General features: G+C 47.8%; 1 protein-coding gene across 1 annotated transcript; it reads left to right on the top strand.

Annotated features, from left to right (window-relative positions):
• The first annotated feature begins 55,707 nt into the window (after positions 1 to 55,707).
• Positions 55,708 to 121,431, top strand: Pgbd5 (piggyBac transposable element derived 5). The gene is made up of 7 exons (XM_036188529.1): positions 55,708 to 56,428; positions 103,441 to 103,868; positions 108,802 to 108,936; positions 114,063 to 114,243; positions 115,962 to 116,159; positions 117,674 to 117,779; positions 119,509 to 121,431. The coding sequence occupies exons 1-7, from the start codon at positions 56,101 to 56,103 to the stop codon at positions 119,702 to 119,704; spliced, it is 1,572 nt and encodes a 523-aa protein (XP_036044422.1). The 5' UTR covers positions 55,708 to 56,100; the 3' UTR covers positions 119,705 to 121,431.
• The last annotated feature ends 465 nt before the right edge of the window (positions 121,432 to 121,896 follow it).

Below are 121,896 nucleotides of genomic sequence, written 5' to 3' on the forward strand. Positions count from 1 at the left end.
TGCTCCAGATATGTCATCCTCCCCGCCATGCAGTTGCTGCAGAACGAGGCTGCTCTCTCCCTGTCCTGTGCTGTCCTCTCCTTTCCCAGTAGTCCCCACTGTCATCAAACAATGCTTATTCTAGCAACATCTAGGGTTTCTTGATTAGCTTATGGGCCTCAGAGTTTTATCAAATTGCTTCTCTGTACAGCTTCCTCAAGACACTCAGGCAGGGGGCTGGAAAAGGATTCAGTGCTGTCCTAGAGTTTCTATTATTGTGAAGAGACACCATGTTATGGCAATTCTTATAAAAGAAAACATTTAATTGGGGGTGGTTTACAGTTTCAGAGGTTTAGCCCAACATGGCAGGACATGGTAGTGTGCAGGCCGACATGGTGCTGGAGAAGAGGCTTAGAGTCCTATATCTTGATCCACAGATAGCAAGAGTCTGTCTCACTAGGCTTCAACATATATCAGACCTTAAAGCCTGCTTCCACAGTGACACACTTCCTCCAATAAGGCCACATCCCTATGGCCATGCATTCAAACACCTCAGTCCACAAGGGTTACATTTAAACCACCACAGTGGCTAATACTGTGTACTGATCTGGCAAAGAACCTGAGTTTGGTTACTAGATTCCAATAACTGGGAGATTCAACATCTTTAGTGTTTTCTGGCCCAAGCACTCATGTGCACAGGCACACACACACACACACACACACACACACACACACACACACACACACTTGAGAACAAAATAAATCTTAAAAGAAAAAAGAAAAGAGAACCTAGCAAAGAGGCTGAGTACTTTCCTGTGAATGTTTTAAATACATTTGAACAAAACAAATGGTTGTCTGTCTGTCTGTTTGCTTGTTTGCTTTGAGACAGGGTCTCAAGTAACTCAGCTGGCCTTGAACTGTAGCAGCCACTGGAGCTTGCTCTCTCTGGGGTTCTTAGGGCACCCCAGGTAAAGCCCTACACTCTGCTGACTTTGAGTCTAACACAGAATGACTCAGAGAACGACTCGAACTCATTATGTTGCCAAGGATGACCTTGATTCCTGATCCTCCTGCCTCCACTTTCCAAGTGCTGGGACCACAGGCACATGCCATCACACCCAACTTCAATTAATCACGTCAGACAGAATCAAAAGCAATTTCCACCAGTTCCCACAGTAACGAACTGTCCAACCATGCCTTTCCTATCGTAGGACTCCACTTTGGGATGAGATCATCTTCAGTCACCTCCAACATTCCCATGGCTGCCATTCATTGCATCTCCTTTTCGGGGAGGTGGAGTATGGGTTCTGAGAACAGTTTCAGGTGGCAGTGTCTTTTGGCAAGGGCCTTTTAGTCTCTAACAGATCACTTCTCCTTTACAGCCTTCAACAAAGCCGCAGTGTCCTATGCTCATGTTTCAGCACTCACATTGGTGCAGTGAACTATTTAACACCTTTTGGGTACTTCCTATGCTGACTTATCACTAGGAGCTTTGAAAGTCACACAGAGTTCCCAGTAATGAGAGCTTTCTTGGGAGGCCCTCAGTCATTCTGTGCTCAGTGGACTGATGCTAGATTCCAGACTCACAGCCAGTAGAGTAGAGGGCTTTAACTGGGGTGCCCTCAGCCTCCCAGAGAGAGCCAGACTTGATGGTTCCTGCAGTGTTCCTCATTCCTGGCAGTCAACTCCACAACAGAATCTTGCTTTGAGCCTGAGTTTACTGCACATGAAGATAGGGAACCCTGGATTTCAGCAGGGTTCTCAGGCAGATTGCATTGTGCACTGTTTGCCAAGCTTGTCAGTCTCTTCTAAGACTTCTCACTGAGGTTTTACACTTGGAAAGACAAGAGTCAGAGGGACCTGTACATGTGAGAAGGCAATGGCTCCATGGCAGCCTTCCAACTCACACTGTACAGCATGGAGCACAGGGCATAGGCGAGCCACACCCAAGCCTCTTGGATGTGATGGATCAACAGACCTCTTGAGGCAGGCTTTCCAGAACCTTGAAAAGCCAACACATCTTGTGAATGTGCCAGAGAACAACAGTATGCAGAAAATATAGTTGGCCTGAAAATATAGTCTCTGTGTGGTATGTGATGTATATGTGTATATGTGGTATGGTATATGGTGTTTGTGTATGTATGAGATATGTGTATGTAGTATTGTGTGGTATATAATATATGTGAGTGGTGTTGTGAATGTCTTTCTGCATTCTGTGAATATGTGTTGCTCTGATTGGCTGATAAATAAAACACTGATTGGCCAGTAGCCAAGCAGAAGTATAGGTGGGGCAAGCAGAGAGGAGAATTCTGGGAGGAGGAAGGCTGAGCCAGGGGGCGCCAGCCTGCCATCCAGGGAGCAGCATGTAATGGCACACAGGTAAAGCAACACGTGGTGACATATAGATTAATAGAAATGGGCTGAGTTTAAGTGTAAGAGCTAGTCAGTAGTAAGCCTGAGCTAATGGCCAAGCAGTTTTAAAGATTTTATTTATTTATTTATTCATTCGTGTATTTTATGTATATGAGTGCTCTGTCTTCATGTACACCAGAAGGAATCTGATCCCATTACAGATGGTTGTGAGCCACCATGTGGTTGCTGGGAATTGAACTCAGGACCTCTGGAAGAGCAGTCAAGCACTCCTAACCGCCGAGCCATCTCTCCAGCCCCATAATTTTTTTTTTCTGAGACAAGATTTCTCTGTGTAGCCCTGGCTGTCCTGGAACTCTCTGTAGACCACGCTTGGCCTTGAACTCACAGAGATCCACCTGTCTCTGCTTCCAAGTGCTGGGATTAAAGGCGTGCACCACCACAGTCTAGCAGCAGTTTTAATTAATATAAGCCTCTGTGTGTTTACTTGGGTCTGAGCAGCTGCCGACCAGGTGGGACACAGGAAAACTTCCTACTACAGTGCTGTAGGAAGATGTGGTGGTAGTGTGTATTTGTATATGTAGTGTGGTGTGTGTGTGTGTGTGTGTGTGTGTGTGTGTGTGTGTGTGTGTGTGGAGAGAGAGAGAGAGAGAGAGAGAGAGAGAGAGAGAGAGAGACCCAGTTCTTGGTCCTGACCTTCTTTGTCATTATTAATACATGAGTTATGCCATAAAGTCTACAACTAACTTCATCCTTGGTGTGACCTATCTTAAAAAGAGATCAAGACTTGGAAATGTCTGTTGCTAGAGAAGCCATCCTGCTTTATTTCCTATCTAAGACCTCTGTGTGCGGTTGGTTGTCATCACAGACTAGTCTGTTCTCAGTTTCACACAAGAGACTCATCCCCCCGAGATGGTGGCTCTGGCTTCCACTGTTAACAAGCTCTGAGCATCATCCATGTTACAGGAGAGAGTAATCTTGAAACAATCTCTTGATCCCTCCTCATTATAGCCTCAACAGCAGGAACAAGGGCCTGGGGAGATATCAGTGAGTAAAGTGCTCGCTGTATAGGCCTAAGGACCTAAGTTCAGTCCTCAGCACACATATTAAAAAGCTAGGTATGGCTGTATGCTCCTGTAACTGGGGTGGGGCAGTGACAGGCAGATAGGGGCATGCATCCCTGAGACTCACTGGCCTTGCAGCCTAACTGAAAAATGGTGAGCTCTGGGTTAGTGAGAGACTTTATCTCAGGGAAATAAGGTGGAGAGTGGTAGGGAAAAACACCTTACATCCTTGGGCCCCTGCAAGAGCCCCCCACCCAAGTGCACACTGCACACACACACACCCTCTCACACACAAATGCACACTGCACATGCACACACTCACACATACAAATGCACACTGTACATGCACACACAAATGCACACTGCATATGCACACCCACCCACCCACACACTCACACAAAGAGCAGGAAAGATAAAACACTAGGTGCAGTTCTGTGAACATGTTCCCTGCTCAGATGTAACTTTTGGGATCCCATTTGTCCATAAACAGTCTTCATGCTTTGAAGAGCTCGACTCTGAAACAGATGAGTTTAGTATAACCTCATCAACTTTGAAGCAAAAGTGGAGCCTTTTCTTCACAAATGTTTTAACACTTTTATTAAGTGTTTATTTTGGCATATTCTTCATTGGGAAGTCACTGTACCTTTGAAGTCTTTGGGATATCTTTACAAATCTTGGAAAGTACACAGTCCTTATTCCTTCTGCTGTGCTGGAGATGAAATATGTGAAAGGTAGAGAGGCAAGTTCAAGGCTACTCACCGTCTCTTGAACACAAATGCTCAGCAGGCATTGATTAGCAGCTGCTCAGTGGCTACTTCATCGATTCTAGTGACTGAGGCAGAAAGAACAGTGTGTGGTGGCTGGTCTCCATGGACTCAGAAGCAAATGCAGTTAGCTATCATTTAATGGTGAAGATACACTCTGAGGAATGTGTCCTTAGGCTGTTTTTTATGATGTATTAATGCAGCACACTTACCCAAACCTAGGTGGTGCAGTCTGCTGTAGCCTTTTGGCTCCAGCCTCAGCCCCATGGTACAGCCAGGAGTTCCTTGGCTACAACCCTGAACAGCCTATTGCTGTGTAGAATTCTGCCACAGCTCTACTACAGTGGTATTTGCATATCTAAGCAAACAAAAGACAGAACAAAAATTTAGATCATAGGAATTTTTCAGCTCCATCATTGTTAACAGAAACATCACTGTGTGGCACCTGGAGGGAGTTCATACTGCCACCCTGTCCAGTGCTGTGACTCACTCTAAGCTGCTTACAGGTGGCCCTGACTTCAAGCATTGCCATGGTCTGTGTTCCTGGTCTCCAACAAGATCTGGGACAGTAGGGTCTGAGATGGGACTACAAAGAAGCTGGTAGCCACCCTGTGTTTGCCAGCAGGATCCCAAATGCCTGCTTTATTCAAAGAAGGCATTCTGCCAATATTTGCTGAATTAATGAGTGATGGAGGAAGCAGCAGAATCCTGAGGCTACTAGATCAGAGAGTAGAGACTTAGACAGGATCTGTGACTAGCCCCTTGTCCTCCTCTTCTGTATCCTTCCTCTCTCCCCTCCTCTTCTTTCACATATCCTCTCCCCCCCCTTTCCCCCCCCTGTGGTGCTAGAAATGAAATCCAAGACATCCTTCAAGCAGGCAAGCTCTCTATCCCTGGGCATTACCACAGCCCACCCTCCCTGCTTTTTAATTTGTGACATGGAGAGGACCATGTTCCCCAGCAGAAGAGATAAGATTGAGCCTGTATCCTTGGTGAGACTCCGCCCAACACTGGTACTTACTAGGTGCTCAGGAGTAGACGTCAGAATGGGAAGAAGAGAATCCTATGTTCATCCTGTCTTCTGACAAAGTAGTCCCTGTGGGGGCCTGGCTCTAAGATTCCTCATGATGCCAAACCTACAGGTGCTGTGCCACTCAGTGTTCTAGTGCTATGAAGAGACACCATAACCACAGCAACCCTTACAAAAGAAAGCATTAAGTGGGGCTGGCTTACAGCTTCAGAGATCTACTCCAACAATGTCATGGCAGGATGCATGGCAGCACGCAGGCAGGCATGGTGCTGGAATAGTAGCTGAGAGTTCTTCATCTGGATCCACGGGCAGTGGGAAGAGAGACACACTGGTAACTGGCTTGGGCTTTTGAACCCTCAAAGTCCACCCCCAATGACACACTCCCTCCAAAAAAGGCCACACATCCTAATCCTTTCAAATAGTGTCACTCCTTGTTGACTGAGCATTCAAACATTCGAACCTAGAGGGCCATTCTTACTGAAGCTGCCACAGGTACTGAAGCCCCTTCAGTAAAGTGAGCGCATGAACCTCTCCCACCCCACCCCACCCCTGCTCCTCTGCAAGCATGAACAATACTGTAGTGAGTGTATAACTAGAGCCCAGGACAAATCCCAGACCCTCCACTGAGGACCAAGGGACGTGCTGAATCAGGCCTGTGAAAATGCCCAATCCAGGGCGGGTTCTGGGCCCATGACCATACCGGCCCCCAGCTCTAACTTGGTGTGTCTCTCCAGGTCCTCCCTTAAACAGACTCTGTTTCCTGGGGCAGGGAAGCCAGTGGAGTCCCTGAGCCTTGGATTCCAGCAGAGCCCTCTCTCCCATGTCCCTTAGCTTTGAGAAGCTGGGCCCGAGGCCCTCTTTCCCCCATACTGTCTGCCACCAGCCAAGTGGAGGCCTCGGCGGTTTTGTTCAGCTATTGTCAGCCCTGCGGGCATTCGGGCCTGGGCCTTTGCTGCCCTTGTTCTGCTGCATTCAGAGTTCCGTCTTGCTTGGGCTGTTCATAGTCACTCTGAAAGGCCGCCACCACTCTATTCCCTGGGAAAGTGGAACACAGAAACATTAAAGAACATTTTCAAAGAAGAAGGTCTGCGCACAGGATCATGAGGTCAATTCCTTTCCATGGGTCAGCCAAAAATAAGCTTCCTACCTCCTCCAAGAAGCCCATTCTGCCTCTGCCTATCTGCCACCTGCCAGGCTGAAGAGAGAGAGAGCCACATACCACTTTGTCAGGGACACAGCAAGGTCAGGCCTGATTCTCTGATCCATGAAAATCCCAACATTGTCCACTGGAAAATGTGCTTCTGATTGAAGCAGAGCCGAGGGGGGCAGCTAGATGAAAAACAACCAGTCCCCCTTCTAGCACTTGAAGTTAGTGGCCCTGGATACTCTGGGCAGCCAAAGAGCTTGTTTTACATCCCCCTCTTTAACCAGACAGGAATTTGACAGAAATCTCTAGCAGAACACTGTGAGTGTCCTGGGCAGTGGGGCCAGAGAGTGCAGTGGGTACACGCAGACTTTGGGGTACAGTGTGCCGGACTTTGGAGAGAGTAACTGAGACTCTTCTCCTCTAGGGGTCTGCAATGCAAGCTCACTTCCTTCTCCAGTTATGGCTCCTGACTGTTCATTTACCAGCAACAGTGGGGGCCGAAAAGCACCAAGGGGTGGCTTAGTAGCCCACAGATGCTGATTGGGCCCAAGTCTGCTCTCTCCCACCTCTCCTTCCCCTCTTCCTGAGGACTAGGCTCTAGGGTCCCCATTGGGGCCGCCAGTCTCTTCTCTACCCACTGTACTGGTCCTACACTTTGTCATGATCAGGAAACAGCTGAACCATTTGTGTAGTTCTCTACAAAGTTGGGGTTTGTGTAGCTCTTGGTTCTGAGGTTTTAAAGGCATGACATGATGTAGCAAGGCTCCGGTAAGGATCCTTTGGCAGATAGTGGCACAAGGTGGAAGTACAGAAAGACGAGATCACATCTGGAAACAGGAAGCTAGAGAGAGACTCAAGGGTCCGTCTCACTCTGGCCAGAGCTCAGGAGTCTCAGCTTCCTTAATCTCTTATAAGGACATGCCCCAGTGATCTAAAGACCTTCTGCCAGGCTCTACCTCTTAACGTTCTGCCACCTCTAGCTTCACCTAAACCCATGGGACAAGCTACATCCAACTGGAGTAGCCATAGAGCCTGAAGCACTGGAGACAAGAATCCCAGGCTTGCAGAGTAAACCATAGATGTCCCGGTAGCTGGGTCATACCCATTCAGCTGCTGGACACAACTCCATAGAGTTGATGTAGGCAGCACAGGCTTCCTGGGGGAAAGGTGGCTACCCGTGTTCTGGGATTATTCAAAGGAACAATGGTCAGAGCACTGCCCAGTAGTGCCTCTAACGTCAGTTTTTGTTTGTTTGTTTTGGTTTTGGTTTTTGGTTTTTCGAGACAGGGTTTCTCTGTGTAGCTTTGTGCCTTTCCTGGAACTCACTTGGTAGCCCAGGCTGGCCTTGAACTCACAGCGATCTGCCTGCCTCTGCCTCCTGAGTGCTGGGATTAAAGGCGTGCGCCACCACCGCCCAGCCAGTCAGTTTCTTTGAGAAACTGGTTCCTGCCTCTCATATCTGCTACCTGTCAGGCAAAAGTGAGAAACTACATGCCATTTTGTCATACTGACCTAAAAAGGTCAGTTCTGATACTCCAAACCCAGAAATCCCCAATATTGTTCAGTAGAAAATGTCCTGACTGAAGCAGACAGAGCTGAGGGAAATGTCTAAATGACAAGCCATAGCCTCTTCTAGTGCCCACAGCCACAGGACCTGTGGATGTCCTGTGACTATAGATAGCATTTAACTAAGTTATTCTTTTATCAATAAAAACCCAGAGTCAGATATTGGAGTAGAAACCTCATAGATCCACAGAGCAATGGAGAAATGATCAGCCGACCCTGCCTCTCCACCTTTCCTGATTGAATCTTTCTAAGACCCTCCTTATTCCTTCCTGTGTCTCTCTATCCTAATCTGAGTCCACCAAAACCTCTATAGTTAATTCTGGCCAGCTGAACGTGGACTCCACCCTCTGATTCAAGGTTTAACTTTATTGGCAGTCTCAGAGGAACAGTGTGAACAAATCTCCTGCAACAACAGTCACATGTCCTTTCCTATCCAGTGGTTCCCTTGGAGTCCTAGTTAGCAGTAATTGTCAGCTTGACACAACTTAGAACCCAGAGTCATCCGAGAAGAAAGCCCTTACTGAGGAATTACCTAGGTCAGATTGGTCTGGAAGCATGCTGTGATTGTTAACCCACTGTGGGAGGAAACATTCCCTAGGCAGGTGGTCCTGGGCTGTATGAGAAAGCTAGCTGAGCCAGGTAGGGTGGTGCTCATCTTTAATCTCAGCACTGGGGAGGGAGAGGCAGGTGGATCTCTGAGTTTGAGGTCAGCCTGGTCTACATAGTGAGTCCCAGGATAGTCAGGGCTACACAGAAAAACCATGTATAAAGAAAAAAGAAAGAAAAGAAAGAAAGGTAGCTGAGTATAAGCCAGGCTCTGAGCAACTTAGCAAGCAGCATCCTCCATAGTTCCTGCTGCATTTCCTTGGTTGTGAGTGAATGCCTGGTTGGAGGTAATGCTTTGTGGAACAGGACACAAGCCTGCCTTCAGGTTCCTGCCCCCAACTTCACTGGATGTGCCTGTGACCTGAAAGTGCTACATAAACCACTTTCTGCCTTAAATTGCTTTTGGTCACAGTATTTTATCACAGGAACAGAAAGAAACTAGAACACTTGGCTGGAAACAATGTCGAATGAACCTATTGCAGATGGATGAATTGAGTAGTGTGTGAGTTCTCAGGTGATGGCTGAAGTCCTGTGGGCAGGAGAGAGTATCCCCTTAGTCAAGCTTTTTGGATGGAGTGGCACATTGACCCCTCGTGATGGGGCTGAAGGAACAGGGTGAGCCTCGGCTGCTGACAGGCACGGCTCCTTCCATCAGGACTCAGGGTGACTCCACCTGCCAAGCTCCAGTGTTCCACTGAAAGGACTCTGAAGATTTCCACTTGCAAGGATCATTTCTGGTTCCAAGAACAGGACCTAGATTGACTTCTCTGGAAGAAGACTTAGTGGCAGCTCAATGTTAGATAGAGCACTTGACTAGCGTGTACAAGGCCCTGGGTTCCATCCCCTGAATGGACAAAAGAAAAAGTATCTCCAAGGGTGGGGAGGTAGCTCAGTGGTAGAGCACGCTCTTGGGTTAAAACCTCCGTGCATGGTCACACATGCTCACAGGTCAGTCTGATGGAGGCAATTCTTCAGCTGAGGTTCCTTCAAGTTTGTCAAATTGACAGCCATGATTAGCCATCACAGATCCTGTCTCAAAAAAGCAAAAAACAAAACAGAAAAGATGATGATGGTAGAAGCCCCCAAGTCTTTCCTTCCCATGCTCACACTGCTCCTAGAGTCAAGAGGAGAGTCTGACTGTTCTTGAACGTTGGTATGACCAATAGAATACAGTTGTTCTGGAACGTTCTGAGGTCACATTATACCACAATGTATGAGGGAGCCCAGACTAGCCATGGGGCATAGATGTGCTTTGGAGGGACAGCACTGGCCAGCTTCTGCCTGCTGGGGTCCCCTCTACTATGCAAGGGGGACCTTGCCTCCTTTCCCTGCATATGACTTTCCTGTGGGGCTTCTTCACCCAGCATCCTGTTCTTGAGAGATAGTGTATGTGGACACAGCTCTTTTCCTCATGCATGTGAGAGCCCACTGTGGAATCACTCATCTGTCCATCAGCTCTCCTAGCCCCACTGACATCTAACTGTGACCTGATGAGGGAGAGCCCCTAAGAGAGAGCCACTCAGGTGAGTCCAGCTGACTATGGAATTTTGAGGTGCCGTGGAATGGTGGCTCTGAGCCTCTGCGCCTGGGGCAGCTCACTGCAGAACGATACATGAGCAGAGTGGTGGTGGAGTTTCCCTATAGGCTGTTTGCCTTCTCCATGACATGTGGGGATAATGTACATTTTTAATTACCGACAGCTTACATTTGAGGAAATCCCATTATAGCTTGTCTTATTTCACAGGGCTGCTATGAGAATTAAATCTCTGCACTAATATAACCGTTCCCTACTCTCAGGGTCTGTGAGTGCCGGCAAGTGGCGCCGCAGTAGAAGACTGTGGCTTTGTTCTCCTCCTCTCCCGCTTCCAGAGCCTCTCTGCCTGTTTTCCCCTCCTGATGCTGAGGTTCCCAGCCTTCCCTCCTCCTGATATTAAATTTTCTTCCCCTTGTCTGCTTTTCTCAGTAAAAAAGGGAGGATGTCAGAGGCGGTAGTGTGGGGCTTCCTAATAAAATCACATTTCCTTCAAACACCTAAATTTGGTTAGCACAAGCCTTCTTTCTTTATGTGGAAACAGCCACCTGCTCCAGATCCCAGGTGCTTCTGTGTGGTTTGTTCAGTTGGAGCAAATCCTGTGTTCTTCCTCTGTGACCTTCCAGTACAGAAACCTGTAGCTCTGCTCCATAGTCCTCTGGCAGACAGCACAGCCAAGTGAGGCTGCATCTCCAGACTCTGGGGGCTTCAGGGCTCTGTGTGACACTGCCTGTCTCCCCAAGAGACTGCCACTCATCACCACAAAGAGGACTTGAGAAAGTGCGGCAGGCTCTGTGTAACCAAGCATAGTGGATCTGGAGGGATAAGCACCCACAAGGACAAGTCTACTATGCCTCAGCGGAATTTATCCATTGATAAATACGGCCAAATGGCTTTCTTATTGATTTTTGTTGAAGATTTAAAAAAATTTATGTGAGCACTTGGGAGGCAGAGGCAGATGGATCACTAAGAGTTCAAGGCCAACCTTGTCTACATAGCAAGTTTCAGTCCAGCCAGGACTACATAATGAGTCCCTGTTTCAAAAAAGAAAAGCGTATGTATGTGTGTGTGTGTGTGTGTGTGTGTGTGTGTGTGTGTGTGTGTAGATTTGTGCATGTAAGTGCAGTCACTTATGCAGCCACAAGAGGGCACCAGATTTCCCTGGCGCTAGAGTTAAGGGGGTTGTGAGTGGCCCAACATAGGTCCTGGGCACTAAATCAGGTTCTTTGCAAGAGCTGTTTGTGTTCTTAATTGCCAAGCCATCTCTCCAACCCCTTTCTTAGTTTTTAAACCATATCTTTTAAAAGACTTTTTTTCACTGAGGTCTGGGAATGGAGCTCAGTTTTTAGAATGTTTGCTTAGCATGCAGGAAGCCCTGGATATAATCCCGGCACTACACAAACTAGACACTAGATCTGAAACCCTAGTATTCAGGAGGTAGAGGCAGGAGTATCAGAAATTTAAAGTCATCTTCAGTATGTTGCAAGTTTGAAGCCAGCATAGGCTACATGAGACCCTCTCTCAAAAATATTTCTTGAATTATAATGCGTTTATCCTGATGAACACATAGTATTGTACACAGTTTGACAAGTCCTATGGGCAAGTCCATTGGGTTAAACAGTACCCATGTCAACAGCCAGATGCCAGCTGGCCTAGACTTGTCATTGGCCAGAAAGTACGGCCTCTGTGTGCCTGCTTCTCACACACAGGAGCTCACCTCTTTCCTTTCTTCACACAACCCTGTGTTCAGCTTTTCACTCCCCATCATGTTGTGAGATTACCCATGTGGTGTGTGACAAAGCCTGTTCATCATACTCTGTGTGTCCCACTGTGAGACCCATGCTGATGTCATCTAAGTGGTTTCCAGGTCTGGAGCCTGGTGGACACATTGCTCTGAGCTCTCACACACACCTTTGTGTACTTGATTTGCATTTCTGCTGATCCCCCACCTGTAAATGCAAGTTCAACCCCAGTAAACATTGCCAGTGTTCCGACATGACCATGCCAGTGGACATCATCCAACTTTGGGGGAGCACTCCTAACCCCACCCTCACCAGAGGGCCTCCTGTTTTCCACCTGTCTTCAGTTAGCCAAGTGCAGCCTCTTGCACTGATCACTGACTCCAAGTCAGAGACTCCACTCGGTGTCCCGTGCGTCATTACATTAAGTCTCCTAGGAAGCCATCCTCCTTTTCACTAAGGTAGAAGTAAGTCTTCACCCAGCCTGAACTGTGTGGCCAGCAGTTGATGCCTCCCTGGTGCTGTGGATATCGCTCTGTGTAAATAAAGTTTTCTGATTGGCCAGTAGCCAGGCAGGAAGTATAGGCGGGACAAGAGAGAAGAGAATTCTGGGAAGTAGAAGGCTGGGAGAGACACTGCCAGCTGCCGCCATGAAAAGCAACATGTAAAGACACTGGTAAGCCACAAGCCATGTGGCAAAGTATAGATAAGCAGAAATGGGTTAATTTAAGAGAGAAGAAGTAGATAACAAGAAGCCTGCCACGGCCATACAGTTTTTAAACAACGTAAGTTTTTGTATGTTTTCTTGGTTGGGTCTGAGCGACTGTGGGACTGGCGGGTAAGAGAGATTTGTCCTGATTGGGCCAGGCAGGAAAACTCTAACTACACCCTTGCATGTGACTAGATGGTCAAAGCATCACTGCTCTAGGACAAAGCTATGACTCTTAAGTACAGCTCTTGGTGTATCTGCTGGTTAGGCTAGTCAATTAAGTATTGACTCTGAGGAGGTCCCAGGAGCTAGTGATCAGGGAAAGGCAGAGTCCAAGACTGTGTCTGAAGTAGGAACAGTCTTACAGAGGATGGGACCTTTAAGGACCCATCTGATACGAAGGTCAGAGTTTAGAGTAACCCACACTTGGCTTTCTTTATCACTGAGTCAGTGGACACCACTGGATAGCATGCTGAGGCTATGGGAATCAATGATATAGTCAGCACTCCTCCCCAAGGGTCGTAGGAAGTGGGAGTCCAGACACCCGCAGTGCTCTCTGGGAAGGAAAGTCACTGTTTCTGAGTTTGACAGGAAGTGACCAGCCAGAAGATGGACTATATGTGGCTATATGTGGGCAGGGGTCACTTCCAGGAGTCTGGTAGCCTCTTCTCTCTCAGAGCTCCTTCCCTTGGGTTTTGGACAGGTGTCCTCTTGTGGTTTATTTTAGTGCTCTGGGGTAGAGCAGGTGGGGAGGAGGTCCTCAGGATGGCTGTTTGTGCTATCACCCTTTGTCCCATGGTCACACAGCAAACTGGTGCTCCCAGAGCCTGAGCCCCAGGCTAGAAAGGAGGGTAAGAATGAGTGGGAGTGTCAGATGCCCATGGGGGAAAGGGGTTTATAACTGGTGTGTGTGTGTGTGTGTGTGTGTGTGTGTGTGTGTGTGTGTGTGTGCACACCAGAGGACAATCTCCAATGTCATCCTCAAGAACACTACCCACCTCTTTTGATACACCTCTCATTGGCCTGGAGCTCACCAAGCAGGCTAGAATGGCTGGTCAGTGGGCCCCAGAGATCTTTCTCCCTCCACTTTTCTAGTGCTGGGATTATTGCCTGGATCTTCACATGGGTTCTAGGGGTTGATCTCAGGTCCTCATGCTTGTAAGACAAGCACCTCACTAAGGGAGCCCTCTCCCAGGCCTGAGTTACTGCATCACACATAAAGAGGTCATGGGGAAGTGATGAGGAGGAGACACAGCAGCTAGGGTTGTGTGAAGACGGCCCCACCCCCAGCTCAGGAAGAGCAGCTGAGCACCCTAAATAGAGATAGAATTTCACACCTATGTGCTACAGATTTTCAGAAGTTCTAGAAAGGACTTGTCACAGCAAATAGTCTTCCTGGAATTATTTTTCAAAGGCTGTTGGATTGAATCCTGAGGCCTCTGACTTCTCAGCAGTTGAGTTCCCCCTAGAGTCTCCAGAGACTCATAAGCCCCTGGATAGGAAGGCTGTGGGTCACTAAAGGCTGGGGCTCCTCAGAACTCCATTGATTAATTTTAAAACTCTAAACTTTTAAGTCTTAATATATAACAATATCATAGAAAAGGAAAGAGGTCTGAAATGTTTTCCATTTTTATTCACCTTAAGTCACTTTCTTATACCTCTACAAATTGCATTTACACACCTTAAAACACCTTCTTAGACCCTAAAACATTTTCTTAGATCCTCAAAATTCAAGCTTCCTATCCTCAGACCTTCCATAAACTTTACACATTTTCTAATTCAGTCATTCACTGTAAGACACAGGTGGTTATTGTAAAGTCAGGAAATAAAGGAATAGCAAAAAGTTACATTGAAAGCTGTTTTGCGAGTTCATCTCTTTTTAGAGTCTGGTAGTAGGTAGACTGTGTAGACTGTAGTAGCTCTAGGAAAGTGAGGCCTGACTTATATATAAAGAGAACTGAGATGGTAGTTGAAGCCTTGGTTACTGCTGTTAAACTGGCAAAGCTATCACTAGCCTCGTCGTCAACACCACCAGAGAGCTGAGTAGATTAAATTTCACTGGAGTAAGCAGGAAGTGCAAATCAAGCAGCTCCAGAATCTATTAAAAATGACAGACTTACCAGCTACCTGGACAATCACCCTAGGTTCCTCTGTGGTAATTGGGGGAGAGGTCCTAGGACAGTGCCAGTCTCTGGCCACCAGGCACAGACTTTCCTGTGGAAGAGGAATTTGGGGGGACTGGCCTATCTTGTCTAGGCAAAAGGGGGCAATCAACTCAGTTTGGACAGGGCCCTGGCAGTGGGTATGGTAGCGGGCAGTTTTTCACCCAGTGGCTGGCTTTATCACATTTAAAGTTCTTCTGTGCCCCCATCCTTTTGGAGGAGATCACAGCAGATAGTACCAAAAGTCTCTCTATGATGAAAAGCTTTTGTTGTTGTTATTTTTAAACATTTTAAATGCTGATCTCTGAGGAGTTTGAGGACCATTATCTATTAAGTATATCTAAACTAAACTTTGCTCGTTTCTTGTTTTTATGTTTTTGTTTTTGTCTTAATTTTGAAAATATATACCGGAGGCTAAATAAAGCATATCCCTGCAATTAGTTACATTAGTCTGAACACATTAAAGAATTTGATCATTTATAAGGTGACTTGGTTTTTTTTGTTTGTTTTTTTGAGACAGGTTTCTCTGTGTAGCTTTTGAGCCTGTCCTGGAACTCTTTCTGTAGACTGGGTACCTCGAACTCACACAGATCTGCCTGCCTCTGCTTCCTGAGTGCTGGGATTAAAGGCATGAACCACTACCACCTGGCAAAATAAAACTTTTATTATTAGATACACTCCATAGGGAGACTGGCAACTTTATTGATCCTTTTATAGTATACCATTATAGAACATTCAAGTTTTTGTATGGCTTAGTTTACCCATATAACTAAAGCTTAAAGTGAGAAAATACAAAGAAGCTAGACAAATGTAACTTTGAATTTTTAAGTAGACCTTAAAAATTTATAAATTTTAATTATCAAAGATATCTTATTTATCAAACATATGTTTTTACTTATCTAAGTTTTCTAGCAGGCTGGTGAGGAATAATTAGCAAAGACTTAGTAGTAACCTGAGTAGACTTTTATAATCTTAAAATTTTATCTCCATTTAGAATATATTCTAAACCAGAGTTGAATCACATATATAGTATGTTGTAGCAAATATAACCTTAATTTTTTATCATCATACAAAAGTATATACCAATCCAAAGTATTTGAGACTTGTTGCTTCCTTAGTCTAAAAAGGAGATACAATGATAAATAGATTTCATTATGACTAAGAAGTTTTATAATTGTTGCTTTATACCCTCTTAAGATTGTGAAGTCACATGGCATATACTCTTTGAACTTAGTAGAGATGGCTGCCAGTCATGTGGCTGCTTACATCCTGATGAGGTATCAGCCAAGATGGAGGAGAGCTACATGGTTGCTATTTAAAAACATCTGTTTTCCTAGTAGAACTATTTTTTTTTAAATAAGAGCTGAATCCAAGTTATATATACACATACACATAGAGTTGAATCCAAGTTACATACACACACATAGAGTTGAATCCTGGTTACACACACACACACACACACACACACATAGAGTTGAATTCTAGTTACACACACACACACACACACACACACACACACACAAATCCTAAAAAACAGTTAAATTACACACACACACACACACACACATATCCATGTGTAGATTTTTTATTATAAGCCTTTTGTTATAAGTTTAAAGCTAAATTTTGTTACAGATTCTATAGGGTTTTTTTTTTAAACCATACCTAATGAGCAACTTACAAATTCTGAGGTAAGAGTTTACAGCATAATCTTAAGAGATTTTTTTTTTTAGAGCAGAGCACAGAGAAATCATACAGACAAAAGATTTTTAAGAGTGGAAAGTAGAGAAAGTGTAGAGTGGAGTAAATTTAGACATGAAATATTTGGAGATTGTTTGTGCTGTAGTAGTCATTTCCATTTGTGAGAATTTGGAAGTCAAACTTGCCAATTTTGGGCCATTGATCTGCCCTGAGGCCGGGCTGTTGTAATAAAATCTGAGGCCGTGGAGGAAGAGAGAGAGGGTTACAAAACGGAACATCATGCAGATGTGTTCCTGTAAGCTCTGAGAGGGAGAGCTGAAGCTTCAGGACTGCAGGCTGGAGCCAGACACAGCCAGGAGAGTGCAGGGCAAAGGGGAGCCAGTAAGGGTCTTCAGTAGAGAGACCAGAGGGTGTAGAAGGCCAGAACTGAGAGTGAACATTGCCCATGTGGTGGGAGCCCTAATGGTATAGAAGCTGAATCCAGGAGCCAGAGAGACACTTACGCATAGGACAAGCAGAGGAGAAAATGGATCTGAGAAGCAGGGTCAACAGCTCCTAAGGGGAGTAGAGGGAATTAGCAAAGTCTAGGCCGGGAAGACACAAAGAGGATAGAGCAGGGGAAGGAAGCAAGGAAAAGTAGAGTCCCAGGCTGCCCAAGGCAGGACTGAAGCTCTGGGGAGATGGGGAAGAGAGAGAGAGAGAGAGAGAGAGAGAGAGAGAGAGAGAGAGAGAGAGAGAGAGAGAGAGAGAGAGAAGGAGAAGGAGAAGGAGAAGGAGAAGGAGAAGGAGAAGGAGAAGGAGAAGGAGAAGGAGAAGGAGAAGGAGAAGGAGAAGGAGAAGGAGAAGGAGAAGGAGAAGGAGAAGGAGAAAGAGAAGAGAAGAGAAGAGAAGAGAAGAGAAGAGGAGTGAAGAGAAGGGAGATATCCATGAGGGTGCAACAGGCTAGAGGTGCAGCAGGCTGCAGGAGCCAGAGAAGCACATAGGTTCCCACATGGAGGGCAGAGCAGGCCAGAGGGAAGCAGAATCGGACTCTAGAATTTGGAATCAAATTAATAAATAAATGATCTGCACATACCTTAGGAGACTTGGTTCAGAGGGGACACTGCAGGGGAGAAGTGACCTTCAGTTCACAGTTGGCAGAGTCTGCTCAGAACACCAGCTCTTACACCACCCACTTTGCCCTCTCTGGTCCTTGCTCAGCCTGAGTGTGTAGCTAGGGTGTAGAGCGCTGACCTTAGCATGTGGGTTCCATCTCCAGCTCCATGTGAAAAAAGGTGGGGGGAGAGAACAAATGAGAGACAGAAAAGAGAGCCTGGGATGTGATCCCATCTGTGCAAAACATCCAAAGTAGACAAATATACAGCCAGAAATAGATGAGCACTGCTGGGGTGGGGTGGGGTGGAAGGGACCACACTGAGAAGGTGTAGGGCATTGCTAGAAGGTGAGGATTTCTCTGGGGATGACAAAAACATTTTCGGACTGGTTTGGCTGACAGTTCCTCAACTCTGTAAACAAACGAAAAGCCATTGAATTATAGACTTCCTCAAAAGCTTTCCAGGAGCCTCCATTTCATGTCAAGCTCCCCACCTCCTGCCCGGAAGTCTCCTAGGGGCTGGTGCAAAGCTAGTCACCATGAATGGCATGTGTCAGCCCTGCAGTTCTGTTCCTTCCTCTCCTGGTGGCCCCTTCTGGTGACAAGTGTCAGGTGCCACACCCAGAAGAAAAGGGAGGCAGTCAGGGTGCATGTTAAAACAACCCAGGGAAAATTGGTTTCTTCCTGGCTGCTGGTGAGATAGAACACATAAACTCACAGCCTGTCTCGTGGTTGACAGACCATCAAACACAAGGTTTGGAATTCAATCTGGCAAGTTTGTTCTGAGAACGGTTCCTCACTGAAGCGGCCCTGCCACATGTCACAGGCATCACACACGTGACCTGCAGGTAAGCAGCAGACAATGCTCTTTTCTTTCTCTCAGCATCCCCTACTCCCCCCCCTCCCTCAGCATCTTGTTCATGGAGGGATAGGCAGATATGGGTGGAGTGATTCTGTGTCATCCCCTCCTGCTGGGACCAGAGTCCTGGTCACTCCTCACTGCTTCTCCTCCCCCTCCTTCTGTTCTAACTAGCCCCGCTTGACCCTGTTCTCCTGGATCTGGAGACTCAAGCACTCATTTAAAGTCCTAACCCTGACCTGCTACTCAGTGGGAGGATCCGGGTCACTCACCTGCCATCCTGTGGTGTCCCTCGCTGCTGTCCTAAGGCCCCATGCTTTTGGCTACCGCTGTTTGTCAAGATAACACAGACAAACCTCTTTGGGGCAGGAGTTCCACCCAGTCACATAAGTCCTTCATCACCCAGAATTTTGAGTAAATGTATTCTTCTAGGATAAAAGTGTTACTAATATCCTGGGTTGTAGCCCATCCTGCTTTGATAACTACCTGACTTATCATTTCATTCGGTCTATCCCCCTACTGAACGTACGAGGCTTATGAGGCTCCTCTTCGCTCACATCCAGACCAAATGCAATGAAGAACTTGGAGGTCGCTGAGTCTACAGGTATCTCCAATTCATTTTTTCCAGCTCTTGCTCCTCACCACAGGCAAAGGCAACCTAGAAAGAAGAGGAAATCAAAGCAAAACACAGGGAGCACAGACTTGCACCCCAAACACCTTTTGAGGGTCACTATTCTAAACCCACAAAGTCAAGTTTACCTGGCTCTGTGCTGGGAGCTTGGCTACCAGCAGGTGGGTGGGTTCCTCATAACAAGCCTGTCAGGAGAGATGGGGAGAGTGACATGGTGAGGGTGAGGGTGATGGTGAGGGAGTCATGATGGTGATGATCAAAATGGAGATGTAGATGGTGGGGGATGAGGATGGTGGTAGTGGTGATGGAGGTGGGAGTGATAACGTGGTAGTGACAGTGGTGGTGGTGATGATGGTGATGCTATTGCTGCTGATGGTGGTGATGGTGGAGATGGTGATGGAGGCAGTGTTGATGGTGGCAGTGAGGATAATGAGGGTCATACACCTGTCCTATTTAGATTGAAGAAATTGTCCTTCCAAATTCGGTGTGCCCAGAGTGCCATGTCTTTTTCCCTGGCCCTGGATGTGTGGTCAACTTGAACGTCTTCAAATAACATCCCTATATTGGTAGAGAAGTCACCATGAAGTTGCCCCTTTTAGTCCCTAGAGCAGTGACCCATTTAGGGGCAGTAGGAGGACAGTGATGTTTCCGTTAAATGTAAAGCTCTTCCTCTCCCTCACTCTTAGAACATTCTGCCCTCCTTCCCTACAGAACATCTACCACTCATCCAATCTCCTTAGGAAATAGCTGCTGTTGACTTCTGCTCAGGGGCAGCCATGAGACAGGTGGAAGTGTAGAGGTTTTGTGCTGATGGGCCTTGGCTCTAACCTTCTCTCTGGTGCTTGCTAAGACCTGGAAGCATGAATGGGGAATGGACGTCTGTTTGCCTACTGGATACTAAAAGCCTCCCACTCAGAAGATATGGAGGAGCAGGAAGATGGAGACATCCCTCTCCTGCATGTCACTGTCCCACAGGCATTGTCGAAGTCCACCTCCATGCCTTTCAGCATGTGAAAGGTGGTTTCCTGAAAGCTGAGGCCATAGAGGTAAACCAAGGGTTTCAAAGGGCCACAGGGACTATAGGTGCCCGGAGATCTAGGGACAGAAAGGGGGACTATAAGTGCCAGGAGATCTAGGGACAGAACGGGGGACTACTGGGCCAGGGGATCTAGGGACAGAACGGGGGACTACAGGGCCAGGGGATCTAGGGACAGAACGGGGGACTACAGGGCCAGGGGATCTCAGGATCTGGGAGCATTTTGGTCACCCATGAAGTCTGGAGAGTGTTCAGTGTGGTAAAGGAGTCTGAGCTAACACAGCAGGGTCAACTGTGTTCAAGCCAAGTCAGGGAAACAGAACCAGGCAGGGCAGGACATGAGGCTTTGCACCTCTGAGGTGTCTGTCTGCTTATCTGAGGACAGCATCTACCACACCACACTGAGGTACCTGCCTGAGGACAGCATCTTCCACACCACACTGAGGTACCTGCCTGAGGACAGCATCTTCCACACCACACTGAGGTACCCGCCTGAGGACAGCATCTTCCACACCACACTGAGGTACCCGCCTGAGGACAGCATCTTCCACACCACACTGAGGTACCTGCCTGAGGACAGCATCTTCCTCTCCTTGGCTGTATCATCATCGTTACAGTATACCCAAGTTCCGTCAAATGTGTGGACTTTGTCCCCTGTTTGTGATGGGATACCAAAGAAATGGGAGGTTCACAGTTCTGAACAATTGCTAGAGGCTCCACTGACCTGCACTGGGGAAGACTCCAGCTAGCCTTGGCCTCTTTGTCTTGCAGTGGGAAAGGTTAGGCTAGCCTTGGCCTACCTCTGCTCTACCCTGGGGGAGGTTAGACTAGCTTTGGCCCTGAGACATACACAGCAGTCAGTAGGGAATTGGAGCTGCTCTTGGCCCTTCTGTCTTATAGTAGGAGATACTTGGGCTAGCTTTGGGATGTGATAAGAGAATGTTGTATATTTGCCCAGCATTCCCACTTACTCAGCCAAGTATAAGGCAGAAGCAAAGGGAGGCCTCATCTTTCCTACACCCATTACTCCTCGAAAACACTGCTAAGCAGCCCAAAGTGGCTTTCTGGTCATTAGGTGGCATCCTGAGTTTGGAGTTGAAATAGGTCAGGAATGCAGAGGTACATCCCTGCCCTGTCCTGGAAACTGAACGTGAAGCTGTGTTTATCAGTATTTGACATCACATTTAGGTCAAGGCCACTGAATAGAGAAGGTGCTGATGGAGGTCAGGGGAACCTCAGCCCCAGCTACATCTCAGCTTGCTGGCTGTACCCAGGCCTGTGTCCAAAGCTGAGGGCAATTTGGGACTCTTTCCTTAGTGGCCAAGGGAAGAAACACATGGAGCCACCTCAGCTCCAGGACACAGGGACTTGCCGGACCTTGATGCAGACTTTGATGTACTTTGGGAAACCAGGGTCCTAGGTCTGTCCACACCACCCCCTGGGCCCTGGCACTTCCATTGGCTCCAGGGTGTCCCACCTATTTCAATGCCCTCCTGCAGTCCCATCTGCTAAGGCAGCAGGATCTTCCACCTACTAGCCAGCATCCCCCAGGGCACTGCAAAGGCACTGTGTGTGTCCAGAGAGAAAAATGACCACATGTCCTCAGGTGGATAGTCCAAGCACACAAGCCAGGTTGGCTTGTAAAGTCTCCTGGTTTCTCTCAAGACTTTCAAAGGTAGCAGCCAATCTGAACCACTCAGAACACAATTTCCCTGACAACTGGAGCAAAGCTCTTCCCTCCTGTCCTGTGGGGATGTTAAAAATAACACACACTCAGGCCTCGGTTCCTCACATCTCCAATTACCTGCTGTATTGCCCCCCTGGCTGCAGCAGATGCCCGGCTCCCTTGCATCTCATACATCACCAAGGCAGCCTTGTCAGGATGTGGGGGTAACTCGCCTGCATACCCTTGCTTATACCTCCTCCCTGCCTGCAGGAAAAAAAGCTGGAGTTTGGTCATTAGCACAGGGGCTGGCGTGTGTGTGTGTGTGTGTGTGTGTGTGTGTGTGTGTGTGTGTGTGTGCTTCTTGAGTTCATACATCATCTCTGGGTTCAAATCCAGTGTGTAGGACTCTTCCTTGTTTTTCCCCCATTTCGTATTAGAACCTCCCTTCCACAGTTAAAATCTCAGTTTCCTGGTTTATTGGATCACACATACGCAAACTGGAGATGGAACCCCGGGCCCCTCACATGCAAAGTGTGGGTACTGTCAGCTATACTCAGCCCCCTCTCTCCCCTTCCCTGTAATGATGTTCTAGTCACTAGCAACCTTAAGAATTCTGATGAGACTGCCCTCTTCTTCCTCCCCCATCCCTCCCTCTGTCCTGTCCCATCCTCCATTCTTTCTTCTAATACGATTAACACAAACCCCAAAAGATTTGTAACAGTTAGCTCAGTGAGCTTTGACACCTGTATAAGCAGGGCAGAATATAGAACATGCCCAATTCTCTCTAGAATGTTCCCTCATGTATTATTCACCTTCCATGGAAGAACATGAGGTCGATCCATTCAACATGGTGTCCTCAAATGAGAAGAGAAAGCTCAAATTTCTTGTGGAAGAAATCAAGAGGTGAAAAGTGAGAGACAGGGTAGTGGTACATGTCTATAATTTCAGAGTCTATGAAGCAGAGGCAGAAGATGGGGATTTCCTGACCTGCTTGGGTATAGTGTTAGACCTGTCTCAAAAGTAACAAGCAACAACAACAATAAAGACGTTTATGGAAAGAGAGGGATGGCTCAGTACTTGTTGATGGGTAAGAGCACTTGTTGCTCTTGTAGAGGGCCTGGGTTCAATTCTCAGCACCCACATGGTGGCTCACAACCGTCTGTTACCCCAGTTTCTGGGGATCTGATGCTCTCTTCTGACCTCTCTGGGCACCAGGAACACATTGGTGCATAGACATACTGGCAGGCAAAACACTCATACACATAAAATAAAATAAATCTTTTTAAAGACCTTCATAAATAAGCTCTATTTTCAGTTACTATAAACTACTTATTAAGTATATTATCCTCTATTTTAATATTGTTAAAGACTGAATTCCTAAATGGTAACATTACAGCTCTTATACTAATAAAAAAAAAACCCACATACCAAAGGGTTTATTTTGTGTACCCGTTAATCTGAAAAACAGTAACAGGTTACAACTAATTAAAAGGAAAACTCCCAAGAGTGAACACATACAGAGGCAACCAGCAATGTCAGCATGAATTGCTTAATAAATGAAAAACTGGTTCCTTTTGTGGTGGCAAAAGAGTCAATTATGCTTCCCCTGGGGAAAAGTTTATTGTCATCGTTAAACCTGTGTGTTTCAGATGTGATGAAGAAGGAGAAGCTTGGCTCACACCTGTGACCCCAGCACTGGGAAGACCAAGGCAGGAAGATTCCCCTGAGTTCTAGATCAGCCCGGGGATACAGTGTGAGACCTTGCTCCCTAGAAAATGAAAGTAAGTTAGATCTAGCAGTAATAAACCAGGAATCTTGAGGAGGCCTGTGTAGACTTTTCTGGCTCTGTGTATTTGTTCAGATGAAGGTTGTCCCTCTCTGGGGTACAGTAAAGGTAGCTCTTTAGGGGGAGTCTCAGAGAACCTCACTTTATTATTCAGGGTTCTCTGGAAGTACAGAAGTGGGAGGATGAACCCATATTACAAGAGGGATTCATTAGATTGGGTTACACGGTATGAGTTGGGTAGTCCAACAATGGTTGGCTGCATGCTGGAGGCTGAGAAATTGTTTGCTGCTCAGTCCACAGTGCTGGATGCTTCAGCAGTTCCAGGCTTTCTGAGGAGGTCTGCAGTCCACGTTGGAGGGCCAAGGAAGCTGTGTCCTGATGTCAGGAGAAGAATGCAGCAGCAGTGGCCATCAACACGGTGATGGACTCATAAGAAGAAGGGAAGGCAGGCAGGCTTCTTCCTAGGACTGGAAGGTGCTGCTCATTCTGGGGGAGGAGCTCCCCCTCTCATTTTCTCCTGTCTGGAAATCCCCCCACAGGCATACCCAGAAGCAGCTCTCTTGGTTTCTTCCAGATCCAATCGGCCTGACAAGGGAGATTAACCACCATGCCCTTCAAGGTCTTGGCGCTCTGGTTAGGGGGAGGAAGGCAGGAAAGAGGCCATGACTTTCCTGCTTCTGCTGTCTTCTCAGAAGCTACAGTGCCATGTTTGGGGGTAATGTGTCTTAAAACACACTACTTTGTTGCTAATTTATTAAATTAGTACAGGAATTTGCTATAATGGATCAACCGATACCAATATATTATTATGGGCAAAATCTATAATTTACCCTGATTTCCTCAATTTCTCCCTAAGGTCCTTTATATGTCTTGGGACATGTTCCCCGCTCCCCCAACGGCCTACTGCTGTCATGCCGTTGATGTTCACTTATTTCTACTGTAATGCAGATTCCTTTGTATCATGGTTGGTTTCATTTTGATATATACTTATTTTATTTTATGCAAATGGGTATTTTGTCTACATGTACATGCCTGGTGCCCATGGAGGCCAGAAGAAGGCATCAGATCCCCTGGAGCTGGGATTACAGATCCTTGTGAGCCACTCATGGGTGCTGGGAATCGAACCCAGGTTCCCTAGAAGAACAGTCAGTACTCTCAACTGCTGAGGCATCTCTCCAGCACTTGTGATTATTTTTAATGTTAACTTGTCACAAGTTAGAATCTCCTGACTATGGAGCATTACCTGAACAAGTGTCCTGATTGCCTTGATTGAGTGGGAATACCCACCCTGAACATGGGCGGTACCTTCTGGTAGCAGTCCTGATGAAAAGGGTGTGGCGAGGAAGATCATCTACCTGGCTTTTGCTCCTTGGCCGTCCCTTTGTCAAAGAGTTAATTTGCCCTGTTGCTCCTGCTGATTCCTTTGCTGACATGGCAGCAAGTGTTCCCAAGATTTCTCGGCAGACTAGGGACCAGCAGCTCCAGGAACCTTATGAGCTTCCAACACAAGATCGGCACTGGTGAAGCACCCAGCCTCAAAGATCACATAATAATGAGGCATCCAGATTTTTTTCAGCTGTGCTGAGGGTCAGCACGCAGATGTCAAGATCAAGTGTGTATTGTCAATGTCAAAAATCATTGTGCACAATGATCTCTGTTAGTAGGAGTGTTTACCACTATTGTATCCACCGCTGGGGATGGAATCCAGGGCCTCACACAATCTGACTGAGCACCTCTGAGCTGCATTCCCAGCCCCACCCACAATTTCTAACACAAGAAAGCTTTGTAGTTCTCATTCTTTTCTACACAATCTTGTGCCTTTCCAGCTTGAAACTCCAGGCAAATCTTCCTGAAGATGTCAAGTTCAGTATCTTCCCATATTCATGAGTCAAAATAATTCATATACTAATATCACATATCCTTCATATTCAAACTTTCAATCTTTCACATTAACAAAGCAACTGGAAAAACTGGATTGCTGGGGGCATAGTGTGGACAAGGGCACACAGTGAGGTGGAATAAGAAATGAGCCAAAAGCAGAACTGTTCTCTCTAAAAGGAATAATTCTATCTAAACCAACGATGGAATGGAAGTTGTGTGACACTCAAGGCTGATATATGCTCCATATCTGAAATGGCCTCCATAACCCACAGGCATTACATGCTGCTTTCTCACTCTGCCATGGATGAGCATGGATATAATTCACAGGAGCTTCCCAGTAGGATAAAGAGTGAAAGTGGGAGAGGGAGAGGAGGAGGGAGGGGAGGAGGGAGGGGAGGAGGGAGAGGAGGAGGGAGGGGAGGAGGGAGGGGAGGAGGGAGGGGAGGAGGGAGAGGAGGAGGGAGAGGAGGAGGAAGAGGAGGAGGGAGAGGAGGAGGGAGAGGAGAAGGAAGAGGAGGAGGGAGAGGAGAAGGAAGAGGAGGAGGGAGAGGAGAAGGAAGAGGAGGAGGGAGGGAGGAGGGAGAGGAGGAGGGAGGGGAGGAGGGAGAGGAGGAGGGAGAGGAGGGAGGGGGAGGAGGAGAGGGGAGGAGGGAGAGGAGGAGGGAGGGGAGGAGGGAGGGGAGGAGAGAGGAGGAGGAGGGAGAGGAGGAGGGAGAGGAGGAGAAAGAGGAGGAGGGAGAGGAGGGAGGGGAAAGAGATGATCCATCGGGTCTGTATGTTCCAGGTGTGGGATTTCTATAATCCTACTTTCCACTTATAAAATTCACTTAGTCATGATAGATGGCTGATGGGCAGATGGAAGGAGAGATAGGATCTACAATGATAGATATGATACATAGATAATAGATTGATAGATATAGACAGATTATTGATTATATAGATAGATGATAAATGTAGGGAGATGATAGAATATATACAGATGACAGATATATAGAGATATTTTATGTAGAGAATAGATAAATTGATAGATATAGACAGGTGATTGGCTATAGAAATAAGTGATAGATGATAGATAAATATAGACAATAGCTGATAGATAAATGACAGCTATGTAGACACATAACAGCTATAGATAAATAACAGATGGATGATAGACATGGACAGGTAATACATAGATGGAGGATAGAAGGCTGATGGAGCGTTATGTCTCCTGATCTAACAGCATTCTTCCAGGACCATTTTCACGTGCGTGTGCTATTACAGAATGAGTCAACTGACAAGGAGAGAAACAAGTGACTCCCCAAATTTAAACCTGACAGTTTGGACCGAGCCTCTCTATTGTGCTGTAAGAGGTCAAGGGCAATGGGCTCTCGTGTCCTCTTTCCACATTGTCAATCTCTGTAAGACAAATGACCTCAGAGAAGTGTGCAGTATGGCTGACAGTGTGTGTTTGGATGAATGACGGGGTGAGATGTTGCCTCGTCACATCCTGGGTACCCCCATTTCAATAGATTTTATTTTCCAGCCAGGAGATGTGACCGTGCCACTGGGTAAATGCCTTATCATTGAACAAAGCTGCTTGCATGCCCTTCAGAAATATTCAGCAGCCTCCTTTAGTCTTTTGAAGGAGATACTCTCTCCAAATGGTTTTCATCTCCTGTCACCGACTCCACCTGCAGGAGTGATGGATAGACCTTAACATGTCTCAAAGAGGAGACAGCAAATGTGATGTCAGGCAAGTTTCCCAGGGTGTCTCTGTCTGTCTGTCTGTCTGTCAGATGTGTGGGTGTCAAAACTTACCTCAGCCCAAGACTGTGATATTTCACTGCTACTGTGGCCCAAGTATTTCTGAGCTGCTTTTGATGCTGGGGCCTTGTGGCCTGATTCACATGCATGGCAAATGTGACTTGATGCATCACATGCACTTCCCCTGAGCTCAGCCTGAGTGTCCTCAGTCTAAAGTGTGCTCTGTGAGGCACGAATTGCTGCCACCATGGAGCCCCAGGAGGCGGGATGATGTTACCTTCAGATGCCTGGAGCTATTCTTGGCAGTCTCTGTGTGGCTGAGGGCTCATTATATCCCTGGATGCTGTTCTCTCTGGGACATTTTTAAAATGGCCCTGCAAAGCTCCTCTGGCAGCCGGAGGAGTTTCATCCAGCTCCCTTACCTCCACACTAGAGCCATCCAATCTGACCTTAAGAGAGTCACTTAGAAAAATTCCTCCTCTGGGATGCCTGGGGCTCCCTGGTCAGCCAGTTTAGCCTAATGGGCAAGCTCCAGATTCCAGACCCTGTCTCAAAAAGTAAGACAGAGAATTGATTGAGGAATACACTTGACATCAATATTGATCTCTGGCTTACACACACACACACACACACACACACACACACACACACACACACACACACACACACCACAATATTGGCAACTTAAAAAAAATTTCCCTCTCTGCCTGTGTCAGGTACCATTTCAGAAATGCCACCACCTATATATAATTCAGGACAACTGGCCAGCTTGCTGGTTTGGTTTAATCTAATAAGCCTGTCACAGAGGAAAGTCCTGGTATGCAGAGCTTCTGTGGCTGCTGTGGGGCTGAGTCTTACCACTGAATCCCCAAAACCCTTCTGTCAAAATCAGTACTGAATTCTTGTTGAGACAATGTTCCCTGTGCAGACCCAGGAACTCACAGTCGTCTGGTTGCAGCCTTCCCAGGGCTGGGAGGGCAGGCGTGCGCCACCACGAACGCCAAGCTACTCTCGTTTCTTTCTGTCTGTTAGGAAGTCGAAGCACCCTGAACAACCAGAGTAATGGAAAAAAACCACACGGCTGACGAAATGCGCCCTTTTCACTCAGAGAGAATAGAACCAAAGCTGAGTCAGGGACGGTCACGGTGTAGACATGGAATTGCTCCCACAGTTCTGCGTTTTGGCACTTAGTCACCAGATGTTTGGGGGTGGTTGTGTGGCCTGGCGAGCTGGGATAGGTCACTGAGGGTAGGCCTTTTGGGGCTACAGCCCAATCTCTCTGCTTCCTGCTCTGACTTCCTTGTGAGAGGCATCGGCTGTAAGCACCTGCTTTCATCCCCGCCATGACAGGAATGACAGGGTGATAAAGAAAGTCAAAATTCTGCCTCCCCCCCCCACACACACTTAAGTTGCTTCTGCCAGGCATTCTGTCATTGTCACGAGAAAAGTAATGAATAGAGAGCATGAGAGATAGGAAGTGAGGCTAGGTCTCACCTAAGTGTCGTCATCATCGTCTTGCTGAGTACGGGGTGTGGGAGTCTGCACTGGACTCCAGTTGCTCCAGGGAGGCAGAAACACCTGCACAAGGAAAGACACCAAAGGACCGCTTCGCGGTCACAGTGAAATGAGCCTTGTCGTGCAGATGAGTCAAGCATGCTCCCTTGTCTAGATTTTGTGTTAGAGAAAAGAAAACCTCCCCCTGGGAATACATGACTATAATAACCACATGATACAAGTTTTTGGTCCAAATTCACAGAACCTTTCTCCAGCCACCAAATATCACAGGGTGATGTTTTATGCAAAATGGTCCCAGGTTGGTGGCACCTTCAGGAAACTGAAAAACAAATCTCTATCAGCTGGACCACAGGACTTTTTCTTAGACAATGGCCCAAGGGTATAAGCTAGTTGTGGTACCGGTCACAAAATCTGAAAAGAAAAGGATTCTGCATGTGAGAATCAGATTCAACAGCTGTCAGGGCAGATCACAGGGGACAGGATGGATCTGAGGACAGCCTGACCATGAAGATATCTAAAAAACAAATGAGGGACTGGAGAGGTAGCTCAGCAGTTAAGAGCACTTGCTGCTCTTGCAGAAGACCTGAGTTCAGTTCCCAGGGCCCATACAGCAGCTTTCAACAGCCTCTAACTTGAGTTCCAGAGGATCTGATGCCCTCTTCTGGCCTCCGAGGGCATTAGGTGTATATCTGGTACACATACATAACACCGAGGTGAACACTCATACACATTTGAAAAATATATAAGCAAACAATAACCAAGTGGGATTGACTAACAAACAACACAAAATAAAGGAGATGAAATAAATGGATGGATTAAACAATAGATTAGATACAGCCAAAGAGATACTTAGTAAAATTAAAGGTAGTTCAAGAATATGTTTTCAGTGAGACATGGTGCATACCCACAGTTCTCAGGAGACTAAGGCAGAGGATCAGGAGTTCAAGGCCAGTTTGGACTACAGAGTGACATTCTATTAGAAAAAGTTAAGAGAAAGTCAGGAGGGGGAAAATGGAAATGGAAGGGAGGGAGGGAGGGAGGGAGAGAGGGAGGGAGGGAGGGAGGGAGGGAGGGAGGGAGAGACTAACAGAGACTGAAATGACTGTGTTAGTCTTTATCTAAAGTGTAAGCTAGAGTAGGCCATGTCTAAAACATAAGAGGAGCTGAGGATGTAGCTCACTTGATAGAGTGCTTACCTAGCATGCATAAGGTCCTAAGTTCAATTCTGTATCACTGCACAAACTGGGTATGGTGGTGCACATCTGAAATCCCAGTTCTCAGGGGCTGGAGGCAAGAGAATCAGGGTTCAAGGTCAACCTCTGCTATACAGTGTTGCACGCCAGCCTGGTTAATGTGAGACCCATTCTCCAAAAACTGAAAACCTAGGGGGAAAATGTTTCATAAAATTGTGAAGGACACCAAATTTAGATCCAAAGAACCCAGTGAATTCCATAGTGATAAGGAGGTGGAAGGCCCGTTATGAAATAAAGAGGACAGCATAGTTTCTAGAGGTCTTAGTGCTGTGCAGGACACTGTCTAGCTTCTGTCTCCATAGGTTCAGTGTGTGTCCTGGAAGAGCTAAGATGAGTCATGAGCCTGAAAAAACCCTAATGGGACCAAAACAGCAAAAGCCTTTTTACCACAAGAGTGTATATATCAGCAAATGTTGAAAACAAGTCTTGTGTTCATCAGGAGGCAGGAAGCTGTCCAAATAAACCAAGCATCCACACAATGGAGGTCTTTAAAAAGAATGGACATGTGATTTCCCAACAGAGAAGAGAGAAAAACTGAACGATAGAGGCTTGGGATTTAATCAGTCCAAAGGAAGGCCAAAAAAAAAAAAAAAAAAAAAAAAAAGCAAGGAGTGTAGGCTGATTTTTTTTTTCTTTGCTGTCCTGCCACCCAACCTCCAAATAAATACATGGAGACTTATTCTTACTTATGAATGCCCAGCCTTCACTTGGCTTATTTCTAGCAAGTTTTTCTTAACTTAAATTAACCCCTCTACCCTTTGCCTCTGGGCTCTTACCTTTCTCTACACCTTTCTTTCCTTCTTAATCTGGGGCTGGCTGTGTGCCTGGCCCCTGGCGTCCTCCTCTCCTCCTTTTCTCAAACCTCCTTCTCTCTCTAGCCTAGATTGTTCCTCCTATTCATTCTCTCGGCCTGGAAGCCCCGCCTAAAAATGGGTTGATGAGACGGCTCATGGGTAAAGGCTCTTGTTGCCAACAGATGACCTGAGTTCCATCTCCTGGGCCATGTGGAAGAGAGAAAGAGCCAATTTTTTATTTAACTTTTTATTTTGTGTGCATTGGCATGAAAATGTCAGATCCCAGGGAACTAGAATTACAGACAGTTATAAGCTGCCATGTGGGTGCTGGGAATTGAACCTGGGTCTTCTGGAAGAGCCAGTGCTCTTAGCCTCTGAGCCATCTCTCCTGCCCCAAAAACCAATTTTTGCAAGTTGTCCCATATCATTGCCAACCCCCTTACAAATAAATAAATAAATAAATGTGGTAATAGGAAAAGGTTTTCAAATTGACTTATTCTCAAAAAGATTTTTTTATTTTGACAAGTAAGAACTATGAATGGTCATGGCATGCAGAATATGTTTTTTATTAGCTCTTTGAGTATTTGATGCAATGAAATACTCCCTCCCCCAACTCTTCCCAGATCTAAGCCCCTCCATTTCTACCCAAATCTGTGTCCTCCTTTGGCCCCACATCAAACTCAATTTGTGATGCCCATATACTCTTTTTAAATCTGTTTGTTTTGTTTTTCTTTTTTGAGACAGGGTCTCACTATGTAACCGGGGCTGGCCTCCTACTCCTAGAAATTCACCTGCCTCTGCCTCCCTGCCCACATACTCTTGGATGTGTGCCCTTTCACTGGAGCATCGCTGACTTATTATAGTTTGTGTTCTTAGAGAAATCTGGCCCTTCTTCTCCCAGCAGCTAACAATTGCCAATAGTTCCTCAGCTAGGGCTGGGAGTTGGTGTCGAAGCCCCCGCTCTCCATGCTGAGATCCGGTGTGGCTGGGCTTGTGCATGCTGTCACAGTCTCTGCAAGTTCATGTGTGCGGCCACTCTGCTGGGTCCAGAAGACACTGTTCCCCTGCAGTCATTCACTGCATCTGGCTCTCACCCTCCTTCCGCCCCCTCTTCAGCAATGATCCTTATGTCTTTGGAGGCAGGGTGCAGCATGATGTTTGGTTATAAAAAAAATAAACTTTTAAGCTACTTATTGTTCCATTACAAAATGACAGTGGGAATGGGAAAATATTTGGACATACAAAAATGATTAAAAATAATATACACAGGACTTGTGGGAGAATCAAAGCAGATATCGATGAACTTAAGTCTGACCATTATAAAAAGAATGCCTCTAAAGAGATGAGCGAAGCATCCACATTAGCTTGATTAATAATGTCTTTTGCAACAGGGCAGGGTGGTACATGCCTTTAATCCCAGCACTAGGGAGTGCAGGGGCTGTGGGATAGGGGTAAGCAGAGGGCAGGTGGATCTCTGTGGGTTCAAAGCCAACCTGGTCTACATACTGAATTTCAGGACAGCCAGGGCTATGTAGAGAGACCTTGGCTCAAACACAATGAAATGTCTTTTGCAGAACAAAAGTTTTTCTTACTTTTTTGAGGTAGGTGTCACAAATAGCCCAGATGATATGGGAAAGATGGGGTGTCTTTGAGTTTTATGGAAACCACTGTGGTGGTTTGAATAAAAATGGCCCCCATAGGCTCACTTTAGGAGGCGTGGCCTTGTTGGAGTAGGTGTGGCTTTGTTACAAGTGTGTCACTAGGAGCAGGCTTTGAGGTCTCAGATGCTCAAGCCAGGACTAGTGTGGCAGTCTCTTCCTGCTACCTGCTGATCTGGATGTAGAACTCTCAGCCTCTTCTCCAGCACCATGTCTGCCTACACACCACCATGCTTCCTGCCATGGTCCTAACCTCTGAACTGTAAGCCAGCCCCAATTAAATAGAGTTGCCTTAGTCGTGGTGTCTCTTCACAGGAATAGAAACCCTAACATAGACAGCCTCTGATAGGCTTTAACTCAGGAGTTAGGATGCCAAATCCTCATAAAACTTCACTGAGCCAGTGACCTTGGAGTTCATCTTGTAAATTCAAAGAATAAAGTCCATGGACCACAGAGGATGAGTGTTAGGGAGTTTAGTATAAATTCACAGGTGGGAGTGAGGCAGGGTGGAGGGGCAGAGCTACTGGATAACAGGGAAGATCCTTTGGGAAGAGGATACCACTGAGCTGGTAGGCTAAGGCTTTTTACACAGATTATAGCAGAAACTGGGGTGAGGAATGGGGAGGGGCATAGTAGCAGGCTTTCTTTTGGGCCACCAACCAGCTCCCAAATCATGACAGAGACTTCTTATTACTTATGAATGCTCGGCCTTAGCTTATGCTTGTCCCACTAGCTCTTATAACTTAAATGAACCTGTTTCTCTTTGTCTATGTTTTGCTTGGGAATTTTAATTTTTCTTTCCTTCTGTCTGTCCTACAGAATGTCTGGTTGACGGGAGGCTGCCTTGCTGGCTGGCCCTGGGCATCTCCCTCTCTTTATCCCTTGTTTGTTCTCTCTTCTCTCTCTCTCCATCCAGCCTAGATCCCTCCTCCTACTTATTCTCTCTGCCCACCAGCCCCGCCTATCCCTCTACTGCCTAGCTATTGGCCATTCAGCTTTTTATTAAACCAATCAGGTGCCTTAGGCAGGCAAGGCGATACAGAAACACATCTTTACATGATTAAACAAATGCAGCATAATCAAATGTAACACACCTTTACATAGTTAAAGTAATAATCCACAACAAGGAATGAGCTAGTCAGCCCATTTGGACCAACCACTGGGTGTCCAGGTGCTTCTCCCCTCAGTTTTGGTCCCCTCCTCATGTGTAGCTTCCAGGCAAGGAAGAGACAAGGAACCAGCAACTAGAACTCTCTTCTGGCATTCCTGGCCTCCAGGAAGGACCTTGTCAGAACCATTGCTTTGGGGGTCCCTGCCCTATCTGACCAGTTACTATCTCTTGTTTTTATCACAGGCTCCCCTTTAGCCTAGCATGACCTTGAAATTCTGATCCCTGCTGTACCCCCTCTGATGAGTTTGGGGGACTTGGGAGATCTGTGTTGACATGTGTGGATTTACCTATGGATGTTCAGTTGTTACAGGACCTGTCACTGAAAACACTCCTCCCTGAAGTTTACTGCTTTTGATCTTTTGCCAAAGATGAGTTGACCATATCAGAGTGGGTCTGTTTCTGGGCCCTCTGTTCTGTTCACTGAAACTGTGTTCCCTTCATCTGATTATCTGTTCTCTTGCTAATTCCAAACAGTCTCTTGGTTACTGAAGCTTTATGGTGAGTCTGGAGTTGGGGAGTGTCAGTTCTCTGAGTTTCTTCTCCTTCAGTGTTGCATGGGCTGTCCTGTGTCTTTTGCCTTTCCAAATGAACATTAGGATCAGTTTGTCATTCCACAATCATTTGATGGAGACTCCACCAAAGCTACAGCTCAGTGGGCAGCTCTCCCCATCCATGAACATGGGATGTCTGTCATTTATTTAGTTCTTTGTTTTTGCTCCTCAGATCTTTGTAGTTTTCCAACATAGGTCTTTGAAGTAGTAACTTTCCTTGTTGCTGTAACTAAACACCTACAAAAGCAACTTAATGGACAAAGCATATCCTTGGGCATGCAGTTTGAGGGTGCAACCTATCAAGGTAAGGAAGGCACAACATCGGGAAAGTGAGGTGGCTGGCCACATTGCATCCACAGCTGTGTTCAGCCCCACTCTCTCTGTTTTATTCATTCTGAGACCATAACCCATAGGATGGTGCCGCCTGCATTTTAGGGTGGGTCTTCCCACCTCAATTAAGATATTCCCTCACAAACTTACTCAGAGGTTTGTCCCCTAGGCAATTCTAGATCCTGTCAAGTTGACAGTCAACATTAGCCATCACAGTCTTGTACATACTGTTAGATTTCTACCCAAGGTGTTTTTTAAAAAAATCTTTTCCATTTTCTTTCTTTTTGTGTGCTAAAGGAATTTTTAGAAGAAAATGAAATTAGAAAGCTTAGCAATTACAAAGAAGTAAAGTAAAAGGGGGAACATTAAGCTGCATAATTGGAGGCATAATTCCAAAGGCATAATAGCACAAGAACAGAATGTAGTTTGTTAAGAAGGCATAAAGACAGCTCAGAGGCTTCTTTAGTGGAGCAAATGTGGGAACCATCTGAGCCTCACAAGAAGAGCCTGTGAGCCTCAGAGGCAGAGCTGATTGTCTGCAGAGCTGACTTTACCAGGCTGCCCCAGCCGGGTGGGGGGGGGGGGGGAGGAGGGGCAGGAAACAAGAAGAGGAGACAGGCAAAGCAGAGCTCAGATATTCCATGTCTCCTCTGTTGGTCCCAAAGCCACCATACGGAGCTGAGACGCCACCTGTTCTGAGAAGGCCCAGACTGTCAGACAGACCCAGGGGAGGTACCAAACAAAGAACTCCTCGGCTTGGCTGAGGAGCTGTTTATTGGTCAAGGTTGAACTCTGAGAGCAAGGGTTTCAGAAACTGAAATCAGAGGGTGTTAAACTGCAGTTTGGTAAAAAGAAGAGAAATCCCAGGTGGTGAGTGCGGAGAACTGTGGTGATACTATATTTGTAAAATGTGATTTTATTTGTATATTAATAAAGTTGCCTTGGGGTCAGAGCAAGCCATAGAACAAGCTGGGCTGTGGTGGTGGTGGTGTAAGCCTTTAATCCCAGCACTTGGGAGGCAGAGGTAGGCAGATCTCTGTGAGTTCAAGGATACAGCCAGCATGGCGACACAGGCCTTTAATCTCAATACCAACCATTAAAGACCTGGAGGTCTGTACAGACAGTGATGAGGAGGTCATGTGGCTGGGTTTACAACCAATGAGAAAGCAGAACAGAAAGTCTATATAAAAGATAGGACACACAGAAGTAGGTCTCTTTCGGAGAGGAAGGACAGCAACAGCAGTGAAGGGTAAGGTTTTCAGCTTTCAGCTATTGGTCTGACCTCTTGGCTATAAACTCTGTATTTGGCTCTGTGTTTCTTATTTAACAAGTCGGTTACATCTACAGAGAACGATGAGATGGAAGCCCAGAGAAAGGTTGTCAGTGTGGTTTGGTTCAGGTGGAGCAGACTTTAGCATTGGTAGCCCATGCTGTGGTGTTGAGGGCAGGTACAAGGGCCATGGAGCTGTCTTACTCAAGCTGTATCCTCACCTCTCCCTTAACTCATGAGAAATCAAAATTTGGGGTGGAAATCAAGGGAGGGGGGCTGAATTCCATACCAATGCCAGCCCCTCCCCCCAAAAGAGGAAGGAGTCACAGGAAAGACAAGAGTGACCTCATCAGAAGTGATGACTCAAACAGGCCTAACCAGGGGGTTACAAGTCCTGGGAACATACAGACTCTGTGCACCAACTGGCCAGCTGTGAGGATCAAGTACTCAAAGGATCACCTAAGAAACAAACCCAAGCCGGGCAGTGGTGGGGCATGCTTTGAATCCTAGCACTCAGGACACAGAGGCAGGAGAATCTCTGAGTTTGAGGCTATCCTGGTCTACATAGTGAGTTCCAGGATGGCCAGGGCTACAGAGAGAAACCGTTTCAAACAACCAAAAAGAAAAAAAGCCAACTCTCTCTCTCTGTCTCTTTCTGTCTCTGTCTCTCTGTGTCTGTCTGTCTCTCTCTCTCTGTCTGTCTCTGTCTCTGTCTCTCTCTCTCTCTCTCTCTGGTTTTTAGAGATAGGTTTCTTTGTGTAGCCTTGACTGTCCTGGATCATCTCACTCTGTAGACCAGGCTGGCCTTAAACTCACAGAGATCCACCTGCCTCCCAAGTGCTGGGATTAAAGGCGTGCACCACCAACACCAGGCCCCAAGTCCCTTTTTTGTCACTTGTGTGTGTGTGTGTGTGTGTGTGTGTGTGTGTGTGTGTGTGTGTGTGTGTGTTTGCCTGTGCATATTTGCATGTATGCAGGAACATACGTGTTGGAGGCTCAGAGTTTACATAGGAATCTTCTTTGGTCACTCTCATATTATTCATTGAGATAGGATTTCTCAGTAGAACCCAGAGCTCACCAGTTGGGGAGTGTTGCTAGCTAGGTGACTCTGCCTTCCAAACGCTGTAATTATAGGTGGGCCACCATACCACCTGCCTCTGTAGACACCACACTCCTCTGGCATTTGGGTGAGTTCTGGGAAGCTGAACTCCGGCCTTCATGTTTGGGGGCACGTATTTTAACCACTGAGTCAATTCCCCAGCCCAAGTCTCTTTAAAAAAAAATCGACAAGAGCAATTTACAAGCATATTCTCCTTTGACCTTACAACACCATGAAGTCAGGACTGTGTACTGGTGTGTGCATTCATGTAAGTGTGTATGTGTGTGCAGGTGGATATGCACATGGAGGTCAGAGGTTACCAGCTGTCATTCATCAGATGTTGTTCACCTCCGTTCATGAGACAAGGTCTTTCATTGGCCTGAGACTCACCAACAAGGATGGCCAGCCAGCAAGACCTAGGCATCCTCTGTTTCCACATCCCCAGTGCTGGGAGTACAAGCTTGCTTCACTGGGACTAGCGGTGTAAGTAGGCACTAGGGTCACACTTAGGTCCTCCAGCTTATGTGACAACCCCTTTACTGACTGGATGAACATCCCTCCAGTGCAAGGGCAGGACTCTCACCTCCATTTTTTCTCAAAATAGGAAAATTGGAACTTAGAGCAAGTAACAACTTGCCAAGGGCTCAGGGGTATGTGGTGACAACAGGATATGGCACAAACTACCAGAGGGGAGAACCCACAGAAGCCTGTGCTAGCCCACAGCCCCTTTGTGTGCCTGTAGGAGTGGCTCACAGCCAGCTAGTAGGTCTCTTGTCAAGACCGCCATTTCCTCACCATGAAATCTAGTGAGCTAACTTCTGAGTATGCAGCAGTAGAGCCCCAGCCCTTTTGAGGAAAGGATAACAGTGGGACACTAACAGTACGCCCCACCTTGGAGCCTTGCTTTTCTGTAACTCCAATTGCTAAAGGTCATATTAATAAAAACCTGAAGCCTGATATTGGGATGAAAGCTGAAAGATCAAAGAAGCAGAGCAAGCCACAACTACCACCTCTCACCTCACCAACTCCTCAGCCTGAAAGAGCTCCAGCTGAAAGAGCTTCTAGCTGAAAGGGAGGCTTCTGCCGAAAAGCCTTCAGTTCCTGTCTCCTCACGCCTCGTATACCTTTCTCCACTCAGCCATCACTTCCTGGGATTAAAGGTGTGTGCCACCACTGCCTGGCTTTGTTTCTGTCCTAGACTGAGTCAATTTCATGTAGTCCAGGGTGGCCCTGAACTCACAGAGATCCAGATGGATCTCTACCTCCCAAGTGCTAGGATTAAAGGTGTGTGCCACCACTGCCTGACCTCTATGTTTAACCTAGTGGCTTGTTCTGTCATCTGATCTTCAGGTAAATGTTATTAGGGTACACAATATATCACCACACTGTTCTCTGCCGCACTTACCACATTTCACATTCTGGATTTAGGCAATTAGTCCATCTATGGTGTCTTCCCCAACAGCAGAGATTTTACTTTCTTTCTGAAAAGCTTCTTGATACGTATTTGTCAGATGAGCTTCAGTATTTAACCTAAAAGGCACAGTACCTTGGAGATTTACTTGGTAGTTCCTTTAAAAGCTAAGTATCAGGCTTAGGAGAGGCAATAGCTCACCTGGTAAAGGGAACCTATGTTTGCTCTCCAATACCTATACATAACTAGATAAATCCAGGCTTTGTGGTAGGTGCTTGTAATCCCAGCACTGAGGAGATGGAGATAAGCAGATCCTGGGGCTCATTGGCCAGCTTGTCTTTCCTGATTGGTGAGCTCCAGGCTAGTGAGAGAATTTGTCTCAAAAAAAAGAGAATGTGGAGCTGGGGAGATGGCTCAGTGGTTAACAGCACTTGGTGCTCTTTGGAGGACTGGAGTTGGGTCCTAGCACCCACATCAGATGGTTCACAATCACCTGAAACCACAACTCCAGGGGATCTGACACCCTTTCTGGCCTCTGTGGGCACTGGTGTGGACACACACACACACACACAGACACACACACAGACACAGACACACACACACACACACACACATGCACGCACAAGCACAGGCACACATGCACACAAATAAATAATAAAATAAATATTTTTTAAGATGAGGAATAATACCTGAAGTTGTGGTCTGGCCTCCATATGCATGTACACACACACACACACACACACACACACACACACACACACACACACAGAGAGAGAGAGAGAGAGAGAGAGAGAGAGAGAGAGAGAGAGTTAAATAAGCATCTACCTATGACCCACCTTCTATGCCGATGTTTGTGTCTGAAAGAAAGGAAAATAGACACCAGAGAAAGCCCTGCTTGCAGGTGATAACTGCATCTTGTTCCTGATAATTCAAATGCCTATCTATAGAAAAATGGATCAACAAGCAGCCCCTTAAATAGAAATGAAACACAACAATGAAAAAGAACAAACAACTGTCTGAAAATCAGTATGTGTGGATCTCGAAAACTCACGTTCTGTGAAAGAAGCTGGACATAGAAACTCTATTTCAGATAAGTTCACAGAATCAGAGAGCTGACGCAGAGTGACAGAACAGAAAGGCCATCCTGGTCAGGTCTTACCACGGGCTGTGGGGGTTCTTGATATGAAAGTTCTTTATCTAGCTTTGGATTTGGGCCTAGAAACATAACTAATGTTTAAACTTACCAAATGGGTCATTCAAGACATGGGCATCTTATTGCACAGAGATGATAACTCAATGGAAAAAAAACCTTTTAAAATGTTAACCAAGGGCTAGTGAAATGGCTCAGTGGTTAATAGCACTTACTGCTCTTCCAGAGGACCTAGGGTTGGTTGCCAGCACCCACATTGGCTGCTCACAAAGTGCCTGTGACTCTAGTCCCAGAGGATCCAATGCCCTGTTCTGGAATCTGTGGGCATTGACTTCACATTTTCATATACATAGAGACATACATGCATATACACATAATTTAAAATAAAAATAGTTATCTTTGAAAAGCAAAATCTTGGCTAACATGAGTCAGAGAATTCTTTTCTCTTGGAAAGCTGTGCTATCTAGCCAAATGGATCCATTTTTCCAGTTGGGAGATCTTGAGTCTTCCATTTCCTTGTGTGTAATCTGAGAAATAGAATGTGTCCCTGATGGAATTTTTGTCAGGATGAAGTTAGGGAAGATAGAAAATACAGTTAGCCTCCTATTATCTAGCACAAAACAAGTCTTCCCCCAGGTTGCTGTCATGTCTTGCAATTAAAAAGACAGTTCTCCATTGGGCTCTCTTGGCTCCTGCTCAGGTTGAGTCTCTCTGAACACGCCTCTGATCTATGGATGCAGCGAATGTCGCTCCATGAGACCACGAATGCTTCTGACCTTGAAGCAAAGCAAAACTGGGTCAAACTGAATCAATTTTGATAATGGCAAAGTTAACCGTCAGTTCTGAAGCCTGTTCCCTGAACCTCAGATCTGTCTTTTCTTTTACATGGGAACTTACGGGAACCATCCATTGACAAAGCCCTTTACAGCCGTCGTTTCGATTCTCAAAGTAAATGTCTGGTAAAGGTTGTGGATATGGTTGGTGCTGTCATTTTATTATCTCAGAAAATGAAAGTCATTACTTCTTGATTTTGCATTATTGACCTGGATAATGATTTCTGTCACTCTAGACAGCTGGGCTTGCTCGGGGGAGCCTGTTATTGCTGGCTCCATGCTGTGTCTCTCTTCATTCATTCCCCCCGGGACACTGTGACACAGAGAGGTTAGGATGTCAGAGCTGGCTCAGGCTGTGAGAACAAGCAGCTATCTCCTATGGAGTCACATCAGCTGAGGCAGAGCTCTGGGACCTTCTGGCCAGTAGCCCAATCTCAGAGTTATAAACCCATATCTGAGAACCCAAGACATAGGGGTGAGGTAAGAGGAACTAGGATAAGTCAGAACAGTCCCTGGCTGCCCTACTGTGTCCTGAGTCCTGGCTGTGGAGGTCAAGTGGTAAAAGAGACAGACATAGCTCCACCCCTAAACTCTGAGCCTGCCTACTGTTCTGCTCAGGAGGTCCCCTATGGTGGCACCAGCTCAGGGTTTCTAGCCAAAGACTCCTTGGAGGATGACTGTTCTTGTGAGTTACAGCAGTACACTCATGACCACTTCTCAGTCAATGATGAACAGCATGCACAAAGTTGTCCTGTATGATTATAATAAAGCTGAAAAGTACAAATGACTAGCAATACTGTAGCCAGGGCAACATTACAGATGGTGTCTTGTCTCCCTGGTGTCAGCAAACTTACGATGCTCCTCCATCTAGTCCATAAAGGATAAGGCATAGCTACTATAGTTTGTATGTAAAATGTCCCCAAAGGCTTATGTATCTATATGCTTTGTTCCCAGCTGGTGGCCTGTTTGGGGAGGCTGAGAAACCTTTAAAAGGTGGCATCTCACTGGAGGAAGTGGGTCACTGTGGGTGGAACTTGAGGTTTGTTCACTAGATACCACTTCCTGCTTGATTTCTGTTCCTCTACTGTGGATGCAATGTGATCAGCTGACCTCATGCTCCTGGCACTATGATGGAACATATCTCCTGAAATGTGAGCCAAAATAAACCTGTCTTCCTTTACGTTGCATCCTGTCAGGTATGTGGCCACAGCAACAGAAAAGTGATTAATGTAGCAGCTTCCATTATGGTTCTGTGTTTTCTTGCCATCATTATTTTAGTGCATGCTCCTACTTATAAAATGAAAGTTCACTGTAAAGCAATATGCTGCATCTCAAGAGCAGCTGTGCATGTTTATTTTTATTGCTGGGACCGAGATACCTAACCAGAGACAGGGTTATTTTGCTAACCCAGATACCTAACCAGAACAGAATTAAGAGCAGGGTTATTTTGCTCACTATTTCGATGGTTTTAGTCCACAGTGGTGGGAGAGTATGGTGGGACAGAGTAGCTCAGATTTGTGTGAACAGGAAGGCAAGTGGGGTTAGGACAAGACATAGGCCTCAAAGCCACCCCCTCAGTGACCTCCTTCTTCCAGCCAGGCCTTGATTTCCACAGTCCCACCACCTCCCAACCGTCTCTTCTAGATTCAAACCTGTCAGTGGATTAATCTATTTGTGAAGGCAGAGCCCCCATGATATAATCATTTCCTAAGCCTAGGAGCTAGTGACCAAGCCTGAAGGGACATCCCAGATGCAGTCTATAACAAGCAGCCTTGGCACACAGCATCTCAAAGTCACTTGACCTCCTGGTCCTTCTGCCTCTGTCCTCTGAATGCTGGGATTGCAAGTGTGTGCTATCATCTCTGATTTATATGGTGATGGAGATGGAACCCAGGGCTCTGAACATGTAAGCCAAGCACCCCACCCACTGAGCCACACCCTAGTCAGCGTTGTCTCTTGATCATATGCTTTTTTCTTGTGTGTGATTTAATCTCACACTGTTTCATTCAGGTAGGTTTAGGAGTTATTCATTGGCTGTATCATAGATACACTGTGTGGCTAGGTGTGCAGTTGATTATAACTTCTAGGCTTATGGATCATACAATAAAATGAAATTGTCTCATGATGCACTTCTTAGAATGATTCCTGTGTATCCCATTATTAAATGATACATGACTACTCTTGCTGACTACAGACATGTCTTCTGGCACTGTTCCTGTGTGCCAAGGAGGCAATAGGAAAAACACTGGCACCACTACCCATGGTTAAGTAAGAAATTTCCAGGCTGAGGAAATGAGGAGAACCAGCCACCTCACCTGTGATGGCAAAAAAGGATGTCCTGACCCAAAGGCAGGGCTAAAGCTGTGGGTGTCCCTCTCTCCTGGGAAAGCCCTGGCCAGAGTGGACAGGAGGTACATGGGACACAGGCTCATCTGAGTTCCTGTGACTAGACATGAGTCATAAGACTGCTTCTCATACAGCACTAGACAACTAGATTACTGTTCCTCAGTAATAGTAGTGACCATAGCCAAGTCAATCTGTAGCATTTGAAGATGAAGTCACTAAACAAAGTTACAGAAAGTCTTCATTTTAACCATAGTAATTACAAACACAATATCCAGTCACTTGAGGTCACCAGACTGCAGAGGAATTACACAGGTCACTTTTCTGCAACATTGACATGATGGTTCCATCATTTACTGCTCCAGTTGCATTGTGGGCCTCAAGCTTTTAATATGCACTTTAACTCTGAGAAACTACATTGGCAAGGTTAAATACATCCTGATAGCTCCAGAAGTAGACAAATGGCTTCTGAAAAACCATTACCATAGGTATACTGAGATGCACTTGCAAACCCATCCATGTCATTGAGGCTCCACATCCAGCCTAAATGTTTTGTAAATCTATGTGCTTAGTAATCCTCAAACTCACAGCATTTGGATCATTGCTGGCAGGCCAGGCTGCTCAGTGTCAGAAGCCTGTCTTTGAAAGACCATACCTCTGTAACAAAGAAAAGTAAATTTATTTTCAAGTTTTGGATTTGGTAATGGTGACTCAGGCCTATAATTCCAATACATGATGAGACAGAGGCAAGAGGTCTCCACAAGTTTGAGGTCAGCCTGGACTACATGCAGAAACCTGTGTCTTGGTTACTTTTCTGGTTACTATGATCAATTACTTGACAAACAGTAACTTAAGGAGGGGAGAATTTATTTTGGCTCATGGTTTGAAGGGCTACAGTCCACTGTGGGGTTGGCCGGGGGGGTGGGGGGAAGGGAGGGGGGAAGGCATGGCAGCTGGTCACACTGTAACCACATCAGGAAGCAGAGAGGGAAGAAAGCTGGTGCTCAGCTTGCTTTCTCCCTGCTGATGCAATGATGCTGCCTACATTCACGGTGGGTTTGCCCGTCTCAGGCAAACCTCTCTGAAAACACACACTCTCAGACACATGCAGAGGTGTGTTTCCATGGTGATTCTAAATCTATTCATGTTAACATAAAGATTAACCATCACGTCCTGCTCCCCCCAAGTAAACAACAACAAATTCCTTTTGGATCGCAGTTGGCTTCGCTGAGTTTTCATGACCTTTTTTAGTTTGTTTTTGGTAGTGAAAACCATCATGACCAAAAGCAACTTGGAGATGAATGGGTTTATTTCTTCTTACAGGTTATAGTCTGTTGTCCAGGGAAGCCAAGGCAGGAAGGAGCTGGAGGTAGAACTGAAGCAGAGACCATGGAGAAATGCCCCTTCATGGCTCCCATTCAGCTACTTTTCTTACACAGTCCACATGCCTAAGGATGGTGCCATGGGCTGAGTCCTCCTGCATCAATTAACAATCAAGAAAAAGACAACAGACATGACCACAAACCATCTGGTCAAAGCAATTCCTCAGCTGAAGTTCCCCTTTCTAGGTGACACCAGGTTATGTCATATGTCAGGTTGGCAAAACCTGACCAGCTTGCCTCTTTTCTTGTATTTCCCACTTTGAGAATTTGGCACCAGTGTACAGACTGATATTGCCTCTTCATCTTTCTTCCCATTTCTGAATTCCCTACTGTTTTCAAGAACGTTATGGATATTCAATGTCATGGTTGCTGTCAAGCTTTCCTACTGATATTAATTTTATTTAACACATCAAACAAATGAGAGATGAACAACTAAAACTGAAAAGTGGATTCTTAAAAAAAGTATATCTTTGGTGGAACTCTAGAATCTTAAACAAACAAAGTCAGGGCTGGGGTTGAAGAGATGATCAACAGTTAAGAGTGTGTATTACTCTTGCAGAAGACCCAAGTTTGGTTATCTGGCCCCACATAGAGTAGCCCACAACTGTAATTTCAGCTCCAGGAAATCCAGCACCTTTTTCTGGTTGCCACAAGCACCTGCACTCACATATGTGCACGTGTGCATACTAACACACATACACACACTTAGAGTGTGGCAGCATACATCTTTAATCTCAGAACTCAGTAGGCAGAGGCAGGTGGATCTCTGTGAGTTTGAGGTCAGCTTTTTCTACACAGTAAGTTCTGGGCTAGCTAGGGTTACATAGTGAGACCCTGTCTCGAAGAAGAAGAAGACGGAAGATGGAAGAGGAGGAGGAGGAGAAGGAGATAGAGGAGGAGGAGGAGGAGGAGGAGGAGGAGGAGGAGGAGGAGGAGGAGGAGGAGGAGAAAAACACACACACACAAAAACAGGGAGTGGTGGCTTAAACCATAATCCCAGCCAGCACTCAGAAGGCTAAGGCAAGAGGCCAGCTTAGACAGCACAGTCAATTCCAGACTAGCCAGGACTTGTAAGGCCCCAACACAACAACAAGAATTTTTATTAAATTTGTATACAGGGCTAGAGAGATGGCTGAGCAGTTAGGAGTACTTGTTGCTCTTCCAGAGGACCCTGCTTTGATTCTCAGGGCCTCAGCAGCTCCCAACTGTCTGTAACTCCAGTTACAGGAGATCTGACACCCTACATGGTGGGCAGAACACCCATACACATAAAATAACATCAAAGTAACTTTGAAAAGAATGTGCACACATCCTTCCCAGCGTGTGTCACTTTTTCCCCAAGTGCCTTGCTTTCACTTGACCCTTGTACTTTAAGTCTGTGTTAAGATCTTTCAGTCAGTTCCAACTCTATTCCAACTGTCCCACCCTGAAATTCTTTCCTGCATTGAAGCTAAGGATCTGCTTTTGCCTGAGTTGAGGTCCCTAACCTCAGGCTGCTGCAGATGACAACATGGTGCTGGGGCTCTGTCAGTGTTTGCAGTAACTCTGGTGAGGTGAGCACTTCATGAACATTCTGGAGTCTTCCTAGGGAAAGCTTCCCAATGGAGACAGTACAGAGAGACGCAAGCAGATGGCTATTATTATTATTTTTAACCAGTTAAAAGTACATTGGTACAGAAGATACCCAGCAAAGATCTTCCACTTGCTAAGTTTTGGATTCTGCATGAAGCCTGTCTCTTATGTGTAAAAATAACAGAATAAATGCTGGCAGTAATGAAAGAGACCCACAGTGGCTAGTGACATGTAATTAACCTCACCCCTGCTCTGTGTAGCCAGCAGTTAATTAGGTTTGGACGACTGCACCAAGTAGGATTAAAAACAAACTCCATGGAGATGACCAAATGTTCCGTTCCTCTCCCTGTTAATTTCAGGCTAGAACAAAGGAAAAGCCCCAGGCAGGTGTTTTCTGTCACTGAGCATAAAGTGGCCAGATCCCAAATTAGGGGCCGTTGGTTTGTTTTGATTGTAGACATGTGGAATTATATGAAAACACTCTTTGTTCTTCTACAGGAGGTTTCACTAGGAAGCTATAGATATGTATGAGTTTAGACTGAGGAGCACACAAAAAATGCAATGTTAATTTATTTAAAGGCACATAATTACTTTCAATGCAATTTGCCTATTGTAATCAGCTGAATTTTTACTTCTAGTCCCACAATCCATATGTTGAAGTCAAAACTCTTGATCCTACAAAGTGTTTGGAGACAGGGACTTTACAGAAGTCATCAAGTAAAAAGGGGCCTGGAGATGTGGCTCAGTTGGTAGGGTTCCTGTCTAACATACATGATGCCCTGGGTTCAATCCATAGCACTACATAAACTTGGTATAATGGCATATACCTCTAGTCACAGCATCCAGAAGGCAAAGGCAGGAGGATCAGAATTTCAAAGTCATCCTTAATTATGTAGGGTCTTTGAGTTCAGCCTGGGCTAGAGAACTTGTCTCCTAAAAAAGAGGTTAAGAGTAATTAAGTTAATATAGAAACATGTGTTAGTCAAGGTTCTCTGGAGTAGCAGAACTTCTAGAATGAACCTCTCTGTATATATAGAAAGGGGATTTATTAGAATGACTTACAGGCTGTGGTCCAGCTAATCCAACAATGGTTGTCTATGAATGGAAGATCCAATAATCCAGTAGTTGTTCAGTCCACAAGGCTGGATGTCTCAGCTGGTCTTCAGTAGACACTGGAATCCTGAAGAAGTAGGCTCTAATGCCAGTAAAGGAATGAATGGACTTGCTATCAAGTTGAAAGCAAGCAGGCAAAGAGGAAAAGCTTCCTTCTTCCTGTCCTTATATAGATTTCTATCAGAAGGTGTGGCTCAGATCAGAGGTTGATCTTTCCACCTCAAATGATCTGGATTAAAGGTGTGTCTTCCCACTTCAAAGATCTAGATTAGAAGTGAACCTTTTGCTCCAATTTAAGCAAAAATCCCTCACAAATGTGTCCAAGCTTTTGGGTTTTTGTTAATTCCAGATATAGTCAAGTTGACAAGCAAGAATAGCCATCACAGGGCAGTAGGGTAGGTCCTGATCTGATCTGACAGTGAGCAGGACACAGGCATGCACAAAGGGATGACCACATGAGGACACAGAAGGAAGATGCCATCAGCAGGGAGGAACTAAGCCTGCTCACACCTTGACCTTGAATTTCCAATGTTCTGCTTAAATTTCTGTTCTGACTTTTTGTTGTGTTGTTGTTGTTGTTATAGAAAAGCAAATGCCTCTTGGAAAAGAGAAAACTGGGATCTGCCAATGCACACATCTCCCTTTATCCCCTGCTTACACACATGCCTCCCTCACCACTGGATCATCAACTGCACTCAAATGACACACACTCAGAGTTAAACTGCTCACAACTTCAAGACAAAAACAGCAGAGCACCACCCAAGCTCCTGGTCCGTCTGAGGGATAGACCTGGACCACCATGGGTTGCCCTTAGCAAAGCTGGTCATAAAGCAGGATAGAACGACAGAGAACATTATGGGGACATGAGGGGAAGACCCCTCTCCCAGGAATATTTTGAAGAAGCTGAAAATCAAGAACTCCAACACAGCTGGCATTGTTAAAGCCTTCACCCCCTTTCCAGCTGTCAGCCCACAGTTTTCTATAACCTCGCCTGAAATCTCCTAACACTCTTGCACTGGTAGCGAGGTTCCTAAGCACATGACATTTGGGGAACACATTTAGACTGCTGCTCCTGTCAGTGAGGTGATGGGGTACATTAGGAAGGGGCCTCAACACTTGGAAAGGACAGGGAAGTGGACTCTGAAGTCACCATCCCTCTATGCTGTCAATATCTTACTAAACACGAGGTTCCACAACCAAGGGGATGTCCTTAACAAAGCATATTAATATTCTGAAAATAATATTCTTTGTTGATTCCAAAGGCAGACAATTATGGAAACAAGTGCTTATGTTTCAACCTGGAGTCAGTAAGACTTCAGCTTGGCAATGGTAAGGGGATGGTGAGGAGGAAGTCAGAGTCATATGATGTGGGCTGTCTTTTTGTACGCTGTGAATATGTGTTGCCCTGATTGGTTGATAAATAAAGCTGCATTGGCCTATGGCAAGGTGAGGATGGAGCCAGGTGGGAAAATTGAAGAGAGACAGTGAAAGGAGAAAGGAGAACAGGCGAGATGCCAGACCACTGTCCAGGGAGCAGCAAGATGCCAGCAGACCGGTAATGTCACCGCCACATGGCAGCTTATAGGTTAATAGAAATGGGTTATGTTATAAGAGCTAGCCAGCAAGAAACTTGAGCCATAGACCATCCAGTTCATAATTAATACAAGTCTATGAGTGATTATTTTATAGGCAGCTGTGGGACTGCGGGGCTGGGCAGGACCGGAGAAACTTCTGGCTACAGTCATAACACCTTTTAGGAGTCAAAACTCTGCCATTGATAACTTTGGTGACACTTTTCTTCAAACAAAGGCCTTCATATGCTGAGGGGCCTGGAGTAGATAGCTGCTATGTTGTTAAGGAGTGTCCCTGTCTCTGTTTTGGTGGGAAAATACTGTCCTCTGGGCATTCTGTGCCCTGAAGTCTCCCAAGGCAGCATAGGGTCTACCCTCAGTTGCTGCTGGGCATTCAGGAGGCTTAAGCACTATCCCCCTTCAAGACTCAGGGAGGCAGAGAGGGGTCTTGTGATGAATATAAAAACATTTGCTATTTTAAATATATTATCTCTGCATGTATACCTTTATGACTATATTTACATATATTTGCATGTGATTTAAAGTGTGCTTGTAAAATATAATGATTATCGAAAATACTGATTTGCTCTCTATTTTGGTAAGATGAGATATGTGACAATTAAAAACATGTGGCATCTTCCCCAACTCTGTGACGTCAATTTAATGTTCTCCTAACCCTCAGAGCATCCCTACCTTTTAGATACTATAATTAAGGTACAGTCTCTCTCTCTCTCTCTCTCTCTCTCTCTCTCTCTCTCTCTCTCTCTCTCTCCCTCTTTTTGGTTTTTTGAGACAGGGTTTCTCTGTGTAGCTTTGTGCCTTTCCTGGAACTTGCTTTGGAGACTAGGCTGGCCTTGAACTCACAGAGATCCACTTGCCTCTGACTTCCGAGTGCTGGGATTAAAGGCATGCGCCACGACCCCCGGCTGGTACAGTCTCTTGTGCACAGCAACATATCAGTATGTGGCCTCTAGCTTTTGTCTAGCAGACCAGACAGGCAGCAGAGGATGGGAGGGGCAGAGCCCCTGAGCAGGAGCAGAAAGCTTGGTTTGTCTTCTTGGGCCAAGTACAGTGTCTATAAAGAGTCTCAAAACCAAAAGGAGGAAAGGTCCCACAGGTCCTGCTTGTCTGTGGGGTGCTGTGGGAAGTCTAGGGAAATACTTCAGTGGGAACACCAGGTTTCTGTTCTAGAGGGATTGTACCTGACTCCCTCTAGAGCCTTGTCTGACTCTTGTTACTCTGTCCTTAAATGGCTTTCCCAGAAAAAGGATAGTGATTACATCCAAACAGTAGAATTGTGATAAGTAGGGTGATGTGTTGATCCATTCTGGGAGCACTGACTATACCAAGGTTGCTATTTGTGACCCCAACACTAATATTTATAAAAAGTTTCTGGGAAGGATTCTAGGGGAATGGACAGAAATTGAACTAAATCTTATGAAAGTCCCAATTTGAGCATTTCTATTTCCCTTCTCTCTCTTCCATGAGGATGCAAGTGGAGGTGAAAGCCCTCCTAAGTTGGGTGGCTTTTTCTACGCATCTGGCCTTTACCACAGTGAATATGAAGCGCAGTTCAGAGATCAGCGTGATTCCAGGTAACACAAGGGGTGCCTAGCACTGTGGTCTGGAAACACACCTGGGATTTCTTCCTAATGTTCCTCATCCTTCCTTCTCATCTCCCAGTGATGCCATGCTCTTTGGCAGTTCTTAAGGAAATATGTATGACATAGTAAACTGAGTGTGACCTCTGCAACTTAATTGGTTCCTGAAGAACAATACTGATGGCTTGAAAGAAAGTTCTTTTCCTGGGCAGAGCCAAGCTTTGAGGCAGAGTGTAGGAGGCAGCCTTGCACTCAGGACATAAATAATTACTATTGGTAGTCACTTTTCCTGCATGATCCCTCGACTTAGGTACTGCTAAGTGTTCTTAACTGGGAGGGGAATGAGGTTCCCCTCAAATGACAGTTAAATAAATCCTAGGTAGCTACCATTAAGAGTATACTATGAAGAGATGGCTTAGTGCATTCAGTAGAGAGCAAAGAGACCCCTTTTAAAATTCAGAATTTCATATACATATATAATATGGTTTGACCAAATCCACCCCCTATTCCCTTCCCTCCATTCCCTCCTCTAGCCCCTCACCACTACTTTCCCTTCAAACTTCAAATATTCTTTTATTTATTTTTAAAAACTCACTGTGTCCACTTATTAGTTCCTGTGTGTATATGGATATAGGACCATTTACTAGAGGATGGATATACTAGAGCATATCCATATTAAGGGCCTCATCCCTGGTGAGAGAATTTTTTTTTGTTTGTTTTGAGACAAGGTCTCTCTATGTAGCCCAGGCTGTCTTGGAACTTGCTATTAGACCAGGCTGGCCTTGAACTCACAGATCTGCCTGCCTCTACCTCCTGAGTTCTGGCATTAAAGGTGTGAGCACAGTCAACGGCTTCTGGTGTGTGTGGGAGGACTTGGTTATCTTTAAGGGGGTGGCCACTGGGAGTTTGACTGTGCTCCAATGAGGATATGGGCAATACAAATTGGGCTTGGTGGATTTTTTTTTTTCTTTTTAGGGGAGGAAGGCACAAGGGTGGGAAGGTTTACCTGGGTGCAATGGGAAACAGGTGTGATCTGGGTGCATTGTGTGAAATTCCCAAATACCAATAAAAATATTGTGTCAAACAAAAGGTGTATACCACCACAGCCAGCCCATGAAAGAACTTTTAGAGGAAAAAACCCAAAACAACAAAACAAATGAAACACTTCCAAGGGAAGAAGCCAGCCAGAGAAGGGCAAAAGTTGCAGCTCAAATTGGCATTTTGTACAAAGAGCTGAGCTTTTATGGTGCCTTAGCCATGTTTTTTTTTAGCTTCTTTGCATAGTAACATAGGTTTTCTCAAGCATGTTCCACTGTCTAAAATCTAAAGATTTATTTATTTGTGTGTGTGTTCACATGTGTGCCCCAGCTTGTATGCACACACACCACATGTGAACAGGTGACTGTGCAGTCCAGAAAAATGTGTTTGATCCCATGGAGCTGGAGTTTCATGCAGTTATGAGCCACTAGATATGGGCTCTGACAACTGAACTCATGTATGTCCTCTGGAAGAGCAGAAAGCACTCTTAACTGCTGAGCTATCTCTCTAGCCCTTCAGTAATTCAAGATATGACTTCCTGCATCAGATGCTTAATTAACATCTTAGATATCCAACCAGTGTTGCTACCACAATGAGACAAAGATTACATTCAGAGCCCTAATGTGCATCTGTGCCTGGGCCAGACAACAGACAGGGATTTTCCAGTTTTCCTCTTTTCCAACTTGTGATTTCTCAAATGTTGATTCCGTAAGTTCTGTGTGGACTTTCTGGACCTTACTCTTCACCTCATTTTTCTGCTGTAGGAGGATTACTAGGTTCAAGGCCAGCAGCATGGGCTACATAGGGTGACTACAGCTCAGGAGAAGGAGAAAGAGGAGGAGGAAGATGGGGAGAGGAAAACTGACAGATCCACATCTAAAATCCAATATGGGCAACACAGATGACACTATCTAAAAAAGACAAAAACAAACTTTGCGGACAGAGTTTTGGAATCAGCACAGATGCTCCAAATCTCTGTTATCTAAGAATATAAGAACCTAACTTGGCATTTTGTATTTTCTTCTTCACTCTAAACATTTTATAATATTCACTTGGAAAAAAAATTATTTCAAACCTTGGATAAAGAAAGGTGGGTTGGAACATTAATCAGTTACCTGTGCTGCCTGGCGGGGGGGGGGGGGGTCTAGCTGCCCTAAGTTAGCACATGGAAGTGTAAATCTTCTAAATAACTCAAGGAGAAAAAAATTATTGGGATGAGAAGCCACTTCCCCACCTTTTCATGTCCTTCCTTAGATTCTTGCTTACCAACCTCACCAATGTTCACCCTAAACCTCCAAGTCTGAGGGGGAGTCTCTATAATAGAAGGGCTTGTTGATTGGTTTGGATGCTGGTCAGAAAGGTACTTGGCTCTGGGACAGGTTTCCTCAACTCCTAGCAGTTTAGTCTATACAAGGTGAATGGCAGATGTGGCAATCGATCAGCTGGTAAAATAAATAAACAAATACATACATACATACATACATACATACATACATACATAAAAAGCTAAGCGTGGTAGCGCATGCCATGTGCTAACTCTTAAGCTATGAGCCAGAATAAACCTGTTCTCCCTTAAATTGCTCCTGTCTGACTATTTTATCATATCACTAGGGAAAAAATAAACTAAGGAAGTACACTGTAAAAGGAGACTCAGGGGCTGGGAATACAGCACAGTAGCAGAGCTCTTGCCCAGGTATACAAGGCCCTGAGTTCAATCCCAAGCACTGCCATCAATCAACCCATCAAAAATATAAAACATAAGTAAAAGAAGGCTCAGACACAATTACAAATGACAACAGTTTTTAATTTTGAAAAAGATTGATTTCTTTTTTATGTTGTGTATGAGTGTTTTGCCTACACACATGTCTGTGCACCATGTGCAAGCCTGTTGCCCTTGAAAGCTAGAAGAGGACATCAGATTCCCTGCAACTAGAATTATAGACATTTGTGAGCTACTATATGGGTGCTGGGCACTAAACCAAGTCCTTTGCAAGAGCAGCAAGAGTAACCATTGAGCCATCTCCCCAGCCCCACCAATGGTTTTGACATTAAAAACATGCACCTTTGGTTTAAAAAAAAACCTAAGGAGTCTACAATAGATGAATTGCTTTCACTGCCTGGAACTCTTTCAGAAACCCAAAATCTAAAAGTTCAGTGTTAACCTAAGATTAATTCTTTTTGAAGTTATATGATTTGGAGGATGTTTTTAAATGACTCAGAGGTAAACAACTTCAGTGTAATACCCATTCTCCAGTCATTCTCACAAATTATGTTCCAACTATATGTAATGACATGGAGTCAATGGTGGCATCAAGCATTGGTCCTGGACAGATAGGAACTTATTTTCCCTTAATTCTTCTGTCTCCCCTCTCTCCCATACTTTGTGCAAGAAGCAGCTGCCTGTCTTCAAAGGTTGGCGTATTTTCACTTTTTCTTGCTTGGAGAACCTTGCTTAAACAAAATAACATGTTAAGTGCTTGACTATAAGCTGGAGCAGTCCTCTAACTTTAATTTTTGTATGTATTTATTTAGTGTTATGGGTATGTGGTGGTTTAAATGAGAGTGGCCCCCATAGGCTCAGACATTTGATTGCATGGTCCCCAGGTGGTGGACCTGTCAGGGAAAGATTAGGAAGTTTGGCTTTGTTGGAGGAGGTGGAGGTGGGCTTTGAGGTTGGAAAGTACTCAAGCCCTTTCAAGCTAGTTCTCTGTACCTTGTGCCTGTAGCTTGAGACGAGAGCTATCAGCTGCCCTGCTCTGATGCCTTGTTCCACCATCATGGACTCTAGCCATGTGGAACTGTCAGCCCAATCAAATGCTTTCTTCTATAAGTTACCTCGGTCATGATGGTTTATTACAGCAGTAAAAAGGGTAACCAATGCAGGATGTCTCGTCTGCAAGTTGGTGGACAGCCTGGGCACCTCAGACACTATCTCAAAAAGAAAAAAAAAATAAAGAAAAGGAAGAGAACAGGGGACAATAGTTCATCGAATAGAAATTAGAGAAGGGAGCTGAAGAGACTGATCAGCAGTTCAGAGCAGCAGGTGTTCTCCCATGGACATGTATCCTGTGAGAAGCCAGAAGAGGGCATTGGGCCCCTTGACACTGGAGTCAGCCAGTTGCAAGCTGTCATGGGAGTGTTGGCAATTGCACCTGGCTCCTCGGGAAGAGAACAGGCTGGCCTCCAACTTGCTATCTCACCACGAAGCTGAGGATGACCTTGAACTTCTGGTTCTAGTGCCTCCATCTCCCAAGTGCTTAGATTACAGACTGTACCACCACAGCCGCTCTGTGTGTCCCTGGGGATCAAACCAAGGGGTTCTTGCATCCTTGGTAACAGTTTGCTAGCTGAACTAAATCCCCAGGCCCATAAGCCTGTTTCTTTCCTGACCGTATAATCCTCTTCCCTCTGTTACTCCCCATATGAGATACTGGAAAGCACAAAGGCCCTGCATTTCCTTGGTATGAGCACCATATCAGGGTCAATGAATTACTGTCTGTGCATTAGCTGTTCAGTAACAGTTTTGTTCCATGCTCCCATGCTGACAAAGCAACCAGAATCACACTCACATTGGCTGCTTTTGTCATCCTTGACTGGGGAAGGATGAACTCTTTCTTATAGACTGTACTCTCTAGTGACACACACACACACACACACACACACACACACACACACACACCCTTTTTTGGTCACTTCATTATTTTTAATAGGTAACACAAAATCTTACAGGAGTCCTACCTAGGATTTGGATTTGATCTATGAGGTCTTATGTTGTTCCTTTAACCTATGATTCCCTGTGGCTCTTTCTGATTATGTCTGTTTATAGGCACCCTACTTTCCAACCTTTGGTAATTTGCTGTACACAGGAATGCTAGAACCCTCCCTGTCCTTGGCATACTTTCCCAGAAGAGTTGCAATAGTTTGCAAGCACTTTCTTGTTTATTAGCTAATATACACAGAGGAGAATGATATGTAAGTACCTTTCTTTTTCCATCCTGTCTGATTGTGATTATCAATGGATTCATGCCTGTGCAGAGAGAGACCTAGTTTGGAGGTCGCAGGGTCTGGGGCTAGGAAGACATGAGTGAAAGGCTGGTGGCAGGTTGCTACCAGCACCTTCATTCCATGTGCACACTCAGAAATAGCAACCTTCCGTCTTTTGTTTTGTGTAATTATCATTTAGTATACCCAGTAGGATTTTCAAGCCTTCCATATATCTCCGTGGATTTATTTTATTTCAGAGTGAAAGTGACTTTATGACCCAATTACCATTAATGTGACTTACTGCATTATGTTAGGGAGGAGGAGGGGAAAGACATTCTGATGAGGGGAGGCCGGCTGGCCTGATGCTCCTGTCCCAGAAAAGGCGAAACCGAACTCTGCTCCATTGTTATAGCGCTGAAGCCCTGGCGACCCAGTTGTTTCTTTCCTGACCATATAACCCTTTTCGAGATTGCGTGTTCCAGATATCCTATCAGTTGTGCGTGTTCAAGGCCTGCGCAAGCAATACCAGAGCGCAGGTGGCAATAGATTTGGGAGCAATTTTGAGTTCAGAAGGTGTCAGCATCAAGGACTGTAAGGAAAGACGAGCCACCTCAGTCCAGTGTTGCCACCCTTATACGACAGTTGTTGACGGAGACTGTTTTAGTGTCTGACTCAGCTTCTCAACCAAGCCAGATTCGGGGAAGCCAGGCGGGCAGCCTGAAATTCACAGGAGCATGCGGCCCAGCCTGGCGGGCCGCCCACCTGGAGCGTGTCCACGGCGTGAATTTCAGAACCGCTGGGCGGACAGCTCCCCGACACCGGGCGCGGCTGCGCAAGGGGCGGGCCAGAGCGCACGGACCACGAGGTCCCGCCTTCCTCCCCACGCCCGCGGGCCGCTAAGAGCCTATGGGAGGTGATCCTCGAGACAGACTGGCCGCGCGCCACGCCCCGAGGAGGTGGGGCGTCCGATTATCCCCGCCCCCTCGAGGCAGGCGATCTCCATTGGCCAGCGGCTGGAGGTGCTGGAGGCCGGCCGGGTCCGCGGCTCGCGCCGGGGAAGGTCGGCGGCGCAACGCGGCTGCCGCGGGGAGGGCGCACGGGGACGCGACGGGGCCGGGCGCGGCGGAGACGCAGCGGGCGGGGGCGGCGGCGGCGGCGCCGGCCAGTGGCTGAGTCTCTTCCCGCCGCGGCCGCAGCTAGCGGCGCCCGAGCTCCAAGGCGCATCCCGGGCTCGCGGCCCGAGCGGCCAAGACGGCGGGCCGGCCGGGCGCGGGGCGGCGCGCGCTGTGCTGCGGGCTGCGCTGGTGGGGAGCCGCGGGCCGCGGCGGGGGTCCGGGGCCCGGCGTGTGCGGCTGGGAGGCGCTGTGGGGTGTGGGAACGCGGGCGGCGGCCGGGGCTATGGCCGAGGGCGGCGGGGGCGCGCGGAGGAGGGCTCCGGCGCTGCTGGAGGCAGCCCGCGCGCGTTACGAGAGCCTGCACATCTCAGACGACGTGTTCGGCGAGTCGGGCCCGGACAGCGGCGGGAACCCCTTCTACAGCACCTCCGCAGCCTCGCACTCCTCCTCGGCCGCCTCCTCGGACGATGAGCGCGAGCGCCCCGCTCCTCCGGGGACCGCCCCGCCACCCCAAGCAGCAGATCCATTGGAGCTGGAGGAGGATGAGGCCGGTGGAGGCTGGAGCGCCGCGCTGCGGGATCGCCCGCCCCCGCGCTTCGAGGACACCGGTGGTGAGGATCGACCGGGGACACTGGGATGCAGGGGCGCAGGGTGCGGCCTGAAGGCTGGAGTAAGAGTCAGGCGGGTTCCAGATACTCCCAACCCACACCTGTAATTTTCTGGAAGCAGATGGTTTTAGGAGCGGGGATTTAAACTAGAGATGGCCCTACTGCCCAAAGGGTGGTCCCAGGTTTCTCGTGGGTGGAGACCACATGAGCACTTTGCCAGAGGCTTTCTGTCATATGGTAGTGTCACACCTGTGGGATCAGTAAAGCATGGCCTTCTTGGTGTAGGGGATCCAGATGCCTGGCAGGGCTGAGGCAGGGCTATTTGCAACACGCAGGACCTAGGTGCCAGGGGTGAGGCTGGTGGCAGCTGAAGCGCAGTGAGCGCCCAGTGCGAGGTCACCTCAGCATCTTCACTGAGCTCTGTTTTCCTGAGAAACTTCCTGTGGTGCCAGTCTATCTCTCGCTGAGAGGAGGGCGCAGTGCTCTTAATCCAAGTTACTTTCCAGGTTGATAGACCAGACTCGGATTATCTGGAGGTGACTGGAGCGCAGTGACCACTCCGGGACCTCAGGCTACTCTTGGCTTCTGAGGGGTAGAATTCTAATTTGCAGCAGCTCAGCCCTCTGCTTTCTGAGAAAGTGGAGGCTGCATTCCCATTTGGCACACCCCCCCCCCCCCACCCCCCTCCCGGTGCAGCTGTTCAGACTCCATGACTTCCAGGCAGGAGGATGTTACACCACATTCTCCTATGAAGTGCACACAACCAGTGTGGATGGGCGCCAGGGAATGCCCTTTGCATGATCACCCCCCCCACACACACACACACACTTTGGATTAACCCAGGATAGTGTATGCTTAGTGACACTGTAGTTATTGTTCAACCCAGCAAGAATGCAGGTGCACGGGAGGCAGGCCCCAGGGAATGGATCTGGAAACCTTGCTGCAGGGAGCTGGAGGTGGGAAAGGTTGGCCCAGCTCTGGAGGGAGTGGTCTGCAACCTTGCCAGGCTGCAATGTGGATGGGCAAATTTGCAGCTGGATTGGAGTGCACGGCTCCAAGTGGGTATATTTTAAAGCAGGGCCATTTGGCTGTGGTTAACTGTATTCCAGATCTTGCTGTTGTGCTATCCTGCATTTGCCGGTGTGCCGTAAAGGGCCTCCTGCCCTGGACAGCTGTTTTCCATATTGACTCTTGGGACTGTACCAGCCCAGGGCCCTGGTTTGGCAGTCTTTATGCTGTGAGCCTTTGTGATCTCATGTTGTAGCACTTAAGATAGAAGTCTACAGAGAAAAACACAGCAAGCTCAGAGGTCTCAGGGCAAAATAAGGACATTGTGCTGGGTTAGGGCTAGCTTAAGAATGATGAAGGTTCTGGGGTTGAGAAGTGTAAACACACCAAAGTGACTTTTTACACGGCAGTTTGCTTCTTAGAAACCTGTAAGTCAGGATTCTGAAGCAGAGCCCTTTACTCTATCCACTGCACACTCCTCGTCATGAAGACCAGTATTACTTGCCACTGGCATTAGATTCAAATCCTGCTTCCTGTCGGTGCCACAGAGTTTGCACCTGAGCCCAAGAGTCACTGCAAGGTACCATAGGCAGGCAAAGGCATTCGTGGCTCTTGGCTGGTATTTGTGACCAGTGTTGGTGTTCTGCTCTAGGAGTGGTCCTGTCTTTTAAACTTAGATCTGATTTAGCCTTTCCTCTTTGTGGTACCATCTCTCGGAGGGAAACACGGGGGAAGGGCAGAAGGGCAAAGTTGATGGCTTGTGAAACACATGTGATTTATCAGGGCTTAAAATAGATGGCGATTTCCAGGGTGGCTTGAGAAGATCCTTGAGCCCAGGATCGTGGAGAGGGATGGATGTGTTTATTAGGAGGCCAGTTGCTGCAGCACTCAGCCAAGAGGTTGAGCTACCCACCTCTGGCATCGGGGACACTCCCAACAACTGCTCTGCATCTCCAGGAATGCGCCTGCATCCCTCTCCCTTCTATGCCGTCCAGTTTCTTAATAGATATGACTGGGTGGGTAGGGTGGGAGGGGGAGAGGAAGAGAGTGGCATTTTGATCGGCTACCAGGTTTCATAATGGAGCATTTGCAATTGCTGTGGCTGCTGCAGCCTGGTGAGAACCGCACAGGACTCTAGGTTGATATGGAACTTACTGACTTGCCCCACTGTAAAAAGTCTTGTCTGTGCGTGAGTGTGACTGTGCAGATAGTGTGTGGGAAGGTGTGCGTTGCCATTGCTGGTGGAGCTGGCGAGAGTGTCTCTCTTGGGGAGAATGCAGCTGTGTGTTCTCTTGACTCCTTTGATGACCTGGAGACCTTTGCTGCATCTTTGGGCAGGAAAGAGACATGCATGATGGCGACCATTGTGCATTGAGCTGGTGTCAGAGCGGTCCTGTGGCTCCATGGAGATGGTGCACAGAGGGAGACACTGGTGTTAAGCTGAGAGGAAGAGGGGAGGAGAGATACCCATGTTACTGGTGAGAATCCTGTTCCTTCAGGCTGTTGGAGTCTTCCCAGCCTCACCTCTATTTCCCATGGCTTCAGCTTGCTGGGTGGAGCATGCTGGGGAAGCAATGGCGGGGGAGTGGCTCTTTCACCTCTCTCAGGCTCTGCTTTGAGGTGTGGGTCCCCTTGGGAAGACTTACATATACACACTGCTGGCAGGCTGGGTGGCTTGCTTTAACCCTTGTGTTGATGGAAGAGTCTTCCTGGGAACTGAACTGCTTTCTGGGAGCACAGGGTCCAGACTTGCAGCTGAAACCCCTAAAATAGACCAGCAAGCTGTCAGCCTCACTTGCCTTCCCATTGTGCAAATCACCAGCCGTGTACCCAGACTCCTGGGGGCAGTGTGAAATTCAGGCAGGCTGTGTTCCGGGCCTCTGACCTTCAGGTTTCCTCCTCTGAGCAGGCCTTCCATCACTTCTTACAGGCAGCAGAGGAGCAGGCAGCACCGAAATCTCGGCTCTCCTGTTCTAGCTTTGTTGGGTTTGTGTGGTGGCTGACTATGGTTGGGCTGTTTGAAGGGGAAGTTCACAGACAAGTCCCCTCCCATCCGTGATACCCTGCCAGCAACTTCCTGAGACTCCAGTAGGAGCCTGACCTTGGGAAGATGAGAGGAACATGGGGGTTGGGAATTAACATGGTTGAATTTTTGTCCTCAGAGTTTACTGCTGGCATTATTATTATTATTATTATTATTATTATTATTACTATTATTATTATTACCATTATTATTTTTGAGACAGGTTTCTCTGTGTAACAGCCCTGGTGATCCTGGAACTTACTTTGGAGACTAGGCAAGTCTTCTTCTTCTTCTTTTTTTTTTTCTGTTTGTTTGTTTTGTTTTTCGAGACACGGTTTCTCTGTGTAGCTTTTCACCTTTCCTGGAACTCTCTTTGTAGACCAGGCTGGCCTTGAACTCACAGAGATCCACCTGCTTCTGCCTCCCGAGTGCTGGGATTAAAGGCGTGCACCACCACTGCTCAAATGGGCAAGTCTTTTATATTTAGCTTTTGTAATAACTATTTTATTTATTCTTTGAGAGTTTCATGCATGTATGCATGCAATATATTTTGATCATACTCACACTCTTCCTGCCTCCAACTCTTCCTGGACCCTCTCCCCCCACATCTGCCTCCCAGCTTTGTGTTCTCTCTCTCTCATAACCTGCGGAGACTGATTTATGCTGTCTGTCTAGGCAGGGATGTGGGGCTATCCACTGGAGCATGGTCAACCTACCAGGTACCACAGCCCTAAAGAAAACTCTCTTTCCTAGCAGATATCTATAGATCCTTAGCTAGGGATGGGGCTGCTGTGCCCTGCCCTCACCCATCCTGGAATATAAACTGGCTTGATCTTCATCTTATGAATTCCTGAGTATTGTGGTTCTGTCACGTCCAGAAAGCACTGCACTGCCCCAGTCCTCTCCAGCCTCTGGCTCTTAACATTTTTCCACCCACTCTTTTGCAACGTCTCCTGAGCCTTTCTGGCAGGGGTGTGATGTAGATGATCCACTTACAGCTGCGCCCTCCACAGATGTTCCTTGAACTCTAACCTTTGTGAATCTCTCTAATAACACCATCCAGTGAAGCCTTTCAGCTAATGAGTAAGAAGAGAAATAAGTTTCTCTTTAAGGCTAGAGTTAAGTGGGGTCTATGACCTGGGAGAGTGGGAGGCCCTCCTGTGGAATCGGGAAACCGGTGCTTTCTGACTTGGCTCTGCGCCAGGCTCCGTGGCAGCAGGAGGAGCCTGGGGCTTAGGGAGCTGCAACTGCAATCTCAGGCTGTGCTGCCTGACAGCTGAGCAGCCATGCAGCATCAGTGCAGCTGGCTTCCAGGGAGCTCCGTATCCCAAGGACGCCCAGGGTGGAGAACTTGGAGCTCCTAGGCGTGGTTCTCATGAGTAGTTGCTCATCTGTGTGTTGGCACACGTCACGTTCACACAGACTCTGTGGTAGAGAAGTTGTCATTTCTGCAGGGGAAGACAGTCTTAACTTCCTAGCTGTGGGGCAGGTGGAGACACTTGGCCAGGTGGACACAAGGACACCATCCCCTAGTCAGCCCTACAGCTCTGGACAGGCAATTCCACCCCTTTTTGTTACTATGACGTCTTTCAGCCCGGCCGCCATGCCCGGCTTGTCTCCAGGTTAATACATAGAACTGCCTTTTCACTAGCTGGGGGTGGGGGTTCCTGTTCTGTGAATTTTAACACATGAATGTACTTTCATAACGAACCCTTGTCAGGATAGAGCAGGAGGAATTTCTACTTTCCCTGGGCACATAGTGCTGCTTTTCTGGAGGCGGGACTTCCTGTGCAGGAGGTGTGGCTATGGATGCTGGCAGAGCCTATGTAAAGTCCCTACTCCTTCTAGAGTGTCAAACTCACCTTTATTTCTAAAAACCGTGCTTGTATATTTTTCCTAACACCATAATAAGCATCTTCACTCTGGAAAATAAAAAAAATCTATTAAAATTGTTTCTAGTCCCACAATTTTACATTGTCTGAAGAAAACCAATTGTGATACTAAATGCATAAGTCATGGATAAGATTACACCATGATGGGTGAGCTGAGTTTTAATTGCAATTAATGACTTGTGGACATTTTCCATTAAATTTTAAAGTTGTAAAATTTTAATGCATATATAATACTCTGGTGCTCTTTCTGGTTAGCCTTGAGCCTATAGCCTTAAAAATTATTATTGTGTATGTGTGCGTATGTGATGTGTTGGGAGGGCATGTGTGCCATGGTGTGTATTTAGACATCAGAGGACAGTTGTATGGAGTCAGTTCTTGCCTTCTACAGTATATGGGTAACTTAGGTCTTTTGGCTTGCATGGCTAACACCTTTATCTACTGAGCCATGTCACTGATTAAATCAATGCTGTGATGATTGTTTTCAAAATGTAGGTTTTTTTGACCCTTTATCTGACCCTTAACATAAAACCAGCATAATGGTATCAAGGGGAAGGAATTTTGTACATTTTTAGAGCTTTTGGTACCTGTTGTGAAGGAATCTTTTAGAAGCATACATACCTGTTAACATTCTTGCCAACAGTGAGTGCCCTGGCTCATCCACGAGAAGTTTTGGTCATGTGACAAATACCTTCGAAAATTTAAGGCAGGATGGAGATTGGCTCCTGGTTTCAGAGTCTCCTGTCCCTGGCTGGCTCCACTGCTTGGGGTCTGAGGTGAGACAGGGCATTGTGGCAGAACTGGTGGAGAACTAAAGTGTTTCACCTCAGTAACAGCTGGGATGCAGGGAGAGGACAGAGATGGAGGAGCAGGGGACAAGAAACGTCCCTCAGTGGCAGGCCTCCAGTGACCTGTTTCCTTCAGCCAGGCTCATCTTCTAGAGTTCATATCACCACCTCACTAAAATGCCACCGGCTTGTGATCCATAAATGGATGAAGGCTGATTGCCTTGGGGATCAAGTCTTCATATCCAAGCCTTTTTGGGGGCTTACTATTGTAGTTCCCTTCTATTATAGTGATAAAACACGGACTAAAAGCAACTTGTGGGGAGAAGGTGTTTATTTCATCTTACACTTTCAAGACGTAATCTATCATTAAGGGAAGACAGGGCTTCAAGACAGAGAGTTGTCCGGATAATGCCCCACAGGCATGCCCACAGGCCAGCCTGGTCTAGGCAATTCCTCAGTTGAGGTTCCTTCCTCCCCTGTGACTCTAGATTGTCTCAGTTTGACAATGACAGCTAATCTGGACAGATGCTCAGCTCTAAAGTGATTAACATCTTCCTTTCAGGATAGCAAACTAGCATATGATTTTGGAGATATACCTAGACTTGTGGGGAGTCTTGCGCTCAATGAAGTATAGGTAGGGGATGTAACAGACTTGGGGTGCATGTATCCTTTTTACAGTGGCTTTTACATGGTGCATTCATGCACTCACACAGATACAAGTCAAGGGCACCTCAACACCTGAAAGACCCTCCTGCTCCTCCTAGCCAGTACCTCCCTCTTATATAGACAGCCATTAGAGTTTTATCATGTAGAGTCACTTTGCTTATATTATGCTTTCAAGACTAAGTCATATAATTGCATGTCTCAACTTCTTAAAAAATTACTTGTAATTTTTAAAGATTTATTATTTTAAGTTATGTGTCAGTGTGTGTCTGCATGTGGGTATGTGCACATGAGTGCAGGTTCCCAAGGAAGCCAGAGGCATCAGGTCCTCTAGAGCTGAAGTTAGAGATGGTTGTGAACTACCTGATAGGGGTGCAGAGAACTGGACCCTGCTCCTGGAAGAGCAGCAAGTGCTCTTAACCCCTGAACCATCTCTGTAGCTACCTGCATGTGTTTTTGTGGATCTGTATTCCTGTTTCTTTTGGGCATGAATACCTAAGAGTAGATTGCTGGGCATAATTTAGATGTCTGTTGAGATTTTAGAGTAGATGATTCTTGATTGTGGGGGTCTGTCCTGTGTGTCATATGACATTAAGCAACTTGTCAGGCCCACTTGCTTTTGACTTCTCCTCAGTGGTAACAGGCCTGTTTCAGGACTTTGCTGTGATGAGGAACAGGATGACCACTGCTGTAGTGGGTGGTGACAGTTTTCCCGTTTACTGTCCGTCAGCAGGGAGTGAGACATGTCGGGTATTAATTCAGCAAGCACATTGAGCCCTGCTGAGATAGGAAGCTAAGCAAGGTCAGTCTCCTGGGACTTGGGGGAGGGGGGGGTAACAAATGGAGGAGAAAGAGTTGAGCCTCGGTGTGCAGTGATCAGGGGAAAGAGATTTATAAGGGATTCCAGAACAGGGTGGAAGAACAAGTGAACATTAGTCAGGGATGAAAACTGTCTCAAGAGAGATGCCACAGTGGTTAAGATCTTGCAGAGGATCCAGCATCTACATACTGGCTCACAATTATCTATAACTCCAGCTTCAGGGGATCTGGTATCCACTTGCGGCTTCTGTGGGCACTGCGTGCACATGGTGTACCTCCACACATGCAGAAAAAACACATAAAAATAAAAATAAAAAAAGCTTTTTAAAAAGAGAAAGAGAAGCTAGGTGGTGGTGGTGCATGCCTTGAATCACAGGCAAAGGCAGGTGGATCTTTGAGTTCAAGTCCATCCTGGTCTATAGTGTGAGTTCCAGGACAGCCAGGGCTACACACGGAAACCCTGTCTCGAAAAAGAAAAATGAGAGAGAGAAGGGGAAGGGACTCCATCTTGCTGCGAGTAGCTGTGAGCTTCCCTGTGTAAACGAACCCTGGGTGAGAATGCTTGGAAATTGGAGTTGGTGTAATTGCACCTCCAGTAGCCCTGAGGAGCCGACATTGAGGAGCGCAGGACTCCTCCCGTGGGGAAAAGTGGGGGTTCAGAAGGCCTGTGGAGTGACAGCTTGGCGAGGGTGGTAGGGGCCTTCCAGGAAGATGGCCAGGAACAGGCAGTGTGGTAAAGTGGTCATAGTGGACTGGCGGCACTCAGGCCCCTGTGCAGGGACTCTTGCTCTCAGCTGCGGTGTGCTTTGCTCATCCTCGGCTCATGATGCTTTGCTGGGGCCCCTCTTCTGCTTCTCCTTAGATCTAAGAGTTTGTTTCTCATTTAGAGTTTCTTCGTTTATCTGTATTTGTTGGTTTCAGAGACAAGATCATACTCAGTACCTTAGGCTGATGTGGAACTTGACATGGAGCCCAAGCTGGACTTTGGTCCCCAGTGGGACCTGCACCACCACACCTGAATGGGATATCATTTAAAAAAAGTTTTGGATTTTGGGGCATTTTGAATTTTACTTTCAGATTACAGATACTCAGTTCATGCTACTTTCTCCATTCATCAGGTAGTTGAGACTTGTTTGGGTTGTAACAACATTTTGGAATAAGAGCCCAAACCTTCAATCTTTGTGTGAATATATCTTCACCCTTCTTGGGTCTGTACCTCAAGGGTGGAGTTGCTGCTTCCTACAGGAATGTTTTGGGGTCTCACTGACTGTTTTACTTTGGGGCTATACTGTGCGCAGGTCTCAGGAGCAGGATGTAGCTTGCTAGGGGTTTCTTCTTGCCTCCTCACACTTGCTATAGGTTTTGATTTTAGTTGGTCTACTGAGGGCAGAGGAGATCTTAGAAGGTCCTGATTTGGGCTCCCCCAGTGACGACTCCTGGATTTGAGCGACTCTTGTTATGTTTATTGTCTTTTGAAGATTCTTTGTGTGTGTATACATGCTCGAGTGTGTTCTGGTATACATGCCTGTTTGTGAAATGCAAGTGGAGCCAGAGGTCAGCCTTGGCCATCTTCCTTAGTCCCTCACTACCCTATTTTTCCTAGACAGGTCTCTCACATTTACCTGAGTTTCACTGGTTTGTCTAGACTGGCTGGCCAGTGAGCCTGAGGGATTCCATCCCCACCCCCCATTTTTGCCTCTTCAGTGCTGAGATTACAAGTACATACCACTATGCCTGGCCTTTTTTATGTGGGTTTAGGGAATTGAACTCAGGTCCATATACTTGCATGGCAAATACTTTACCAACTGAATCATCTCCCCACCCAGCCCCCTTTGGAAATCTTTTCTCATGTTTCCTTGTTTGTCTTTTTGTGATTGAATTGTAAGAGCTCTTTACATATTCTGAGTACTTGTTTCCTAGTAGATAAATGACTTTCAAATGTGTCCTTAAAAGCAGAAAGCCTGTACATTCTGATGATGTCTCCCCTACCTGTTTTATCTTTGTGCTTTTCATGTTATAGTTATTTAACAGTGGCAAGGTCATAGTCACTATGCAGTGTTCCTGTGTTTTCTCCTGTTAGCTTCTCTTACTTTTCCTGTTGGAATAACCTGGCAAAGCTACTTAAGGAAGGTTCATTTGGGCCAAAGTTCAAGGGTACAGCCCATCATAGTAGGGAAGTCGTGGCAGCTGGTCACATTGCCTCTGCAGTGGAAGCAGAGAGGTGCAGGAAGACTAGTACTCAGATCAGTTTCCCCTTTGTATGCAACCCAGAACCACGTTTCGAGTGGGTCTTCCCACTGTGATGAACTTAGTCAAGAAAATCTTCCTCAGGCATATCCGCTCCTGGGGAATTCTGGGACTAGGTTGAGAGTCAGTATAGACATCGCAGAGCTGTATTCCTTTGGCTGCTATGTTTGTCTTCATTCCATTCTGAATTACACTCAAAAGGACGTAAGGTACCTGCTCTGTTCTTTTGAATGTAGGTGTTCACTTTCTTAGCACTGTTCTTTGGACCTTTCTCCACTGAATTGTTCTGGCACCCTTGTCAAATACCTGTTGGCTGCTGTTTACAGTTATGATCTCGATCTCTCTCCCTCCCTCCCTCCCTCCCTCCCTCCCTGCCTCTGCACCTCCCTTTCTCTGGAGATTGAAGCCAGGTCTTGTACATGCTAGGCATGCGCCCCACTACTGATCTAGTGCCTATTTTCTGTCTTAATTATATTTATGTCTCTTTTTCTTCCCATACTTTATAATGAAATATCTATTTCTCCACAGTAATTTGAAAATAATATGCCGATTCCCCAACCAAGATCTTTTTTAGGCTGGGAGCATGTATCTTACTGATAGAGCACCTGCCTACCGTGTACAAAGCACCAGCTTTGCCCCCCAGGTCTGAGAATTTAAAAAAAAAAAGTAAGACCTTCTGTATCTAAAACTTTTAACTTTCTGTCATACAGTTCCAGGGTTTATAACTTGTAATCTTTTCATGTCACCCATTCATGGATGTGATCACAGACACTAATACACACACACACACACACACACACACACACACACACACACACACACACAACAGATCAAATACACACTTTACCCAAATGGCTAACTTTTTGCTTAAGTCACGACTGAAGCTGACTGTAGAATGAACTTGTAAGATAAAAAGAATACCTTCTGAAGTTTTGTTTAAAAGCATGTACATTAAAGTCTGTGAGTTGAGTGTTGAAAGGATCCACGGCATAGCTCAGGAGTAATAATTTTTCACCCTGTTAGAGCCTGGATCTTGCCTGCAGCTGCTCTACTGGGAGCTCATGAAGAGAGAGAGAGATGTTCACTTTCAGCGGGTTCAGGGGGCCCCCTCATCTGGGGTGTACTTCCCTTCCTCTGCTGGCTCCTCCTGCAGGTTGGCGTATAGCCGTGAGGATTTGCTTGGTAGGAGGATGCCATTTCATTTACCGAAGCTGGAGTGATGGACCTTCTCACTGCCTCAAGTGTTTTTGGGCATTTGTAGGAGCAAGTTTCAGGGGTTGGCCCACTTGTGGGTTTTTTGTTGTTGTTGTTTTTAACTCCTGTTTCTGTGCATAGTCATTGTTCCTAGGATCATTTGGAAAGGCCAGGAATGTGGCAGTGGACCAATGTGCTTTTCTTTCAAGCTAACAAAATCACTGGTTTTGTGTCTTCCTGTAGAGATAAGTGGTGTGCAGTGAGGAACGCCTCCCCTCCCAACACTGATCACTTGGTTCCCAGGGTTCTTGGGGACAACAAAGTAGGAACAAGTCTGGGAGCTTCTTAGTCTATTGGGCTGTTGAACCACAGAGGCCATGTGCTGGCATGTCCAAATGTCTGCTGCTCCAGGACAGGAAATGCATGTTAACCTAGGAAAAATCTTCTTTCAGTACCACATTTTCGAGAAGAACTTCATAGCAGTGAGTCATAGAACACATCTCAGTGAGCCTTTGTCTCTTGGTCGACAAATATTGGTGGCCTGTCCCTGGTGCTCATACCAGCCTCATGTAGAGTGGGGCTTTAGTCTCTAGAAAGGAGAATGACAAGGACTTATTCCCACCCTTTGGCAAGGTCCCAGTGTGTGGTGTGGGCTGGTCTTGAACAAATGGCAATCCAGCCGCCTCAACCTCAGCTGGTACCGCAGATGGGAATCATAAGAAATCGGCTTCATTTGGCAGTCCTATAGGATTTGAGTAAGTGCCAGGAGTAAAAACAGTTTTTCTCTAGAACTTTCTTTTTCCCCTACTTTGTGTATTCTTTCTAGGTCTAGACTATGTGCCATGAGAGGTGTATTAAAGAGTGTTGGATTTTTACCTGTTCCAGAATTTTCAACTTCTTGCTTTTCTGCTTTTAACACCTACTCACTAGATAAATTCCCAGATAGGACATTTCCCTGAAATAGTTACATCCCAAATGAAATTAAATGGCTATAAAATTACATTAAATTCTTAAGGGCTATTTAGTTCAGTATTATACAATATTAACTGTTTTAATACATAAAACAGTTCTACAAAGATTATTCTACAATCTAAGCTATTTTTCTCTGCCATTTATCATGTCAGCTCTAAAAGAATGTTCTTTTAAAAAGTATGTGTGTGTGTGTGTGTGTGTGTGTGTGTGTGTGTGTGTCTGTCTGTCTGTCTGTCTGTCTATCTGTCTGTCTGTGCATGTGTGTAGTTCCCCACAGAGGCCAGAAGAGGGTGTTGGATCCCTTGGAGCTGGAGACTTAACGGCACTTGTGAGTCACTTGACATGGTGCTGGGAACAGAACCTGGGTCCTCTGGAAGAGCAGGAAGTGCTCTTGTCTCTTGGGCCGTCTCTCCAGCCCCAAGGATAAATATTCTCTAGAATGTTTGTCTAGGCTTTGGGGCTGGAGAGCCGGCTAAGCAGTTAAGAGTATTTCTGCTCTTCCAGAGGACCTGGGATCGATTTCCCGCACCCTCATGATAGGACACATCTGTTTGTAACTCTGGTTCTTGTGGCTTTGACTCCCTCTTTTGGCCTCCAAGGGCATCAGGCACACACATGGTTCACAGCCCAAACACTCATACACATGCAGTAGTAAACAGATTTTTAAAAGTTATCTGGGCAACATACTTATGACACTCTTGTATTGACTGTCTAATTTTCAGGTATAGAAAACTTTTTAAAGTCTTAATTTACTTTGTGTGTGGTATGTATGTGTTTGTGAGTATGTAGTGGATGCAGAGGTTAGGAACCTGTTAAGCTCTTATTTCTGTTCTAAACTCAGCAGTAATGAAAAAAAAAATTTTTAGAGACTTATTTATTTATTTATTTATTTATTTATTTACTTATTATGTATACAACATTTTGCCTCCATGTATGCCTGCATGCCAGCAGAGGGCACCAGATCTCATTACAGATGGCTGTGAGTGGTTGCTGGGAATTGAACTCAGGACCTCTGGAAGAATAGCCACTGTTTTCTTAACCTCTGAGCCATCTCTCCAGGCCGAAAAATTTTAATTGTTGAAAATTTCTCCCTTGTCATTGAGTACATTTATTCCTTTAAAAATTTTATCCCACTTAAAGCCAGGCATCGTAGCACATACCCTTAATCCTAGCACTCGGGAAGCAGAGGCAGGTGGATTTCTGAGTTCAAGGCCAGACTGATCTAGAGTGAGTTCCAGGACAGCCAGGGCACACAGAGAAACCCTGTCTCAAAAAACAAATGAACTAACAAATAAATAAGTTTATTCCACTTATGTATTGTGCATGGGTGTGGAGGTCTGGCAACCTGTAGGAGTCAGGTCTCTACCATGTGGGTCCCAGGGATTGAACACAGGATGACAGGCTTGGTAGCAAGCCCTCTTTTCATCGAGCCAGCTCTGGGTATAGTCATTCTTTCAGAATTTCAGTCTGTGTGGAGTTTGAGAATGCCTTTAGTTGGAGTTATGTGTTTGTTGCTTAACTGTATGTGCAGGTGAACAGCCAGATAGTAGTAATCAAGGTCTGAGTTAGTTGTCTAGTGTGTGCTGCTGAGGTAGGTTTACTGCTGAGGCATGGTGGGAGGCTACACGATTGACATTGATCACCCCTTTGGTGGGCTCCTGCTCAGGCCAAGCCTTGGCTCCTTGCTGGCCGATCGCCTCCTGGCTCATCTTGTTTTCTCAGGCATGGCTTCTGCTCTTGTGACCTTCCCTGCTGTTACCCCTAGCTGTGGGTCTGGGGTGTCCACACAACTCCGAAAATGCATTCTCTACCTTGAGAACTGGGCATTTGCAGAGGGGAGCATCCCCAGGCCCCTGGTGTGCAGTCCTTGTAGCTTGCCCGGAGCTGCCCTGGCAGGGGTGTGGCCGGTCTGTGTCCGTTTCCCTGCAGGTTGAGTTCTCTCTGCGTGAGAGATGGACCTTGTTTCCCTTTTATCTTCGGTCCAGAAATGTCACCAGGGAACACCCTGTGTCTTTTCTTGTCACCTCCATGCAGAACTTGTGCCTTTGTCGCTGCTCCCTGGTTATCCCTTTCATCCCTACGTCTCCGAATGAAGCCTCGAGGTCTCTGGCCTTACCTTTTGTACTGCTCTCCTCATTCACCCCTGCTTTGCTCTTTTCAGTCTTGATCTCCCAAGTCAGTGTTCAGTAGTCGCTGTGATCACCTTTGCGGGAAGAGCTGCTTAGTGGGGAGATCAGCTATCACTGTTCCTGTCACGACGCCCCTCCCCCGCCATGTATGGCAGAGGAAATCCTTCGGGTACTATGATTATTTTAATTAAAATTCAAGCTACACCTGTACCCTCCAGCTGCTCTTTCTTCTGGGGTGTGTGGCCTGTTTTTTCTGAGCAGGCTTCCTGCCTCTGTTCCCGAGACTCTTAGAGTCGGCACTTCCTACAGGCCCCTGGGATCTAGTTCTGGTAAGGAACTGGCACCCTACTCCCATGAGACTTTGCTTTTGGCAGCAGCTTTAGAGTTAGGGTCCTGCTGCTGTTTGTTAAGGCAGATGGGGAGCCTGTGCCAGCTCTGGTTCCTGTCTAGAGTCGCTGTACCTCTAAAAAGCTACATACTAACCTATTCCAAGTGTGGTGGAAAGGTGGATACCGCTGAGGTGACTTTAGACACCTTATATGTTTCTTTGAAAAAACATAGTAGTGTGTCTGCACATGCATGTGTACATGCTATGGCATGGGTGTGGATGGAGGTCAGAGGATAACTTGAGGAGTTGGGTTTTTCCACCATGTGGGTTTAGGGATGGAACTGAGGTCATCAGTTTAGGTAGAGAGCACCTTTACCTGCTGAGCCATGTCAGTGGCCCCTACCTTGGGTGTTTCTCAGGGTGGTGAGGGAATCAGAATCATACAGATCTTGATACAGATCGATGATAACCATTGTCTGTTGCTTTACAGCTGATAGGCATCTCTGACCGCTTCTCTCAGTGGTACAGCAGAGAATGTGGCAGCCACACTTCCCAGGGAGCTGTGGGCGTTACAGTGTAACATCACTGAGCCTGGCACTTTCCTCCGCTCCCTTGTTACCTGTGTGGTGCATGGAGAGGCATATGAAGGTCTTGGTTCTGAGCACATTACATCTCAAGTACTGGGACATGTTTGTGAACAGAATCGAGGCCCTCCTGGGTGAGGCATGTGCTCTCTAATGCGATCGTAGCCAGCAGGAAACATGATGCGTGGATGGCATGTTAGGAGAAATGTTACAGAAGAAGCAGTGGGCAGAATTCAGGGTCTCAGTAGTGACCACAGGGGAAGGATCACACTGAGAAGACCACACTTGCAGGTGGTGATGGTGTTGGCCTAGTGCCCATGCAGGAAGTGGATGTTGCGTCCACACAGGCAGGTGTAGTCCTTTGTGAGACCTGGACTGCAAGATCAGTGGCCGTAAGGCCCCAAGAGGGGTGAGGGGCAAGCCCAGGAAGTGGGGACATAGAAGAGGGAGGTCAGAAAGTTTAGAAAGGGGAGGTGTGAAGGGTCTTGCGGGACATGACTTACAGGGTAAGATGTGGAGTCTCTGGGGTCCTTTAATGAAGGACTATGGGGCCTAGCATGGGTTTTGAAGAAGTGTGCCCAGTTGAGAAGATGCCACAGGGCCTGTGTGTGATTGGACACTTGTAACCCGGGAAGAGATGGTGGCGGTGTTGTGCCCAGGTCACAAGACCCCCAAGCAAGACCACCACAGAGCTGATATCCGATGCAAACACAGAGTTTTTTTTTTTAAATAACAAAACAAGCAAGCCTGGGGCTTGGTCCAGCATCCGACACAGCAGGTGGAGGAGGACGGCCCTGAGCACTCACTTTAAGAGATTTATGTAGGAAAGGTTTTCATGCAGCTTGGGACTGGATGAGGGATCTAGGGGTGAGGTAGTTCTTTGAAGTTATTGGCTGGACTATAAGCATGAGGTTACTGATGGCTAACAGGATTCAGGGTATCTACAGAGACATCAATGTTTTACTCCCTATGTCCTGCTTTTGCTGAACCCAGGATATACACATTCAGATTTATTGTTCCAGTCCTGTTTTCCCAGAAGTTCAGTTTCTGGTTAATTGAATCCATTACTCCCCATATCCTGTTTTACCAAGTCCAGGATATATAGATTTATTGTTTTAACCTTATCTTCTCATGAGTTCAACTTCTGGTCAGTTCTAAAACTGCTGGTCAGCAAATACCTTTAGAGGGTCAGGGGAGCGTCTCTCAAGATGGCTGCTGATTTGTTCCTTTCAGAGGTAGGGGTGTTTGTTTCTCAGTGTATTTTGAGTTCTGGTGTCTTGATGGGGTGAGAAGTTGACTCTGGAAACTGAGTAAAGGAGGGATCGCCAGCACCATGGGCAAAGAAATAGTACCGTCTTGGTGAGATTTGGATTTAACAGAGGTTCAGGATGCCATCAACAGTATCTTCTGGAGACTGCCCAGTCACCTGGCCCCTTTCTTGTCATGTAACTGTTGCTGTTGACAGTGTTTATTGTGTCCATCTGAGGACCAGACCAGAAGCGTGGCACATAGGGTCCATGGTGATTGAGTGCATGGAGGTTGAGGCATGGCCTCTCATGGTGTCCTTTGTGGAGTGAGTAGGTGCGGCCCTGTATTGCGGGTGACAATAAAAAAAGCAGCTTGAGGAAAGAAGGGCTTTATTTGGGCTCATATTTTGAAAATACAGTCCTTCATAGATGTCCTATGTCTTTTTAATGACCGGGGGTGGTCTTCTAGGTGATTTAGATCTTGTCAGTTTGACAACATTAACCATCACAAGCTCCATGAGAAGACTGGAGGAAGCTGGGTCTAGCTGAGAATGTGTTTAAACTCTCAGTAGTGCTGGAGAGACTCACCCCAGTAACATCAACAACCTCTTACTGTAAGTTTATCCCAGATACTCCTCAGGGCACACTTGCATAGGAAAACATATACTGTTCATTGGATATTTAAATTGAACTGGGAGCTCTGCACTTTGATTTGCTAAATCTGGTCCCTCTTCCTGGCAAGTTCTTGTTCATTACACATGCCACCCTAGTAACCTGTCAGGTTGCCAAGTAACAGGACTTGACTTTGAAAGAGCCACTTGATTTCTGTTGGTTCCACTGGGCCCCTGGGTCAGCCTTTTTAAACCTGTTCACTGAGCTGCACATCAGAGAGAGGGAGTGCTCCACATGCCTGACCACCTTCAACTTCAGTTTCTTCTGCATGGACGAGCCGTTTGTGGGCCCGAAACTGGGTCTACCATCCTGCTGGCTGTGCAGGCCACAGGGAGGAGATACAGGTAGAAAATGATGCACAGAGGTGCAGAGTCCTCAGTGCCTGGAAACTGACGTGGTGCCCAGGGAGGGAGTCAGTGCTGAAGCACAGAGGCCTTAGGTAGGTTCTGTTGGGGCAGAGGACTCTGCCCGAGACCTGTTTGTAATTCTGTCCTCAGCTTTTGGCCTGCTGATGGTTACCCCTTGTCCCTTCAGGGCTGAACGGTGTGTCTGTATTGTCTGTCCTACCCTCCACCCTGCATCTCACAGAGGAAAGCTGGCTCGAAGCTTACTGAGTTGCAAAGCTTCCCAACCAGGTGTGCAGATGGAAACCTAACTTCCTTGGAGGCCTGCTTCCCGATTCAGGCTTGGGTGTGCTCATGCGGGTGTGTGCTCATGTAGGCATGTACTTGTACATGTGTGTGTTGGTGCAGACATGTACCCTGCACCTGTGTTCCTGGATGGTCTGGTGTGGACCATGGCAGACTGTGACTCCTGGCTGCTGGGATTCGAACAGACATCTGGGTTTTTGGCACACAACAGCCTGAAACTCTATCCTCAGCTGTGCCGACATGCCTTCCAGCTGTGCCTGGGAAAGGCTCAGGTGTGGCTCTTGGCCTTTAGGGAGGCTCACAGGTATGTGAAGTTGCATGGAGCCACCAGGTTTACAGAAGGATATTAAAACACTGCGGGCCATTTTCCTTGGCTGGTGTAAACAGACTTGTGGCTGATCTACCCCGTGGGTAGACTCTCCATTGGTGTTTTATGCAGGGAAATGGGGCTCTGAGAGGGCACTGACCTGCTTGGATTCTCAGGACAGTAGGAATGTAGGGTTAGTTCATTCCTGTGGCGTGGTCCATATGAGGGACGCCTTCCATGCCTGAGTGTGGAGTGACCCTGACCAAGGGTTGGGTCTCCAAGGAAACTGAAAGGTAGTAAGCTTGTTTTGTTGAGCCCCGAATGAGGGCTGTGAGGGGCATATGTTGAGGAGCTGTGAGCAGAGTGTGGATGAGAGAATCTGGTTTTCTTCAAGGTTCTCAGCCTACCTAGAGAGTGATAAGCAGAGAATGGGAGGGAGGTGGAGGCGGCCCAGAGATTCACAGGTTCTAGGGGCCTGTGGAATCTTTTCTTCTCTGTGTTGGGGTTGCTGCCTTGGGACAGAAGTCTGCTCTGGGAGGGATAGACCCTCTCCTGTCCCATGAGAACCTCCAGTTCTTAAAGGTCTATGGTGGAAGGTCCCAGATGGACTTCCTATTGTGTGCCTCCTCTTCTCACATCCTTCCATCCCCTCCTGTTCCCAGGTCTGGAGCAAAATCTACCCCCCCACCCCCCCACCCTCGCTTCTCTACCCAGCTGCCCATCTCCTGCTGTTCCAGGTGCTCGGCTGGGTGGGCTATGAGGGTACTGATTCCATTGGTCCCCTTCCTTGGCCCCCCTTCCTACCAGCCAGTACTGTTCCCTGTGGCTCTGTTTTCCATCCTTGACTCTCAGGATTTGTTTGGCATGCCCCTCCATCAACTTCCAAGCCTCAGCAGGAGCCTGAGGGAGGGAACGTGTGGGCATCACCTGGATGCGTGGACCCAGTATGAGACAGGGCCATTGAGCCAAAATTTTGGAGGTAGGAAATATAGACAATTTTCTGGCTATGGACGTGTCTCCATAGAGCTCGAGATGAAGCCACATGAGCAGATGCAAGAGAAGGACAGAGCCACAGTTCCAAGGCACCCTCCCAATTCCTGTGAGCAGAGATAAAGTGAAAGCTTTTAAACTGGGCTTTGGTGGGGGACGGAGCCACCTATAACTCAATGACATTTGAAGCTTTTGTGAGCGAGGCTTGAATGGTGGCCTCTCTTTGCCTAGAAAGGGCTTTGCCTTTGTGAGCCTTTGCTCCTGCCCATTGGGGTATAGGGAGGGGAGAAGGCTTCGATCTCTCGGAGGTTTCTCAGCCACACCCTTGTGATATGATTTCAGTTCCCTCCACCCCCTCAGCACAGTCCAGGTGGTGTGGTGTGGAACCAGGGCCAGCTGGGGATCAATGTCTTATAGCTCACAGAGGCCTGAAAATGAGGAAGCAGGCCTCCAAGGCAGTTAGGTTTCCATCTGCACATCTGGTTGGGAAGCTTTGCGGCCCAGTAAGCCTCGAGCCCGCTTTCCCCTGTGAGATGTTCATTTCATCTCCTGCTCCTTTCTAACTTCGTCTGTCTGTGAAATGAGCGCATGCCCAGCAGGATGCGTGTCTGGCTCCCTGTGCAGAAGGAAGGTAGCTGGGTCCTCTCAGCTTGTTCTGACTGCCACTGAGCACTGAGGGAAGGTACATGGTGGGGACTCATTTAGTCTAATAGTGTCAGAGAGACGAACATCTTGAGTGTCTGTGTTGGGAAGCCTTTTCTATTCATTGCTATTGAATTGGAAATGATATGGATGGGGTTTATCTCTGGAAACAGTGCATTCGCTTAACTGTATTCCAAATACCATGGCAGCGGAATTTGTGCATGGCTAGGTACTACTACTCTGTGTGCACTTGGGGTCCTAGAAACTTCCATTGCATCAAAAGGAAGTGTCAAGGAGTGTCTGGTGTTACAGTGCTGACACCGGCATTGATTAAGGTATACTGTTGTGTGGCAATGCATCCTGGGACAGTCCCTGCTGACACAGACTCCATCACATCCTTGTGGGTGATGATGAGGCAAATTCATGTTTTCCCTGGGACAGAATGAGGGGCAAAATGGGAAAATTGCATGATTGTCGTTCCATGTGCAGCTTCTGAGTCCTTCCCAGCTGCTTAAGTGGCTAAACAAGAGTGAGTCAGGGCCCGCCCTGCACCTGCACATGGAGCTGCTGCAGCCTCCAGGAGTGGACTCTCGGCCACCCACCCCACCCACACTCAGGAACACAGGCTTTGGTAACTTCAGCCTAGGCACAGTGGCTAGTCAGTGTGAAATGAGATGGACAAGCCGCCAAGCATCTGTTCCGTTCTAGAGTGGGGTCCTTCTGGGTACTGCAGGCAAGTGAGCACCTTCCGGCCATGGGATTTGTGTATTCATTTACTTATTGAGACCCAATCAAGTGTAACCCAGGCTGTCCTCAAATTTGCTATATAGCCAAGGATAACCTTGAACTGCAGATCCTGCTGCCTGCACTTTCCAGATGCTAGATTGATAGGTGTGCACCACCATGCCTAGTTTGTGCAATGTTGGCAAATAATCTGCCAGCTACATCCTCAGCCTAAACCCTTAATTCTGAGCTATGGGTCCAAACCAGGCAGGGAGGGGTGGGTATTGTCTGAGAACACCACTCTGGTGATCTTGACCTCACACCTATGCTCCATCACACCTGTGCTCCAGGTGAGAGGCCCAGCCATGGACTTGGGTCTGCCCCCCACCCCTTGCCAAGGCAGATTTATTTATCTTATGTGTGTGAGTGTTATACCTGCATGTGTATATGTGTACCACCCATGTGCTTGGTACCCACAGAGGTCAGAAGAAGGTGTCTGTTCCCCTGAGGACTGGAGTCACAAAAAGTTGTAAGCTGCCATGTGGGTAACTGGGAATTGAACCCGGTTCTCTGTAAGAGCAATAAGTACTCTGAACCACTGAGCCCACTCTCCAGCCTGCCCTCACTTTTTCTGAAGCCTGCTGACAGACTGCTGGGAACACAATGTCTCCAACATGCCTGGGTTGGTTTTGTTTGCTGTTGTCAGAAAAGATATGCTGCAGATGAGCCAAGAAACAGTTGAGAGGCCAGGGCTTTTGCTGAGTGACATCGGGGTCTGTGAGGAAGCTGGGGCCAGGGACAATGGACCAGTATGTACATGTCGGTGTGTGGTGGCTTGTGCTATGTCTGGACCTTTTTGCTCTGAAAGGCAGAGGGAGAATGGACCTGAGTTAGCAGTGGTAAAGAGTAGTGGTCACTCAGATGCAGTGATGTAGGTAGGGAAGGGCATCTAATTAATCTTCCCTGTGCTCTGCCTAATGCTATTCTGTGATAGAGTGACTTCCAGAGTAACATGCTATGTTCTGGGGCATTGTTTATGCTCGGCTGCTTTTATCCTAACTTGGTCATTAGCTGCTGACCCCTGAGCTGGGCTGTCCCAAGTAGTTCTCATCTTTTCATCCTCTGCCTTCTTGCTGTATGATTTTGGCAAGCACTTTCTCTCTGGGCCTCGGTTTCTCCATTTATTTGGTTATTGTTTTGATTTATTGTTTATTTATGTATATGCTTATTCGTGTATGTGTACATGTGTGCAGGTACGTGTGAAGGCCAGAGGACACCCGTGGGCGTCATTCCTCGGGAACCATCCAGCTTGTCTTTTAAGACAGTTGGTCTCACTGGCCTGGAATTCACCTGGTGGGCTAGGCTGGCTGGTCACTGAGCCCCAGGGATCCACCTGTCTCCACCTCTCTGTCACTAGGATTATAACTAGGAACCACCTTCCTAGCCTTTTTTAAACCTAGGCTCTGGGGGTTGAGCCCAAGTCCTCATGTTTGTACAGCAGGCACTTTACCAACTGAGCTGTCTCCCTGGCTGACGCTCCTCTTTTCTTAAAGGACAGGGTACAGCTTTCTCATTGTACGTACTGCCCCTGTGGGGGCAGGATGATATCCTAAATTGTTGCAAATGGGTTGCATTTTTCTATCTCCCAGGTCTCAGGTAAACTCTAAAGACTGAGTCGAGTTGCCCTTGATTTGGCTTAAATTAGTGACTATGACAAAATACCCAAGGTAAATAACCTGTAAGGAAGAGAGTTTTGGTTTGTCTTACAGTTTCCATTTGTGGTTGGCTGGCTCTATAGCTTTGGGCCTGTGGTGAGGAAGAGCATCATGGGGATCCGAGAGACCATGGGGCAGGGAATCCCAGTATCCCCTTCTAGGGCACCCCCACCAATAACATAACTTCCACTAGGTCCCACATCCTAGAGGCAGACACATTGCCTAGAGCATACAGCCTTCCATGCGAGCTTTCCTGAGACACTCCAGATCCAAACTGTAGTGTATCTTAAGGCTGAACTTTATATATTGTAGCTGAATATACTGTAAATGACTTTATAGTCCCTGTTGTTTTTTTCATGATTTATTTATTTTTATTTTATGTGCATTGGTATTTTGCCTGTACATAGGTCTGTATGAGGGCATTGGATCCCCCTGGAACAGGAGTTACAGATAGTTGTGAGCTACCATGTGGGTGCTGGGAATTGAACCTGGGTCCTCTGGAAGAACAGCAGTACTCTTAACCACTGAGCCATCTCTCCAGCCCCTTCAACCCCTGTTTTTAATAAATCCTTTTGCAGAACTTGCACATTTCCATGGTCCTTCTAAAACTCCAGCTTCTGGGCTCTGTGCCCAATACCTGCAGGATGAACAGCCTACTTCCCCCTCCAGACGTCCTGAAGACTGTGGTTCTTGTAGGTGGAAGCACCCAGCCTGGGGAGTCTGGGCAGCCTTTCATCTGTCATGGAAATGGTACCCATGAGTACACCATGTGTGTTTCTTTGCTTATTTTGTTTTTGCATGTATGTATGTGTATATGTCACATGTGTATGATTGTACATGTACTGCACATGTGTGAGTGTACATGTGGAGGCCCCAGGTTGACATCGAGACTTTCTTAATTATTCTTAACTTTGTTCATTGAGGCAGAGTCTCTCAGTTGAATCCAGAGCTCCAGATACAAGCTAGTCTTACTAGCTAGCTTGTTTCAGAGATCCCCATCTCTGCCTTGTGAGGTGGGCCCATAGCCACTGGCCATTTATGTAGATTCTAAGGCTCTCAACTCGTCTTCATGCCTGTGCTGCAAGCCCTTATCCCTAGGCCCTGTTTGTTTGTTTTGAAGCAGGGTCTCAGGTAACACAGGGTGGTCTAATATGGTAGAGGATGACCTTGAACTTCTGATCCCCTTCTTTTATTCCCAAGTGCCCAGATTACTGTCTAGCTCAGTCAGTAGAGCATGAGACTCTTACTCTCAGGGTCATGGGTTTGTGCTCCACATTGGGCGCCACAAACCCACCTCTAACTTGAGAGAGACAACAAGAAGCTGTTTTTAGCTCCATTTTGAATTGCTTATTAAATATTTTCAGGTTTAAGTTTAAGCTGTTGGGCACCATTTGTAGCTGGAGAGCTCTCCAGGTCCCACCAAGCCCCTGCAGTCCCACAACCCACTTATAAAATAATCACTCAGACGCTTATATTACTCAGACACTGTATGACCGTGGCAAGCTTTTTGTTATCTACTTCTTCTATCTTAAATTAACCCATTTTTAAATTAATCTATAAGTTGCCACATGGCTCATGGTTTACCGGTACCTTACATCTCGCTTGTCATGGCAGCGGCTGGCTGGTCTCTCCGCCTCAGCCTTCCACTTCCCCCAATTCTCTTCTCTTTGTCCTGCCTATACTTCCTGCCTGGCTACTGGCCAATCAGTGTTTTATTTATTACACAATCAGAGCAACACACGTAACATACAGAACATCCCATAGCACTATATCTAGTTTATGTAGTGCTAGGATTGAGCCAAGGGCTAGACAGCACTCTTAACAACTGAGCTATAACTACAGTCCCTACCATATATATGTATCTGAGGAAAATTCCATTTACTTCACAGAGCCACAGAGGTTTGGAAACATCACTACAGAGTTTTTAGTGATGCCTCTTCTTCTGAAGGAATTTGCTCACCTCAGCTTCCTCCCAGCCTTTCCAGAGAACTGGCCAAAGTGGATAGAGAATGGGTTGACAAGTGTCTGTATAGGAGCACCCAGCTGCAAAAGTCCTTCCTTCCCGATCTCGGGCCTGACTCCACCACAGCTCAGGCAGTAGAGTTGCTTGCCCCGTTCTATGCCAGAACAGTGACAGGTGGCTGGCTCCTCGGGAGGCCTTCTACCCTCCTGCTTTCCCTGCTTATTTCTGGGCCAATGTGGGTAATAAAACCAGAGGAAGCTGGGGTGCATTTTTGAATCAGAGGGCAATGCTGGGCTCATTCAGCCCTGCCATGGCTGGCTGGCCCACTGTATGCCAGAGTCCTACACTCAGCCACATTGAAATTCGACTCATAGACCATGGCATAGTGTATCATCTCAAGGGTCCCAGCCAAGCTCTATGCTGGTTTTTCTCATCTGTGATCTACAGATGTGATGTAGGTATACTTCAGCGACCATGGTTGGTCAGGGATACCGGAGTTTGGTTCTGGGCAACGGGCAGTGGCTGGCAGAATAGTGGGCTTGGAAAGTAACCCAATGGTAAGATACTTAGCTAACAGGTCCTGGTTACAGTCCATCGTTGTAGAAAAGTCACGGGGACAGAAGCTTGACACAGCTGGTGTGTCACACTGCATTCAGTTAAGCCACAGAGTTCAATGAAGACTTGCATTCTGCTGTTCAGCCCCTCCTTCCACAGTCTAGGATTCCAGTTAAAGAATGGTCCAACTCACAAAGGGTGGGTTTCTCTACCTCTCTGCAATAAGATAATCCTCCCTGCCCTCAGGCCCACCTTCAAGGTGATTTAGAGTCGGTCAAGTGGACTGCACTACCCATCACATTCTGAAAAGCCCTCCTTGACAAACCCCTTGCTGTGTTTCAGATGTCACACGGGCCTGAGTGATCCTGGAGCTTGCTACAACTTTGAAAAGGAGGTTAAGTTTCTTAGAGAAATCAGGTTGAGGGCCAACCCGCTAAGTGCTTGGACAAAGCAAGTGGGTTTCTGTCTTCCTACCTGCCTGGTCCAGCTACCTGGCCTCAGGGCCTCTGGTCTCCTCACTGCTGGTAAAGAAAAATGCTTCTTCCCCCAGGGCCACAAGACAAGCCCCATTCTCTCCTTTAATCTTCATTCTGAACCGCACAGATGACATCTTCACAAGGAATTGAATCAGGGTCAAGAGAGAAAAGTAAAACCTCATTTACTGTTGGCTCAGAAACACTGGCTCTGGAAATGAGGTCGTAAGAGGCTGTGCGACAGGAAGCTTACAATGAGGCCCCTATCTGGGTCTCTGCTCACCTTTAGAAAATTTAAAATTTCATATAAATGGCCTTCTACATTACGACTGCCGGTCTGCCGGGCTGCAGGGTTATTAAAAAATAAAAAGTGCTTCTGCACTTGCTTTTAAAACTCTGTCACCTGAGAGTGAAGGACCCAAATGAAGCCCCAAGCTCACCTTGATGTTTTGTGATTCTGGGGATTGAACCCGGGACCTCATGCATCCTAGGCAAGTACTCTGCCACCGAGTTATAGTCCCAGCCCCCTTCTTACTTTTTATTAAGTTCTTAATGTTGCTGGCCTTGAACTCACTGTGTAGCCCAGGAAGGCTTTGAACTTCTAATCCTCCTGCCTCAGCCTCCTGAGTAGCTAGGTTTACAGTCCTGCAACACCAGGCTCATCTTCACCTTGATTTTTTTTTTTTTTTAATTTATATGTGTGAGTATTTTTCCTGGATGTTTGTCTCTTCAACATACACATTCCTGTTGCCCACAGAGGCCAGAAGAGGGCATCGTATCCTTTGGGGCAAGAGTTAACAGACAGTTTGCAAGGCACCATGTGGGTATTGGGAATCGAGTACACACACATGTAACACACACACACACACACACACACGGCAGGGCTAAGAACTTATAGCAGTGTCTAGCATGAATCTTTGGCAAAGCCATTTTTAACTTTTCAGTTCCTTTTCTTTGCCAGCTCTGCGCCGGGTGCCCACTGCCCTTGTTATCACAGGGAGAGTAGCCATGTTCTTAACTGCTGAGCCATCTTTCTAGCCTCTTCAATTTGATTTGATGCCAGTTTCAGGAAGAAAGGCTCAGGAGTGAGGTGAACATGGTCCCCCAGTTCAGCCTTCCTTCATAAAACCCCTTCTTGACTTGGGGATATAGTCCAACACTGGGCAAAATGCCACATTTGAAATTTGTACTATATTTGTAATATTTCAAATATATATGTTCTAAATATATAAAAAGCATCTTGCCAACTCAGAAAAGCCAAGGACAGTCATCTAGAGGAAGAGCCAGTGGCTGGCTGGCCTGAAGACACGGCGTGATTGAATGGGTTTGGCCACACTGGGGTTCCTGACGAAGTGTCCTTGAGTCTATCAGAGAAGACGTACAAAGAAGGTGGCTCAGCATGGCACTGGACAGGCTGTGGCATCCTTCTACCACCATGTCCCTGGGATCTCAGGGTTGGAACTCTGAGTCTCTGGAGTCTGCAGTAGGAAAGTAGACACTCCCGTTCTGCTTTTCCTGTCACCTAAAAATGTCTGGCCTGTCTCTTTATGGCTCAAAATTCTCCCTTCAAAGCAAGGCAGTGACTCGCCAGTTTTCCACTGTCAGGAGCAAGCCTGGTAATTACCAGGCATCTGCCTCTTTATTCAAAGTCAAGGCCCTGCAGGCAGAGGCGCTATGAATCAGCAAGCGAAAGGACAGGGATGGTTGGGGAGAGAGATGGGGCTGTGGAACCTGGAGGGTGAAATCCCAACTTCAAGGCTGAGCATTGGTACACTAGACTGGCGGGCAGAGTCAAAGGCTTTCGCTGTCTGTTTTGCTGAGGGCAGAGCTATGCCAAGGGGCTGAAAACACATTTATATAAATAAAATCAGTCCTTTAGCCAGGGCTTCGATGCAGCTCAGCTGTAAGAAGTGTAGGTAAGCCAGCTGTCTGGGGCTGAGGTTTTATTTCTGATGAGTGTGTTTTAGAGCAATGAGTGGGCCAAACAGGCAGAGAAGTGGGGAAGGGTTGCTACTCAACTAGGTACCAGTTTTGTTGGAGCTCTGATGTGTAACCACAGATCCCCACATTAGGGAACGTAAGCGAGAGGTGGCCCGGCATTGTGGGATCCAAACCAACCTCATTCTGTCCCTCTGCCTGAGTAGCCCTGAAGAAGTTACTGCTAGGCTACTTCATTTGTAAGACTGCATAGCTTTTGAGACTAAGGAAGGATATGTGTAGTGATGTCTATCTAGTGGAGTGCCCAGCCCATGATGGCTGCTTAGTAGATGGAAGAGGCTGTTAGAATGGAGGACAGCTTGCAAAGGACACCAGCCCCACATGCCAGAGGTGGGTTTAATCAGGATGGGTGTCAGTCCTGAAGTCTCCATGCACCACACTGAGCCACCTAGCCGAGCCCCCAGAAACATCCCTCAAGCTTTCCGCCTTGCTGCTTCCCACTCCTTGTTAGAACCCCAGACCCCAAATCAGAGTAGTGGAAGAATCTGCATCTCTCTCCTCCACTTTGGCATCTTTTCTCAACACAATACTCAATAACCTTAAACTTAGCAGTCCACCCAGCAAACCAGCTCACTTAACACTGGGGGCTTTCTGGTGTGTGTAGGTAGGACGGGCATGTACACTGCTGTACACAGAGTCCACCCACTCTGCTTATCTCTGATGTCACGGGAATTGGCCTGGCATGCTCTGCCCATCTTTGTCTTGGCTTCTTACCATCTGGCCTCTGTCCTTTTCTCTGCTTTCCTGGCCAGCCCTCATAGCCTTCTGTCCACAAGGTCTGAGACCAGAGAGTTTGAGAAGCTGGAAATGGAGGTAGGGAAAGCCAGCTAGGTAGGGATCAGGCTGCACACTACAAGTATAGAGTCCTTCAAAGGTGCTCCAGTCCCAGGCACCAGACACTGTGAGTCAGTGCGCTGGCACAGAAGCCTGGCACGTGGCTGCCCCAGCAGTTCCAGCCAGAGAGCATTGTAAACAAGGGTCAACACCCTTGCCACAGTAACCAGCATCTGACATTTGAAGAGACCTGGATGCCCGAGACACCTTTCACACTAGGCTTATCATCTTCACACCTAGCATCCTAATTTGCTGATTGTCCTGGTTTCAGAGCTGAAGTCCTGGGTCCAGGAATATCTCTTAATCCTTTGCAAACCTGGATGAATGTTAGTCCTGTGACCTTCCCAACAGTGGTGAACCAACTCCATGTCCTCATGACCATGCAGACTGGAGGCTGGAGTCCCCACCTGCCATCAGCAAGAGTGCTGGGCTGGGCTGCCTCAGGAGTGGTCAGCTCTGGATGTCCCTTACTTGACCATGGGAAATACTGTGTCATTCAAACACAGGGTACCACATGTTGCTGATTGGTTCCTGCTGGCTAGGACCCTCAACAGAAAGTGACCCCTTGGTCACAAGGAATGGAGCCTCACATTAAAGTATTTATGTTATAGTTGGAAATCAAACTTTGTATGAGAAAGATGCAAAAGATGTGGCCTTTTAAAGATGAGGGCACCTCTGAAGTTTTCACGAGGAAGTGGAGGGCTGAGAAGGTTCGTGAGCTCTACAGATGATGCAAGAGCAGCGTAGGATGATGTGGAAGAGGAAGCCTAAATGTGGCCACAGGGGTTCTCAGAGCACTGAGGCTCTAGGAGGGAAAGGTGGGGTGGTAAATGAGAGGGAGCGGGCACAGGTCAACTCCACTCAGTCCTGTGTGCCAGCTGTGGTGTCTGAAGGAAAGCGCAGTGGGTGGCTCTCCATGGACTCAGAGAAGCAGGGGTCTGGCCTGCCTACTAGGGATGCCCTGCTCACACACTTGGGACTCAGATCGGTGACCAGTGAGGATCTGACAGCAGAGAAGTTGATGGAGGTCTCACCTTGCTCTGTCAGAGGCCTTAGGCCAACAAGGTATCTGCCAAGGCAGTCGAAAACCTCCACAGAACGAATGTCGGTCTCTTTGGTAGGGAGGGATAGCTCCCTCCCTCATGGTGTAAGTCTGCTGATGGCTTCAGATGCCCTGGCTGTGTGGGAGGTGCTGTTCCTATTGTGGACTTCCCTGGTCATGGCTGGGATTTGAGTGTCTCTAGGGTCCAGTCACAGAGCCAAGGTACCTTTCCATGGAGATATCCAGGGAGTGGCTGGTGGCTTCTTCCATCAGTCTGCTGGCCTCGTGGCTCTATCAGGGTTTGACTGTGGCCAGGTATGCCCACTGCCTATGGCCAGGCTGAGAAAGTAGGCACTCTGCATTGGCAGGTAGGAAAAAACATGGGCCAGTGCAGTGAATTCTGCAGCCTGGCTTGGGCGTCTGCTTCCTTACGTACCACCTGGGCAGAAGCTCACACATTTTAAAAGCTGGTCATGTGAATGTAAACTGTAAAGCAATGGGAACAAAGAAGTACCTGTCTCACTCTCCCTCTTCTCTGAAGAAAATGTGGCAGCAGGCACTCACCTGTCCTACCCTGCTGCAACTCTGCCTTCTGTGATCAAGGGCTACAACACATTCTTTGCTGTTGTGTTTTCTTTTTTTCTTCAAGAGGCGCCAGATCTCATTACAGATGGTTGTGAGCCACCATGTGGTTGCTGGGAATTGAACTCAGGACCACTGGAAGAGCAGATGGTGCTCTTAACCTCTGAGCCATCTCTCCAGCCCCTGTTGTGTTTTCAAAATTGGCCTTACTATGTTGGCCAGGCTGACCTTGAACTTATGATGATCCTCCTGCCTCTGCCTCCCCGGTGCTAGGATTACATAGCATGTACCACCACGCCTCATTGGTGCCCATTGATTCTCCCTCCATTTCTGCTGACTCGGCCCTTTGCTCTTGTGTGTCACTTGGCTACACACTCTTATTTGGGACAGCTCAGCTCTTTGGTGGTCAACACGTCTACTCACTGCCTTAGAACCAGGGCATTGGTCTGGTGGATAGAAGTTGGGCATCCAGGTCCCTGTTCAGATGTGGCCTGGCTCTGCCCAGTGCCTTCTCCACCAGGTGGGCTTTCTTGGAGTTCTGACCCTCCCTACCCCGACCCCAGCTCCTTTCCTTCTGCAGGGGCACAGGGGCCAAGCAAAGCTTCTATCAACTTGTCAAGTCAGCCAGACATTTGTGGACTTCCACCCAAGAGACAGGTGTGGGCATTCTGGCCTTGAATGCCCAGGCCTCAGGATGGTCACACTAGTCTCACTGTCCAGTACCAGCCAAGCCCGGATGTTTCCTACCTAGAGCTCCACACCAGGAAGCAGAGCACTGGGAGCCTATGTGGCACCAGTTTGGCACCCGAGTTAACCACTCCAAGCCGGGCTCATGTCTCCATACAGTTAAGTGAAGGGAGTGACAGGAAAATACTGCTTGTCTCTTCTAGGGTCAGGCTCCACCCTCTGTTTTGCCATTTTCCTTAATTATCCTGCAAAGTGACCAGGCTGCTTTTGGTTTGTGACATGGGGCCTTGGGTCCATAGCAGAGGTAGCTGCAGAGCTGCTATGCACATCAGATAAGCAGACACAGGGTAATTTAACATGGGCTGCACTGATGTAGTGTAGGAACTGCTGGGCAGAGGCCAGGAGATATGGCTAAGCAGTTAAGAGCAGTTGCTGCTCTTCCAGGGGACCCAGGTTTTGTTCCTAGCACCCACATGATAGCTCACAACCTTCATTAACTCAGTTCTGGGATATCTGACATCTAGCCTATCAGGGCACCAGGCATGCACAGGGTGCACTTGCAGACATACATGTTACATTAATGAATCTTTTTTTTTTTTTAAGTTATTGTCAGGCAGGGTGAGATTCGGCACTGGGGAGGCTGCTAGGTCCCTAGCTTCAGTTTGCTTCACCTGTGAAGTAATGACAATCAGGTTTCATGGAGAGACCGAACTAAGCTCACACAATGGCACCAGCACTGTGGAGGACATGATAACTGGCTGTAGGTTCTGTGTGTCACATTAGGAGTGGCTGACCCTCTAAGGTCAAAGAGGGAGGAACAGGCTGGTTTTTGGAGTAGATGAGAAGGCCGATCGTGGCCTGGGAATGAGGTTATGGGAGGTGGGAGATTAACAGACAGGAGTGAAATTGTCCACTGTGCTGGTGAGCAAATACCTTTGGTGTGGCCCACATCATGGAATGACATGACGGTTCTTGATACAGTAGACACAAGGTGCCTGCAGAACACTTGAAGCAGAAGACTGGCTGAAAAGGATTTTTTTTAAAGTTAACTCTGCATGCTGGGCATGCAGCTCAGTGGGCCCAAGGCCCTGGAAACTGGAGGCAAGAGACTCAGAAATTTACAGGCATCCTTGGCAATGCATCAAGTTTGAAGCCAGCCTGGATAACATGAGACCTTGTCTTTTTTTTTTTTTAAGACAAAAAAACAATAAAATCATGGAATTGGGGTGTGGCTCAGTTGGGAGAGTGCTTCTCTTGCATGCACAGAGCCCTGAGCTTGATCCTCAGCAGCACATAAACTTGGTGTGGTGGTGAACACCTGTAGCCCCGGCACTTGGGAGGTAGAAGCAGGAGGATCAGAATTCAGTTTCTCAGCTACAAAATGAGTTCGAGGCCAGCCTGGGATACATGATCTCCCCCCCCCCAAAAAAAAAACCTTAAAAAACCTGAACAAGCCTGGGGCTAGAGAATGGCTTAGCAGTTAAGAGTACTTGCACCCCAGCAGAGGATTCATGTTCAGTTTCTAGCACTCCATACCAGCTCACAACCACCCAGTTCCAGAGGATCAGACACCCTCTTCTGGCCTCCACAGGTACCAGGCACACACGTGGTGTGCATGGATATGTGCAGGCAAAACATTCATACTCATGAAATAAGTCAATCTGTTTTTTATAAAAAAGCTGTTAGTCAAATGGGTGGGAAACTGCAATTCCAGCAGCTAGTTTTTCCTGAAGGTGCTGGGGACACACTGAGAGAGCAGGAGTTCGGGAAAGGCCAATGAGGCCTGTGGAGAGCAGCTAGAACATGGATAGGAGACACTGGAGGAAGAACCAAGGATGTCATGTGTCTGGGAGGGTAGTGGTTGGCAGAGAGCCAAAAGCTGGTGGGCTGGAGGGCTGGGAATGAGGTCCTTCCACTCACTTGGGCATGTCAGGCTCAGTTCAGGGTGGCACTGGACTTGAATGGACATCAGAAAGGAGTGTAGGCCATTTCTGTAGGCCTCCTAGGTTGACGAGGAGTTTCTGGTCTTCAGGGTGGCTGTATGGACCAGAAAAAGGTCTTTCCCTTTGGTGTAGCTACAGCCCGGCAGGCAGGCGATTCCATCTCATGTGTGTAGGATGCTGCACAGCTGCTCTTCCCATTGGATTGGCTCATGTAAAGGAGGACAGTATCATCTGGTGTGGTGATGTACATCTGTCATTCTAGCACACAGGAGGATGGAGAGTTGGAGGACAGCCCGGGCTATATAATGAAGCCCTGTCTCAAAAAAAGGGAAGAAAAGAAAAGGGTAGGGAGGGGATGAGGAGGATATTGTCCCTGTTCACAGTTGGTGTTGACATGCTGCATAGCCAGAGGCCTTGAAAGGACACTTTCTCTTTTGGACACCACTGGCTGTCCCACTTCTAGAAGGTGGTGTCACCATGCCCAGTGCTGGTAGGTGCAGGAAGTGATGTGTTAGGCTGTGAGGATGCATAGGAAAAGAATATGTAGGTAATATGCAGCGGACAAGGTGCAGGGGAGTGGTTCACAGAGCTGGAGAGGTGTGGCAGCTTCATGTACACAGGAAGATCCCCAGCTTCAGACCATACACTGTGCTTGCCTCGTCCCAAGTCCCAGCTTGCTTGGGGTTGTGTGGGTGGGACGCAGAAGCCAGCCGTGTGGCCCAAGTGCTAAGAACTTGGATGCAGGAAGGGGAGCAGTGAAAGGTTTTCCTCTGTGCTCAGAGGGTGCTTGGCAGCGGAGACTTTTCTGGAGGTGTCTCCTGACCACCATCTCATCAACCTGCACACTGACCAACGCTCCTCAGTGTTCAGTGAGGTCATCTTCATATGGAGCACAGGAGGTGGAGCAGAGTCAGAGACTGGAGTCCTACAAAGAGCATCCCCCAAATACTTTCTGCCACGTGTGCTTGGGGGTCTGCTAACCCCTGATGCTCTGTCCTGCTGAGCCCTGTGCTTGAACTTGGAGGATTAGCCAAGAGGCCTGAAGGGAGTATGTCTTTCATTATTGGTTTGTAAAAACTGCATCCCTTCTCCTCAGGTGCAGAGTTAACCTCGAGGTGGTACCTAGTTTTTCCTTAGAGGGAGCCTTCGATGGAGTCACTGTGCCTGTGTTGATGCAGCATTTTGGCAGATGACTTTCATAATAGCAATAGTTAGTGGCTAGTCCATATCCATTGTGAACCCCATGCCACACCCTGCTTCCTGCACAGTGTATTGTTTTATTCTGAAATTGCTTATTGTGTTGAAAACTCTTATTCTGCAGATGAGGAAATGAAGGCTTTGTGTTTGCTGTGCCCTAGCTAGAAAACCTGTTTGGAAGGTAGATATGCATGGCTGCAGACCTGGGCCTTCTTCCTGCAAGGTGATTTTGAGGCTCTGCAGGCAGCCTGAGCCACTGTGGTCAGCCTGGTGCTTCCCCAGCCTCCGGTCAAAGGGATCCACTCCATGTAGCGCTCGCTGTCTTGGCAAAGCCCCTGGCTCTGCATTCCAGGCCCTCTTGTGGGTTGGCATTGTCTTCCCCTCTGTGAGGTATTTGTGTGTGCCTGGCACTGCAGAATTCAGCATTTCATCCCAAATGCCATTTCTTCTCTGTTTCTGTGGTCCTCAAATTCAGCAGCACAGTATTGGATTGGGAATTAGCTTCAAGGGAGTCAGAAATCAGTACCGGTATTTCTTCAGCCTTTGCTTCTGGGGGCTGCTTGTACCTGGGGTTGGTGGGGGGCGCCCTCCAGAGGCTGTATATACCAGAGTGGAGGGAAGGATCTGGAGACTTGTAAAACCAGAGTCAGGGAGGGGACCTCCAGGGACGATGTGAACTTGAAGTCAGGAAAGCGTGCAGGTGCTTGTACTTGGAGTCTGGGGACTCTGGAGTTGGAGGACTTTCCCATCCTAGGAAGATGTCCTGTCAGGCCCTGTCCACAGATAGGAGGTTGTGCCTCGGTTGGCTTTTGCCTGCTTCCTAGCCATGTTTGTGACCGCCCTTCTTTGAGAATGTAGTCCGTGCCTTCAGCATGCTAACAACTACTTTTCAGAGACCATCCAGCTTCTCTCCTGTGCCCTGAGGGGGGGAGGGAGGGCATTTTTTCCTTTCCCACAGTGGGAGCAGCAGCAGTGAGTTGAGACCCCACTGACTGACTGGAACAGTTGTTCAGTGAGCCAGAAAGGGCACCTTTTCAGCTTTTATTCTGTAGAGGAGGAAGCTAAGTCCTTTGCCTGGCATCTGCATAGGGACTCAAACCCGTCTGCTCCTCTGTCCCCAGCCTCCTCTGCTGGTCTGCCATCTGAGAAACATCTCAGCCCTCCTGCCAACCCCCAGGCTTCAGTGTGATGACTGGGCTCTGCAACCCTTGGAGAAAGACTGGGAACTCAGCAGTGGTGAGGGGAATAGTCTGATGTGATGGGCATGGCAGCCAAGGGGCCCCTCTAGAGGGTTGGGAAGAGCACAGAGGCCAAGCCCTCAGCTTGCTTGGGGGTGGATGAGGCTGCTGGATGACTCTATTCTATATCCACTTTTTACCTCATCATGTAAGGATCCTGCAGCCTGAAAAGACGATAGAATCTAGCAGGAAAGGGGCCAGCCTGGAAGATAGGCCTGTTCCAAGGACTGTTTGGCTTGAAGGAGCAGCCTTCCTCCAGCTTGGGTCCTCCCCTTAGCACGATATCCCCTCTCTAGACGTGCCTTGGAAATGTGCCTTTGTAATGGCACACTCAGGGCAGTCAACCATGGTGCTCTGGCTACACTCCGCTCTTGGGAGACTCTGGTTTCCTCTGTGCCAGGTGGTCCTCACTCCATCCTGCAGCACTTCTGCAAGGCAGGTGGACCAAGAGAGATGCCATGGTCAGCTGGGCCCCTGGTACCAGGAGCTGTACTCACAAGCCTTTCTAGTCATTGGGGAAGTATGAGAGAAGAAGAAGATGGTACCGGGGGCCAGTGAGACAGACAGCCAGGCAGGCCAGGGTGCTTAGCACAAAGGCTGATGGCTTGAGTTGGATCCCAGGGACACACCTGGTGGAAGGAGAGACTGGAATCCCACAAGTTAAGTTATCCTTCAATCTACACATGCACTCCATCTACACGTGTGCTCATGCCCACACATAGACATGTATACATGTGTACTCACACACACACAGGTAAACATAAAAAAGAAAACAACATGGTGTGCGGAAGCTGTTGGCCTTCAGAAGGACTGTGGAGGAAGAGAGCTACTCTGTTTGTGCCCTGCTACTTTATTTTGACTTTTGTTCCCATCTACAAAAAGAGTCAGGTGTGATGGCCCGCATCTAGAATCACCAGCACTTAGGAGGCTGAGGTAGAAGGGTTGCCATAGTTTGAGGCCACCCTGGGACTATGGAGTGAGATCTAGGCCAGCCTGGGCCACAGAATGAGATCCTGTCTCAAAAACCAAATTAAAGTAAATAGCAACAACAATGCAAAAAAAGTACATAGAGATGGAAAGCTGAGCTGAGCTAGTTTTAGAAAACTCAAGTCCAACCTGATCTTATCAGGATGATATATCCTGTGGTACATCTAAAGCATCCATGTAGACATTTCAGCTGGCTGTTGGGTCTGGGACCAACTCAAAGTCATCTGGAAGAGGGTGTGTGTGAGGTGTGTCTGCTGTCCCAGGCTGCCCCTTCCCTCACTTGTTCACCACGTACAGCCTCCTCTTCCTCCCGCTTGCCATTTCACCAGCATCTGCCAACAGCTGTATTTTCTGCCCTGAGTTTGACAAACAATACCCTTGGTTATCAAGAGGACTATTTATAGCCAGTGGAAAGTATAAACAACTATTTGACTGCCATAGCAACGTTTTTGGGATCCTTTTCGTTTTGTTGTTACAGCCTCATTAAACATGCCTCTTTTGAGGTTTGTAGCTTTCAGCCTGCACGTACACATTTGGGTGATTTTTGCTGTCCATGCCTGCTTTTGTATTCCTTTTTGGAAACTTTGTGCAGGAGGGAGAAACCAAAGATGTTACTTAAGCGTCTGCAAGTCTGTGAAGAGGAAAGGTGGTAAGCAGTGGGCTCTGAAAGTTGCCCAGGGCTAAACGCTGTATCTGCTCCCCGTGGGGCTCTTATGGCTCCTGTTAGGGAATAAATGTGGACCCAGAGACAGGTTGGCTGTAACACACAGAATGCCCACTCTAGAAGGATGGACATCACGTGTCCTGCACAGCTTTTGCAGGTGAAACTGCCCCTTCCCTTGAGGGGACAGGCAGAGGAGTATGGGGAATTGGGACTGCCTGAGCACTTAGATTACACCTTGGCTTATGTTGACTTGTGTATTGGCCGCTTTTCTTGTCACTGTGACAAAATACACATGCGCGCATACACACACACACACACACACACACACACACACACCACAATCCGTTGGGACTCCATTGCTACCTTCACTAGCCATATATTTAGTTGTGTCAATGATTTTCAGAAATCGTAATTCAAATGTCTAAAGAAGTTAGAGATCCCATAGGATCCTTCTAGGCTGAAGCATGTGTGGCTCATCCTCAGCTTTACATGTTTGCAAACTCATCTTTTAAATTTTTAAGTAAGTTTGGGCTTTTTTGCTCATATTACTTTACAATCTTTTTAAAATATTTATTTATTATGTATACAGTGTTCTATCTGCATGTATGACTGCAGGCCAGAAGAGGGCACCAGATCTCATTACAGATGGTTGTGAGCCACCATGTGGTTGCTGGGAATTGAACTCAGGACCTCTGGAAGAGCAGTCAGGGCTCTTAACCTCCAGCCCACTTTATAATCTTTTTAAAAAACTGTTTATTTTGTGTGTGTGAGTGTGTTGTCTACATAGTTGTATGTGTACTACATGTGTACCCATGGAAGCCAGAAGAGGGCATTGGATTCCCCTGGAACTGCAGTGACAGTTACAGGCTGCCTCCTGGGTGCTTCCAGTCATCTGTAATTCCAGTTCCTGGGATCTGGTGGCCTCCTCTGGCCTCTGACCTCTGAGGTCACTGCATGTACATGGTGTGCTTAACACTGGTACACACAAAATAAAAACACATTAAAAAAACGCTTGTATTTGGGAAGAAACACTCCTCCTGATTTCCCTCCTGTAGGGAGCGTGACAAAAAACATGGCCCCCGGCCCCTGGTCCTCATCACCTGAAACAGGCATTGAGCTTCCGTCACGGCACCAGATGGGGCTTTAGACTCCTTGTCGCCCATGTGTAGACTTGGTGGATTGACTCAAGAGCAGAAGCTTGTGCCATCTCTGCACGGGGGTCGCCTATTTCACTGTGGCGTGCCACGTCCCGTCTCGCTCATCCCTGGAATGTGTCTGGAGAGCGGAGGCAAGGCTGATTGGGGAAAGAGCTGTGTGGATATGTCCATAGGCCTCTGAGCCCCCATCACAGGACCATGCATTGCCCTCTCTACCTCATAGCCACTATGTTCTCGGCCCGCCTCTAGATGAAGCCGTGGATTGCCTGGAAGCCATTATCAAAATAACCCCCCTCCCTTTGGTCTTCACCTGCTGAGCTTCATTCTCAGCCAACAACCTGGCAGAGCTTCAGTTGGAGCAGTGGGGTACTGCAGGGGAGGGGGCTGCACCAGGAGAAGATTGGGGAGGGAGGGCAAGGCCGCCTGCTGAGGCTTTGGAGTGTCACTGCGAACCCCTCAGGTGGCCATGGTGAGAATCTGTAAGAGGCGTTTTTGTGCTGATGGGCTCCTGTCGAGTGAGCCCACCTGCACCAGGGCACACGGGGTAAGAAGACAGATCCCTCGTCTCCTGGCCATCAGCTGTCAGGCTGTTACCAGGCATCTCTGGAGAGCATGCCGGTGACTAGGAGGGGATAGAAGTGCTGTGGCGTCCTGGCTGTCTGCTTCCATTCACAGGGCCTTCCTCAGACAGGTGTGTCCTGTACTCTTTGTATTTGTGCAGCTATGAAGGACTCTCTAGAACTGAGGGAATGAGGGTGGATGGTGGTAATGTCACTGGGGAAAGCCACACGGTGCCATGCCACAGCAGCAGCAGCCAAGGAGTTCTCTCCACTCGGACAAAACTGGGATTTGTGGGTTAGACAACAAAATACATTTCAGAGTGAGCCGAATATGAAGCAAAGTTGGGTTTGTTGAAAAGAAAAATGGGGCTGGAGAGATGGCTCAGCGGTTAAGAGCACTGGCTGTTCTTCTAGAGGTCCTGAGTTCAATTCCCAGCAACCACATGGTGGCTCACAACCATCTGTAATGAGATCTGGTGCCCTCTTCTGGCCTGCAGGCATATATGCAGGCAGAACACTGTATACATAATAAATAAATAAATCTTTAAAAAAAAAAAGAAAAGAAAAGAAAAGAAAAAAAAAAGTGCTCTCGGAGAGTGAAGCCGTCTGATTTGACAAGCCCGGGCTCTGGATACTCAGATTCCTCTGCACATATATGTGAGATCTGTGGCTCTCAAGTTAGATCTCTGAAGGTTGCTAAGAAACCACCTTGTTTCTTTCCAACATTGCCCAGAGAGTGTAATTTGCAACAAGATTTAAAGTTAGAGTTTTTCGCAGTAAACAAAATTGTGAGTTAGAGTTATAAGTATCTTCTATATCTGAGAGGCTGGAATGTTAGCAACGTTGTATCCATAAGTAACCACAGCCTTCATTAATTATGGTCTTTTGACAGTCTTAATTGAAGTGTTTTGGGGAACGCTTCATCTGCCCCTTAAATAAGCACCATTTATCGTCTTTGATAAGAGGCCTTTCAGAAAACACAGTGAGTCCTTGTCAGTGAGTCTGAAGACGGCTATTTTTCATCAGTAAAAGCACATCAGGTCCCAGAGCCTTCCCTCTCTCTCAGCCTTTTCTCCCTCCTTCTGTCCCCAGATCTCTCTGTCCTGCCTCAGAGGGAAAGACATCTTGCGTTTGCCGTGGCTGGCTCATAGTGGTCTGTGTCTCCTTCCCTTTTGGTCACACGCTAGATGTGTGTATGTTTGTGAGGTCAGCAGGGTGAGGTATGGATTGGGGTCTTTCTAGGGTAGGATTGGCTCCAATAGGAGTGTAATCCAGGGAAACCCAACAGCATGAATCTGCTCCAGCCACCCCAGCGAAGTCCAGGCAGTGTGCAGAGACTGGCAGAGGGTGTGTGCTGAGTACCAGGCCCCTACCTTTCCGTCACTCACCTCCAATTGATTGTTTCCTGATCCCACTGGAATGCAGCTGTCTCTGGTGTCCTCGAACATTCTCTGCAGGGCCCTGCTGCCCTGTCTCACTGTGGTGGAACACAGACTTGCCAGCACTGCATGGCCGAGTGGATGTCCTGTCTCTAGGAGCCTTTGTTTACATCTCCCCTTCCCTCATGCCTACCCAGCCTCCTCTCCAAGGCTTGAGTAGCTTGTTACAAGTTTTGCTAGCGCCAGAGTGGGAGCTCCTGAGCACAGACTCTGGCCCTGTCCTTGGGAGGGTGCTGTGGGACAGTGTGTCTGAGCCCTATGGCTGGCCCTCATCTGTAAAGTTTCCTCAGAGTTGGGGTGATGAGCTCTCACAGTCACTAGCTGTCCTCCTGATACATGGTAGGCTGAATTAAGACTAGTGTCCCCCACACGAGTCACCTCACAGAAAGTGCCTCTGGAGCTACCACCTGGCAGCTTCCTTCCTGAAGGGATGTGAACGTTGAACAAGTTCACTGGGGGCAAAATGCTTGCCCTGAGTCTGTAATCCTATGGTTTTTGTTTTTTTTTTACAGATTTCTTTTTTTAAATTTTTTTTATTTTTTATGTTATGTCCATTGGTGTTTTTGCTTGCATGTATGTCTGTGTAAAGGTGTCAGAACTCCTGGAGTTGCGATTATAGACAGTGGTGATCTGCCATGTGGATGCTGGGAACTGAACCCAGGTCTTCCAAAAGAGCAGCCAGTGCTCTTAACCACTATGCCATCTTTCCAGCCACAGTTCTATGTTCTTTTAAGCAGTGGCATGCGTGTGGAGCGGATGAGTAGTGGTCACGTTTGCATCTTTGGCTCCTCAATTAAAAAAAATTTTAAAAAGCCTTTGAATTGTGTTGAATTTAGGTCCCAGCTGGCTGACTTGCACTGGTCTGAGTTGGGTCTCACGACTGCCTGGGTCCCAAATAAAAGCCCCACCAGGGGACTGTCCTCACCAGAGACTTTTTCCATCTCCACTTTTGTCTTTGCACGAGCTCATAATTTGAAGAAAAGAATAGCTGTTGCCACAAGATGGGACAATTAGAAGAGCCTTTGTGCTGGAAAGCTTAAATTGCAGTTTAAAAATACTTCAGCAGTCTTGGGATGTAGCTCAGTTGGTAGAGTGCTTGCTAAGTATGCATGAACCCCCTGTGGTTAACTCCCAGCACCATATAAACCAGGCATGGTGGTGCATGTCCGTAATTTCAGCACTTTGGAAGTGGAGGAAGGAGGACCAGAAGTTCAAGATCATGTTCAGCTACCTAATGAGTTCAAGGCCAGCCTGGGATAATGAAATTCTGTCTCAAAATCACATGCACCACTGCATGAATGTCAGTTGTACTTATAAGTCTCCCTTTTGAAGTGTGTGGGGACTGTGCCCTGGGCAGGGCTGTGAGTGCCTAGCTTCATCCACACACAGAAGGAGAGAGGAGGCCTTAGCCATACTGGGGGCATGTCACTCTATATTCTATGTTCATTGAGCACATCTGTCTTGTGCCTGTGGGTTATATTCCTAAGACATGGGTCCGATCGCAGCAGATGATGGCTTTCAGAGTGTTGATGGTTTTCTTCATCTAGTTGTGGGCTGTATCATGTTGAGGTTGTGGAGATATGTCGAAGGCCTTTGGTACAGGGGACTCTGATGAGAAAATGGAACCAGCTGGAAAGGCGAAGGTGCCTTCCACAGAGCTAGGCTGTTGAGTTTATTCTGGTTATAGCACTGTATTATTAGTCAGATTTCTTGACAAATACCTGACAGGAGCGGCTTTAGTTAGCTCGGGAGGTGAAAGTTGAACAGGTTCACTGGGAGCAAAATGCTTGCCCTGAGTCTGTAATCCTCTAATTTTTTTTTTTTTTTTTACAGATTTCTTTTTTTTTTTTTCCTTAATTTTTTAAAATTTTGGCTCACAGTTCAGAAGTATATGAGCCACCGTGGAGGGGCTTGTGCAGGGGCAGGAGCATGAGGCTGCTGGTCACATTGTGTCTCCAGGAAGGAAGGGAAGCCAGTGGATGCTGGTGCTCGCTGACTCCTTGGTGCATTCTGCTACCCTAGACTATGGGGTGGTGCCACCCACACACTGGGGATTGTCCCCCATCTCAGTTAATCTGGGAATAGCTTCACCGATGCTCCAAGGGGCGTTTCCATGATGATTTTAAACCTAGTCAAGTTGACAGTGAAGACTAGTCACCACAAATACTACCAGATGCAGGACCTTGGAAATGGCCCTTACAACAACAACAACAGCAACATCCCTCTGTGACTTAGTTTCCCCTTCGGGTCAGTGGGGTTAATAACAGAACAGACTGCATGGACCTGGTATCCAGGAACAAGTAAATGATCATTTGTGAAGCAGACAGCACACGCCTATGTGTAAAAGCATGGCAAATGCCGTGTGTATGTTAAATGAAGTGAATTTGACATTCTTATATTTATGGATAAACAAGCAAAGTGTTCCCTTGGCAATGCTTTTGGAGCTAATACTCTTGAAGTATGTTGAAATGTGGCCAGGAGACAACAATCCCTCAGCTCCCGTCCTGGGGAGACAGGAGTGCCCTGCCTGTACCTCTTCAGGCCTTTACCCTTTGGTCTCCTGGGCCTGCTGCTCCTTGCTCTGTCCCAGCCCAGTGCTCACTATCAAACGAGGACACTGAAGTTTGTGCCTTGTCATTCTCGTGCTTCTGAGCAGTGCCGTCATCTTGGGATCAGTTTCTGTACCCCAACTCCCCTTTCTCATTTTCTTCTTTCTCTTCTCTCCCAGCAGGGCGTGGGTGGGTGCACAAGGGATGGGAGGGATATAATTAGCATCCAGGGAGAAGCTGCTCCAGCCTGCATGCTTTTCTGGGACAGCAGTATGGTGAGGAGGACATGGGTATCCAGGGACCTAGCTCTCTGCTGCCATTGCCCCCAGCTGTCCTGCAACGTTTTGCCCTAGTTCACACCCAGAGTCAAACAAACAGAGGACCCAGTGGTGGGGCACGGGTCTCTGGGCCCCATGAGCTGGGCTGTGTGTCCTCGAAGGATCGTGGGTCTATATGAGCTGTGATGAGATGGACCTTCCGTGCCTCCTAAATGGATGTCTTCAGGAGGATGGGAGGCAGCCACTTGCCCAGATGTCCAAGTGGGAAGGTGGTCCATCTGGGCAGGAAGTCTGGTACTGTCCCCACTACACACACACACACACACACACACACACACACACAAGCCAGGAAGAGCCAGCTCCCATGTTGGGCAGGGAGCATAAAAGTAGGTCCATCCATGTCAGGGGTCGGGTAGGCCAGGCAGAGGAGGACTCCCATCCACACCTGTCTGTTATGCTGAGTGGTTGTCGGGGTTTTCACCATCCCCCTGTCTCCCTCAGACTTGTTGTTGCTAAGGAGCTGTTTAAATAGGGATCTGGCCTGAGTTAGAGGTCTTAGCTTACCCTTTTGTTTGGGCTGGAAGAGCCAGACCTGTTCCTTCAGCCTTGTAGAGCCTCTTTGATTTGTTTCTTTGGACTCCCTGTTATTTTTTAAATGCTGGGGCAGGGTTATGAGAATAGAAATGTGTTTTCTGTGTCCAGCCTATCCTGTGAACCTCTGTGACCCTCTGGTTAAGTTCGTTTGAACATAAGGACAAAGATTTGAAGCCAGGGTTTCAGAGACTGAGGGCTAGACCAAGTTCACACATGGCTTCTGCACACAGGCGCATGGGCACCGCACACTCTCCCCGCCTCTTCCCTGTCTGAGGGTTCCTCCTGTGTTTCAGCTGCTCCCGGTCCCAGGCTGAATCCCGGAACTACTGACTGCCCTGTTACCTTCCTCTACACCTCATTTCCTCAGGGACACCTCTGTCCTTTCTCTGCCTTTTCCTCCTGCCGTGTCCCGTCCCCTTCCGCTCCTTTCCTTGACAGGGTGGCACTCTATATAGCCCAGGCTTGCCTATAACTTGCTATGTAAAGTAGGCTAGCCTTGAACTCACAGTAGTCCACCTGCCTCAGTTTCCCAAGTGCTGGGATTATAGGCACACACTGGGCTACAGGCCTCTCTCTTCACCACCCTTCACCGAGTGAGATTCCTAATGTCTCCAGAGAGGGGCAGTTTGTGGTGATGTGAGCCATTCTAATTACGGTTTTTGAAGTTACTTGATTTAGCCTGGAGAGAAGTGATTTTAAACTCAGCATTTAAAATACAAATTGATCTTCAGCTGTGCCATAAAACTGTTGACAGTATCTGCCCCAAACGTGTTCAAATGGCCATCTCTACCCCAGGCAGCATGGCTCCTCCAGAAATGCAAGAAAACACTCTTCCTATTCCAGGGAGTGGCACTGGGGATTCGTTGTACCTTTGGAGTTTTTATTGACTCCCACACTGATGATGGTCATGAAGTCTGTTGCGTGAATGAAGAATGAGCGACCCAGTAGGTCACTCGCAGCCAAGGTTGGTCCTACCTGTGTGAGGCTTTGTGGCTCTCCTCCTATTTGGAGACTAAAGGTTGTGTTATTTGCTTTTGGCTTAGTGCTTGGGATGGGAGGAAGGCAGAGGGAAGTGAGGAAGGCCAGGAGTGGTCCACCAGGGGCTTTCCCCAGTAGGAGAAAGGAGGTTGAGAGCGGGGACAACAAGGCTGGACCCATTGTTGCCTCCAGACAGGCTATGCATTTACCACTTCCTGCCCAACACCCAAAACATCCTGACTTTTCAGGTGGGCTCCCTCACATGCTCTGAACCTGTTTGCTCTGTCAGTCCTTCATGGTACCCTTCAAGGTATGGTAGACATGGCTGACCCAAACCTGTCACCAAGAGGTGACACAGGCACACTATTCTTCCTACTGAACTCAGCAAAGATGCCCTTTGCATCTCATGGAGTGTGGTGGTGCCCATTCTCCCCTTTGTTAATCTCTAAAATGTTGGGCACACCACATCCTGAACTTGGAGGACAGAAAGCATATGACAGCCATGGCCTTGGCCTTCTTGCTTCAATAGGTGTCAGAGTGAGTGGCACAGACAGCCATGTCTGAGCTGGGACCTGTGCAAAGAGGGCAGTCTGTGAAGTTGGATAGAAGAAGCTCCAGAGGGGGTTCTGAGCTCCTGTTGGCTATCAGGAGAGTGAGGGGAAGGAAGCCGTGCTCAGGGGACTGGGTTAAAGGCAGGCCCCTAACACGGTGACCTGTGGTGTGAACTTTTTTGCTCTGGACTTTGGACTTAGATCTTCCACTCCCACTAGACCCTAAAGGACACCTCTTCCAGATCTCCCCCGACCCATGCCCAGGCCTCTCTGCAGTCAGTGACATAAGGTCTCTGCTTCCTTTAGATACCCACTAGGTGCCTTTACCCTTTTCACTCCACAGCAGGAGGGTGTCACAGAGGGGAGAGATACATGGTTGTTGTTCCCATGGGGGCATGTGGCATTCTTAGTAATCTCCACAGATAGCAGGCAAAGTCCCACGCAGAGCTACAAAGTCATCCAGCTATGTCGCTCAGAGAGCACACGCTATGTCCTACTTCTGACCTTCTCTCTGCATAGGGGTGGTGCCCCTTGGGGCTGATGTCAAGTTATACAGGCCATGCTAGAAAGCTAAGTGGCCTTATTGTGAGGCTGTAGGTAGGAGCTGGATCAACAACTCACCTCCTTCTTCATGACAACCAAACCATGTCACCTTATTCTAAGTGGCAGGGGTCACAGCAACCATGAAAGACTAGCCAGGGAGCTTGTCAGTCTGCATAGGTCACGGAAGCCAGTCCTCTGCCGTCTGTTCAGGAAGCAGGCTGGAGTAGGCCTTCCTTAGGAATCCATCTAAAAACGGCACGCATGGGAAGGAAGATTGCTTTAGACATAGCTTTAGGAAAAGAAAATTCCACGCCTCTCAGTCAGCATGATGCAGCAGTTACGAGGCTGGCCTTCCCCCTTGCTGAACGCCATTCTGAATAATTTATGGCTCCACCCACAGGAGGCTGCCAGGCCTACTGAAATGCTGAGATGCTCACCAGGGCACTTAGAGAACACCAGTAAACATAGTCCCGTGTTTCAGCATTCCCATGCCAAGTGGCCTGCTCCCTGAGTCAGTCGGGGCACTGGTGTCAGCTAGGCTACCTTTCTTCACAGTGGGTACAGTAGCTACTCTGCTGTCTAGGTGAACTGAAAATGAAAAGAGGATTTGCTCTGCAAAGCCCTCAGTGATTTCCTTGGCTTTGTCTCTTCTTGTCAGTGTTTTACGGAGAATCTGGTAGTGGCCTTGTTCATTTTACTTTGTAGACAGTCTTTCGAAGCTGGTTTCACTCAGCAGTCTATTCTACAAAGAGAAAGGTAGAGCTGGGAGCAAGTGGCAAATCTGATGTACAGTGAACTGAATTTTAAGGAATCAGGGGCTAGGCAGGTGGTTGGAGTGTTTGCCACACAAGTGTGAGGATTAGTTTGGGTTCTTATCAGTGAGCTCTGGGTTTGATTAAGAAACCCTGTCTCCATGAATAATATGGAAATGAGTGATTCACAATTTCAACCTTGGGCTTCCATTTGTATGTGCGCATGCACAGGTGTATGTGTACTCCTCCATGTGCCCACACACATGGAAACATACACACACACACACACACACACACACACGTAAATGGGGGGAAAATGTGTAGGTAGTTGCATCCCTGGATCTGGCCACTGCTCAAAAACCCAGCTGTCTTGTCGGCTTTATTGGTCTTCGTGTTGCTGTGAAGAGCTTGGTTTTTCAGACTGAACAAGCTGGTGGGAAAGGAAGGCCTTTGAAACTCTGGAGAATCCACCCGGTTTTTATTAAAAATTGTCACACAGATGCAAAAGAAAGCTTGACTCCTACAAATCAGAGCATGCTGCTTCAAGACCGCTTAATGGAATTGCAGTCAGTGGCTCCTAAGAATCATCTAAACACACACAGCACACACATGTACACATGCACTCACACACCCACAGAGGGAGAGAGAGACCTCAGTTTAAGAGTTCTTGACTTAAGCAGGGCCGTGGTAGCCTATGCCTTTAATCCCAGCCCTCAGGAGGCAGAGAGGCAGGTGGATCTCTGGGTTTGAGGCCAGCCTGGTCTACAGAGCAAGTTCCAGGACAGCCAGGGCTACTCAAAGACACTCTTTGAAAAAAGAAAGAAAGAAGAGAGGGAGAGTTCTTGACTTCAGGGTAATGCAAAAGCAGTGGTGTATTTGAGTAGGAACCATATTTGCATTTTAAACTTGGATCTTTTCTCTGGCTGGCATTATGTCAGCTGATAATTCTCCTGAGGTTTGAAGCAGTGATGTTGAGCTATGGCTCCCAGTCAGTTGCCATTGTGAGGGGAGCAGCTGATACCCTGCAGTGAATTAGAGCAATCTGGTTAGGACGGCACATGCATTTCCCACTTAAGATGTTTTTGGTTCATGATGAGAATGTTAGAGTAAGTTGAAGAGTCGTGTGTGTGTGTGTGTGTGTGTGTGTGTGTGTGTGTGTGTGTGTGTGTACATGTGCAAAGAAGCTGTATCAGTTAAAATTTGTGAGGCCTGTCTCCTAATGGTGAAACTGTCTTCTTACATTACTCCTTTGAATTAATCCACCAGTAGTTTACAGTTCCGTGAGAATCCTAGTAAAGTTTGCTCTCTACTGGCTGCAGCTGAAGCATTATAGTTGCAGAGTCCCCATACCTTACACAGTACAAGCCGGAGAGTGGTGGTGCAGCTGTGTATGTGCCGCCCTTCCGTGCCTCTCTCCTCAGATCAGTCTTCACTGGGGCGGGGTGGGGGGGGGGGGAGCTGCATTTGGCAGGACTCTTGTTTGGCTAGATTCTTGAAAGAGTATTGCCACCGATGACTGGGGACAGCGTAGGTGTGATGGGTCGGGCAGCAGGAGAACCAGGGGACAGGAGGTCAGGGATGAAAGGAACAGAACAGAAGCGCTTGGGCTATGGGAGACAGGTTTGGAAGAAAGGTGGGAATGATGGCTGTATTCTGGGAGACAAGAGAGGAGCATCTGAGTGACAAGAAATCCAGGGGACGGGAGAGCGGGCTCATGGCCACCAATGGGCAAGGTGTCAGATGCAGGAGGGAAGGGAGGCTAGACAAGGTTGCTGGCCTGAGGCCCAAGACCAAGAGGACTTGGTTCCTGCCAGGTGGTAGTGGCTTTGGGAGTGAATACTCGCCTGTCTTTGGGTTTCAGGTCCAATCAGAAAGATGCCTCCCAGCGCTAGTGCAGTGGACTTCTTTCAGCTTTTTGTTCCAGACAACGTGCTCAAGAACATGGTAGTACAGACCAACATGTATGCCAGGAAGTTCCAGGAACGCTTTGGCAGTGATGGTGCCTGGGTGGAGGTGACACTGGCCGAGATGAAGGCCTTCCTGGGCTATGTGATATCTACCAGCGTCTCGCACTGTGAGTCGGTACTCAGCATTTGGAGTGGAGGCTTCTACAGCAACCGGAGCCTCGCCCTCGTCATGAGCCAGGCCCGCTTCGAGAAGATCCTCAAGTACTTCCACGTGGTGGCCTTCCGTTCCAGCCAGACCACGCATGGGCTCTACAAGGTCCAGCCCTTCCTGGACTCGCTGCAGAGCAGCTTCGATGCTGCCTTCAGGCCGTCTCAGACCCAGGTGAGGCCAGTGCGTGCGTGTGTGTGCGTGTGTGTGCGCGTGCGTGCGTGCGTGTGTGCGTGTGTGTGTGTGTGTGTGTGTGTGTGTGTGTGTCCATCTGTCTGTGTGCCTGTGTGTGTGCCTGTGTGTGTGTGTCTGTGTGCGTGTGTGTCCATCTGTCTGTCCCTGTGCCTGTCCGTGTGCCTGTGTGTGTGTCTGTGTGCCTGTGTGTGTGTGTGTGTGTGTGTGTGTGTGTGTGTCTGTCTGTCTGTCTGTCTGTCTGTCTGCCTGCACGCGTACACACGCACCAGATGCCATTGAATGCCCTGAGCCTTTTCTTGCCTATGGACAGGGTTTAGGATGTCCTTTCTCCCTGTCCAGCCATACTTTCTCCAATGACTCAAACAAGTCCCTTCAAGGTCACCAGTCACACTGTCAACCTTATGATCCAAACATGTTTGTAAGGGTGGAAGGGATAGTGGAGGCTTGAACTCCAGCCCCCAGACAGTTGGAATTCAACCCTTGCTCAGAGGTACAGCAGTCTCCTCTTTCCACATCTTCCTGTTCCATGGCTCTTCCTGCACTAGGCTTTACACAGACTAGCCTCGAGATCCCTGTCATGTTCACTGAGGGGCACATACCTGGTAGTGTGCCTTCACCTTTTGGACAGTGAAGAAATGAGCTGGAATTGGGGCTACTCTTTTGGTCATTGGGACTTCTTACATGCAGAGGTCCACCTGGTCACTCAGAGCAGAACCTGGAGCCTTTTCCAGGGTCTGGTGGCCCAGCCCCCCCCCCCCCACACACACACTCCTTCCAGACGTTCCAGGAGGCGGCCACTGTTGGCTCTCAGCTCCTGATCCACCCTGCCTTCCATGTCTGCCTGTACTCAGCCCTGTCACACTGTCCAGCACACAGTCTGGTGCCAGAATCTCAGACTCTCCTCAGAGTTCTCTGTTGATCTAGCACATGAGGGAGGTGGCTGATACCTGTAAAGCTCTCTAACTTAAATTAAAAAGTTGTGTGCCTAGGTAAGTAAGCGGAGTTCCTTCTGTGGAGAGATCCGGTTCCACAGATGCACCATTCTTTATGCCCATGACTATCTTTTAAGAGGCTCCTGCTAGGCTTCTACTCAAGGTTCACTTCTGCCCAAGTCTGTAATGTTCCCCTTGTTCTGCACAACTGGAAACATCAGGGCTTTTATGGGGACGTTATTGTGTCTCGGGTCCATGGGCTTCTGAATACCCTGCACAGGTTTCCCTTCTGTTCTAGAACTGGCCAGGCACCTTGTGAGAGCCAGAGCTGGGGTGGCGGGAGGGGATGGCAAGCCACATTCTGGCTTGGGAACTTGTCTGCCTTTGCCTGTTGAGACTAATTGAGATGATGTTCTTCCCAATGCTCTTGTCAATTGGGGTCAGTCTTGCTCTGGTTCCCAGGAGTGACCCAGAACCAGCTCCCTTGTACCATCATGACTCCACCCTGAACACATGTGCACTAGCATACACACACATGCGTGCACACGCACACACACACACGCGCACACACACAGGTACATGAACTCTCAGTGTGCAATCTTGGGAGCTATTGTTCTAGCAAATGTTACCCTTTGCAGAACGCTTTACAGTGTCCTCAGAAGACCCCAGAATCTACCAGTAAACAAGCCATTTTTATGCGTGATGTTCACATACAAGTACAAAATAGGAGGCGTTATTCTCATCAAAACTGGAGCCAGATTAATCAGAGAAATATCCCTGGAGAGGGATTATGTAAATAAATAAAAGATGTTTGTCTACCATATGTGCTACCTGGCACACCCTGAGTGGCTTGTTGCACAGAGGGGACACAGGGACAGTGCTATATGACAGGGATGCTGGATGTTTTCCCCAGAAGAGGAGGAGACTCAGGTTCCTGCTGGCCCTGCTGTGATGCACTTATAAATGTAGTTGAAGATCATGTAGAGATGTACTTACTCACTCACTGAGGAGGAGGACATTTGGGTGGCTGAGAAACCACAGATCTAGGCAAGAAGATGGGCAGGGAAAGAGCAGGGAGCCGGGACACCGCCATGCTGTCTCTTCCCTGTTCCTATGACCTCCTTAGATTGTCCATTTTTGCTAGATGGTTCCACATGGGGCCTTGAATATTTCATAAGCTGCAAGGAGCCAGGGACTGTGAGGAGCTGGGCATGAGGGTCTCAGTTGCAGTACAGGCAGGGCCAACTTGTCCATTCCCATACTGAGTAGAGGCAGGGGCACATCCTGAAGTCACTTTCAAGATTTTCCAACAATAAAAATCCAAGGGGCAGAGTATATACAGTGCATACCAGTGAATTGTGGCTGGTACTTTAAAAAAAAAAGATTTATTTTATGTTTATGAGTTTTGCCTGCATGTATGTAAGTATACTACATGTGTGTCGTGCCCACAGAGATCAGAAAAGGGCATTGGATCCCCTAGAACTGGAGTTCCACAACATTGTGAGCCACCATGTGGGTGCTGGAAACCAAACATGGGTCCTTTGTAAGAGGAGCCATTTATAAAGCCCTGAGGCTGATGCTGGGTTTTTGTCGTTGTTGTTGTTGTTTTGGTTTGGTTTGGTTTTTGGTTTTTTGAGACAAGGTTTCTCTGTGTAGCTTTGGTATTTGTCCTGGATCTCACTCTGAGACCAGGCTGGCCTCAAACTCACAGAGATCCGCCTGGCTCTGCCTCCTGAGTGCTGGGATTAAAGGTGTGTGCCACTACCACACAGCTTGAGGCTGAAGCTTTTTAAAAATAGAACCAAAGGCACCATTACCAAAAGAATGCTGGGTCATGAAAGCAGAGCTCACCTTCCAGGGTACCCATGCCAGACCATGGACTGTTGTGGCTCTTTGGGAAGACCTCATGCCCTGAGCTGACTCAAACCTGCTGAGAGAGACACACTTGACCACCATCTCTAGGAGCTGAGATCCTCAAAACTTTCTGCATGTGGTCAAAGACTGCCTTAGAGTTCTGTGGTCTCTATTGGATCTTGTCCCTTCTTTCATGTGGCCACAAAGCTGCAGTGGATGAGAACAGAGGATTATTCCAATAGATTTTGTTTACAAAAGTAGGCAGTGGTTTGATGATCCTCAATCTCGAGCATTGTGTAGTGTGGAAATCAGTGTGTATGCACGTCATCTTACTTAACTGCAGGTATGCACTCTAATTCATAACTGTGGAATAGACTGGGAGAGAATTGTAGTATGTGCTGTATTGCCACATTGTGCTCAAAAGCCTCCCAGGCATTTTAGTTTGAAAAATCAACTTGGAGTCATTTTTATTGTTCTGTCTTTGAAAAGGTCATAGAATCATGTTATCAAGAAGTTGAGCCAGACGGTGGTGGAGCACACCTTTAATCCCAGCACTTGGGAGGCAGAGCCAGGTGGATCTCTGTGAGTTTGAGGCCAGCCTGGGCTACCAAGTGAGTTCCAGGAAAAGGTGCAAAGCTTCACAGAGAAACCCTGTCTCGGAAAAAAAAAAAAAAAAAAAAAAAAGTTGACATAATGGGCTGGAGAGATGGCTCCGAGGTTAAGAGCCCTGACTACTCTTCCAAAGGACCCAGGTTCAATTCCCAGCACCCACATGACAGTTCACAACTGTCTGTAATTCCAGTTCCAGAAGTTCTGACACCCTCATATAGATATACATGCAGGCAAAATTCCAAAGTACCATTAAATAAATAAATCTTTTAAAAAAAACGTTGACATAAGTGAAGTACAATTAATAATTGCTTAGGGATGTCAGAGCCAGAGAGATGCTCAGTGGCTAAGAATGCTTTTTGTTCTTGCAGAGGATCCAGGTTCACTTCAGAGCACATGTACTGGACAGCTCACAACCACTTGTACCTCCAGTCCCAGGGAATCAGATACCTCGGGCCCCTGTAGACACTGTTGTAGTTGGGTTTGGTTTTGTTTTACTCTTTGGGGGGCCCACCACCTAGCTCCCAGATAAATACATGGAAACTTATTACTTATGAATGCCTGGCCTTAGCTTGGCTTATTTGTAGCCAACGTTTCTTAACTTAAATTATCCCATCTACCTTTTGCCTCTAGGCTTTTACCTTTTTCTATTCTATATACCTTTCTTTCCTTCTTACCTTGTGGCTGGCTGGGTAGCTGGCCCCTGTCATCTTCCTCTTCTTCTCCTTCTCTTTATTCTCTTGGCCTGGCAGCCCCACCCACCTATCCCTCTCCTGCTTAGCTATTGGCCAGTTAGCAGTTAGCTCTTTATTAGACTAACCGTGTGCTCTAGGCAAGCTAAGTAACACAACTTCACAGAGTTAAACATGCAGCATAAGAGAATGCAACACATCTTTGCATCATTAAACAAATATTCCACAGCATAAATTAATGTAACACATATTAAAATAATATTCCATAACACACCTCCACTCATGTGCACTTATTCACACACACACACACACACACACACACACACACACACACACACACGGGCACAAGTTGGGCCTGGAGACACTGGGCCAGTGATAGAGATCACTGATATAGGCCGCAGTCATACCTGGCTCCACCCCTGTGATGTAGGGTTTTGACAAGGATCTAGGGTTCCAGACACTCACAGTCACCAAAGATGGGCCTGGGATAGTGGCTCTGAGTTTGTTGTCTCATGCCAGTGAAGATTATAGGCACAGCTAGTGTGGGAATATGTAAAGAGGATAGCGAGAAGCACAGTCATCTCTGCTAAAGGAATGCCTGCTGAGCATCAGGGTGCAGGTGAATGCGCCCATGCTTCCCAGCTGAGCCCCCTCACCCCCCACCCCAAGAGCACCAGCGCAGTTATGCTAACCCTTCCCAGATAAGGAGACTCCAGGTCAGAGAGGTCAGGCAGCTTAGTCATGGTCACACAGGCTTCTGAAGGTGTTGCTGAGAGCCGAGCTCACACTGCCCCATGAAAACTTCTGGTTTTGCCTTTCTTGCAGGTGCTACACGAACCCCTGATTGATGAGGACCCCGTGTTCATCGCCACGTGCACAGAGCGTGAGCTGCGCAAGAGGAAAAAGCGGAAATTCAGCCTGTGGGTCCGCCAGTGCTCTTCGACTGGCTTCATCATCCAGGTGAGCCAGCTGGCATTGTGGAGGGGATGAGAGGTTTCAGAAATGGGGGGAGATGGGAAGGATGAAGTGGAGCCCCATGGGCCCAGTTAGTCCACTGTCTTTCTTTAATATTTATTTATTTTTTAATGTATGAGTGCTCTGTCTGCATGTATGCTTGCAGGCCAGAAGAGGGCATCAGATCCCATTATAGATGGTGGTGAGCCACCATGTGGCTGCTGGGAATTGAACTCAGGACCTCTGGAAGAGCAGCCAGTGTTCTTAACCACTGAGCCATCTCTCCAGCCCCGTTAGTTCACTTTCTTCCCACTGTATGTCACACTGGGCCCCAGCACTCCAGCAGAGGCCAGTCTGGTCTCACTTGGCCTACTGTGGAGTAGCTGGTTCTTGGAGAGGACACAGTCATACCCGACTCCACCCCTGTCATGTAGGGTTCTCTACATGACCCAAGGACCATGGGTGTCAGACACTCAGGCACCAAAGCTGGCCTGGGATGCTCGCACTGAGTTTGTCCCAGGCCAGTGAAGATTAAAAACACAGACAGCTGGAGTATGTAAAGTGCAAACAAGCTGTCTTAAGGAGAATTAGGGAAAGGTGAGAGACTGAGGCAAAGAAAGAAAAGCCCCCGAGAGCTGGAGGCTTTCCAGGAGGGAACGCCATCAGACTCCCTTGCCTGGGGTTTGTCGAAGGTCATGGCAGAGACCGGACAACACCTGAAGTAACTGCTTTGGGCTTAGTTAGTCCTCTTGACTGTTGTGGGCGGAGCCAGTGGAGGGCCCACATGCTCCATGTGTGTCCCCTACCCAGAGATGGAGATTATCAGGCCGTTGGGGTGGTTGGAACCCCTGCTCTGTCTATCTCTGGGTCCATCGACAAAGTGCTGACCTTGCCTGTCTGCTGCCTGTTAGCCCTTAGCCGTGTTACTACCGCCAACCTTACGGGTGGGTGCCTCAGGTGCTGCTGCTTACACTATGTTCTCTCTGTTCACATTTGCATGACCAGCCCCCAGTTTCTAGTTCCAGGGACCTGCAGTGAATTGCCATCTGGAAATATCATGCAAAACACTTCAGAAATAACCGGCTCTTGAGTTCTGTGTGTTTCTTGAGTAGGGAAAACCACCCTGAGAAGTGCGTCATCCGTTTGCCCAGCAAATCCCCTCTGTGTGCTCCACCTGCCCAGAAGTCACTGGGCTGTTGTCTGCCATCAGGTCATCTGTCACAGTGCTTGTGCCCAAGACCAGCCGTGTTCCCTTGTAGCGACCCCCAATCAAGAGTCATGATGCTGACCACTGAGATTTGTCAAAAATGTATAGCCAAGTGCTTCTCCAAGATGCAAGGTGAAAGTTTTTGAATTGATAGGAAAAGAGAAACAGTTGACTGGCAGTTGCTAAGCTCTGTGCTAAGAAGGAATCTCCCCGTGAAGCTGTGCAGGAGGGAGGTTGGGACTTACTTTGTTGGCGTATCTCAAACTGCACAGCTTGTGACAGGACACAGAGAATAGTGCTGTCTGTCAAGTGTCTGCCCGGGGGTCGTGTGCCAGCCAGTCCTAGGAGAGTGGTGATGGCTACATAAAACGCCCCTTTGGGGCTAGGGATGGAGCAGTAGAGCTAGCGTTCACAAAGCCCCGGATTTGATCTCCAGTCCTGCAGAGCCTGGTGGTTCATGCCTGTAAGCTCAGCACTTAGGCAGTTGAGGCAGGAGGATCAGAAGTTCAAGGTCATCCTCAGCTACATCCAAGACCAAGGCCAAGCTGTCATGCATGAAACACCCTGTCTGAAAAGACAAATATTAAACAAACAAACAAACAGACAAACAAACAAAAATACACTTACAGGTCTCCGACTTCACAGTGGGCTTGTAGGCTGCATGCAACAAATCATCCTTGTGGACCAGGAAGGCAAGGCCCCAAGCATGTAATCTGCTTGCTCACAATTGCACGAGCAGTGAGTGATGCAGCCAGGCCTCCACTCTGGCACTCATGCCCCTGTGTCTCCAGTCTCTCTTGTGAGGGGATGTAGAGAAGTCTCAGGGCTCTCTGACGTGGCCAGACACCTCCACCATCTTACCTGTGTCTTTCCTGTGAGCATCGGTTTTGCATCTTTGTGCTGTTTGCCCATGACTACATCATGTATGTCCTCCCTGGCTCCTCACACAGCTGCTGAGATTCACCAGTTCTATGTCCCCGCATACATTCTGTACTAGCAGCAGGGAACTCCAAATCGGTCCTATTCTGAAGAAGAGGAAGCCATGCCAGTGAGTGTGACAGGGCTTCCAGCTCATTTTTCTAAAGGCCCTGGTGCACCAGACCCCAGTGACAGTGGAATGTCAGCTGGTGCATCTCAGTGGCCTCTGTGTCCAGCAGATCAGTTGCTGAAGTGGCCCTCATGTTATTTGAAGGAATCAAGGAGAAGCAGGAGGAATGCTGTTGAGTTCCAGGCCAGCCTGGGCTACAGAGTGAGACTGTATCTGTAAACAACAGGTATACAGGGTCTGTGAGATGGCTTAGTGGGTAAAGCTGCTTGCTGCTAAGCCTGACAAATGAGTTTGATCCCTAGGACGTACATGGTGGAAAGAGAGAACTAATTCCCCATGTTATCCTCTGACTTCCACATAATCACCATGGTGCACAGTGGCATGCTTACATGTAGGGATGCATGTATACACATACACATATACACACAATAAATAAACTAATACATTTAATTTTTTAAGTATAGAACTTATTATTGTATACTAGTGAGTTCTCCACACTTGGGAGTCTCTGAGCACCTCTCTGGTGCTACTTCCAGATTTCTTGACAGGGAGAGAAGGTTGTTGGCTCAGCAGAAGTCCATACTGCACCATGGCCACCCACACCTTAAGAAGGAACTAGCTAGAATGCCCGGACTTACCCATGTGGGCAAAGTGCTGAGCAATTTCAGATGGTCTTGCAAATGTGTTTCCCAAGCCAAGGGCAAACCCTCAGCTACCCATTGCTGGTATGTGGGGAAATTGCCAGTTCCAGGAGAGCAAGATCCAGGCCTACCTTTGAGTCCTGGTCATCTCTAGGCCTGCACAGAAGGCAGTACACACCAATGACCACAAACTTATGTCCCAGAACACATCAGTTTCCAGCTGCACTTATCAATGCTGGTGGGGAAGGTCTTTTATAATTAGTGTCTCTTCCTAATTTAATTTTATGTCCACTAACCTCCCCCCCAAAGCCTCCAGGACATCTGTAATTACAGTAAATGCTTTTTTTTTTTAAAATTCATTTCTTTTCATTTTATGTACAGCAGTTTTGTGTATATGAGTATATGTGCACCACATGTGTGCCTGGTGCCTGTGGAGGCCAGAAGAGGGTATCGGATCTCCTGGAACGATTACAGACTGTTGTGAGCCACCATGTGAGCGCTGGGACCAAACATAAGAGCAACCAGTGCTCTTAACCACTCAGCCATCTCCCCAGCCCTAGTAAATGCATACTGTTCTCTGTATTAGTCGCTTTTCTTGTCACTAAGACCAAATACATGACAAGAAGCAGCTTAGAGGTTTCTGCTAGCTCAGTGCTAGGCAGACACAGTGGCAGCAGGAGTGGCCCAGGCCTGTGGCAGTGGGTGAGGTAGCTGGTTACATTGTGTTGACAGTCAGGAAGCAGAGAGCTCAATAGAAAACAAAGACCACAATGTAATCCTCAAGGCTAGCATACCACACCCTTCAAGAAGGCCCCACCTCCAGAAGGTTTCATAACCTCTCAGAACAATACCACCAGCTGGGGACCAACTGTCCAAACACACAAATGTGGAGAACGTTTTGCGTTCTAACCACAACCTGCAGAAATAACCATTTGAGTATATAGTCAGCATGTTTATATAAACCATGCTGGCTGAAGCTAGAGGGGTAGAGGCATAGAACATCCTCATGTGCCCCAGGAGGTTCTTGAGCCCTAGGTGAAAACACACCAACTGATGTTGGAACTTCAACCTTGTGGGCCATGAATGTAAGAGCTATCTATGCCATGCACAGGCTCCCCTCCTGTAGTGTTGGGTGCCAACACATACATCTGTGGTACATGCAGTAATTTTTTAAAAGCCCTGGATGTTTCTGAAGCTAAGTGTGGATGTGTGCAGAGTCAGCTACGAATTACAGAAGATCCATGGCTGGCCAGGACCTACCAACTTCACAACCATTGCTGAACCCAGTGGCTCTGTTGTCCTACACCACTTCTCAGTGAAGTATTGCTCGTGCCTTTGAAGGTTTTCTTGCTAAGTCATATTTCTGTGCATTGGCCTAAACACAGAGTTGGGCCTCAAGGACACCTGTGCTTGGTAGGTGACCTCCCAAACTCATCAGACAGGATGGATCCTGACATGGTAGCTGTGCCTTCCACATGTTCCCTCTGGGTGTTTCTCGGAGAACATTGTTGGCATCCCAGCTCCTAGCAGTTCCGGCATAGTCAGATTGCTCCAATGTCAGTGTGCTCTGCAGGCATAGGAGAGTGATAGCATCTGATGATCTGTCTACAAAGGTCTCTGAGCATCCCCAGGAACGTCTCCTCTCCTTCAGGGAGGGGACTAGGCAGTACCCTACATGAACCCATGCTCTTTCTCAAATCCACTCCTTTGGTGGTGATCATGGAGCTGGTAGAGACTGTGTGTTAGGGATGGCTTCCTCAGCTCAGCACACCCTCTTTGATTACCTGGTCCTTGGAGAGTGTCTGACCTTCATTGTGTCTCTGGTATGGTGAGACAGATGAGGCCTGTTCTGCCTGTCTTTGAGCTGACTGCTCATTTTGCCCAGTGGGCGGTACCCATATAAGAGCATGCCTAGCCCTTGAAGTGACCCTTGATTCTATTTTTTGTGATTTTTATTTATGTTTGGGAGCTTAGAAGCAGGTTTGCATCATTTTGACTGCCAGTTTTGCCATCTGTAACTGCTCGTTTCCTGCCTAGACTTTTCCAAACAGAAGGCTCCAAGCTAAACATCCAGCTGCACAGGTTTTGGGTTGCTGTGGCGATGTCCTAGGACTGCATGGAGCTGATGAGACAATGGGGTGATCTCCCCATCTTCTCTGACCCCATGTTTCCTGCAGCTTCAGGCTGTGGTCCATGTTGCCCTTGGCTCTCTGACCTCTGTGCATTTCCATTCAAGATCTATGTCCACCTGAAGGAAGGCGGTGGCCCAGATGGCCTGGACGCTCTGAAGAACAAGCCACAGCTCCACAGCATGGTGGCCCGGAGCCTGTGCCGGAATGCAGCTGGGAAGAATTATATCATCTTCACGGGGCCTAGCATCACCAGCCTCACCCTGTTTGAAGAATTTGAGAAGCAAGGTTTGTCCAGTGGCCGCCCCAGCATGGCCAGCTCCTTGGGGAAGTGGTAAGAGGGTGAAGAGACAGGAGTAGTAGCTAGCACAGACTGCATAAGCATCTCAGCTGCCCTGTGTCTGGATTCTGGTACTCTCAAGGTGTGTGAGTCCTGGGCTCACCATCTAGAGACAGCATTGGCACAGAGCTCTGCCAGTCTTCTGGGAACTCATGTGTGTGTCCTTTGCTGTGTGGTTCTGGCCATCAAAGGCCTGAAGGAAAAGCCCCTAGTAAAAAGGATCTGAAAAGTACGAGAATCATCCACCATTACTGTCGAGTCTCCTTCCTATCTGGCAGAGACCTGTGTGGTCAGGAACAATCCCATGGGCCTCAGAAAGGTCTTCGGCTTCTTGGTGCAAGAGGTTCTGTTTGTCCTTTGCAGACTGGATAAGCCTCCCATGGCTTTGGCAGAAGTTGGATATAAAATTGAAGACTTAAATGCTAAGCTGTGCTTGGAGAGAGCTCAGAAAGTGTCACTCATAGACAGAAGCTGCTAGAATTGAGGCATTTTGCTGTGCCACACAGTGGACACCAGGCCCTAAAACCGAACCCTCTTATATTGTGGAGGATAAGCAGCTTACATCCTGGGCCTTGGAAGCTGTGTAGAAGTGAAGGAGCAGCCCACCTCTGTGCATTGCAGGCTAGGTAAGGGTGATCCTGTGCACTGGCCGGTGCAGGCAGGCTCAGAGCTCGTCGTGGCAAGAGCTCAGACTAGGAGGGAAGGAAGGCTGCAGGAACTGTCCCTAGAACACAGGACACAGCTGCTTGGAGGAGCTCTGGCTCTCCAGGAAGCACAGTAGGGAGCTGGCCTGCTGCCTGAGCCCATGTGTCTGTGGAGGCATGTAGTAGAGGTGTGACCTCTGATGGTGTGTGCATATGTGCGTATGTGATAGTCCACTCCTGGATTTGCTATTGGTACTAGTGGGAGTTGAACTCGTGTGTGTGTGTGTGTGTGTGTGTGTGTGTGTGTGTGTGTGTGTGGCCAGTGATAGAGCACCTTGAGTGTTGGTACCAGAGCATGGCCTGGACGGACCACTGGGGCTGCTCCCCCAGGAGTCAGGAGTGTTGTTTCTGAAATCCAAGGGGAAAAGTATTCCCTGGCTCAGCAAGCTAGATGATGGGCAGAGAGCTCTAGCTGGAAGAAAGTGATTGGGCATGGGGTTGTCTTTTTCTAAGGTTAGGTAATATAAAAATGAAATCACTGTGAATTTTGGGAAGCTTCTAGAGTTACTGATCTCTTGGCAATTGAGTGCCATGTGCCTCATCTCCAGTGACAAGGGTTCTAAGAACTGTCAGGTGTGTCCGTCCCGAGGACTCTGGCTGCATGGTTGGGCACAGCCACACCTCCTTTACCACCTCAGCTGTGACCTGGGGGCCTTTCCTTCCTTCAGAGCTCCTTCCTCCTCTTCTTCTGTGAAGTGTATGTGAGAACCCAGCAAGTACAGGTTTCTGGAAGCAGATGGGATGATAGTAAGGGCCATGTTGATGCATTTATCCATCGCTTACATTAGCCACAGCCTTAGTGACCTTGGGGTGAGTTCTTATAGAGGGAGGGGGCAGGCAGAGAAGAAGAGGCCCAGCGGCTGCTTCTGGAGGGTCTGCTCTCGCCAGTCTCTCCTTACCTCTGTTGTGGTTTGGGGCACCCTCGCAACGGCACATGTGAGAGTTTGCGTCTTTCCTGCCAGGGATCTACTGCTGTGGCCTGCTGAGCTCTAGGAAAAGCGACTGCACCGGCCTCCCTCCCTCCATGTTGACCAACCCTGCCACCCCACTGGCCCGGGGCCAGCACCAGATCAGGACCAAGGGGAACATGTCTCTGATCTGCTGGTACAACAAGGGGCACTTCCGCTTCCTGACCAATGCCTACTCCCCTGTGCAGCAAGGTGAGTAGGGTGTGGGAGCGTGGGTGTAGGAAGTGGAGGAGCATCCAGGGCACGAGCCTGGAGGACCCTCATGCTGTCTGTGTCCCTAGTAGGTGGTTGTTCTATCCTGGAAGAGGCAGGGAAGAGCCTCATGAAGCCCTTAGCTTGCCTTGGCAAGCTGGGAGGGTTTGATTGACAAGTGGCTTTGTGGCCTCCTCTGCTTGTGAGGAGATGATGATTCTATTGTTTAGGGCATGATGTTGGGCTACATTCTGGGAGGAATTTGTGGATCATTTTATCATCATAGACTCCTGGATGCATAGCACCGTGTAATCCTGGCTGCCAGGCGGCCCGCTGTTTTCCTCACTAATTCTCCAGGGATTTAAAATAGATTCAGAACAGAGGGACTTAATTAGCCCAGAGTCTGTATTTAAAGTAACTGACAGTTAAGACAGTGTTAAACTGCTGAGAAAAAATTGAGAGGATTGCAAAGGAATCTGCAGAGATGCTTCCAGTGTGGTATGCACAGGAGCAGTGTGCATTGCTGTGTGCATGCTGGGAGTGTGACATGCACGTTCCTGTGGTGTGGTATGTGGGTGATGTGTATGTGTAGTGGTATATATATATATATATATATATATATATATGATGGTCATGTTACATGTGTGGTCCACATGTGCTTCTGTGGTAGTGTGTGTATGTTTATGTTCTCCGTATACTGTGTGTTCCTGTAGTGTGACTTAAAACTAGCAGACACAGTGGGAAACCCTGAGCATGCCCAGTGCACACGTGCTAGGAAGGACTCCTCCATCTTTGTCCCCGTGTCCTGCAGAGGCTAAAGACAGTGCACAGGCAGGCTGGGGGACAGGTATCATACAGCAGCCAATGGTGCAGTCTTGTGGGTTCCCTTTTGGACTCCAGGCTCTGTGGGATGTGAATTGTGCCATGACTCTGGAGGAGGCATCTTTGCTGCATTCCCTTGTATGTGTAGAGAAAACATTCTGGGGTAGATGCGACAGTGGATGGGTAACAGAGCAGGGGAGATAGAGAACGTTCCATCCCAAGACCCCGGGAGAGGCCCTTGAGAGGTGTGAGGGGATTGGACCCCCTGTGGAAGGGGTGGCCTCCTTGTTCCCTGTGACATGATCCCACCCACACAGAAGGGGACGCAGAGAAACTGCCACTGTACCCTTTCCCCATAGCCCTTGACCACATCAGCCAGTATAGTGAGGAAGAGAGAGCCCTGCTTCCCCTCACTTCCTCTCAGGCCTGTCTGACCGCAGTCTGCGTGTGCCTCTTAGGGTGGCCTGCGGGTGTGTCATTGTCCCTGCGCCCATGAAGCTACTGAGTCTTGGTGGCAGATGTCTGCACTTGCTGCCTCCCATGTCCTCTCCCCCCACTCTGCTAAAGCACCTGATGGATGGTGCCAGTCCAGTGCCCCACCCCACCCCACCCCAGGAGCAGGAACTGGGCAGCCAGGGACATTGCAAGTGGGTAAGTGCCTGGAAGAGGGCTGAGCTCTGTCTCCCCGACAGGTGTCATCATCAAGAGGAGGAGTGGGGAGATCCCCTGCCCGCTGGCTGTGGAGGCCTTTGCTGCTCACCTCAGCTACATCTGCAGATATGATGATAAGTACAGCAAGTGAGTGTGAGTGGCTGGGGTGCACGCGGGTGGTGTTGGATGGGTGTGCAGGGTGAACAACATTACAGCAAGTGAGTGTGCGTGGCTGGGGTGCACGCGGGTGGTGTTGGATGGGTGTGCAGGGTGAACAACACTGGCACAGTGGTGTGTCGGGAGGATAGTGTCGGCCCAGATGTGTTGAAGAACATGAGTTTGGAACATGAGGACCTACAGGGTAGTCCCTGGCCCTCACCCTGGCCCAGGTGACCTATCCAGCCACCTGACCTCTAGAGACCTCTGCACTCCACTCATACCCCAGGCCTCCAGCCTCACCTCAGGTCCCCTTCCCTGCCCGTACCTCAGTGGTGGGCATCTTGGCACACAGTTTAGCCTCCATCCTCTGTGGGCTTTGTCCATCCTGCCCCCTCAATCGGTCCACAGTGCCAGGAGTCAGCTCTAGGCCTTTTCCTGAGTTCTGGGTTCCTTTACACAAGGATGCCCGAGATCAGGTGTGGGCTTTTGCTGTGTACATACAGAAGGCACATGCAGTGTGTACAGTAGATGTGTGTAGCTTACATCTACACAGTTGTCCTGATAACCACACAGGAGGCTGTTGAGCATGTAGATGCCTCCACCACAGTCTTCCCACCTAGAGTGAAGCTGGTCCAGCAGCTTGGCTGCCTTACGGGAACCTCCATTGCTTGGCCTATGACCTGGTCAGGAGGAGAGAGCAAGAGCTGTGTCTTCTCTGGAGCATCTAGCCTTCCCAGAGAAGCCACATCTCCTGCCTCGACAGGACATTTGCCACATCAGTGTCACGGTGTTTCAAAGATGGTTTAGTGGACACAGAAGGGTAGTGTCCTGTGCTAGACACCCTGGCGGTCTTCAGACATGATGTGGCCAGGATGCAGAGAAAATACACAGGAAAAGATCATCCTAAGATGACCTTCTGGGCATAAATAGTACGGTTTAATAGCATTCAGGGTCGGTCCCAAGGAAAGACAAATGGATAATGGAAGCACATCTGGGAAAGAGAGAGCAAGTTGTAGGGCCTGGTGCCAAGGCATTAGGCGCTTCAGGTGTGGATGGGCCTAGAGAAGGGCTTTGAGAAGAGGGATGCTGGGCTGGGGTAGGCCTGCAGTAGCGTAGCCCCACCTTTTCTCCCGTCCCTAAATAGCTGTTCCTTTTTCTTCCTTTTCCTTGAGTGAAGCTCACTGTGAGGGAGCCCTGCCCACAGCGGGTCCCTGGTGCTCCCACCGATGGGAATCTGCAGATACCATGGCCAAATGCAGAGCCTCTGGGCTCTTCTTCCCTGGGAGCTGTAACCAGCTTGCCTGCTGTGTGACGTTTCTGAGGAGAGGTTGACAAATACCTGTTCACCCTAGATTGGGCACTAGTGACAGATTAAAGGAATAGTTCTACCCGAGTCTAGCCCAGTGAACCAGTGAGTTTATCATGGTCACTTAACAGGAACATGGGTGACAGCTCACAAAAGCTGTATCCCTGGAGCTCCCTCAGCTGATTGGAGAGTCTCCTCTTCCCAGTATTTGCCAGGGCTGATGCAGCCTTGGGGTGGGAAGCTTGTGAGCCCCTCCAGTTCCAAGAGCTCCTTCAGCCTTATGGGTTTTGTTTCCTCCTGTGCTTTGGGGGTTTTGTTTACTTCCTGAGTCTTCAAGCGCTTCCCTCCACAAGGGGGCGTTTAAACCTCAGGAAACAGCTACGCAACATTGCCGCTCCGCTCTGTCCCCAGGTATTTCATCTCTCACAAGCCAAACAAGACGTGGCAGCAGGTGTTCTGGTTTGCTGTCAGCATTGCTGTCAACAACGCCTACATCCTGTACAAGATGTCAGATGCCTACCATGTGAAGAGGTACAGCCGGGCACAGTTTGGAGAGAGACTTGTCAGGGAGTTACTGGGCCTGGAGGATGCATCACCAGCCCACTGAGACTGTGCTGGCCCAGGGGTGGCAGGGACAAAGAAGGAGCCTGTCACCTGCCTGCCTATTGGAGGGCCCATGTGTGGCCCGAGGGTCTGCTTTCAGCACACCCCTCAAGAGGGGGGCTCCCCAGAGCCTAAAACAGGTGACTGGAGGGGCTGTGACCTTGGAAGGTACCAGCAATAGGACCAGTGGACCATGCTCTGCTTCCCAGAGTTTGAGAGATTATGACGGGCTCAAGTTCAGACCGGGCAAGCTTGCAAAATGGACCACTCCGTGCCACCACTCAGCACCTAGGGACATGTGTGTTCAGCTTAGATGGCTCCCTTGAAAGAAGAAATGCAATGTGGTGCCATTAAACCTCAGAGTCGATGAGAGGAACAGTTGCAGCTTGCTGACTTACAAACAGGGTGTTCCTGCGACATCCTCCACGGGGCTAGTGGAGGGCAGGGCCTAGAGGGAACTGCCAGGTTCACAGGGAAGAGTGATGCTGTTTTTTTATTTTTCAATATATCTTCAGGTTATTTTCCTACTGTTGCTTAAGGTCTACTGTAAACAAGATGTGTCCCCCTCCTCTTCCACCCCACACTCCCTGCATGATCACAGTTCTGTGTCTGGCCTGTGATGGGGGAGGAAGGGCCAGATGTGGCTGCACCCGCCAGGGCCTGGGGAGCCTGCAGGCTGCGTGCTCTGTCATCACTTGTTTTGAGAAATATGTAGCATTGTGAAAACAAAATCCTCCACCATCCTTTCTCCGTGTGTGGTGGTCCCCCAGAAAGGTACAGCTGGATTGGGAGGCCCTGGCTAGGGAACCACCTGGTGACTGGGGTTGGAGATGTCCCACAGCAGGGACAGGCAGCAGCTGGTAGGAAGGCATGGGGCACCCATAGACCCAGGCCCTTCCTGCCAGAGGTTGACATGTCTCCATGGATCCTCAGCCTCAAGGTGGCCCCGCTGTCCCCACAGCTGGGAAACAAGTGATTTCTGCACCTTGCAGCCCCCTCATCTGATCTCCACAACCACCTAATTTCTTCCGAGACACAGTGTCCTCAGCGGGGGCTTTGGGACACTCTTCCTCATCCATCCGGTGAGCTGAGGTGTGGCTGGCAGTGAGCCCCCCACTCCTTGTCACCTCTGTGTCACCCTCACTTGTGGTGGGACCTGCGATGCCACGGATCGTGGGCCCCATTTCAGATCATGTTTGAGATAACCTTTGCTGTACCCTTAATTGGATTGAAAGCACTTTTACCACATGGAGAAATATATTTTTAATTTGTGATGCTTTTCTACAAGGTTCACTTTTTCTGAGTTCAGGTGTTTCCAACACTTAGGGAGACTAATGAAGGCCAATGACTTTTTCTTTTCTGTCCAAACAAGAAAAATAAAAATAAAAGTCTATTTAGATGTTGGCTGTTAGTACGTGGCTTTGTTTCAAAGGTCAGGGTTAGAAAGCTACTCCTTCGACCTCGCTTTCCCACTGTGTGGCCAGGGACGTGTTAGCTGAACTGTTCTTGGAACTTTGAACCACCGAACAGTTTATAAAAGGAAATCAGTTAGAATTTGATGTGTGAATATATATATCTGAATGAATGAAGTAGTTCTGAGTGTAGTTGTCCACACCCCTCCCCCTCCACCATTATTTTTAGTTTTGGTTACCTGAGGTCAACTGTGATCCAAAAATACTAAATGGAAAATTCCAGAAATAAACGATCCATAAGTTGTAAACTTTTATTATAGCACATTGCTACAGTTGTTGTATTTTATCGTTAACTTCTTACTGTGCCTAATTAAACTTTTATCACAAGAGTGTAAGTCAAGGAAGAAACATAATGTGTAATTCTAGCACCTACAGATGATCTTGGGTCTCAGAAACATTTCCCTGCTGAAGGATGGGTAGGGACTACTGCTGAGTCTCCCCCCAGACTGTAGTGTGTATCTGAAGCCAGCAGGTGGCGCTGTTCTACAGGGTCTTCGCGCCTGCGAACTGCGGGAGCCACCGCAGCGGGGAGGTGCTGTTTGTGGCTCTGTTGCCATCTGCTTTCTCTAAATAGTGAGAAGATGGCCCTGCAGCCTGTGAGGCCTGTGTGGGCTGAAGAGCTTTCCTTCCGTTCACAAAGGTCAGAATGGCCTGTGGTATAGGGTTAGAAAGCCTTCAGGCTTGGGCCTTGCCTCCACAGGTGACCTGGGATAGCTTCAGGCAT

This window comes from Onychomys torridus, chromosome 5, assembly GCF_903995425.1.
Source record: "Onychomys torridus chromosome 5, mOncTor1.1, whole genome shotgun sequence".
NCBI lineage: Eukaryota > Metazoa > Chordata > Mammalia > Rodentia > Cricetidae > Onychomys > Onychomys torridus.

Bases quoted from the DNA above. Each gene is read 5' to 3' on its own strand.
- Pgbd5 (XM_036188529.1), top strand. From the start codon at position 56,101: ATGGCCGAGGGCGGCGGGGGCGCGCGGAGGAGGGCTCCGGCGCTGCTG. The intron at 103,869-108,801 runs GTGAGGCCAGTG...CCTTTCTTGCAG, and splicing joins TCAGGCCGTCTCAGACCCAG to GTGCTACACGAACCCCTGAT. The intron at 114,244-115,961 runs GTTTGTCCAGTG...CTTTCCTGCCAG, and splicing joins TGAAGAATTTGAGAAGCAAG to GGATCTACTGCTGTGGCCTG.